Genomic DNA, 144,179 nt, shown 5'->3' on the forward strand with positions numbered 1-144,179 from the left:
CGTACTCCCGGGGGACACGGCTGACCTCGACTCGAATAAGCGAGTGAAATGGCATCCACAATCCAGTGGGATAATCTTTGTTTCGATACGGCACTTCCCTGCTGCCGACCGCCATAACAGACAAAGAGCTGCTCAGATGATCCAAAATTCTGAGTACGGTCCACATAAATGCGCAGAGTGCGAACTGGACAAAGTAAAGAAAGGGCTGGGTCTGCCTCCTCCGGGGGCAGCACTTGCAGGTTCACTACCTGATCTCTAAAGGGGGTGGTAGGAACCTTGGGCATATAACCGGGGCGGGGTCTCAGGATGACGTGAGAGTAATCCGGCCTGAATTCCAGGCACGAGTCACTGACCGAAAATGCCTCCAGGTCCCCGACCCTCTTGATGGAGGCCAACGCAACCAGCAGAGCTGTCTTCAGGGACAGAAATCTTAGAGATACTGATTCGAGTGGCTCAAAGGGATCGGATCGCAAATTCGTGAGAACGAGGGCGAGATCCCAAGAGGGCATGAGAGGGGGGCGAGATGGATTAATTCGCCTAGCACCCCTAAGGAACTGGATGACAAGGTTATGCTTTCCCACGGTGCCGCCAGCTACCGCGCTATGATAAGCGGAGATGGCGGCCACGTAAACCTTGAGAGTGGAGGGCGACAGCCTGCTGTCCAACTTCTCTTGAAGGAAAGAGAGCACAACACTAATCTGGCAATTTCGGGGGTCTTCTCTGCGAGAGACGCACCATTCAGTGAATAGACTCCACTTCAGGGCGTAGGCGCGCCTCGTGGAGGGGGCTCTAGCCTGAGTGATGGTATTAACCACCGCAGTCGGTAGGTTACCTAAGTCATCCTTGCGTCTAGGGACCACACGTGGAGGTTCCAAAGATCGGGGCGAGGGTGCCAGATGGTGCCCTGTCCCTGAGAGAGTAGGTCCTCTCTCAAAGGGATCCGCCAGGGGAGGGCCGTCGCGAGGAGTGAGAGCTCTGATATCCAGGTCCGGTTGGGCCAAGGGGCGCAACTAGTAGAACCTGTTCCTCGTCCTCCCTGACCTTGCACAGAAACTGCGCGAGCAGGCTCACTGGGGGAAACGCATACTTGCGCATGCCCCGAGGCCAGCTGTGGGCCAGTGCATCCGTGCCGAGAGAGCCCTCGGTCAGGGAAAAAAACAACTGGCAGTGAGCGTTCTCGGGGGAAGCAAACAGATCGATCTGGGCCTCCCCGAATCGCGCCCATATCAGCTGAACAGACTCGGGGTGGAGTCTCCATTCTCCAGGGCGTAACAGCTGTCGTGAGAGCACATCGGCTGCACGATTGAGCGTGCCTGGAACGTGAATGCCGCGCAGCAATTTCAGCCGCGGGTGACTCCAGAGGAGCAGACAGCGGGCGAGCTGAGACATGCGCGAGAGCGCATACCCCCCAAGCGGTTGATATACGCCGCCGCCGCCATGCTGTCCAGGCGGGGGCGGGGCAGCACTCGTTGGCGGGCGCCCTCGGCCAGGAACAGCGGAGGTGGATGGCTCGGCGGGCGGAGCGGGCTTACGGCCACGCCGATAGATGACATTGCCCATCGCATCCGACTGCTCTTTCACCGCCTTGAATTCCTGGGTGAATTCACCGACGGTGTCGCCGAACAGGCCAGCCTGGGATATGGGCGAGTCAAGAAAGCGAACTTTGTCAACATCGCGCATATCGGCCAGGTTTAGCCAGAGGTGGCGTTCCTGAACCACAAGTGTGGACATCGTCCTCCCCAGCGCACACGCGGCGGACTTCGTAGTCCGAAGAGCATAGTCGGTCGCGGTGCGCAGCTCATGTAATAAGCTTGGGTTGGACCCGCCCTCGTGCAGCTCGGCCAGCGCCTGCGCTTGGTAGCGCTGGTAGGTGGCCATCGCGTGCAAAGCAGAAGCAGCCTGGCCCGCAGCCTTATAAGCTCTGGCTCCGAGGGAGGCAGACAACCTACAGGCTTTGGACGGGAGGTGGGGCAAACCCCGCCACGTAGAGGCGCCGCGCGGACAAAGATTGACCGCGATAGCGCGCTCCACTGACGGGATCGCCTCATACCCCCTGGCAGCTCCGCCGTCAAGGGCGGTGAGGGCGGAGGTACACGCAGCACGGGCAGAGAAAGGTGCCCTCCAAGACTGCGTGAGCCTACTGTGCACTTCCAGGAAGAAGGAGACGAGAGGCTTCGAAGGCTTCGCCTTCTGGTCCTCTACGTAGCACCCATCTAGTCGGTCCGGCCGCGGAGCTGGGGGATAAACCATCTCCAACCCCACGGCCGAAGCAGCCCGGGAAAGCACGGCTAACATGTCCGCTTCAGGATCCGATTTGACAGCGCTCACCTGCCCGGAGGGGGCGAGCGGGTCCGGATCTTCGTCGGACAGTGAAAGCCCACCCTCCGGTGCCGCGGAGGACATCTGATCTCCGGTGTCAGCGAGTGTGAGAGCTACCATCTGGTTAGACGGATCACTCCCACTACCCGAAGCTTGGATGGAGCGCCGTGAGGAGCGAGAGGTCCGCGAGCCCGTGGGCGGCGGATTATCTCCCGCTGGAACCCTCAGATCTGCCTGAGCGCCCGCTGCTTTTTTAGAACAGGAGGCAACTGGGGTGGCTCGCTCTCTTGTGAAAGTTAGCCGCGATCTTAGCTGTGCAACGGTCATGGCATCGCAATGACGACATGAACCGCCCGCGAGCACCGCATTAACATGCTGGACCCCCAAACATGCAATGCAGTGATCGTGTCCATCATCCGGAGCCATGAAACCCCCGCATCCTGAAACGCACAGTCGGAGCGCCATCCTGAAAAGGACGTGCTGCACGACTGTGTTGCTCTTTTAGGAAAGTTTGCAACAATACGCACCGCTCTGGAGGACCGGACCCAAAGAACCGCAGGCAAGGGAGAAACCCAGCTCGACCGTCTGCCACCGCGAAGACCCACTCTGGACCGGGAGACACACTCGTTCGCTCTGAAGTGCTGAACAGCAAGAGGAACCCTCATCGACTCACTCAGAAAGGATCTGAAGCGAAAAGGATGGCGTTTGCTAGCTTCAGGTGTGCTTATATGCTGAGATAATTGCAGATGCCGCACACCTGCGCAAGCTTACGCTGCCAATTAATTTCATTCATTGGCCCGTTCAATACTCTCCAGACAAGCGGCTTCTGATCCGAATCCTCCCATTCGTGGATTTCATCCACTTTATGGCACTGAAGTTCCCCAACCGAAGGGGGAACTAGTGTAACTCCATTCTGTTTTAAATGAGATTATTCTTTGTTTTTTACGGTAATAAGTTCATTATAAAATGAAAAAAATAAAATAAAATATCCATGGCAACTATATTTACTTTTCGCTCACTTGCCTCAATCAAGTTTGGTTTTTGGCCCTTCATAAGAAAAAGTTTAGGCACCCCTGCTCTGGAGAAACAGAATATAAGTGACACAACAGTGAGCGTGGCTTGTTTTTTTTCTACAGAGAGCTGAGTGGATGTAGTTACGCAGGCATTTATTTCAGAAGCATAGGCAAAAGGGTTATTATAACCTAACAAACTTCTCCTCCCCAGTTGGAACAGCGTGGTTAAATATGTTAGCCCCGCCCATTTGCTAAGTTTACAGAATTTGATAGTTTAACTAAAAAAAAGCAGGAAATGCAATTTTATATTTCGATTAAAGATTAGAAGGGCAAACGGCATGCACAGATGAATCGTTCACCACAAAACTAGCAATGTGAGCTAACAAAATCATATGATTAGTTTTGATTTTATGGGGACTTGTTAGCTTACAACTTTTAAAGCTGATTTAGGACACAGTTAATAATCCCTCATCAACACTCAAGTTTGAGTTTATCACACTGACCATGAATATGCTTTGTTAGGCTCCTTCTGACCTGTAACAAAAAAAAAATAAAAAACTTGGAGCTTCTCTTCTTTTATAGTTTGATTAGCATAAATGCATACTTCCACTGGATTTGATTCACATTTTTTCTGTATTTGTTTTGTTGTTTTTAATGTTATGAAAAAATGTAACGGCAACACAGTCACACAGTGGGTAGCACGATCGACTCAAAGCAAAAAAGGTTGCTGATTCTGGGTCAGTTGGCATTTCAGTGTGGAGTTTGCATGTTTTCCCTGTGTTTGTGTGGATTTCCGCAGGTGCTTTGGTTTCCCCCAGTCCAAAGACATGCACTCTAGGTGAATTGAATAAGCAAAATTGAATGTATGGTGTGTGTGTGTGTGAATGAGTGTGTATGGATGTTTCCTAGTGTTGGGCTGCGGCTGGAAGGGCATCTGCTGCAAAAAACATATGCTGGATGAGTTAGCGGTTCATTCCGCTGTGGCAACCCCTGATTAATAAAGGGACTAAGCCAAAAAGAAAGAAATAAAAATTAAATTATTTTACATGTTGACAGAAAAGAGACCAATTTATACAACAAACAAAAACATAAAACATTATGAAAACATGATTTTTATAAGGAGGCCTGCCTCCAAAGCCCACCCCTAACCCTGCACCTCATTGGAGAAAAAGCACATTGAGATTGTACAAATTGATATGACTTAGACACTGAATCAAAAAGTTACAAACTGCCCAGAGATTGTGTTGATTTGTCCATATTTGGACCAATCCAGCAGGCACATAACGTTAGATTAACGTTGTACCCCAACTTCGTCAGGACATTGCATTTTGTTTGGAAATGAAAATCAGTTTGATGTTAGAACCCAGAGTCAGGTCGAACATTAGTGTTCAACATCCAACTTAAAATCAACCAAATACCAACATCTAATGAAGTTAAAGCTCAATGTTGTGTCGATGTTACAGCTATGATGTCAATCAGACTTTGGTTTTTGGTTTATCTGATGATTAAATGTTAGTATTTGACTTCAATATGACGTTTATTTAAGATGTTTGCTCGAACGTTGGACTTTGGTCACTTTCTTACACAACCTAAAATCAACCTAAAATCTGACGTCACAACCTAAAACAAACCTAATATTAACATTTTATGACGTTGTGTGCCTGCTGGAAACTTATGTGTTATGTTAAGCCAGAATTGTTTTTAGAGTGTAGTTTTATTTTTTTTTTAGGATACATTCCTTTTAAATGGTTTGTTTGAATCATTTATGTATGCTGATCTGAAACTGAACTGATCATTATATAAAAAACCTTTAAAAATAATTGTAAAAACACATACATTTGAGGACACAATCACTCTCATCTGCAAGATGTATTCGTTTTCAAATATTTCTATTTAGGCTATTATAACTGTACATTAAAGTTATTATTAAAAGATGGATGTGTGCTTAGTCAAATTTGTGTTGAAAAATGTGTTGAATTAATTGTACTGGGGATGACCAATCTGTAGTTTGTAAGCTCGGCAATGCTAAAATTTTGTAAGGTGGAACTTATAGTAACTTATTAAGTTACTATATGCAGAGTCTGCTCTGGAGACAACTTCAAGTCTGCATTGTGGAGTCTTCTATTCCTCCATTACCCTCTTCAGCAATTTAATTAAAGAATGAGAAATGATTGAGTTGACTACAAACTCAATTACCTCACCGTTATCTGTGTGGCAAGTCATTGAAAAAACATTGAATTTTTTTGCACACATTGTGAGTTTAGGTACAGATGTACCTGTTTTGCCCTTTGTGATATTTCCCAATATCCTGTACCTCTGTGGATTATCTCTCCTGGCGTGACCAGACTGCGGAGCCAATGTGCCCCGGGGGACAAATCGGCCTGGGCGGCGCGCTAATTGAAACGTGTCGGCGACTCATTGACGTCTTGGCTCTTGTTTCAGGGCTATTTCAAACCACAATGCTGATTGCTGGTTTCAGATCACGAAGGGAAAAATCAATATGGCCTGAGAGACCAGGAACTACTCTTTGCAGGTTTAACTCTTGCTGGATAAGTAGCATACAGATAGGCCATCAAGCACACGTGTGTTGGAAAAATGTGTTAGAAAAATACTATGGACACAATAATAGACTTATTTGAACAACTTCGGAGCATTTCATTCAAGAATCAATTTTTTAAAGAAATGTTCTACTGTTTTATAAATCTCAAGTAATATTACAAATGATAGACAATATAGGTAAACATTATTTCTGATTTAAATTGCAATGCCATACTTTGCTTGTGTGTTTATATTGCATGTCTTACATGCTATGCTTTTTTTCACACTTTTGTCTGATGTTGTTTTTTCTCTTTGAATCTGTGAAAACAGCAGCAAACATCTTAATAAGTGTTAGTCTGCTGGTTATCTCAAAATCTCGCACATTTCAGCTATCGGTGTGGCCTAAATAAATGGCCTATAAATGCAATTTTGTGGAGAGTTAACTTGTTTTTCTTTGATACCCTCCACATATAGTTAGATCTTTTCTAAAGTGGATTTGCAGATGAGATAAGGAATAATTTATGTTCCTTTCACAGCTTGGTGCAAACATCCTATGGCATTTTTGTCAATAATGTTTTTTCCTTTTATTTTTCCATAGTTTTTACTCAAACAATGATTATCATGGCCAGTGCTGCATATGACATACAGTGCTATAAAGCCAATTTGGCTTTTTCTCACCTTCTCTGTGAGTATTTACACTTTAAATGAGTCATTGGTAAATACGCGGTTATTCATTTTTGTAAATTACACAGTATTTAACTGTAATATGAACTGAATTTAACTGTACGACAGGTATGTAGTATGTAGTATGTGTATTACTGTAGTAAGTTTACTGTGTATATTTCACAGTAAAGATTTACAATACTGTAAATACATACACAGCAAGGTAAATGTTGCTGTAAATGTAATTACAGTATTCTACTGTAATTGATTTACGGTGAGTTACTGGCAAGCTCAACTGGATTATGAACTGAATTTTACTGTAGGATAGTTACACAGTATGTTACTGTATTGTAAAGTTGCATTGTGAGAATTACTGTATATTTTACAGTATGCAGTACGGTAAATACAAACGCATCAAGATAAATGGTGCTGTAAATGTAAATACAGTTATTTTGCTTTAATTAATTTACAGTAAGTTAATGGTAAACTGAACTGTAATATGAACTGAATTTTACTGTAGGACAGTTATGCAGTATGTTACGGCATTTTAAATTTTAATTGGGACAATTACTGTATATTTTACAGAAAAAGATATACTATACTGTAAATAAATATACAGCAAAATAAAGTGTGCTGTAAATCTAAATACAGCATTTTTACTGTAATTAATTTAAAGTAAGTTTCTGGCAAACTCTTGCTAATAGATTCTACAGGTAATTGTTTACAGTGTACTGTACTTGACATGACGTCAGTGTCTTAGCCTACAACAGCTACAGATTTAATGTCCTGATACACTTTAAGCAAAAATTCAGGAACAAAACTTGTGTGATGCCGTTTTGAACAAATCAAGCTAAAGTTTATTTAGAGTTTGTTTCAGATGTTCAAAACAGCTTGACAAAATGAACTTTCCAAAAAATATTTGCTCTGGCTGGTAAACTATTTCAATCTGCCATTTGTCAGTCTTGATTTTGTAATAGGTAGGGTGGCTCTGAGGCTCTACTTTTTTGTTTACTTGGAAATCATCTTTGGTTGATATGTTTTGTTTGGTGTGTTGTAGTCAGTAAAAACAAACCCTGAAAAGCGGCTTAATCGTACAAATTCATGTAATTTTAATTGATCAAGGAAAATTCTGGGGTGTCACGGTGGCTGTTGTGTATGTGTGTGTTTGAAGAGTTTGTATAGATGTTTTGAGTTGTGGCTGAAAAGGCATCTGCTTCGTAAAAAACATACGCTGGATAAGTTGGCGATTTATTCTGCTGTGGCGACCCCTAATTAAAAAAGGGGCTAACCTGAAAAGAAAATTAATGAATGAATAAATGAAGAAAATTCTACTTGAAAGCAATACTTACATTGTTTTATCAGATTTATTGTTATATGGCTGCTTCTTAAACCAATAAATAACATCCATTGGACTTCTTCAAATGTGGCTCCAAGAACACTTTTGTGCCACCAAAAAAACTAAAAACCTGGAACAACAACTTTGTTTGCTTATGTCTTCTGTGTCAGGTCAGGGTGTAAATTTACTATATGCAATACAATGGTTAAATGTTGCACTGCTGACTGTCATATTGCATGTGGTAAACATGAACTCTGACTTGATTTGGAAGAGAAGACATTGGTGAACAAAGTCATTGTTACTTTTTTTTGTTGTAAAAAGTTGTTCTTGGAGTTTGTATGATTAAAGTTGAAGCACTGAGCTCACTTGATTATTTTGACAAAGCTTTGGGACCGCTGGTGACTATGGAGGATGAGGGAGCTCTTGAACTTCATCTAAAATTTATATTTTTGTGTGTATTCTTAAGATGAATGAATATCTCTGTAGATTGGTACAACATGAGGATTACTTATTAATAACAGATTTTTTATTTAGGGGTGAACTAACCTTTTAAAATGGTAATATATTATACTATCTTTAAAAAAAAAACATTGTTACAATAACAGTTTTCAATACTAATATATTTCACACTATATCAATATTTTCAGTCAAATCAATGTGGCCTTCAAAACGTACAGATACTAAACTTTTGAATGCTCCATGTTTAGAGAGGGAAGGTGATGAGGTCCGGTTGCTTCTGATTGTGTTGACAGCTTTAGACAGTGGGCTAAAATCAGTGTCCTCCTCAACTGCCCACCCGTCTAGCTAGGAAATAAATCCCATGTGGTAGTTTGGTCTGCCGGTCGGGATCACAGACTGCCCGCATGGCCTCTAGATCTCCAGAGAGCATTGGAGGGCGCCGGCACGACAGCACAAACCTGAGGAGACACTCAGGGTTTTACATTACACAGCATCACTTTACCGGCGCTGCATGAGCTGGCAACCGTGATCCCGAATGTGCCTCTGGAGAGTCCATTTAAAATCCAATAGAAGCCTTACTTTATGAGACCATGTAGAAAAATGCAGATGAAGGAAAAATATTACGCACTATGGCTACTTTTTTTTGAATGGTCTCGCAACAGACGTCCTTCTTGGCTTAGCAAGCACGTCGCCTTACACAAACCCTAAACCTGATTAATAAACTAATTTAAATTGTAGTTGTAAAGTCAATATGTTGTCTAAAGGGGACCATTAAAATACACCATTAGTTTTAATTTTCACATTTTTGTTGTAATACTGCGAATTCAAGATGATGTACTACTTTGGGCTGTTAACAACCTTGACTTGTTAACATCCTTGACAACATTATCAATACCTAAACGAAGCATCCATCTGTGGTGGTCCAGCCTCATCTCACGAGAAAACGTAAGTATTTTACGTTTTGCCAGTTTAGTGGCTAATTCGTACGAATTCGTACGAGTTCAGACGTACGAAATGGTAAGATTTTAAAAAGGAGGCGTGGCACCTGACCCCACCCCTAACCCCAACCGTCATTGGGGGATGAGCAAATCGTACTAAATTGTATTAGATACGAATTAGATCGTACGAATTCATACGAATTAGCCACTAAATGAAAAAGTTACGAATTGAGATTGTGTTGGGTGGTCAGGAGTTGACGTGGTTATATGAGTACTTGGAGATGAGCATTCTTTGCATGAAAAGTCCAACATTGGCTCATTTTGAAAATGTAGCCCTATATACATTTCTGGAAAGCGTAAATTATGTAGCCTGAAGTACATATGGCTGCATTACATCTTTAAAAGGAACAATATGGGAGGTATGACGCTGTTCCTTTTCTCGCTTAACAGCTAACCGATTACGTCCGTATGGACGGCTTTCCCGATGTTACCAGTTTGTCCAGTAGCTTGACATGTACATCGTTGGAGTTGACTGTGACAATGTGGTTTGAGTCCGGTAAAGAACGGTTCCAGAAAGCAGGTAAGACAAAAACACAAGCTAAAAAAAACAAGTAAATAACAGGGTGAGAATGTGGTAAAATCTAAAAACGTGGTAAAAATCAGGCAAGGGATTTTCTTTTTCTGGATTGCTTTTTAAAACACTGTCGGTTGGGTTTAGGGAAATGGGTGGACTGTCGGTTGAGTTTAGGGGAAGGGGAGGGTGAGGACATCGGTCAGTTGGTTAGTTAGTAAGTCAGTCAGTCGACAGCGGCCTCTGGTGAATTTATGTGAGAGCAGCAGGTGCAAATGGCACTCAACAAAATTTGAGATCTAAAAAAGCATACACAGTGACCTTTTCGGAAATTTGCGAAAATAAAAACTGCTAATAATCCTGGGATGTATTTTGTTCTATACAGAAACGTATATAGGGGTATGTAATGAGAATGAGCCTGGGTTGGAAAAGTCATATTCTCAAACTTCAAGATAAATAAGAGTATGAAAGGAGTTTATTAACTGATATCTTCACATTTAATTTTTTGTTTGTTGTTTTGTTTTGTTGTTCTCATTAATCTTAGACTTATCACCCTGCAGCCCAAGACTGGTTACCCACTGAAGTCAAGCAGGGCTGAGCCTGGTCAGTACCTGGATGGGAGACAACATGGGAAACTAGGTTTCTGTTGGAAGTGGTGTTAGTGAGGCCAACATGGGGCGCTCAACCTGCAGTCTGTGTGAGTCCTAATGCCCCGGTAAAGTGAAGAGGACACTGTCAGTGAGCGCTGTCTTTCAGATGAGACTTTAAACCAAGGTCCTGACTCACTGTGGTCATTAAAAATCCCATGCTACTTCTCTTAAAGAGGAGAGGTGTGACCCTGGGTTCCTGGCCAAAAGGGCCATGACTGACCTTCAATCATCCCCATCCACTGAACTGGCTTTATCACTGTTTCTCCACTCCACCAATTGCTGTGTGGTGAACATACTGGCGCCGTTGTCCTGTGGCTGCCGTCGCATCATCCAAGTAAGAAGAAGGTCACTGATTCGAGCCCTGGATGAGTCAGTTTGCAGTTTGCTGTGTGGAGTTTGAATTTTCTCCCCATGGTCACGTGGGTTTCCTCCGGGTGCTCCTGTTTCCCCCACAGTCCAAAAACATGCGCTACATGTGAATTGAAGTCGGAGCACTCACTCGGGTCTGCGCTGGTTAGAGATTTTTAAATTGAACAACAACAACAACAACACAAAAGATAGTAACTTTAAAATTCTTCTAATTATGTTTATTAGCTCAGCCAATAGCGCGCCACTGCTGGTCATGTGATATGAGCACGGTATCATGCAGTATCTAGACATTCTATTCTCTAGAATGTGTTGACTGCATTCTATTCTTCATCTCTTGTAAACTAAAAAAAAAGTGTAAAAAAAGTGCTGTTTAGTTGTTTACTTGAAAAACTTTTTAATGGGAGTTGCATTGATGACTATACCTTCAATTACTCTTGCAGCATTTTTCACTGTATTAATGCTGATGATGGGGAGAGAGAGACAGTGTTTTTTCCGATATGGGCAGGCTTCTGTATTTTTCTGCTCATGTCTGAAAGGCTGGCTCCAAGCATTAGGGGTGGGCTTTTGCTCTCTGATGGTTTTCCAGTGAGTATTTGTCAGGTCAGACTGTGCACCGCCCGGCGGTCTCCGCTCCTCTCCCCGGGTTATTTATTACCTCTCTCCCCCGCCGGCAGCGCTGTGGCTCCGGGGCCGCTGCCAACAACGGCGCGGAGGCGGGGACGACTGTAAGGGGGTTTTCTACATCCGACAGAGAGACTTTAAGTGTCGACCTATGCTGAGAGAATATAGAGAGAAAGTTATTTTCGTGTATTACTGTAGTCATACCGAGGAAAGTATTTATCAAAATAGACAGACCCAAATGAAACCCTTTAAAATCTGTTTGTTAAGAAGAAGTGAAACATGTATTTGTATTTTTTTTAAAATACAAGTAGCCTATTTTTCTATAACAGTTTTGTTCATATATCAATCCTCTAATATGTGAGTTTTAAGTTAAAAACTTTAGACCTGCTTTAAAAGTGTTACCATTCGAGATATTAAACAGTCTTTCAATAATAAGACCTCCTAAATGTTACTTTGTTACAGTCTGAAAACCTTTAGATCCAAATAATAAAATGTAAACAATTTGATTACAGACAATGCAGAATCAAGTGCATAAACAACTAAGACCTATTGTATTATAAATAAACATGTTTAGCTCTTATTCATCTTGATTTGATCAGTTAATACATAGTTTATGCTGACACCTGTTGAATGATGTTTTATTAAATGTATTAAGTAACATGTTTTATTTCTATATTAAATTATTACTATTATATATATATATATATATATATATATATATATATATATATATATATATATATATATATATATATATATATATATATATATATATATATATATATATATATAAAACTAATGCATTTTCAAGTGGATAAACACAACTCATGTTTTTTATAGACTGATATACTTTTATCTCTCTTATTTATCTCAATAGACAAGTGCCAGTTATTACAAGATTTATATTAACACCTGTTGAAGTAGATGAAAATATATATCATAAGTTCAAAGCCTGTCACAACCATTATTTTATTTCATTTTAGACCAACATTGTAATAAAAAGTGGATAAACACAAGATCATAGTCTAACTCTTGTAGCGAGAATATTGACAAAGCCTGTTATAGGTTATAAAAACCAAACAAAAAAGCATGTATAGCATTTACTCCAAAACAAGATCTATTAAATGTTCAAAGAGAAATAAGGCAAACAAATTGGGAATCTATTACTGAAAATTAATCATGTGAAGAGGGTTATCGGGATTTATTGTCTATCCTAAATAACATATTAATAAAATATGAAGAGCTTGGATGCAAAAACCTCAGTTATAGATACATTAGTAGTAGTAGTTGCAATTTTTTTTAGCATTATTATAATTGTTTAATGCATATTAATATGTTTTCATAAACTAGGACAAAGTTTTTTTTTCACATTTGCTTTTCCTCAGTAATTTTAACTTAAGTTTGTCTGTATATTATTGAGCATGCGAGGGGTGACCCAAACCTCATATAATAAAACAACAGAGTAGTTGCTTCAGCATGCTTGTTGTGAAATGTGAAACCGTTGCAGTGAGTGGGTGGCTTTCATTTTGATGAGCACGAGGAGGATGCCACAGGTCTTGTTCTTCTGCTGATAATGTGGGGGCTGAAAGTTCAGGGGAAGCCGTCCTGAACCCAAACTGTGGGCTGAATGTTACATTGTCATCTGTAGATTTAGGGGAACCCCTCCTTCATAAACTGAGTCACCAGCGGTTTTAATGCAGAATGGAGTGGGGGTGAGGGGGCAGGGTATCCCCGCGGGGGATCCTCACACTGTAGCTTACAGGGATCTCCTGAGCTCTCAGAGAAACTCTGACCTTTACATTGTTTCCAGTTTTCATCTTATTTATGTTTGTGGGGGCGATTTTGGATTTCTACATTTAAATGGTGCATTGGAAATCTCTGATCGAAGTCAAAAGAATGTCTGAGGCACAATTTGTGATTTATTCATTTGTTTCCAAAGCTTTCACTAATCCAGTAAGATTTACTTGATTTCACAAAGCAAAATTAATTGACATATTATGAACAATAATAATGAACTTTTCCTTAAAAATATTTAGGTAGTTCAAACAAAATGTGAAACTTAAATTTTAAAATAAAATGTAATAATTTTACTTCTTTCTAACCATCTCAAAACCATTATCTGTTTACACACATCTGAACTGTCCAGTGGTATTCAACAGTACAGAGAAAATTCTTAAAATGTTAATAAATTAATTTTAATCTACCAAAGAATTCAGTGGCAGCTTAATGTTGTAGTTTTTGTTGTTGCAGTTGTTGTTGCATTCACTTAAAATAATAAAACAGTGACTTACAGCAGTCATTTTTACTACCAGTTGTACTGAAGAACTGAAAACCTGTTTATGATTTGTATGTGGTGTCATGTTGTGAACCAAATGAAATTAGAGTTGATTAAAACTTGTTTAATTAAAAACTTGCTTGACAATAATATATAATGTGCTGGTATATTATTATATTATATTATATTCAATTCAATTCAATTCAGCTTTATTTGTATAGCGCTTTTACAATGTAGATTGTGTCAAAGCAGCTTTACATAAATGGTCATAGTAACTGGAACAGTGTGGTTCAGTAACTGGAACAGTGTGGTTCAGGTTTTAGTGTTTAAGTTCAGTTCAGTTCAGTTTAGCTCAGTTCAGTGTGATTTAATCATTACTGAGAGTTCAAACACTGAAGAGCAAATTCATCGATGCGTAGCTCTACCAATCCTGAACCATGCGAGGCAGTGGCGACAGCGGAGAGGGAAAAAAAACTTCACCTGATGGGAGTGAAGAAAAAAAACCTTGAGAGAACCAGACTCAGTTGGGCACGACCATTTTAATTTCTCCGCTGGCCAAAAGTCTTGTGCAGAACTTCATTCGCCGTGGTTTATGCTGGAAGATACTATGAAGAAAAAGGTGCTGCTTACTATTTTTATGTAAACTGTAATATAATACAATTATAATACCTAATAATGGTGCCAAAGTACCATTTAAAAATTAAAAAGAAAAGGGAAGTTGTTTTTTTCTTCAAAGTTTATAAAGTTGCAAATTATTGTATTTCAAATAAAGGCTTGTATTCATTAAAGTACAATGAAAATTAAAATGTATTTAGCAGAACAATGATAATAATAATAATAATAATAATAATAATAATAAATAAATAATAATAATAATAATAATAATAATAATAATAATAATAATATTTCCCATTGTTGGGTTGCAGATGGAAGGGCATCCGCTGCGTAAAACATATGCTGGATAAGTTGGCGGTTCATTCTGCTGTGGCAACCCCTGATTATTATTGGGACTAAACAAAAAAATAAATAAATAAATAAAATTAATAAATGAATTAATAATAATAATAATCACCATCATCATCATAATAATAAATTGCAGCCTTGGGGAGCAGAAGAGATCTCTTTCAAAACGTAAAAAATATTAATTTAAAAAATATATGTGGCTTTATTTTCATTAAATACAGAACGGTTTATAGCCACATTTTCTATCTTTAAGTATTTGTGCTGTGAAGTTCTTACAATTATTATATAATATCTATTATTATACACAGGGTTAAGATTATATCAGATTAAAGTATTAAAATCGCCTTTCCAGCAACTGTCACCATAAAAATATGGGCTAACAAGTCAGCAAGAGAAGCATGAATTGATACACTAATATAATGTGATCTACTCCACATGTCTGACAAGAATAAAATAAGAAATGTATCAAAATGTTTTGTCTTTTTTATAAATAATGTATAATGCACTGTTTACAGGTCAGGACTGCATGTTAGATAACTTACAGTGACCTTTATCTGCATAGAGTAGCTTGTACAATTAGTCAACCAATCGTTTTTTATTTTTTTAAACAAGAAAGAATCAAGTAACCAAACAAATGTAACCACATAGTTGTGTAAGAATGGAAAAATAAAACCTAAATGAAATTATTTCTCTGAACTTTCTGCAGTGACTGGAAACAGTGACGCGGGCTCGTCCGTCGCGGACCCCCTTCAGTGGGCTCGCGCTCGCGCTGCCTCCGCTGTTTAAATGGGCCAAGTTTGAGAAGCGGCGGAGAGTGCAAATCTTGTTTGGTCTGGGTCTGTGAACTAAAGCGTGACTTCAGCGACGTATTAGGGGTTAAAAAACGAAGGGGAGAGAAAAAAATCCAAAGTCCCATTAGCGCCAGGCATCATTTGCAATCGAAAAGGCGCACATAGATAGCATAATTGTCTCTATCTTCGTCAGATATGAAAATGCTCCAAGATAGTCTGTTTCACTACCTACCCACTGTGCATATACTACTGAACATTTACGTGATCTACACTACACAAACACGGGCTTTTATGTGTTAAAGCCCTAGCTGCGTTGTGCCTGGACATAAATAAACTCGGAGTGGATGCAGGATATAAGCGTAGCGGAGTTGCCATAGCGATTATTTTAAAGGAAACGCGGGATAAACAATCATTAAAGCACGCTCAGCAGCGCTAATATCTGGCGGAGATGTCAGGCATTAGTCCGATTAGATGTGGTGGGCAGGAGCGCGGGGAGACCCGTCATGCGAGCAGAGCACTGAGGAGAAGAGTGAAGTGGTGAATGGCTGAACTTAAGCGCTCTGCTGTCAGGCAGCGACGCGGGAGTCGTGCGTAAACACACCGGTGCGCCTGGAACTCCGCGAACAGGGACACAAGTTGGGACGCATGAACTGCTAATCACTCGTTGCCGGCGCTCCGCTTCGGGTAACATGCCTGCCATCAAAAAGGAGAGACTGGATGGAGAAGACATGGCATTAGCCGCCTTCAACCAGCCTGAATACCTGGCCCCTTTAAATGCCACCGCTATCCCCGTGGTGACCCCTCATCCGCCGCCGTACGATCACATTTTCGCCCATCACCAGCGCGCGTACTTGGGCTTTCGCGACACCGCGCTGCATCAGCAGCACCTTCACCACCACCCGGACGACTTCATGCTGGAGAGCTTCTCGTCTATCCCGGACTTTCAGCCGTTTTTCGACAACGGGGAGCCTTGTATCGAAGTGGAATGCGGGGAAAACAAAGCACTACTGTACATTAACAAACTGTGCCAGGGCAGCAAAGGGCCCTCCATCAAATACCGGACTGAGTGGCTCACCCCAAACGAGTTCCAGTTTGTCAGTGGAAGAGAGACAGCCAAAGACTGGAAACGCAGTATCAGGCACAAGGGTAAGTCAGTTGCCGGGTGCACACGCATGGATGTTACTTTTGAAACGGGGGTTAATTGAGCTTTAGTCCTCTTCTTGGGTTAACAGAAGAGCTTTTTTCTGGATAGAAATGTGGGTTACTCAACTGCTGTAACTTTAGTGCGTTGGGAACTAGAGCTCATTCTGCTTGGAGTCGAACGACTTTGGATTCTCACTGCTGGAACAAAAAGGTGAACAATAGTTTTGACGCACGTGGATTTTGTATGTGTTAAATAAAATCAATGTTTTGAATAGCATGTTAAATCTTTTGAGGATAAATTAGACGCGTAAAGCTGGTTTTGTAATGAAGTAGAGTAGATCAGGTTTATGTCACCGTGGCACATTATCAAACAGTTGTGGATTAAGCTTTTGTTTACTAAAATTTCAACCGCATTCACTGTTATCAAGTCTGAAACTTAAATTTTATATCATTTGTATTAACGCTCAGCTGATATCCCTACTCTTTAACAGTGTTTTACATTGTATCATTAACCGTGTCGTAATGACATCTTTATTTACATATAGGCTAATCTAGTTTGTCACGGTCATCTCATGTCTATTAAGTTTATCACTTTTTAAAGTTATAACTCTCTACTTCATCGGTTAGTAGTCGATAAGTACAGTTAAAATGTTATTCAGGTTGTCACAAATTGTAAGGCAGCATTTTAACTTCATTTTTCACTTTTAGTAGGTTTATATCCTTTATCTGCCTTCTTTCTCTCTAAACATCTGTGTTTAGAATAATATTAAGTTTTTGACTCTATTTTTATATTGTTAACATAGTGAATTAGAGTATATATTTATATATCATTGAGTTTTTGTTATGAAGTGCAGTACATCAGAATTACGATACATTGGCACGTTATCATATGAAGCTGCAATTGTGTATATATGGATTTAAAGTTGAAAAACACTATATTTTGTAATGTTACAGTATGTTGCATAACTTTGGGCTGATTTACCAGCTCATTTGAAGTATTACAGGTCACTTGAGTTTATTTGCAAAGGTTTCAAGTCTCTTTTCAGGTTCATTTATTTTGGTTAACAGACTAATTTTGTGCATCTGCACTCTAGGTATGACTTTTGGTCACTTGCTGTAAATAAAATGAATGTCCTTTAAAGACACTTTTGGTGGAGATCGTTAGTGTCCTGCGGATGAGTTTGACAGATGGGTGGACGACTGCAGGAGCTGTTAAAGTAGTCAGTGGAGGGGTGCGTTTAGTTGCTTTGAGTGATAAGAAGCAGGTCTATTCATGATAGACTATTTTGAAAAGAAAGTTTGCTGCATTATGGTAAGCTGAAATGATTGTATTTAAATGATAATCTTCATTTTGTTCTGCATGTGTGCGTATACACCCACACAAATCTAAAAGGAAGTTTTATTTTTTAGGGAAAAGTCTGAAGACACTTATGTCCAAAGGAATCTTACAAGTACATCCGCCTATCTGTGACTGTCCCGGCTGTAGAATTTCATCTCCTGTGGTAAGTGTGCTATTTAGATTGGCTGATGTTACTTCTATGTTTATTGTAGTACTTCAGATACAGTTGTCAACATTTGAAGTGGATCATCACCTTTTATCAACTACTGCACAACAGCCTTTCTTGTCTTTGGACACTTAAAAAAACATTTTTGATCCACTTTAAATTTTGACTACTATATGTGTCGATAACTTTCTCTTTTATACATGACTTTAAGGTATAGTTCACTCAAAAATGGAAGTTTCTCATCTGTTCGACTCTTTTTTTAAAATATGTCAGCAGTTCATACTCACTATTGATTGCCTATTTTTTCCACACAGTGATCAATCAATAATAAGTGATTAAATAATACTGAAATTGTCATTTGTTGATGAACTATCCCTTAAAACATTTTATTAACACTACAGAATTACAAAGTTTGAACATTGTCATGCTGAAAATGCCACATGTAAAACACACAAAAAAAACTTTTTGCAATTTTATGTGGTGAATGACACACCATTGCTGATGAATTACATGGTTTGATGCATTTTTCTCTGAACTGCATTAGAAATGTTAAGAAGGACAGTGACTTGCTGTCAGTGTTGTCACGGTTGTTTCTCAGAAAGTAAATAAAGACCCAGTACAAGGAAATGTGAAATGGTTGCAATTGATTGTTTTGGTTTGTTTGACTCCGAGCTGCAATGTAAGGTCACAGATTGTCTGTAGCAGATGTGCGTGCAGAATACACGGCACGCTCCTTATTTTCACTTTTCCAGGACGCTTCATCGATCATGTAGTAGACAAAACTAGTTCAGTGTCCGTGAAGGTCAGAAAGAAATTGGGAGTAGTTGAAAGATTCATCTCTCTAGAGGGCATTTTTGCAGATTTTTTTTGTTGCTCTGTTGGCAATGTCACGGACAGGGATCATATCCTAAAGTTAATCAGTAATATTAATAGCTGATGTATGGAGCTTCGTATCTCTTTTTGATATCTTCCACCACAGTTAGAACAATCAGCTTAGTGCATTGTGTGTGTGTGTGTGCACTCACCATGCTGGCTAGTGGTTGGCTGCTTGCAGTATTTGTCCACACAGGTGCTGTGTTCTTTTATCTGAACTGAGCGCGTCTGTTGCCGCCTCTAACGGTTAATCTGGAGGGGAAGGGCGTAAGAAGCTTACTGAGCTACTGAACGTAGCTACCGGTGATTACTGAGGCAGCGGCACGCAAAGCGAAGGCGCTTCAGATAAGCTGGAGGTGTTTGAGTGATGCAGGTAAACGACTGAGGAGGGCCTAAGCCAGAGCCAGAGGAGATAAAAACTTAATGGCTTAGTTGTTTGGGGCCCTTATATTACCTCTCACTGAGGGCGTTAGAATCTCATGGAGGCTGATTTTGAAGATGAAGTCGAGGAGGCTTGTCACTGGCTCTGTCTGATGCTTGTCTTATCATTCCCGAAGTGAAAGAGTTCGGCAGTGCCGTATCATCTGATAGTGTTTGGATGAATCAAACCCTGACTGAAATTGTCTTGCTTTAATTGGTTTAACCAGCTTTCATCTGATTATTTAGAACCGCACGTAAAAGTCTTTTTGAAGTTTTTACATTACTTTGAAACATTTATTTTTTTTTCTTTTATGTGCTGTGACTTCATCTGATCTGACTATGTGGTGGAATGAATGCAGTATTTGATCTTTGGTATGCATTATGTACTTGACCATTTAAAAAAAAAATACCCCATGTGCGTGATGACCTTATCTTCAAATCTGGTGGCCCACTTTTGCATATTTGGGTATCTATTGCTGAAACTGTTAAAATATTTGGTATCGATATATAGATATCGATACATTTTTGGTATCAGCCAATTTAGCTGTATGTTACTGCCTCTATACAGTTTCTCCCTTAAAGGGATAGTTTAGGCAAAAATGAAAATTACCTGATCATTTATTCTTTCAAAAGTTCTTTCTTCTGTTGAACACAAAAGGAGATATTTTGAAGCATGTTGCATAGTAGGAAAAAATACAATGGAAGTCAATGGGTCCCAGCAGCCAGCTTCTGTTGTGTTGTGTTTAACAGAAAAAAGAAACTAGTGAAGGGTGGGTAAATGATGACTGAATTTTAACTATCCCTTTAAGGCTACAATAAACTTCAGGTAAAATACCACAACAAAAATCAGGACAAATTGAATTTGTTTTGAAATAAATTAAACTTTACGGAACATTTACCTTCGGCTGGTAAACACTTTTAAGCTACGATTCATCTGTTAGAATAATGCAGCAGGTAGGTGTGGCTCTGGGGCTCCTCCTTTTTTGACTAAGAAATGGTCTGTGGTTCATTTTCTCTGTTCAGTCCATTGTGGTCAGGCTTCGTGAATACAAACATAAACAATGAAGAGCTGCTTATTAGCAGAAATTGAGCACTGCCATTTTTTCATGTTCAATACTGGAGCTGCTTTCTTTAAACCGATCAGCGTTATGTAAAATATGTGGCGGGACTCGGGTGCCAAATAGTAGAGCTGTGCAAACGTCCTCATCGCTTTTACTAGATGTTTCTCGCTTTTACTGCTCACTGTAGCTTTTAATCACAATTTTTTTATTTTAGAGGAAAAAGTGCAGCACATATATACATATTCATTATTTCTGCTGGAAGCATATGGCTTCTTGGGTATTTTAAACTTTATTTACTCATAAATAAAGAAAAGAGCTCTGCTGTGGGTATGTTGGGGCCTTTTAGAAATATGCAAGTTTAGCACAACTAGTGGCACCTAACAGAACTGCAAAATTCAGTTTAGTGGCAGCATATTTGTTTTAGTGCAAATGCATATAAAAAATAATGCATTTCTGCTTTAACCCCTTGACTGCCTGCTCTATCAAATAGTTTGACTGTTTTAATAATGACTGGTAAAGTCATTGTTGGTTTACAAAAAATCTAACAAATATAATCCTGTTGCACTACTACACTTGATTTTTGGTTTTATTGTATATAAAAAAAGAAAACATCTTAAATGAGATTCTGAAATATTTAGTGCATAATTCAAAAAATAAAGATGATTTAGTATTCAAAAATGTTTTATTTTGAATATTTAAAAAATAAATTGGCCTTATACTTCATATTTTTTAGTTTTTTAGTCATAGTATACATATTAATTCCGGTACTTTTATCATAAACCCACATATCAACCATTTGGTAGAGGTGGATATTTTAGAAATTATGGGATGCGTTAAAAAACAATGCATTGAGTGTGTTAACTAGCGACTTTGGGAGTTAAGAAATGCAATCCAAAAATTGTGTTCTTGGTAAGGGCAGTTAAAGGGTTAAGGAAAGCATTGATGTTTATAGCTTTATTAAATGCTTTACGTATCCTCCATTGTTCTGCTAAACAGCTAGCCATGCAACAAACTTACCTGAATTGTTTGAGGTAATGTTGCTCTATTGAAGCTGCCAGATAAAGAGAATAGTATTCTTTTTTAGTGAATCAAACAACGCATACTTACAGCTACAGTGGAGAAAGGGCTTTTAATGTGACTTTACAACCAGATAAACACCAAGAGTACATGCACCCATTTGTTTTCACACAAGATATTAATCTTAACAAGTTAATGCATCCGTATGAAATAAATGTTGAGAATACATTTAACACCTTTGTATTAGGGGTTGTTTCTTCAGTCACTCTTAATTCGCTTACTTTCACTGTGCATAAAGTCTTTAACGACTTTTAATCAATCTTTCTGACAGTATATGGAATACTTTTAAAGAAGTTTGCTGGATGAGAGAATGAACCATGAACCATATGCTTTTTTGTGTTTTTTTTATCATCACTTGAGAAGAGCTACTGTATGCTAATAAGGTCACTCTCAGTTGACAAAAGGCATTTGACCCACATGCCATACATTTGTAAATAATGTGATGACATCTAGGTTAGGCTGCTATTGCACACATCATCCCTACTTGCTGAAAGTGTGAGTCACTTCAGTTATTGAACGCATTTATCAGTTACTTTTCAGAACTGAACTTTGTATGAACCACATTTAGCGATGAAGTGATTCTGTTTGATTCTGTAAATCTATAATGCTTCTGTTTGAACGAATCTTTTGCGAATTGGCATTTCCAGCTCTTGTCATGATTAAATGAAAATGCTTGTTCAAAACAACAGGTCCTGTCACGCTCTATGCAAATAATTATGGCAGCATGCTCTATGCTGGCGTTTGTGGTCTTTGAGGGGGTGACAGTTTTCAAGCTTACAATGTTTCATCAAGACTTTGAATCATTTTGGAGTGGCTCAGTTGTGATCGTTACTCTAAATACTCAGTGACCGCATCTTTAACAGCTTTTCTTTTTTTTTTTTTTTTGGTTGAGTGACCATATCAGAGACAAGGCCTTACACTATGGTAAACAATTTCTCTTCAAGTTCACGGTATTTGCATTGGTGCTACATGCAGGTGGTGCACTCTTAAACTTTTGATATTAAATGATTTGTAGATTTGAGCTTGATGACACACAAGCATTGTTTGTCCAGATTAATGTATGATCATGTGTTGTTGTCTCTTTAAGAGTCATTCAGTCGGCCTGGCTGTTGTCTCCCAGGAGAGTTGTGCTTCCTTTCCCCTGTTTTTTTAGCGGAACTAGTGGAGGCTGGCAGGAAATTACACTCCGCTCCGTCTCGTAAATATCTCTTCGGATCTGGGCTTCCCCCCGCTGCGTCCTGGGTCAAGAAAAAGTTGTCACTGGGGGGTTGGGAAAAAGATCGGTTAAAAACACAGAGGATGGTGATGTCGCAGTCTAAACATTTGGAGATGGTCCTTCAAAGAGAACTATCTCAGCAGTTGTTGATGTATTCATTGCACGACTAGTACACAGCCTTCTGAGGCAAGAAGAAACTGTATGTGATTGGAATATTTACCCAGAAATTAAAATTCTTTCATTATTTAGTCATCCTCGTGTCTTTGGAAAACTGCAGACAGCTATTTTTCCTGTAAAATGCAAAATGTGATGTTTTGGAAATCATTGCATATATAATCTATAGTGAAAAAACAGCAACATAAAAATCTTTTCTTGTAGCTCAAATCATAGATTTGACTCCCAGGAAAAATTGTTTTATCTTTAATGCAATTTAAGTCAGTTTGGATAAAAGCATCAGCGAAATACGTAAATCGAAAAATGCTGAAAATATGGAAAAGGAGATTTTATATGTGTGGAACAGACTTCACATCGTTACAGATAATCTTCCCATCCAATGAAACTTGTTTGTTGACCTTTTTGTAAAATCACTCTAATATAAAAATGGAATGTTGTGAAATGACTTTAGTTAAAACAATATATTTTTTATAATAAAAAGTTGTAGGGCTCAAACTAATTTCTATCCATTGGTTGTAGATGAAATCTTGATGCACACAAAAAGTTGTTTGGTGAAGTGAACTTTAAAGATAACTGTAAAAAAGCAAATATTTAAGCATCCACATAAGAAAAAAGTTGTCCTGACAGCACTGTAGCTAATTTTGAGTGTTTGTTTAATGATAACCAATAAACAAAAGGTTAACTGAGTTGGTTATGATGGCAGATAAAGGGTTAAGTTGACTAAATGAATAGAGAAGTTGATGTCACTGTACCATTGAGTTATGACACTTTGATTACACATTACAAGGTTAAAAATTACTAATAAGCAAACAGATAAGTCTATCAAAAGGAAAATGCATGTACAAAATTAAGAGTGAATTTTCATTTTAGCCGTCAGCTAAAAATGAAAAGTGTCATCTTTTACACATCCTCACATCGAGTAGGACCACAAAAGATGATTTGAATAATGTTTGAAACTAAACCTTTTTGGTTCTTATTGACCTCTGTTGCTCATTCATTCATTCATTCATTCATTCATTCATTCATTCATTCATTCATTCATTTTGCTTCGGCTCAGTCTTATCTATTAGGGTTTGCCACAGTGAAATGAACCACCAACTATTCTGGCATATGTTTTACGCAGCCGGTGCAACCCAGTTCTAAAAAAACACCCATACATTCTCGCATTCACACACTCATACAATTGAGTTCATCCAATTCACCTATAGGGCTGTGGGGGAAACTGGAGGACCCGGAGGAAACCAATGCACGCGAACATGGGCAGAACATGCAAACTCCACACAGAAATGCCAATTAGCTCAGCCAGGACTTAAACCAGTGACCTTTTTGCTGTGAGGTGACAGTGCTAATCACTGAGCCATCTTGCTGCCGAACAATGAGGTGTTTCTTGACATATCTTCTTTTGTACGGCATAGAAGAAATAAAGTCTAACGAGTTTGGGACACTTACATAATGACAGAATTTAAAGAAGTAGCAAATGACTTTATTTCAGAATTATGATGTATGAGTGAAACAGATTATTGAATGAGATAAATGATCTGCTCTTTTTTTCTTTGTTGGAATTGATCGTTTCTCGAAAAGTTGGCGTTTCATTCAGCTCACTGTCAAAGCTTGCAGCAATCTGACAGTTGGAGGGGATGGTTTACCCAAGCTGCTAAACTGACATCACTGCAGAGAATGAAGGCTTTTTGAGTAGATCACAAGGACTTTAAAATTAAAATAGGGAATTAACTAGCAAAAATAGTTTGAGACAAAACTAGTAATAAGCAATGACAGAGTAAATAGGATCAAATTTTAGGTCAACTAACCCTTTATACACATTTCAGTTATCTTTTCCAGATCTTCCTCTCTATATGGACGATGTGGCCAAAAATGCTTTTTTACAAGTAATTTAGGTGTCGACCATGTGCCACAAGACTAGTAATGTGTTCTGACGAAGTAAATAGGGTTCATTTTGATTTTACGCACACTGTAAAACCCAATAAGTTTAGGCATCTCAAACCGTTTGAAAAAACGATTGCAACAAACCATTTGAGTTAAAAAACGAATCTTTATGAGTACTGTGAACTTAATCCATTTAAGTTGAAGTAATGATGTATTTAATTAACTCATTACCATCAATACTGAGTTCAAAACTCTTTTTAAATGAGTAGAGTTAACTTTCAGTAAATTTTGAGTTAACTACACTCATTTCATTTGATAAAGTTGACCGTTGGGTTGTACAGTGTAGACCAGGAGTCACCAATCCTGGTGCTGGAGGGCCGGTGACCCTGCAGTGTTTAGCTCTAACTTGCCTCAACACACCTGCCTGGGTGTTTCAAGTATACCTAGTAAGACCTTGAATAGCTAGTTCAGGTGTGTTTGATTAGGGTTGGAGCTAAAATCTGCAGGACATCGGCCCTCCAGGAACAAGTTTGATGACCCCTGGTGTAGACATTAATTTGACCCATTATACAGATTTCATTGTTGTATTAATGATCTTTCACTCTATAGTGGGATATGGTTAAAATGGCTTGTTTACATAATTACAGAAGTAATTCAGGTGTTGACTATGTGCTAGAAGACTAGAAATGTTCAGTGACAAAGCAAATAGGGTTATTTTGGATTTCACACCGACCCAAATTTTCAGAGAACCAACTCTCTAAACAGATTCTATACCCTATCTTACACTTTCTATTACTTTTACTGACATGGTTAAAATGGCTTGTATGTGCAAATAACTCAGGTTTCAGCTAGGCATGGGCTGGTATAAGTTTCTGACAGTAAAATAACCTTGGAAAAAAATATCATGGTTTTAAATTATTGCAATTACTGCTCTAAAATATGTTTTTTGATGTCTAGGTAAAAAAAAAACTTTTTTTCCTTCTTTGAACACAATATATTTTATTTTGAGGAAGTTTTGAAATATTTTAAAATAGTAAACATGTCAGACTAAATAATTCAATTGAATCATTGACTTCTGCTGTCTTCATTAGTTTCCAAAACACAGATTTCATGACAATTAAAAACGGCATCTTGGATAAGTTTTCTGCTGGAGATACTGTTGTCCTAACAAGCAAAACATAAACAAAATTACATGTACAGTAGGAACAGTTTAGCAGAAAATTTTGGTGATTTTAAAACCTTGACTTTTCCAAAATATACCTTGAAAACGATAGTGTCGGCTGTGCCACAAGACTAGTAATGTGCAGTGTCAAAGTAAATAGGGTCATTTTTAAGATTTCATGTCAGCTTAATTTGTAGGTCAACCGATCTCATTCTATTCCAGATTTTACACTCTTTGTTATGGGATGTCGAGAATAAAATGGCTTGTTTACGTAAGTAATTCAGGTGTCGGCCATGCGATTTAAATCAACTAGAGCTGTGTTAATGGCAAGCATAATTAGACATTGATATTTTTGCTGTGGAGCGTGTGGTGTTAGGTGAGGTTTGTTAGCGTAGGCCAGCACTCATTTGGCAGAGCTTTGCTGGAGGGCTGGGCATGGGCAGGAATGGGGGCTGACGCCACACAGTCTCACAACAGCTCCCTCGCTGTGGGGGGTTCGACTGGATGTGTGCGCGTGTCTGTGCGCCGTTCCAGGGCTTGTGTAGCCGTGTGTTTGTATCCCTCACATGGAGCCGAGGCTATGCTGCTATGGCAACGGCAGGATCCCTCCTCAGGACAGCAGCGAGCAGCCAGGCAGGCTCTGCAGTGTGTTGCATTCATGAATTAAAGCAAATTAGAGCCCACTAGAAAACCGCACCAAATTCACAACAGGCCTTTTCCGTTCATTTTATTAGCCATTTTTGCTTCGAAATGTGATTGCGCTGCCGCAGAGATTAGTGTTTTGAAGTTCTAACCTCTGGTGACAAACATGTGAGATATTAGTTTTGTTTACATTTACATTAATTTGTTTAACAGTCCCTAAAAAGAGCAACTTACAGTATAAATGAGTGTAATAGAAGCATGAAAAGCAAAATATGATGCTGTGACTAATTTTCACATTTTGCACCATGTTGTTTAAAAAGCAAATCCATCTGCACCGCTTTGTGGACTCATGGGTGTTTCGGTCTAAAAAGGAGGTGTGTTAAGGTGCATTGCTGGCATCTTGCTATTTTGAAGAACTGAAATTGACCATGCCACTGACCCGCTGAAAGCAGGACTAAAGTCCAGCGCAGTGTGGGTTAGTTATGTGGGTATGTACGTATGTGCATTCAAACACTTACACATTACTAAATACAAACAGGATGTACAGAAATACATATATATCTTTACATATGAAAAAAATTAAAGGATTAAAATGTTACATTGTTTTCTACATAAATATAAAAACTGCCTACATGCCTTCTTCATCTCAGTGGGCTTTTTCAGTTTATTCATGACAATTTGCTTTTGTATAATGTTATTTTTATTAGCAGAATTTTTTATTAAATGCATATTTTTATTTGTTTTAATAAAAACAATATAATTCAATATAATTCATATATAAAACAATATAATTCACCTTAGAATTATAGGGTTCTAACTGACATTTTCTTGAAAATTGAGTTATTGACATAGTCCTAAAAAATGACAACTTATTTACATTTTGAGATGTTTTTTATAAGTTGTTTACATTTTAGGACTTTTTATTTAAAAAATGTGTTACACACTTACTATTTGCTATATGGAATGCAAAAACGTTAAAGCCCAATATCTCAAAATCCTTCAGAGCAGAGATAGAACCTTATAATTCCAAGGTGACCAAGTTTAGATTTGTCCACCTGTCGAGTTTTGGAGACGTATGCACCATATGGGTCTTAAGAACAGGATGTGTGTTTGTATATAACTCAATTTTTTTGACCACACTTCGTTATTATTGTTTATTGATGCTGTGGTCACACTAGAATTGGAGTGTGCGATATTCGGTTGTATGGCGCTGCGAAAAGGGGTGGGATTAAACAAGATGATTAGGCATTAAAAAATGTGAGAAATTGATCCATATTTTAAATTTCTGTCCAGAGAGATCATGTTTTGAGATTGGTCTCACGCAGTCAAGTGATGATATTTTGCAGGTCAGAGTTCACCAATCTTGAACTTTGCACCGCAGCGAACTGCGAAACTTAACGCATGACCCCTGTTTCCGGTCTGACGCATTCACGTGTGTATTAAGGAAGTCTATGGGGAGAAAAGTCCAGTGTGACCACAGCTTTATTCGTTTGCTGGAAATAAGAACTGAATTTCGAAATAGTTTGAAAACAAATCTTTGACCTTAACAAATGAAATTAAATATGTAGACTAATAGATGTCTTCAGTGGAGTGCGTACAACACCATTTCCTTATCCATGAAAGTGCGCAATCCAGGGCACAAAACGTATTTTTCATTAAAGGGGATTCAGACACGCCCTTAATGCTTTTGCACCATGCACTTTAGACTTTGCACCTAGATCTTTAAAATAGAGCCCAGTTTGTTTGTAAAGCAAACCAAATAAAGCAAACAATTATGAAGATTTAGAATAGCACATGCAGGTGAAGGGTTAAAAAACCCTCCAAGTCAACTCAAATCTTAATTTTCATCAATGTCAAAGATATTGAAAAATTGGTTTTAAAACTTCATTCATTTTCCTTTGGCTTAGTCCCTTTCTTCAATAGGGGTTGCCACAGCGGAATTAACCTCTAGCATTTCAGCCTTTGTTTTACACAGCGGATGTCTTTACAGATGCAACCCACTACTGGGAAACTTTCATAAACTCTCACATTCACACGCATACACTATGGCCAAATTAGTTTATTCAATTCACTTATAACACATGTCTTTGGACTGCACCCGGAGAAAACCCACACAAACACATGCAAAACATGTTTTGGATTAAGGAAAAATGAACACATACCTCCCTGTACAATCGTTTTAAAAACACACATTTTTAATTAACTTTTTTTTTCTGAAAACCAACATCCTCACACATTCAACAGCTAACAACAAATGTCATATGCTGACCGGATGTTTTAAAAACAGCATCACACAGGAAAACTATCACCTTCAGTTTGATTTCACATTACACATTTTACAACATGCGTTTTTCAAAGTGACTTTAAGCTTTTTTTGGATGGCACCACAAAATACCACAACTTTTAAAGTCATTTAGATGTGCACATTATTGACATCATATGGAGATGTCAATCAGAGTTTGTTGTCGGTTAGAGGAAAAAAGTGCAGGAAAGGTTGACAGGCAGGTGGGGGACGTGTGTGTTTGTGTGTACTGGTATAAGGGCTGGGTGTGTCTGTGTGGGTGTTGGTGGGAAAGGTGCAAGGCTTATCTATCGGCTCATGCAGCTGATCATTACAAAGCCACTGCGGCTATATATGGACGCACTCCTCCCAAATGTCAGTTTTTACATACAGCTGACCCACTTTTTCTTTCAGCTGTTGAAATATAGTTTGGTATCATTCAACATGTTTTTTTCACAGAAAGTGTCACTCTATATTTTAGCAAAAAAAAAAGTTTATTTAAAGAAATAAAGGTAGTTAATTTGTTTAATTGCTATAAATGATTGTTATAAACTTGTTTTCAAGTTCTAAAAATATCAAAAATGTAAATTATGTTTTAAATTGAAAACTTTTTGTGCACCAATCAGTATATTAGAAATAAAAATGACAGAATAAAGAAAATATGCAATAGAAATCACCAAATGTGTTAATTAGTTAACATATTTCACTCAAAATTATGAAGTTCATCATGTATTGTGAATCGAGCTGGCCTGAGATACTGAAAACAATATTTTCATGTGTTCATGTGAATTGTACACTCACCTACAATCTACATTGTAAAAGCGCTATACAAATAAAGCTGAATTGAATTGAATTGAATCACCGTCCACTTTATTAGGTACACCTTGCTAGGGGGTTAGACCCTCTTTTGCCTTCTGAACTGCAGGTACTGGAAATATTCCTCAGAGATTTTGGTCCATATTGACAGGATAGCTTCACGCAGTTGCTTCAGATTTGTCAGCTGCACATCCATGATGTGAATATCTGGTTCCACCACATCCCAATGGTGCTCTATTGGATTGAGTCTGGTGACTGTGGAGGCCATTTGAGTACAGTGAACTCATTGTCATTTTCAAGAAACCAGTCTGCAATGATTCATGCTTTATGACATGGCACGTTATCCTGCTGGAAGTAGCCTTCAGAAGATGGCTACACTGTGGTCATAAAGGGTTGGACATGGTCAGCAACAACACTCAGGTAGTCTGTGGCATTGACAGAATGCTCAATTGCTACTAATGGGCGCAAAATGTGCCAAGAAAATATACCCACACCATTACACCACTATTAACTGAACTCTTGATACAAGGCAGGATGGATTCATGCTTTAATGTTGTTGATGATAAATTCTGCCTCTATCATCTGATTGTCACAGCAGAAATCGAGACTCATCAGACCAGGCAACATTTTTCCAATCTTTTATTGTTCAATTTTGGTGAGTCTGTGCGAATTGTAGTCTGAGTTTCCTGTTCTTAGCTGACAGGAGTGGCACCCTGTATGGCACTCTGCTTCTGTAGCCAATCCGTCTCAAGGTTCGGCGTGTTGTGCGTTCAGAGATGCTCTTCTGCACACTTTGCTTGTAATGAGTGGTTATTTGAGTTACTGTTTTATTTCTATCAGCTCAAACCAGTCTGGCCATTCTCCTCTGACCTCTGGCATTAACAAGGCATTTGCACCGCTCACTGGATATTTTTTCTTTTTCGGACCATTCTCAGTAGAAGAAAATAAATGAATGAATATTAAATAATATATTATATTATATTATATTATATTATATTATATTATATTATATTATATTATATTATATTATATTATATTATATTATATTATATTATATTATTCATTTTCTTTTTCGCCTTAGTCCCTTTATTAATCCAGAATGAACCGCCAACTTATCCAGCACGTTTTTACACAGCAGATGCCCTTCTAGCCGCAACCTCATCTCTGGGAAAACATCCACACACACTCATTCACACACACACTCATACACTACGGACAACTTAGCCTGCCCAATTCACCTGTACTGGGGCTGTCTTTGGACTGTGAGGGAAAACCGCAGCACCCGGAGGAAACCCACGCGAATGCAGGGAGAACATGCAAACTCCACACAGAAATGTCAACTGACCCAGCCGAGGCTCGAACCAGCGACCCAGTGACCTTCTTTCTGTGAGGCAACAGCACTATCTACTGCGTATCTATTATATTATATTATATTATATTATATTATATTATATTATATTATATTATATTATATTATATTATATTATATTATATTATATTATATCATATCATATCATATCATATTATATTATATTATATTATATTATATTACTCTTAAAATTGAAATGATATAATAAAAATATATATAAATTTAATCGCCTGCATATATACTATTAAAGCAATTATATTGGATTAAAAAAAATCAATTATATCTTGGGTAAACTGTGTTCATGTTTAATATATACTGTAGGCTTGCTTTATCAAATATATGACCCATAAACTCTTTAAACTGATTTTCTCCACTTTTCATTCATACATTCTCAGTTTCTGCACTTTGTTCTCTTGGGAGTGTGCTGGAGTCAGTACCTATCCATAAAGGTCTCCTGTGGCTGTCTTTTTTTGAAAAGGGTGGGGGGGGGGGCATCCAAATGAAGGCAGAAAAATCTTGGCATGCATGGCTGGACTGCCACTGACCTCCCCGCGCCGGGGAACGCTTCACTGGGCTGACACTGCCCACTCACCCTATGGGTCGGGGGGAGGTTGGTGAGGGGCTTTTTCTGGGTGAGGATGGGAAAAGCACTGCCCTTCAGCTCTTCTACTTATTATATGCACAAACTCAAATATTCAGTATAAGCTACATTGTATAAATAAGCAACTAGAGCTGCATGACTGTGCATAAATTATTTCTTTTGTCCAGAGATTTCCCATGATTCTGTAATTTATTAAAGGTTCTGAGGGTGATTTTTGCAGACTATTTAAAATATGCAATTATTTTGAATGAATTGTTTAAACAAAATTAATATTATTGAATAAATGACTGTGATTATCGGTTTAAATGATTTATTTTTGTAAAAATAACGAAAACAAATAATTTAACCTTAACAACAGTTATACTGTAAATCCTAATAAGTTGAGACTACTCCAATGATTTCAGGAAAGAGATTCCTTCAGTTAGTTTGAGTAATGGGAAATTGACAGCTCAATTAAATAAGTTGAACAAATATGTGTGGTCTCTTCATTGAATTACCTTAAATGTTTAATTACAAAGAATTAAAATGTTTAAGTACAGATAAGTTAAAATTGCTAATAGACTAAACTTCCAAAATTTTCAGCTTTTATATTCTTTACTTACTCCCAGGGCCCAGTGTAATTGCTGTCGTCAACTTGGTTCATTTAATTGATAAAATTGTTATTTGATATCTTAAGTTACTTTAAAAGTTACTCAGTTGTTGATAATTACATCAACATCAGTTTTTATATAAAAACCGTGGATCGAATTTTTATTTCATTTACAAGTCATCTCACGAGATGCATTACTGCTTACACTTGGTTATTTCCATGCATTCACATGTATATTTTGTTACTACATGTGTTCTGATTTTAACAATACTTTTTTTCTGCTTCTTATAATAGTCTGCACCATTTTTGAAGGAGTGCTGAGTGCAATTCAAGAGTATTATTTAATACTGTTGATTAAAAATATTATTATAAGTTATATCAATAATAAAAAAGTTGCTAGTTGTCGAAAAGCAATTCACAAAATAGTATCAATGAACATGCCATAATGATGAAGTGTCTGTAGATGGAAAGTTGCTGGTCTTTTTAGTTCATTTTAACAAGATATATCATACAGTGAAAGTAATCTAATGTGTTTTTCAAACACTTCTGGAAATGATCATTCATACAACTTAATACTATAGATATAAACAAGGTCTAAGTTGAGCATAACTGATTGTCGTTGCATACTCAGATTAGTAGCAAAAGTATTTTGTTTGTCATCTTTTTGCTAACATTCGCATCAATTAAAATTTCAGCAATAAAAAGAACAGGATGTTAGCTTTGAAGCTTGGTCTATAAATACCAATAAATACTATCAAAAGTTTGGGGTCAGTTTTATTTTATTATTTATTTTCATGGTTTTTTTTTTTTTAAAGAAAATTATTCTGTTCATCAAGACAGCATGTATTAAATGTAAAAATGTATGTAGTTTCAAATAAAATTTTTACTCCAGATATTATTGCTTTTATTACTATTACCATTAATAGTAATAATATTAAACAATAATAACAATAATAATAATTAATATTAGAGTGATTTCTAAAAGGATCAAGTTACTGAAGACTGGAGTAATGAAGCAGAAAATTTATCTTTAAAATCCCTGGAATAAATGATCAAATTAAATGATAAACTACTTTTGAACAGTTATTTTTATAGTGCAATAACATTTCACAATTTTACAATTGCACTGTATTTTTGATTAAATAAATGCAGCCTTGGTGAGCAGGAGAAGCTTATTTTAAGACATTATTGTACTGACCCCAAACTTTTGACCGATAGTACTCTGACAAGATAATGCGATGAGACAAATTTTCTTGTTTGTTTACATGATAATCTGCGTACAGTTTAAGAATATCTAAATCAAATTGTAAAACTTGTTTTACAAACTTTGTTATGTGTTCATTTTTTAAACTTGGAAGTGAGTTGTTTGTCATTTTTTTCCAACTGGGTATGTGTGAAAACTGATTAGATCTTGTGATGTGGATGTAACGGAGCACTACAGCAAATTTATGGCAAGCCTCTCACACAAAGTATTTAGCATTTCCTTCCTTGTTATCGAATGTGCCAATAGATCTAAGTAGGCACATTAAACCCCGCCATACCAACCCACATGCCCCCACCCCCAGCTTGTGCCAAGTCTGCCCAGCGTCCCGCCTCCACACTTGCACACACGCATACACATGGACACACACACACACACAGAGGTTAGGGCAGACAGACGCGTGACTCATTAGGCATTCGTCCCCCGGGGACAGTGCTGGGGGAGCGCGCCACAGCTGCAGGAATGTCATGAGCTGCTACTGCTGTGCGCAAATGTGTGCATATGTGTGTGTGTGTGTGTGTGTGTGTGTGTGTGTGTGTATACCTCAGCAGAAGGCCAGTGCACCTTTCAGAAAATACAGCGCCAAGAAAACGTCTCTGCTTTTCCATATCATCCTTACTGTCTGAGCCAACAATGAAAAAATGTGAGAACGCTTCCAAAGTCTCGACTTCCAAAGTCGACTGAAACATATTATACGGCAAATTATACACTTTATAAATCTTGCAGATTAGTCACTACAGTACTGTAAACATAACCATTATATGTTCACAAAAAACTAAATGCAAACAGGAAGGATTGTTACGCTCCTGGTTTACTGTTTAAAATAATAATTTACAATTTATAATAAATAATACACTTTTACAATTAGCTTTTAAACCAAGCCATATTATGGTCACATTAAACTGAATGTTATACTTCTGCCTTTAAATGAAATTTAATCCCCTAAAATAAATATGAAATGTCACAAAAACATCTGGTCAATAAATGACGTTTAGATGCTTTACTGGTCATGTGTTGCCTTGTCTTATGAACATGAACTTTTATTTGCTGTGGAGCACAATTTTTGGGCATGTGTTTACTTTTCCCTTCTTCCACAGTCAGTTGCATATCAAAGTCTAGTGCTCGGAGTTTAGATTTATGATTCTAGGGCTGGGTGATTATTCGAAGATGCATTTTTCATGCGCATTTTGTCAGTAAAGCTGGTTGTGCTACTCAAACAACTTTCAAAAATTTTAATTGATTTAATCGGACAATAATCAAATCAAGATAATTGTTTTGTGATAATGTTAGCATCACTTCACATTTCACCAGCATAGACCATGCCGCATATTGAGCTAGACTTTATTGTAAGGATGTTGGGATGAAAGGGATGTTAAGGGAACAGTGGGATAAAGTGGAACGGAAGTAAGGGATAAACAGTGAACAAGTAGGTAGGTTGATTAGGCATCCTACGATGATGCCCAGAGACTCAGAGTGGGAGTACTGTCTATGTAATATTTTGGTAGAGTGATTTGACCCTTCGATTCAACCTTGGAGGGAAGAGTTATAAAAATTGTTAATGGGAAGTAAGGAAATAGAGAGTGGGAGGATGGGTTCGAGACAATGAGATGAACAGTTCAGGAGGGCTGGTCTGCCTTAAATAAGTTTTAGGAAGTGGGTGATTGGTCAAAGAGGGAAAGTAAGGCGTGGTCCTGCTGCCGAACCTTTGTTAACATGCTGACTAAATAATGCATATGAAAACTCTGCATTTGATAACATGTTTTACTCTCAATCTTTCTGTTTACGTTGAATCAATAGCCCCTTTCACACATACAGACCTACAGGAAAGGGATCATGTGTGAACAGGCCCTTTTTGAAAATACCGGTAAATTCATTCTGGCAATTTTCCGGAAAGAGAAGTTGTAACATTACCGGTAATTTGCCGGAATGCTGCTCTGTGTAAACGCAAAAGGAAAATTGCTGGAAAGAATGTTTCTATCTTCCTTCTTAATGCCAACTGTGAAAAAAAATATATCGATAAAACACTTATAATAAACCGCTGTTTGTTTACCCTCAAGCTCTGCTTCAGTTGCATGATGCGTGTGCACATGAAACAGCCGGTGAGCACCAGGACACACACATTATGTACCATCAAAAATCAACAAAAGCCCGACCCCTTTTATGTTTACAAATACAAGCGCAGCTGTTTAGGGCCTACTCACACTATGCTATCCGTACCGTGCCCAGGTCCATTTTCCGGATCGTTTGAGAAGTGTGAGTGCGCTGAATCGGCCTCAGGCACGGTTCACTTGGGCTTTGACGCGGTACGCTTGTAGTGTGAGTGCAAAATGCGCCAAAGCCCGAAACTGAAAGCAAGACCTGACTTTTAAGGGGCTGTTTCATATGGATTTATTAATCGTTCTTTCTGTTCAATGTGCGCACACGCCGTTAATTTACTGGTAAATTCATTCCAGTAATTTTCTGGATATTTACTGGTATCACTGACTACGATAATATGGACATCAGTCATCGAATTAGTTGCTCTAATCTAATAAAGAGAATAATAAAACTAAGGTGTTTAAATGAGATGCTTTTGGAGTGTTACTTACATGATCCCGTTTTATGTTATAGCACATAATTGGATTAACTTCATTGCATCACCGCACTATCTGCATTTCCCCCGGAGTTTCATGTAATTTCGGGTGTTTCATTTTTAGTTTGTCAACTTTAACTGCAGTCTGGCACTTTCACTTTCATTCATGAACATTTCATGCACGCCCTCCGTGACAAACGAGATATTGGATGAAGCTATGAACTGCTGGAAGAGTTATGTTTTAATGGAAGTTCACACCGCATGCTGAATGGAAGAAAAAAACCCTCCACATTTCATGATGCAGGTGTCTGTGGCCTGCACTGACTGGGTAGGTGCAGAGAGTGTCAAACAGCGCACGTGCGCGTGTGTGTGTGTGTGTGTGGACTATCCTGTCGCAAAACGCTGTGAAAAGTCCTACATGACGGTAATAATTTGATTAAGGTGTTTACATGTCTGTAATGCACTTCAATAATGCGACTAAAATTGGCAACCCCCACACGTCTTAATTCGATTTCTCTTTAGTTCGATTATGACTTACATCTGATTAAATTAATCAAAAACCACTGTTTACATGTTTGACTTAATCAGAGTATTGTCTTAATCGCATTAAAATCAAATTATTGGTGCCCATGTAAACGTAGTCACTGTGAGAAAGGGGCTAATGAAAGCAGTTAATTCTTCTGTTTAAAAAAACACTACCTGGGTTTCTTTATGGTTAGAGATTTTGCTCTTTAAAGTTCCCTCTGGTCTTTGGAGGCGATTTACTACTAAACAGAGAACTGCTTTTTCCTGACAAGATGTGCATGACAATCGCAGGTATGGTTAATCACATTTGCAATTCAATTTATATTAATTGTCCAGCCCTAATTCACACTGCATCTGTACTGTAATATTTTTTAGGACAAACATTTTCAAACAATTTAGTTTTAATTATTATTTTTATTTGGTTTGTGACACTTACCATGGCTGCATTAAATGATCAATAATGCAATATAAATACTAATATTATGAAATAATACTTTAAAAACTATAAAAAACTATTACTTTAAAAACGATTAAAATATTAATTGAAAAGCGTTTTTCTATTTTAATAAATACATTTTAAAAATGTGTATAGAAATATGATTTTTAGCGTCATTACTCCAGTCTTCAGTGTCACATAATCTGTCAGAATCACTTTAAAATGCTCATTTTTGGCTAAAAACCATTTCTAAAAATTATCAATGTAAAAAAAAAAACAGTAGCACAAAAGTGCTGCAAAATTTTTTGTCAGTACATTACACTCCTGTTTTGTACTCTAAATGAACCTACACCAAACCTTAGTTTAACCCATTTAGTCATCTTATATAATCCAGTACGTTCTTACAGTACAACCAATATTTCTGTGAAAACTGAATAAATATTATAAATATATAGATATAGATATTATAAATATATAAATATATTCTTCTAGACTCTCATAGATCAAAAGCACAATGTTTTGAATGTTTATTTCAATCATTATAAAAACCTTTTCTGTATTACTTGGGAGTTAATTTAGAGAATCCTATCAGAAAAAGTTTTATTTCAAACTTTTGAGTGTATATATCAATCATCTTCAGCCAGGAGTCACATTTCTTTATACAGTCCTTGGTTGTTAAAAACTTTGAGCAAAGTTTGTGTCTGGCTTGTTATGGCTTATCTGAGCGCAGCTTTACTGTGCTGTAATTCTGCTGTTTTCTTACTCCCTCTTGTGAGGTCTTTTCTACGAGAACATCCCGCATAAGTTGGAAATGTCTCAGTTCATGAGTTTTATGGGGCTTAAGACAGAAACACCAACCGAGCTGATTACTCACTTCGACTTTACATCTGTGGTTTTATATTTATGTGTGTATGCGTATGTGTGTTGTGTGCAAATGTGTGTATATTTATAACTTGTCTCATTGAACGACAGACATTAAGTGTGGGAGGGCTTATTCATAGAAATGCTGCTTAAAGGAAATTCATATTCAATATTTTTTTCCATGCCTGAGTGACAGTGTGTGTGTGTATGTGTGTGGGTGTGAATGTGTGTGTATGTACATGTAGGCGGGAATCGAAGCCCAGGTTTTTTATGTTTTGTTTTGAAGCACCCTCCCTGACTCCCTCTGTGCGGAAGTGTTACCGGAAATAGTGCGCAGCCGCCCCCGGTTCTGCGTCAGTTACGCCGAATAAAGCGAGGGGGCTGGACGGGGGCTTTCCGGGAGGACGTTGAGAAGGGTGGGGGTTGGAGATGAGGAATGGGGGCAGGGAAGTGTGTGTGTGCGCAAAGGCCTGTCTCCGCTGAGGCCATGTGGGTAACAGCCGTCTCTCAACGCTAACTTTATCAGATGAGGCATCACTAGTGCCAGCGCACTTCATAGGCGGCTTCCAATGACTTTTAACAGCTACAAAACACTCCTGCCGCACGGATATAATGTCACAAAAAAGGAAAAAAAAAACAGTTTGTTTGTGTGCTTGCACTTTTGTTGATATCATTTTACAAGAGTTTATAGAAGATTAGTCTTAGTTTAAACAACTTTGATGTTTGAATAAATTCATCAAGTGTGCTCAATCGTGAATAGATCTAATTTTCATTGTAAAATATAAGGTAGAAAGACAAAATTCTGCTTCCTCTGCAAAAAAAGACAGTTGCTCTTAAAAAAAAACAGTGTTCAGCCTGCCCATCCTGAGGGATGTTTTCATCTTTTTCGGCTTTTTTCCGCCTCTTCCTTTTAATGTATGCCACTTGAGAGAATCCAGAGGGGCTGCACCTGTTTGCCTCTTGGCTAGTCTCTCCACCTCCTGCCCCGGCCTGCCACTCACGCCTCGGCTCCTGTGGGATGCTCTGCATATGTGTATGTGCGCGTGCAAGCTTTGGGTGTGGAGGAAGGATAGCTGCAGGGCTCTGCAAACTTTGACAGAGCTGGAGATGCAAGCATGCTCTCACACACACATACACACCACCCATTCACACAAACAGACTTCTGCAGTTGAAGTTTTTTCAAAGCCGTATCCATTCTTCTGGATTTTTACATTTTTGCTATGAAGAGAAATGAGAAGTGTACATAGCTAGAGAAAAACGGCTTCTCCTAAAAAAAAGCACTAATTGCCCTATGTTAAGGATAAGCTGTGTCATGCAGACTAGTAATTTTTCACTACCAGGGTAGCTTTTCTTCCTGTGGTTCAACCCAAGAAAAGAAGAATTTACATTAAACCATAGCTATTGAAATTAATCCAAAAACCATAACAATAAAAACACTACAATAAGCAGAATATTTATTGTAAACATCAACAGCATCGAATTGCTGAATACTGTACAATAAAATACTTCTTTCACAATTTTGTGATGACAAATACTCCATAATACTTTATACATTACTGTCTGTTGCCTTACATTCGTTTTTGAAACAGGAAAAAGTATTTATCGTTGCATGCCTTGTGTTAAAATTAAGACAAGCACTGCTATAAAGTTGACAGTACAGTACACTCAATCCTGTAAGTTTTCTACAAAAAAACAGAGCAGAGATAGAAATGCTGTTTCTTTCTTTTTAATTTTAAGCATTTTCAAAATATAAAGCCTTCAATTGCTACTCAAAGTAACTTTAAAGGTATGATTGTTTAATTATCAACATTTCGTAGTACTGTTATGGTATGAAGAGTATGTCCAGCATTTTGCATCTGTTTTTTTTTACATTAAAAACATTACATGTTTAATAGGGCTGGGCAAATAGGCCTTAAATCAAAATACATTTTAACTCGATTACAATTAATGAACAATTGTTTTATTTATTTAAATTTTTTGCTCAAATTTTGTACAGTAAATTTGCTCTCATTATACAAGTGAGAGATTTAATTAAAGAAAACACACACTATCTATGATTATTTATTGATCTTCAATGCTGAACAACTGAAATTAAAACACAAATTGCACTTTTGAAAAGAAAATTAATTATTTTCAGCGTTTTCAGTATTTTCATATTAAACCTGCAGAAGTATAAATCAGCCTTACCAGTGCAGGGTCACATGACTTCACACGTAGTAGGGAAAGTAATCGAAAAAAATTCACCTGGAAAAATTAGACTGATTATAGGTTCTAAATGTCGATTTCGATTACTTTACGATTATTTGCCCAGCCCTAATTTTTTTATATATTGGGGAATTTTGTTTCTTTTTTTTTTTTTGGTTGTCATAGTTTAATTTTAACCTAAACTTAACTAAACCTAAGATAAGAAGGACCATAAAAATATTAAAAACTAATTTTTTTGGAAAACAAACCCTACCAGGGGGATCATGGGCCAGTTGTGTGAATTTAGTCTTTATATTAAAAATGTGTATAGCAATTAGTCAAGGGGCAATCAGTTTTATTTAAATCAGTTATATGTAAATTTGCATATACGCTTAGATTTCTAGTACGACTCCGAGGTTATAAAACTGTGTCAAAAATTAAAGTTGAAAAAGATAAACTGGACTTAGAAGCACAAGCAAATAAAAATCAGTGCCGATGGCTCGTTTGCGTCCTCCATCAATTGCATCACCAGTCGCATCTAGTTCCATTAAGCAGTTTTATGATGCTCCATTCAACGGGAGTAGGTATATTAAATTAGTATCATTGTTTCGCAAGATTGAAATTGGTGCCTATTTTGTATTGTTTTATAGATGGGAAACTTGATTGGCCTAAAGATATGTGGGCACTATTGCTGCAACGCAGCTTAGATTACGATGTGGTAAAGGCCACGGTGTTGCATGACTACGAGTTAGTTCCAGAAGTCTATCGGCAGAAATTCCGAGCTCATGCTAAGTCAAACAAAACAAACCTATGCAGAGTTTGTGAGGGTAGAAGAGGACCTTAATCGAGAAGTAGTGTTTTTCGAGTAAAATTTTTAAGCTGGAGTAGTTGCAGGAATTGATTTAATGGAGGAATTTAAAAAGAATCTTCCAGATAAAATTGTAGTCCATTTAAATGAGCAAAAAGTGGCGTCATTTTCAGAGGCTGCTCTTCTATTATTGGAACAGTTGGTGGTTCATTTTGCTGTGGCGACCTCTGAAATAGAGACTAAGTGGAAGGAAAATGAATGAATGAAGTCACAAACAGCATGAGTGCAGAAAAAATGTATGGTCACATGTCAAAATTTGTGTATCTTTTCATATTGTTTTTTTAAGGCATAACAGCATTCCCTCAATCCTTTATACAGTTGTTTTTTTTTGTATTTGCTTCCCCCTTTTTTCTTCTTTTTCTTTTTCCCCTTTAAATCTTCTCACTCCTTCTCTGTTCACTCATGGATAGAGATAGAGGCACAGAAATCTGCACTGACCCCTTCAGGTCACATTAAAGGTCGCCCAGCTTCACACACTAAACCCTGAGGGCCTCTCATCCCCTTCATCCTTCGCTGTCTTTAGATGTCTGATGCGGATAGAGGCAAAGAGGAAGAGAAGGAATCACGTCTTATTCACTCACCCATCCTCCATCACTGGTCTCGTGGATCAATGGTCTTTCCCTCTGAACAGCTCTGAGTTTTGCTGTTGTTTGGGGAGTTCAGCCTGTTGCGCATTTCCTCTCTTCAATCTGTCATTACTTCCTCATGATTCATGAGCTGTGATTCATCATTTATGAGATTCGTGAATCAGATGCAGCTGCATTAAATGTGTGACATGTGAGGCTGATCTGTATAGGTCGTATGACAGTCAGAGAAACTGTGTAAGAACCATAATTGTAACTTTATATTGTCATTTTTTACAACTACTGAATACAAAATATATTGGAATTTTGGGGAGGTGTAGTAGAGCATAGTGATTTGGTGACTAGCAAACCTAATGTTTGCATGCCATAAGGGTTGACTTCTTGAAATATAATCATTAGCTATGTTTCCATCCAACAATTTTTATGCGTATTTTGGTTATGCGCATAATAAATGATTGATGGAAACACTAAGATGCGCATAAGTTTTGAAAATGCACAAAAAAAAAACGTATGCACATACTGTAACTGAGTAGAATAAACTTTTTATTCGATAAGAAAAAATGTGCATAGACTGCGATAGGAACACTTTTACTGAATAAATTCCAGTTTGCGCATTAAAAAAGGTCATGTGATTTTGTTATAAGAGATCATGTAATGGTAAAAATGTATTTGAATTGACAAGCCAGCAGGCTGAACACATTGTAAAACATCTGAAATGGTGTTTTGGTCATTCTAAAACGTCATAACCATTTCATTTTTAGTGTTGGACTTTCAAGAGCATCTATGCTCCGCATCTGACGTCTTCAAACGCCACTAGGCGCTCATTACATGTCAGCATCGTCTTCTGAGGCACAAATCATTTAGTAAGTAAAGAAAAGATTCATGCAGCTTCATCTTCCATGCAGTGAATTGAATTTTTACTTTTAATATTTGGCGCCAGTTAATCAGGAAGTGACAATTTTGTTCTCTTTGAGTCATTGGATGAAAACGCTGTTTTATTTGCACATCTTTTATGCGATAATCCAGTTTTTTGCATAAATTTAATTTGCATCTTTGCACTACACATACATTACGAACAAATTTAGCTTACCCATTAGACCTACTGTATAGCGCATGTCTTTGGACTGGTGGAGGAAGCACCTGGAGGAAACCCAAGCAAACACGGGGAAAACATGCAAACTCCACACAGAAGTGCCAAATGACCCAGCCGAAGCTCAAACCAGCAACCTTCTTGCTGTAAGGTGACAGTGCTACCGACTGCGTCAACGTGACGCCACATTTGGTGAATTCTTGAGATAAGATCTTTGTGCCATTGTGACCCAGTTTAAAAAAATATTGTTCACTACATCAGATATTTTCAGAGTATAATATGATTTAACTCAGTGATTAGGTGGCTAATTAATTATACATATTTAATTTTTCTCCTATATATAGTGCTCAGCATATATGAGTACACCCCTCACAAATCTGTCATTTAAATTGAAATTTTATATAGGATGCTTTACAGTATTATATTTGTGTGTGTGTGTGTGTGTGTGTGTGTGTGTGTGTGTGTGTGTGTGTATATATATATATATATATATATATATATATATATATATATATATATATACTTACAGTATTAGTCAGTACTGATGCCAAATCTGGAGCTAATCTAACAAAATAACTTACGATAATGGTTAAAAAATTAGTTTAATAATTCACAAGGTTTGTTGCATGTTTTTTCTTGCGATTCTGTCAGGGCGAGTACAACAAAGCTGTTTGTGTGCAGCAAGCATTTTTTTCGGTAGAGCTGTATGAGAATTGGAGAATGGCGGACTTTGTCTTTTATCAGTTGAGTTTATTACCATTCAGACACATCGCCTATATCTGTGCTTCTGTGTTCGCCCATATTTTTAAGATCTCCAGATTAATGGCAGGGTTAATGGTTGGAATAGACAGGGAAAGAGACCTGCTGCACTGCTATCCACTCTGTCTGCATTCAGACCTGGGGATTGAAAAGGAGAGAATTCCTCCTCATTTATAGTGTATATGTAAACATGATTATCTTTATAATGAAATGACAAATTGTGGTTATGTGTATATAAAATTACAAATAACATATGTAGCAGGGCATTAAATTTCTTACTGTTTATTTCTTTGCATTTTAACTTTGTAAACTATAAAATCATGGGTCTCCTCACGTTTTGTGTCTCATTTTGTGAGCCAACTGACAGCAGTTGTTTGCTCCCCTCTTTTCCCCTTCCTCTGCCGGCCATGCCCATTCCTCCCTCTGCTCAAAGCGCTCCATGGCCTTCTCAGAGCATTTTTTAAAACAGTTCTGAGGTAGACTTGAACCGAAAGAGAGGTGTTCATGACCATTTAAATGAAAGTTTAGCTAAGTTCGAAATTTACAAACTTTCTACCAGAAGTTGCATGCACTTGCCAAAAAAAGTTGAATATCTGCTTGGGTAAATTGCTTGAAAACATTTTGTGAAAATCTATGCTAAAACTCTAGACTTTTATGAATCAGTTTAAATGATTGCAAACGCAAAAAATATGTGATGAATGCAAGAGAAATCCATTCAGAATTCAGTTTTATCAGCCTAAAGAGAATTGAAACCTCAACCAGTGTGTGACGGATCGGGAACATTAGCCATTTTTTTGTATCACAGCCCATGCCAGTAAAATCAGAGTAGGCTGTTCCCAGAGTCTCAGTCTGTCTGTCCCCTCTGTGCTCCTGCAGAACCGTGGGCGACTGGCAGAGAAACGCACCATCCCTTTGCCGCCAACACGGGTGCCCAAAAAGGAGCTGGCCTCCGTTTTCAGCAGTGACGACAGTGAGGGCAGCGAACGGGCCAGCGGAGATCATGCAGACATCAAACAGGAAGAGCTGAATTTCACTATCATGAGAAAAAGGTGAGAATTTGTGTGTGTATGTATGTGTGTGAAAGTGTGGGTGTGCAAAACTTGAGTGCTATTCCCAGTGCCAGGGTTTGACACATCAACCGCTATCTGCCGGAAAAGGTTTAGCCATATCAGACACCAGTATATAACACTGAATTTTTTTAAAGAGGCCTTAGGTCTTTACCCCCATTACCTCATATTTTGACACCTGTTTACCTCCTAACACAAGCAAATGTACTAATTCTGGCAAACACTACAGATACACACAGGATGAGCCAACTCTAAAAACCCATGCTTATAAGGCCCACAGGATGCATACACAGAAATAAACATGAAGTCTTCTCATGAACCATATGAAAAGTTTTATTGTTGTTGAGGTGTTCATGATATCATAGATCTCAGAATGTTTCAAGAGTGTGGACACCTGATGCATTTCCTGTGGTAAAGTTTAAATTGTGCACCTTGAAAATATTTCAGTTTGCGCCCTTACTGCAAATCTATTTTGGTAGTAGAATTGGTTTAAAACTGTGGGAAAGAAAAAGCTTAAAGTTAAAGGTCAATCCCTAAAAGGCTATTCACTTTAAACGTGATAACTATACTTGTAATGTTTTAATAATTGTTCTAATTCCATGGATTTAATGCAGTCCACACCACATCTGTGGTGCTTGCTTGCTCATAATAACAGAACTACTGGTGTGGACACTATTACAGTTACACAGTATTATAGTTATCTTTATCATTGGCATTTGTGGTGTGTATGAGCTTCAACACCTCTTAGGCTGTATATTTCTTATTGCTTCACATTTCACATCCTAAATAACAAAATGTTCTATGATGTAACAATGATTTTGACTTTTTGAGTGTTTTTGGGTGAGCTTGTAATATGTTCTAGTGATCATTAGGTACTGTAGTTTCTAAAAGTAATTATGCTTTATTCTTCTAACAATGTAAAGCCATTCTGTCTGTACTGTAGCTATCTGGCCAGAACAGTTTAATGTTGATTCATTGAAAAACATGAATAAGATCTTTTTCAAGACCTAGGCCCTGTTTACACTAACACATTTTAGTTTTAAAATGCTGAATTTTGCTATGGTTACGCCTTTCGTCCACAGAGCGTTTTGAAAACGCTGAAGAGACCGCTTTGGTTTTAAAACGCTGCTGCTCCATGTCAGTGTATGGGGAAAAACTGAGACATCTGAAAACAGAGGCATGGATGCAGACATTAAGCTATCTGATTGGTGTTTTTTTTTAATCAATATCAAGTGCACTAAGATCAGTTTTGCATCCTTTCCTTGTAAGTTCAGACTTCGCAAGTTTGATATGGAAAAGAAATTCCTGAGGACACGTCAGGTAAATCTTCAAAGGGATCAGTGTACTTTATAACATCATTCACATCACCCTGGCTACGTTGTTTTACTATCTTAACAATAAAAAGAAAACATGATTTAAGGAACTGCTATTTTCAATTTGACATTAACAACTTTACAGACACCAAAAATGTTGAGGCATCGTGTAGCTACATATTTATTTGACCGTCATCTTCACTGTATGTATATTTATAACAAAACGGAGCCTATAACAATACTGTCTCCTTTCATTTTCATTGAAAATATGAAACATACCCTCTCTTTTGCTATAATGGCCATTATAAAAGTATAACGTATAAGTTTATACAATATAGAAAATAAAGGCAAGCAATCAATCAATATGCAGAGTCAGTGTATGTGGTGACATAATATTAACTTATCTTTGCACTTAGCCAAAACATGTTACCTGAGAACAAGTAATAGATTCAAAAGACCAAAGAATAATTAAATATAGACAACAAGATGAATTAAATATCCCGTTTAACAACTATAGTGAGATGAGATTCATCTGTATATTCTTGATGAACTGTTTGACATGCGATGCTCTCACCTGGGGAGGTGTGCTCAAAGCACCCATGATTGCCTGGGCTCAGACGTCCGCATAAACTCCAATGCATGCCAGAGTGTGTGCATGGTCACATGTGCGTTTTCAACGATGTAGTGTGGATGGAGATCTTTTCAGAAACGCTAGGTGAAACGCCAGTGTGGACGTGGATTGTTTTTATTCTTAAAAGCTGTTTTAAAACAAAAATGTCTTAGTGTGAACTAGGCCCTAGTCTGCTCAACTTACTCTAATCTCAAATATTAGGTAAAGGAATTGATTTTTGATAACACTAAGCATTTTATTAATATTTTTTTAAATTAATATTTTTTTATATTGAAGCCATCACTATGCATTTTGGAATTGCAGTCTATGTGAAGTATTTTCACAGTGCTGCCTTAGATTTTGGCTCAAATGAAGCAGCACAGTTCCCCACTACTTGGAACAATCTTATTCTCTGATTTCCACAAAAAATAAAACCCATCCCGTGATATGCTACAAGTTCCACATCTCTGTCTCCCAATCAGTGTGAGGGAAATGAAGGAATTCAGCATTCATTAAATCTTCATGAGCTGTGTTTGGCCTCCCTCCTCTCTGGCACACAAGTCTGAAGAAGCTTATGAGCCTGCAGTCGGTGCAGCAGTGAGCTAAGAGCAGTGTCTGAAGCGAGCTGTTTTTTCTGCCAGCGTTTTCGCTCTGCCTAAATGCATTACAGGTGATAACTAGCCAGCAGATGTCAGCCCTGGCAGGTGAGTCTGGGGAACCACATTTTTGTCAGACCATCTCCGCTTCTACTAAAGAACTTGTTGAAAAGCACGGCCTTGAGGTTCTGATCTATTATTAAGTTTCCTTTAATCACTAGTGCATGCCTTTCAAAGCTAGCTGTTGCTCTGAAACTGCAGGCTTTCTAGCTTCGAGGGTCTTCAGGTGATTTTTCACTCACGTTACTCTGAATTGAAGTGTCAGCAGCAGTTACGATGGTGTTTACAGTGAGTTTGTGTTGGCGGTATGTGCGTGCGTTGTTGTTGATAGGTAAATCTCTAGGAATCTTCAGTGCTACTAATGAGAGGAGTTCGATATTCTCTTTTTCTCATTAGCCAGTTGCTTCTTGCAAAAAAAGTCTCGGTTAGCTCTAACTCCTGTCAGGCTATCTTAATGTAGCCGGCAATGCATATAGCAATAATTTGACTTGTGTAGTTGCCCTCACTTTAACACCTCTTTTCTCATGAAGATGTGTTGTAATACTCGTAGCTGTGTGCATATAGACTCTTTTTCTTGGCAAATGAATTCCCATGGTTGAGTCAGGTGAGTATAAGAGGCTTGGGTTTATGCCCATTGGTGTTAAGCGGTAAATTTGGGTCATTACACAGCACTGTTGGGATATCATTTGCAAGGCAGCCTATACGTACATATGAGGACGTGCCCTCTTCCAGCATAGGCAGGTCATCGCTGGATCAGTCCATTTTATTGAGCCCTACAAGCTAACACAGAATGCTAGTTAGCTGTCATACTCATAAAATGATATAGTGGGTGGTGTGAGGGTGCTTTTACTGTGTTAAAAACACTAAATGCGTACTCAAGCAGAACTTGAATATGATTATGTTGTGGAATAAAGTTCTTACCTTGGAGTGGATCAGCCCTGAATGCCCAGCTACAAACCTAAGCCTCCATCTGCAAGACTTTTATGGTCACTTCGTTTAGTCAACTAGCGAGCCGCTGGCTCCCGACAGCCATTTACCCTGTGACACCGAGGACGGCACAGGAACCAGAACCGGCCAGCTAAACTTATTACAGTGATCTTCCCCCAACACTTCAGACATCCGCGCGTGAAGATGCTAATGAATTTAAAGAACACTTATGACTAATATCTAGGGCTTTTACCCTGTTAAAGGCGGCGGACTGCGAGGAGCCACGTCTCTCCTCTATTCCGGGGCCGCTCACCTCACCCCTACTTTACTCAGATGAGGATCTGACCGAAAGAGATAATGGGATGTTCAATCTATGAAATTCAATTTCCATTGAGCTGGACTGGGTAAGTGAGTTGTGGAGGGGTCTTAACAAATTGGATTTAGTCAATGGATGGTGAAGGATGGGGAATTCTTTTTTGCGTTTGATCGTATTTACGCCTCATCATTGCAGTTTATATTAGTGTTGTGGTAGACTGTGCGTTGCATTTCTGCAGTCCAAATGTATCTAATATATTTACATTTGAGTCCCAAAAGCATAAGGCCACTTCCGTTTTCTGACTTTTTTTAATTATACTTTTCAAATGATACTATCAGCATCAACAATGAGAACGAAAAGTTGCATTTGAATGCGTTTCAGAACGCCTTAGTGTTTGTTTTTCTTGTTTGCTTCAGTGGTAGCAGCACTTAAGCTTGAACTCCATATGCTTGTGTAAATCAAGTTCTTCAAGCATCTTGCATTTAAATTAAAGCAAAAAACATCTGAAAGTATGGACCAAGACTTTCACAAGTTCAATGTCAATCAAATGTTTAAACTTGTTAATATCCTAAAAGGTTTTTCATGGCCAATTTTCATTGTAGACTTCAGTGTAGAACACCACTGTAGTTTTTCATTCTGCCAAGTATCAAAACTAAATCTCTAATTAAGCCAAATTAAGATAAAGACACCGAATATTCGTTTGCTCATTAGCGCACATTTAGTTTTTAAGGGATTTCCAGCCACTGCAGTGAGAAAATCTGTTAAACTTTGACACCTTAAAGAAGACTCCCTATGTCTTTTAACCAGATTAATGTGAATGGCCAGCTGGTTTATAGGTGATTAGTCCTCCTGTAACCTGCAGGGATACAGTCCTTTCTTTCTTTAAAACAAGCCGCGCTTAGGCTAAAGCACAGTACCTTCGCTTGGTCTTTTATTTTCTCCATTCATTCATTCATTCATTCATTCATTCATTCATTCATTCATTCATTTTCTTTTCAGCTTAGTCCATTTATTAATCTGGGGTTGCCACAGCGGAATGAACCACCAACTTATCCATCATATGTTTAGCGCAGCGGATACCTTTCCAGCCGCAACCCATCATTGGGAAACACCCATACACTTTTATTTTTTTCATATAAGTAATTTTGCATGTTCGGCTCTTCAGGTCTTAGAACAAGACTATGAATGTAAACACCAGGTTAAATAACAGGTATGATTTTATAAGTTTAGGTCAAATCAGCTGTCGACTGGATTCGTATCCAAAAACGATGAATTTCCCGTTGTACTTTAGTCATATAATTTGTGAGTTTGAGATGCTTGTCATAGTATTAGTCTTCAAGGTCATGCCAATCATTTCCTGAAGCCTACCTGTGCACAGTCAGGTGTGTCAACTCCAGGGCTTTGAGAAATGCTGACTGCTTGTCTGGGTCATTACTGAGTAACCATCATGGATTATATAAGATAGTATACTTACTCAGAGGACAGCCTGCTAAAAAAAGCCTCCAAAAATGATTGCCTATTCTGTGTTATCTGTTATTGTAATGCTAATGTAATCAAAAACCAATCTCTTACGAAAAACTCCTCAGCATTTAAGTCTTGGTTTAGTTAGGATGCTTTCGTGATTTTTGTTGATTTTTATTCTTATTTACAACCTATGGAAGAAACTAAGTGCAGAAACATAAGTGGATTAGATGAAGGAGGGGAGGAGGAGGCAGGTTGATTCCAGAATGGTGGACCCTCCCCTTGAGCACGAGGGACAGGGAAAGGAAATAAATCAGACAACTGTTGCACCTGTCTGGATAGAAATACTGTCTGTCTTCCCTCGGGTTTCTGCGGCCTCTTCAGAGCAGGGCCTGACCTGTCTGTGTTTAGCATTGGAAGCGTTTGTCCAGCAAGGCGTCCCGTCCTCCTCCCTGGTGGCTGTCTGGACTTGAATGTAAGCACTCGGCTAGCCAGAAGTGGAAATCAGCTGGTCCAAACCTCAGGACTGAAGCCAACCCAAACCAGCGTCTTTAGGTCACCGTTACTGGCCAGGCTGTTAAAATGCTGGTATGTACAGTCAAGGGTATTTTCATCTGACTTTTAGAAAGTTGTTTGTTTTTTCTCAGAGTGAAGTAAAGTTCAAAATATTTTTTTTACTTTACACCAGACAAAATACTAGACCTATGTGTTCAAAGAAATTATGGGGTTTTAAATAATTCTTCTGTATTTCTTTGCAAACACTTGATGATAAATCACGGCTAACATGAAATGGTCTATGTTTTAATATACCTTTCTGTTTTTATGTGAAGGGTGTTTCGTTGGTTCATTGGTTGCTTTTAACACAGTCATACAGGTTTACTGGGAGGGTTCATATTCAGTCATTTGTGTGGTCCGCTGGAGGAAATGATGCATGCTGAAAGTTTACTTGAAATGATGTGACCATGTGCTCCATTCATTCATCTGTTTTGTTAAGGCATTTCCCTTACAGTTCTGGAGTGCTACACGGCGCATTGCTGGGAAGGGGACGCGATGCTGTAGGATTCCTGGAAAGAACCTTCTTTTAAGGCAATAATTAGTGGTTGGGTTCCAGTTCTGGAACTTTTAGAATGTCCAGGGCTCTTCCCAAGGAACGGCTGTAGGTTTTACCGTCTTACAGTTTACTATTTACAGGAAAACTAGTGCCGTTTAAAGCACTCCTGTTAAAAATAGACAAATGCATCCTGCTACATATAGTAACGTTTTATTAAAACACTGTAAAACCCAACAGTCAACTTTATCAAATGAAATAAGTGTAGTTAACTCAAAATTGACTGAAAGTTAATTCTACTCATTTGAAAAGAGTTTTAAACTCAATGTTGAAGGTAATGAGTTAATTAAATACCTCATTACTTCAACTTAGGAGTAACTTCACAGTACTCATATAGATTCGTTTTTTTAACTCAAATGGTTTGTAGCAATCGGTTTCCTCAAACGGTTTGAGTTGCCTTATCTTATTGGGTTTACAGTACTGGTTTGCGTTCTCTTCATTTATTGGGTTTTACTGTTCTCAAATTGCTTCGTTTACTCAAATAGATTAAGTTCTCAGTACTCATTAGGATTCGTTTTTTATCTTCAATGGTTTATTGCAATCGGTTTTCTTACTTTAACAGTTTAAGTTATCTTAACTTTTTGGGTTTTACAGTGTAGTAAATAAAGCTGGAATTTGTAACGTAAAAAATATGAATCATAAAAAGTCTGTTTACCTGTTTTGTTTACAAGTTTTGTCCGTTTTGTGAACCCGTTTACTCAGATCTAAAGAAATGTAGCTAGTTTTTTTTATTCAATTAGTCAATTCCCTTTGAAAAAGACTTTGATGTTTACATGTAAAATTATATTTAAAAAATATATTATATATTTTATTTATGTTTATTTTTATTTACATTTATTTTATTTATATAAATTCCAGTCATTATATTTAGGCTATAAAACACAATACATTCAAAAGCTTAGAATATAACCATAAATGGATATGCTTAGAGAAAACCCTCTTTATCATAAATCACTATGCTATAAGCATTTGCTAAAAATACAAATGTATTGGATTGAACACGGATTCCACCTTGCTCCGCTTCTCTCATCTGTCAATTCAGCGCAAGTAGTTAAAACAGTGAGGATGCATTAATCGGGTGTTGTTTTCCTGTTAGCATCTCCTTTGATTGGTTTTGCTTCAACCACTTGAGTTAATCAATGTCATTAATGTCACATCTACAGAAGGCAGCTGTCTTTAAACAGACATCGCACCACATCTCACACCTCTCAGGCTTTTTTTGCTCTTCACTTTTTGTAATCATCCAACACCGCAACGCTCAACGCGGCGAAATAATATTTTGTTTCACTTCTACTTTTCTGGGTTCCTGCGTGCTTATCGACCTCCCATCAGCTTTTATAAGGCAGGAACAACAGGAAAGCTCAAGAGAATGCGCTGCACTCTCATTTATTTATGTATCTATTTCGATATTTATTTATTGCTCTCCTTGCTAGCCTGCCTGCTCAGTCTGAATGTGAGCAGAATAACAACAGATTTGGGGGGGGTTTTGTTGCTGAAAAAAAGAAACAGAGAGAAATATTGATTTTTTTTCTCTTCTCAAAGTTTTGATTTTTCTGGTCTCATGTAGCATTTCTTAAATATATTTCACTGGTTTTACTGGACATCATGTATGTGGACACTGGACAGGTGGAAATTAAACAAAAATAACTGCGAAACCCTCAATTTTGTAACACATTTGGCCTTGTTTTACAGTGCTAGTTCAAAGTGCAAAACGTCTGTCACTTTCTGTAAAAAAAGAGGCATCCTCTCCACATGCCTTCCCACTTTCTGCTTGGCACGTCTGTGTGTGTGTGTGTGTGTGTGTCAGGGTGAGACTATCAGCGCTGTGTTCAGTAATGGTGTAAGCCCTGGCGTCAGGATGCCCAGTCTGCCAGCTCTCTGTGTGACCTCTATATCTGGCGCCAGCATTCGTCTCCTGTGTCACTGCAGGGGCACTTGTGCTGGCACTGTTTTTCTGCTCGACGCTCCCGCTGCCATGAGGAAAACCATGTCTGTCCATTGCCTTAAGCTTTGAGTTTGTTAGCGACTACCTGCCATTCAGCAGTCGCTTTTTAGCTCTTGTCATATCTGAAAACCCAATCATTTGTGCAAATAAGCACAAAACAAGTAGGTCTGGATCATTTAAGGGATTTATTGTTTTCTGATAACAATTGTGATTCAGAATTCAGTTATAAATAAATTTTGGATTTGCGTTGCTTGTTTGCTAATTTGCACAATTTTTCCAATTTCTTAGATTAAAATATTAATAATTCCTAAAAGCCAAATTATTCTCAATTATATTTAAAAATAATAATAATTGTTGTTGTTGTTGTTGTTGTTGTTGTTGTTGTTGTTGTTGTTGTTGTTGTTGTTGTTATTGTTGTTATTATTATTATTATTATTATTAATTATTATTATTAATGATTTTGGGGTGGCTCAGTGGTTAGCACTGTGGCCTCACAACAAGAAGTTTGCTGGTTCGAGTCCTAGCTGGGTCAGTTGGCATTTCTGTGAGGAGTTTGCATGTTCTCCCTGTGTTGGCGTGAGTTTCCTCCGGGTGCTCTTTCTTACCCCATAGTCCAAAGACATGGGCTATAGGTGAATTGAATAAACTAAATTGGCCATAATGTATGTGTGTGTGGGTGTTTCCCAGTACTGGGTTGCAGCTGGAAGGGTATCCTCTGTGTAACACATGCTGGATAAGTTGGCGGTTCATTCCGCCTGTGTCAGTCCCTGATGAATAAAGGGATTAAGCCAAAGGAAAATGTATGAAGGAATTAATGATTTTAGATATCAATTGATAATGAGTTGCTCACATGTAAGAATGCAGTCGCATTTCACTTTGGATACTACTAACTACTAGCTAATTTGTAACTAAATTTGTTCTTACTTCGGTTGTACCACATTTTCCTAGGGTAAACCTTATTTAGTAGGTTGTAAGCTCTCTTTAAAGTTGTGTGTAGTCGCATTGAATGACGTAATAACTAATAAAAAGCATTTAAATCGTTAAACTGCTTTATAAAACTTAAATGATCAATTACATTTTTATAGTACATTAGATTACAACAGACGACGCACATACCTGCATGCATGCAAAATACACATGAAGTTAATAAAACAATCAACTTGAATTTTTGTTTTATTTCCTACATAAAAAAAAGATCAGGTAGAATAACTCAGTCATGAAGAAATTCTCGTTTTATTTGATTGATACAAATATCGTTGTGAGATTTGGGGAGGAAAATTAGCCTGTGAGTAGAGGGAGATCATTCTTCATTATGATTAAGAGCTCCAAATTGTAAACTAATATCACTGTCGTCTCTTTTCTACCGTTATATATGGGGGGAGGCTGCTGTAAATATTTAGTTGGAACTTCGCGTTACGTTTAAACTCAGTTCAGTGGTGCAATACAAAAATATTAAGTTGTGCGTAAATTGTAACTTAGTGTCCCATTAAGTCACAACTAGGCTATGTTTTAACTTACGCACTGCTGGTGCAACCGGCCCCAATTTACTCAAAATGAAAGTACATTATACTTAAATTTATGCATTTTCAAATAAATAAAAACATTTTAAAAACTTTTACAATTTTTCTTTTTCAGTGTGGGGACTACAGCTTTCATGCCTTAAACCAGAATTTGAAAGCTGTAAAACATTTTTTTTTTATAAAAGTAATCTATACCACTTGCTATTTACTAAGCATCCTTAATCTATATTCGTGATTATCTATTTAACCATTCTTTGAAGTTGCAACTCTTTTAAATGATTTATTCACTGCATGAGAACATCTTGAATCAGTGATTCGGTTCTTCAGCAGAGCTCATGGGAGGGAAAGATTATCAGTGGATCATTTTCATTTTTGGTGAACTATCCTGGTAAACCCATTACACAGCTGCCTGTTGCGGGACTTCATCCCTTTAGCAGTATTTGAATCTCAATTGAGAGTCAAGCAGAGCTCAGTGCAGGTGTGCTGCTGGTTTTCTCCACATTGAACCGCATACCCTTCTCCTAGGCCTAGAGAGAGAGACGCACGTCAAGAACAGATGGAAGTGCTTTCAGCTCTGCGTGTGAGTGCTGTGGTGAGGAAATGTGTCTGCTACCAGCAACTACACAGTTGATGTAGAAACCCATATCTTCTGGCATCGGAAAAGATGTTTTGCTGTTCGTTGCGGTGTCAGAGATTTGTATTTCATTTCAAGCTCTGACTCTAAAGCTGCATTGAATGCCTCTGATTCATTTTTTGCCACCTTCTAAATATGCCGTTTTACTCTAGAACAGATCGCTGCCGTAGCGGCAAGTTTAACTCAGTAGATGTCCATCATTTAGATTTCCTGTTTTTATTGTGCACCAGCCACTAGGGGTAAACAATCCCGGCAAACATTTTTTTGTTTTGTTTAATAAACATCTAATAGACGTCTAAACGTAGACAGCTTGGCTAAAACAAGGCTAAACTTAGCCTGTCAGTGAAAATCTAATAAATATCTATGGATAGCCCAAATCTAGAGTAGTTGTCAAATAGACAGGTTAGACAAACTTTATATGTGTAGTCATTCAGTTCTGTATGTTTGATGACTAGTGTAATTTTGGCCTATTCTTAGATGTCTTATTAGATTTTCACTGACAGCCCAAATTTAACCTTGTTTTAGCCAAGACGACTATGTTTAGATGTTTATTAAACATCTATTAGACATCTTTTTAAAACAAAAAATGCTTGCTGGGATGTTTCCAAAGTTTTATATAGTAAAAAATGGTGTAAATTCCATGGTATATTTCATTGTAATGAAAATTCAGCAACTTCAACAAACATATCAGTAATACACAATATTGTAATTTTATCAATATAGTATTATTAATATTATTAATAATTAAAAACATAAATATTTTATTATGAGGTTTAATAATAATAAAAACAATAAAAATAAGTTTCGTTATTATTATTATTATTATTGTTATTGTTATTATTATTATTATTATTATCATTATTAAATTTATTATATTATGTTACATATTTAGCAGCCATAAACAATAATGTAATTTAACAATATATTATTATTGATATTAATAAAATACACAAATATTTTATTATTAGGTTCAATAATAATAATAACAACAACAACAACAACAATAATAATCATCATCATAATAATAATAATAATAGGTTTTATTATTATTATTATTTTATTATTATTATGTTACATATTTAGCAGCAATAAACAATAATGTGATATTATTATTAATAATAAAATACATAATTATTTTATTATTAGTCTCAATAATAATAATAATAATAATAATAATAATAATTTTTATTATTATTATTATTATTATTGGGGATGCATGGTGGCGCAGTGGGTAGTACAATCGCCTCACAGCAAGAAGGTCACTGATTCAAGCTTCGGCTGTGTCAGTTTCTGTGGCGTTTCTGTGTAGAGTTTGCATGTTTTCCCCCACAAGTATAAAAACATGTGTTATTGGTGAATTGGACAGGCTAAATTGTTGGTGGTGTATGTGTGCGAAAGATGGATTTTTCCCAGTGATGGGTTGCGGCCAAAAGGGCATGCACTGTGTAAAACATATGCTGGATAAGTTGGCTGTTCATTCCACTTTGGCAACCCCAGATTAATAAGGGGACGAAGCTGAAAAGATGATGATGATGATGATTGTTATTATTATTATTAATTTTAATCTAATCATTATTATATTACGTATTTAGCAGCTTTAAACAATAATGTGATTTAAAATATATTATTATCAATTATAATAAAAAATACATAAATGTTTTATTAATAGGTTCAATAATAATAATATTATGTTTTATATTATTATTATTATTATTATTATTATTATTATTATTATTATTAATTTTATCATTATTGTGTCACAAATTAAGCAGCAATAAACAATAATGTTTATCAATATTATTATTAATATTGATAAAATACATACATATTATATTATTAGGTTTATAATAATAATAATAATAACAAAATGTTATTTTTAACAATAAATGTTATTTAAATTAAAATAATAAAATATTTCCAAATAATTTTAATATGGTTTGTCATTTTAAAGCTTGGCGAAGCAGTGGCGCAGTAGGTAGTGCTGTTGCCTCACAGCAAGAAGGTCGCTGGGTCGCTGGTTCGAGCCTTGGCTCAGTTGGTGTTTCTGTGTGGAGTCTGCATGTTCGCGTGGGTTTCCTCCGGTTGCTCCGGTTTCCCCCACAGTCCAAAGATATGCGGTACAGGGGAAATGGGTAGGCTAAATTGTCCGTTGTGTATATGTGTATGTGGATGTTTCCCAGAGATGGGTTGCGGCTGTAAGGACATCTGCTGCGAAAAACTTGCTAAATAAGTTGGCGGTTCATTCCGCTGTGGCGACCCAGGATTAAGCCGACAAGAAAATGAATAAATTAATTTTAAAGCTTTTTCAAAACCAAGTATCACATCTATTTATCACATTTATAAATTTTTGTTCAGTTCATTTTAATTCATTGTGTGTCCTCTCCATGCGGGTCATATCTGGGGCGCAGTGTCTGTGTGCTTGACGGGGCAGTGTAAGAGGTATTGACCAGTTTAGGTGGAGATTATGCTGATCGTCTTGACTGTGTGATAAGCTGCAGCTCATGTCCTAAGCGGAGCTGTCAGGTGCGCGCTGTGCTCCCCTGTGTGGGATCGCTGACTCAGGCGGCCGGGTTTTAGCTCCAGTCCTGACGCAGATTATGACCTTGGCCGACAGTCGTGGGAGGCCTCATTAGCGGCCCTCACTGGGACGGCCCAGAAAAAGTGTGCTAATTAACCTGCTAACAATGTCCTTGCGTAGTGCAGAGCCGCCGTCTGAGGATAATAGCCTTCCTTTAGCTGCCAGAGCCAGAGCTGGAAGATGGAGCTGTTGTTTGGACTGATGATACCCTGTTAAAGGGATGGATGGGGGAATTTGGATGACCTATAAAGAACGGCAGAGTTGTTTCCTAGATAAAGGTTAAATGGACCTTTGCGCTGTGCAGAGTTGCTTAGTTTCATGCAAGTTTTAAATATTTTATATTGCGCTGCTGCCAGATTAGAATAGATGTCAAATTTTGAGTGATGTTTCAGTTTAAGTGCATACTAGAACTTTAACTGTTGTTTGTGTGTGAGTGTGTTTTATTTATTTTAATTTTTGTGGTGCAACTTGAGTGATTGTAGCATTCCCTGTGAAAGAGTTTTGCATATGTTGCAGAAAATTAATGTTTCTTTTATTGATTTATTTAAGGCTCATTTGTCTTTTTTTATCTGGGAGTTTGCCAAACTCAAATGAAATATGAGTTTTCCGATCATAGATTTTATTTTTTTTATTCTTGGGATTGTAGTAACTGATTGTGCTTTCAATGCATTGTGTGAGCTTATTGTCTATAGTAGTTATTAATTTTTGTTTATATTTATAATAATATAATATAATATAATATAATATAATATAATATAATATAATATAATATAATATAATATAATATAATATAATATAATATAATATAATAAATATGATTATTATTATGAAATTAATTATAAATAGATTATTTGAGTAATTTAAGAATCTTAATTACATTTAGTAATTTTTTATGAAGCATTTATATTGCAATATCATTATTATTTTAATTTTTTCATTATATTATATTATATTATGTTATATTATATTATATTATATTATATTATATTATATTATATTATATTATATTATATTATATTATATTATATTATATTATATTTTATTATATTATACTATATTATATTATATTTTACTATATTATATTATATTATATTACATTATATTATGTTATAATATATTATATTATATTATATTATATTATATTATATTATATTATATTATATTATATTATATTATATTATATTATATTATATTATTTTATATTATATTATATTATTTTATATCATATTATATTTAAATTTTATTATTATATATTATATTATATTAATAAATCTTTGCTCTTTTGTTTTATCATTGTCATTATTAGCATTAGTTTTTATTTATTGTATATAAAATAATTAAAAACAACTATTAAATTAAGTATTTACAACATTATACAATACTTTAAAATATATAGTATTACAATGTTGTTACTATTTTATAATGCTTTCGTTGTGGTATGTACAGCAATTATCATAATTATTTATACATACATTTATTCATCCATCCATCCATCCATCCATCCATCTCTACATTACATTATATATTTGTTACATCATATCATATATCATATCATTTCGACCAACAGTTAATCACACTTATTTTACCAATGTACACTAATATATACTGTTGCGCTTCGTCGTAGGTCTGGTTTAGCCCTGAAACATTTGCATACCCTTTACCATACCGGCATGGAGCCTAATGCATACCTCTCAGAAAACATAACTAAATATCACAATGACACAGTGTGCAATCTCTGTCAATCTCAACATTTACTAATCCATTGTTAACATCCAAATTCATGCTTGTTAGCATTAGTTAATGCACTGTTAGTTAACAAACTAACAATGAATGACTGTATTTTCAGTAGTTAAGGTTAACTAACATGAACAAATACTGTATTAAATGCATCGCTCATTGTTTGTTCATGTTAGTTAATGTATTAACCAACATAAACTAATACAACCTTATTGTAAAGTGTTACTAGTGACATTGCATTGCGACACAGACAGAATGCAGTGTAAACTCTCTCAAATATAGTCTGCAATGTGCTGGGGATGCTGGAGATGCGATCACTCGACACAGAAGTATACAGTAAATTGGGCTTTGAGACCATAGCATAATTTGTCCAGCATTATTTTGCTCAATGAATGCTGTCATTATGTGATCTTCAACAAAAGGCATTTCTGTCAGCTCTCTGGATTCTGGGAATGACAAGTGAATATGCAGCCCAGTTCGGTCACGGAGAATAAATTCCAGTACGTGCCGTGTTGTTTGTAGCTGAACTGAAAGCGTGGCAGGCTGACATTATCGAAGCCCAGCCTGTAATCTAGGCACTGTAAAACTAGCATTTCCACTGCCACAAACAGCAGGGCTACGGACCCGCCACAGAAACCCAGAGGATTGTGTGATCCATGTGACAGCCCGTAAAAGCGGCCCTCTTGACACCAGTGCAACCCACAGAAATATGCATCAGATATTCGCTAAATGCTAATCTGGTATTTGAAATCATTATGTGCTATAAAGCGATCAGAGCTGTAATCAGATTGCATTAAAATACCTCCATGACATACTTCTTCTATAGAGACAGCATGGGCCGAGCAGCACTAACAAGGGTTAATGAAGGATGAGAGAGGAGGAAGGGAGGTTGAAGGAATGGCCTTGTCCGCTCCTAATCTGTAAACCCTTCAGCTGGCCTTGAAGAGACGACCCAGGAGAGGAGGGTAAAAAAATAGATGTCAGTTCTGTATTGGGATCAGTTTATAAGTCTATGAAGAGCTCCGTCCTTTAGCCATCTTTATTTATGTTTTCTATGTGTGTGGGTCAAAGATTAGATGTTTCATTTATTTTTATTGTTCCTTTTTGATATACATTTGAAGTCAGAATTATTAGCCTCCCTGAATCATTTGCCCCACATTTATTTTTTTTCCAAAATTTTTGTTTAATGGAGAGAAGATTTTTTCAAAACATTTCTAAACATAATAGTTTTAATAACTCATTTCTTTGCCATAATGACAGTAAATAATATTTTGCTGGATATTTTTTCAAGACACTAGTTTTTAGTTTAAAGAGATCTTTAAAGGCTTAACTAGGTTGGTTAGGTTAACTAGGCAAGTTAGGGTAATTAGGCAAGTTATTGTATAATGATGGTTTGTTCTGTAGACTATCGAAAACAAATATATAGCTTTAAGAGGCTGATAATATTGACCTTAAAATAGTTTTTTAAAAATTAAAAACTGCTTTTATTCTAGCCGAAATAAAACAAATAAGACTTTCTTCAGACACAAAAATGTTATCAGACATACTGTGAAAATTTCCTTGCTTAAACATAATTTGGTTAATAAAAAAAAATTTAAATGGGGGCTAATAATAGTGACTTCAACTGTACACACTTACTTACTAACTTACTCCCAGAGCCGTTTAAATCGAAGGTCATATTTAGCCGCACTATGTTGGTGTTTCGTAGCATCTAATTTTTTACAAGGTGGGTTGTTAGCCCAGTGCTCAACCCTAAACCTGGAGGACCAGGACATAATCACGTACACTACGGACAATTTAGCTTACCCAATTCATCTATAGCGCATTCTTTGGACATGTGGGGTAAACAGTAGCACCCTGAGGAAACCAACTCGAACACAGGGAGAACATGCAAACTCCACACAGAAATGCCAACTGACCCAGCCGGGGCTTAAACCAGTGATCTTCTTTCTGTGAGGTGACAGTGCTACCCACTGCGCTACCATGCCGTCCCACTTTATATACATACAGTTACAAAAAAGTCAAAGTAAAAGAAAGCTATTATTGAAAATATATATTTTTTTGTTATATATATATTTTATATATAATAAAAAGCTGTTAGAATGGCAAAATAAAAAACTAAAATGACAAATATTTAGTATTTTGTGGCTGCAGCAATATTTTTGGGATTTTTTTTTAACAATAATCAATGATTATTTGATTATTGCTCTTTAAATACCCTGCAAAATGTGGTAGACAGTGCTTAGCATATACAAGTACACCCCTCACAAATCTATTATCCTTTAAATTCATATTTTATTAGGAAGCTATACAATATTATATTTGTATATATACATTTGATTAGTCAGTACTGAAGCCAAATCTGGAGATTATCTAACAAAATAACACACGTTAATAATCCAAAAACTAGTACACACAAATTTAAATGTTATAGAAAAATATTAAATACAAATTTTAAAAAGAGGAAAAATCAAGAGAAGCAAAAAATGTACAAGTTTTGTAAAAAAATGTTGTAGGTTGTAATTTATATTGAATTATGTTGCTTGAATTTAATTGTGTTATCTTTCAATTTCTAAATATGTTTAAAATATGTTTTCTAAATGTCTAAATATGTCTAAAATATTATTTTAATAAATATATCTGTTTAATGTATCTGTTTTGTTTAAATGGACCAAAATACATTGCATATATTCACTGAGAAATGGATAAAAATATAGATTTTCAAAAAGTGCTGTACTCAGTTATGCTGAACACTGTATAAATTGTAACATTGCAACATTTGCCTTCCGTAAGTCATGGTCAAAATATGTTTTTGTTTTTGCATAGACACATGAAAATCTGGAGTCATATTAGAGTTTTATTTTTCCAATGATTAAATGCCTCTTTTTTATCTTTGACCTGTAAATGATTTATGTGTAAACATTATTATTCAGGATAATAAAATCTGCAATTACCCCCCTCCCTAAACAAACAAAAAAATAGTTGAAAGAGTGAATATGATTTATGTACAAACATAATTGTTAAAAGATCTAATAAAATACAACTGCCTAATTAACCTTAGATTTTCCGTTAAGATAATATAAAATGTTCTTCTGACTTAATTAAAATCACATTCATAATAGTTATTAACAGTAATTTTAGGGAAATATTAGTAAGATAATATCATTATTTTTCTATAAGACTTTTAATTATGAAAAACATTCATGAAAAACATTATGAAAAACAATGATCAAATAGCAGATGTGATTATATGTGTGAACACCGGAGACCAAACAAATCAAAGAGAGAGCTTGAAACATTTTACCAAGTTGAAATGGTGTTAATTATAGGATGAAGTGAAGTAGATATTAATAGTTTCTCAAGCATTCATTGGTTTTTTCCCCACCTGTCCAAAACAGCAGATCAGTTCTCAGGCTGCCGTTACACAACACAAGGCCTTTTTGACACGGGGCATAAATACCTCCTTAAATATCAGCGGAATTACATACAGATTTTATTTTCCATTCTAATTTCTAAATCCAGACGCTCGCGTTGAATGGTAAAACATCCTCTTTTATTTGCCACTTATCGGGTTCTTTTATGAAATGGCAGATCTCTAGAGATTACACTCATCCCCCGCTCGTCTCCAGAGACCCGAACCATTTCAGCAGAGCGATCATAAAAAGCATAATCACCTGGTTTTAAGCTCATAAACTGCTTATGAGTTGAATGTGTTGATTAGAACATCTTAAGGTTGAAGATGAGACTGGATGAAACTCAAAATTGCTTGACGCAGGAATCTGTCAGCGCTCATTATACGCTTAAAATCCAAAAGACAATGAACGGAGGAGCGAGGCAAAAGAGCCAAAGGCAGAGAGCGTTTCAGCTTTAGGCGACCAAACCAGAGTGCACCGGGTCGACTCAACTTTGTTTGTGGTGGAATTACTTTTGTTTACTTTTTGCAGTTACATCATTCGTCTTCATTTCGGTTTGGTAAGTTTGATTATTTGAGTTCAATTGGTTGTTATTACGTTGGATGTTTTGAAATACTGAGGTGTTAAATATGTTTGTATGTTGTAAATTTGGGTTATGAGTGCGTTTTAAAATACGCATTTTCTTCAATCTGATCAGAAGTGGATGAGGCTAAATACAGGTGTAAATGGGGTCTGATATGTTTTAAGTTTGTCCAGTTTGACCACATGGTATATTGTAGAGGTAGTTAACAACGCATAAGGTCAGATTGCTATTGTTGTGTAGACGCACTTGCGGTCAAATGCGGTCACAAAAGGCCACCTACTCCCCGCCTACTGACCTCATTCTTAAATATTATGCAATGTGTTGTTGAAGCACGCTGGCCAGACAGATTTAAACGTTGATGTCTGAAAGCGTAAGTTTAGTTTGTAGTTAATTTTTTTTAAATATGCTCTTGCCAGTCACAAAACTTAAACAAAATAATAATAAATAAATATTGATTACTTTCAATATCTCCTTTAATTTTTGTACACATCATAAATAGTTCAGGCTTTATAAATATTACACTGTAAATTAATTAATTAACAGGCTCTGTGTTTTCAACACAATCTCACAGCTATTTGTAAGTTTTTGATTTGGTGGCTAATTCTTATGAATTTGCACAACCTCATTTGTACATTTTAGTACGATTTGCTTATCCCCCATTGACAGTTGGGTTTAGGGGCAGGGTTGGGTGCCACACCACCATTTTAAAATCAAACATTTTCGTACGAATGACTTAGCGCTTAAACTGACAAACATGAAATAGTTGTGTTTCCTCATGAGATCAAGCTAGAATTTTGTTATTATTGCTTTTTTTATGTTTATTTATGCTTATGAATTGCATTATAGCTTTATCTGTGCTCTGACAACTTGTGATGTTGAAATTGTTCCATCATCATTTTAGTAGTTTAAAATATATGTATTGTTTAAAAACAATATAAAGAGATTATATCCGTAAATATTCAAAAAAAAAAATACTAGCAGTCTATTACCAGGATTTTGTAAGTTACAACATCAACTCGGGCAATATTTCACTTCCAACTATTAAAAATGTCAATAAAAGTCTTTTTTCTTTTTTTCTTTTTTTTTTTTTTACTTTTTCCTCCAAACCTCTTCTCCAAGTTGCTGGACGAAAGATGAAGGTTCAATAAGGAAATTCAAAAACTAGCCAAAAAAAGGAATGAATCACAAAATATAGTAAACTATTTATTTGCGGATATTTTAATAGTGTGCATAATAATAAATGTTTCCCTAATAAAACCGCTGAATATAGCTGATGTGATATTAAATTCATGCAATTAGATTAGAATAGATTCAAATGTATTGTCATTACACATGTACAAATACAAGGCAATGATATTCAGTTTAGGTCTACCCAGGAGAGCAATAGGAGCAAGTGCAGGATATAGGATATAAGTTATAAGTTGCACTTATAAAAAAAAAACTATGGGTGATATTTACAGATGGATGTACTGTCAACATTATTTACAGGTTGTATTGACTATGAACAGAGATTTGCAGTAGATGAATATCTGTACAGGTTGCTATTAATAATTAGAGGTATGCAGATAGACATGGGCATAATTAAAAATGTATATGTGCAGTGGATATGTACAATTCAAGATGAATTAATTCATAAGTATTTTCAATTTATTTCTTTAACATTTACTAACTTATTTTAACTGTAAAATGTTCATCAATAAACTGTGCGATCTCTTCAAGTGTAAAGTATGTAAAATGGTTCAATATTAGTTGAAAATCAGAAAAGGACCTAAAAATAGACCCTTCCTTATCCGAAAGCCGCCAAAAGAGCACAAAGCAGACATATTTAAATGTCAGGTGTAAACAGGAGTGTGTCTCCATGGTCTACTTGTGATTCGAACATCCAAAACACTTCTTTATACGAGGTGTGAACAAGGCCTCATTTTCAATCTCCTTCTTCTGTTTTTCTTTTTCCAGTCGTGATAGTGATCTTTCAACGATCATCTCCAATCTGCACCACACCCGACAGCACGGCATGCCAGAGGGCCAGTCCTGCTCCGACCTCAGCCTCGCCTCCGCACACACAGGTAAACCACACCTAAACACACATTATTATCCATGCCTCTGCACTTAACAGGATTTTAATTGTTATTTCAGCAGACTTGATTTTCAGTAGCCTCAAATGCGTCATGTGACGTTATCAGACGTGTCCATATGATATACAGTTGAAGTTAGAATTATTAGCCGCCCTTTGAATTTTTTTTCTTTCTTTTTAAAATATTTTACAAATTGCTGACAGAGCAAGGTAATTTTCACAGTTTGTCTGGTAATATTTTTATTCTAGAGAAAGTCTTATTTGTTTTTTTAGCTAGAAAAAAAAGCTGCGTTTAATGTCTTAAAAAATATTTTAAGGTCAAAAATATTAGCCCCTTTCAGCTTTATTTGTTTTTTCGATAGTCTACAGAACAAACCATCTTTATACAATAACTTGCCTAATAACCCTAACCTGCCTAGTGAACCTAATTAAACTAGTTCAGCCTTTAAATGTCACTTTAAGCTGTATAGAAGTGTCTTGAAAAATATCTAGTCAAATATTATTTACTGTCATCATGGCAAAGATAAAAGAAATTAGTTGTTAGAAATTAGTTATTAAAACTATCATGTTTAGAAACGTGTTGAAAAAAATCTTCTCTCTATTAAACAGAAAATGGGGAAAATAATAAATAGGGGGCCTAATAATTCAGGGGGGCTGATGATTCGGACCTCAACCTTGTATATATGGTAACACTTTACAATATAGTTCATTAGTTAATGCATTTACTAACATGAACTAATCATGTACAACACATGTACAGCATTTATTAATCATAATTGAACATTTACTAATGCATTATTTAACATTAAAGTCCATGCTTGTTAACATTAGTTAATGCACCAGGAGTTAACATGAACTAACAATCAACAACTGTATTTTCATTAACTAACATTTATTAAAATTAATAAAAACTATAGTAAATTAATTGTTGCTTGTTTGTTTACGTTAGTAAATGCATTACTTAACATTAACTAATGAACCTTATTGTAAAGTGTGACCGTATATATATATAATACAAAAAAGGTTGAATTTTACTAAGTAGCTCAAACTGGGAAAAATAACATCTTGGTGCACTTGTTATCTTCTTATGCTAATTACATTAAATGCATATAAATATAATTTCTTGCTGTAAATTCCACAATAATATGTCTTTAGAAGGATGAAATATAAGTCCCTACTCTGTTTAAAAAAATCTGTAATATGTATGGTGAAAAATGGGCAGCTTTGGTATGTTTAACTTTATTGGTAAAAATGCAGTAAAAACCATAAAATCATATCAAAATATTATGTTAAACTACCATATTTAATTTTTTACATCTGTACTCTCAAGTACAAATGTCTACATATCATACCTTTTGTTGCATAGACAAAAACACAACCGTAAGCATATGGTCATGAGAACAAAAGCTCATCACAAACAACTTTTCTCAGGAGCAGTCGAGCAGAGAAACATGCTAATATGTAAGATGCTCAGTGTCATTCACATAACTATGAAAAACACCAGCATGGTAGCATACATAAAATTTAAATAACGCAGTAAATGCTATTCATCAACATTAGATATAACATACAACTCTAATGTTCATCACTTGTGAGAAAAAAGAAAATGAACTATTTATTGTCAACAAAAGGGCAAAAATGCAAAGCATCATGCAGGGAATTGTGGGAAAGTTAATTCACGGTTATTAAGTGTATATACTAAGGAAATACACTGTTAACCAGGTAACAGATTTTTACTGTAGTCATTTTACAGCTTTGTAACACACAAACACATTGCAGTGCAGTAGGTCTACAATGCTTATTGACTGTACACAAAATACATCATATTTGATTAATATACTTTTTAATGGGCCACATGGTGGCTCAGTGGTTAGCACTGTTGTCTTACAGCAAGAAGGTCGCTGGTTCTAGTCTCAGCTCTGTCTGTTGGTATTTCTGTGTGGAGTTTGCATGTTCTCGTCGTGTTTGAATGAGTTTCTTTTGGGTGCTCCAGTTTTCCCCACAGTTGAATTGAAGTGAATTGAATAAACTAAATTGGTCATAGTGTATGTGTGTGAATAAGCATGTATGGATGTTTCGCAGCACTGGGTTGCAACTGGAAAGGCATTCGCTTTGTAAAACATATGCTGGATAAGTTGGAGGTTAATTTGCTGTGTCGACCCCTGATGAATAAAGGGACTAAGCCAAAGGAAAATGAATGAAAAGATTTTAATTGTTTTGACCACTTAGAGAACTTCATGTATCAAATATGATACTTTAGGCTTTTGGATTAGGAGGTAGACACTTAGTTTCTATCTATGTTACTCTCAGTGTTTCTTTTGTATAATTTACAGAGCACAATGGAATATCAGGTTAAAAAAACTTTCATTTAAATTTTTTTTTTTTTTGGTGTATTTTCATAGCAGAACAACAAGAAATTTTTAGAAAGGTGGTGTGCCAAATGAAAAAAAGGTGTTGTCAAATCAGTGAAATCTGCATTATCTGCACTATAATCTTGATTTTATAATTATTTCTATGGCTTTCTATCTGTGTTCATCTGTTTTATTGCTCTGTTTTTACAGGGTGTTTGCTTTAATTGATGTTGAACAATTACGCTGACTGCGTGCTAGTATTTTAATTTGTTTTAATTGGGATGATTGAGGGCTATAAGCTCATTACTCGCTCCATTGTGGCCATCTTCATTCCATTACCTAATGCTCTTGTCTTCGCCTCTTCTTAGCACACAACTTAAAACTACTCGCTGTAAATAGCTTTATTTGTCATTAATCTTGCGCCAAACAGAAGGACTATGGGACGTACTGTGTTAATCTCCTTGGTCATCTGAACCAACTGGTCACTTGCAGATAACTTGAGTAATTTTGATCTGTTTCTACTGTTACATTAATGTTACATTAATCTAATGTTACATTTTTGTTTAGTCTTAGAATTATACTATAGTTTATTATTTGATTTAAGTAATACTTTTTAATAGTGTGATTGACATGGTTACTAAATATTGAGTCTTTTTCACATTCCTACTCATGTAAAACAAATAAATGAATTATAAGTGACCATAACTTAAAAATATTAATATTTATATTTACTATTTTATATATATTATATTATATATTAAAAGTTAATATAAATCTTATAATTTATATAAATTATGCTTTACATCTATTTTAAGGTTTATGTACTAATTTAATATGTCTGTAAAATTATTTAAATGTTTAATTTATTTCTGTATTTTTCAGCAATTCTATTTAATACTACTACTACTACTACTACTACTACTACTACTACTACTACTAATAATAATAATAAATTTTAAATAATAATAAAATTATAATAATAATAAAATAATAATAAAACTTATACTAATAATTAACTAATAATTGTTTTAGAAAAAGAAGAAAATATTTTTATATAATAATAATAATAATAATAATAATATTTATTATTATTATTATTGTCGTTATTGTAATAATTAATATTATAATTATAATTATTACTATTATTATATAATAAAAATATTTTCTTCTTTTTCTAAAAACAATAATAATTACTAAAATATTTAATTTTATTTATTTAAAATTATTTAACCAATTTCCTAAATTTTAATATGTTATAATTCACTTAAGACATTGGTTGCTTATTTGCACAACATTTTTGTATTCTTTAGGTTGTTGTCAGTACTCATAGTTAAACCATACTATAATACATCCTACTGCAGGTTTCTGGTAAAATGGCCATATGCGAATATGTGTCCAAATCCTATTACAGTAGCATCGGCCCAGCATAATAAAGTCTTAAGCCAGTATCCCAGTATCCCCTACATCTCTCTGATCTAATGGCTCTGAAGATGGATCGAATCACCTTTTCTGGCCTAGAGCTTTCCAGCCAGTCTAGAGATCTAAAGCTTGGGTTAAAAGCAAGACTCCTATAACCTAAATGGAAGATGCTCAATTAATCGTCATCCTAATTGAAGAAGACACAAAGGAATAAGAGCGGAAGCCACCTGCGGCGTGGCTGATGACCAAAATCTGTCAGTTTGAGCATTGAAAAGAGGTTTAACGGGCGCTGTAAGCAGCTAGACTCATGTCTGTAAACAAGTCCAATCCGATCACCCAGCGCGTCTAATTCTGTCTGCCAGTGAAATTAGAGAGCCTCCGTCTCTGGGCCAGGTTAGGGGTCGAAAGCATGCAACAGGCTCATTTGCAAATGCACATTTACTACATCTTACGTAATGTACCAGTAGGGCTGTGCTATATTATGAGATTTTCTGGGGAGTCTAACAGTATTTAAAAGCAGAAATGAAATAATCACTGAATTATATTAATAATAAAAAAATCAACTATACCGTTTTAATTGAGCACAAATGTATAATTTCCATTAAGTTACAAACATTTAATTTATTGTGCCCAAATGTTTAAGTTTGTTTGAAACTATTACAGTCAGGCCCTAACAACACATGCAAATAATACACTTTCAGACTAAGATTACATTTATCTCAGGTGTACATTTATTTACTTACATCAGTGTTTGAACTCTCATCAGTGAATGTTAAACCACACTCAACAGAACTAAACTGAACTGCAACACTGAAAACGAGACTGACACTGTCTAAATTTTCTATAATCACCTATGTGAAGCTGCTTTGACACCTACATTGTAAAAGTGCTATAGAAATAAAGATGAATTGAATTGAACTGAATCAACATTCATATATACCTAATGGTCTGTCACAATGTGGTTTTGGACTGTTCGGCGCCATCTTGTGTCTGAATAATGTGCAGATTAAACCCGATTCACACAGGGCTTCAGCATCAACGCTTGATTGAGGGCGTGTCTGAAGTTGGGGCTTACATGATTGTCATAGCAGCGTGAGCCAATGAAATTAGTCAGCAATCGGCTACTGTTTGAGCATGTGTACTTGCATGCAGTGATCTGATTGGCTGACGCTTCCAGTGGCGCTTGAAAAGTTGAGAAAGTCCTAACTTCTGCAGCAAGCAATGCCGCAATGCCATGTGAATGGGCCGTTAGTGTATACTCCATCAGCTGTTTTAGTTACTGTCAGCTTTGTGTTTTTGACTGTTTGCTGCCATCTTGTGTCGGAATAATGTGCAGGTTAGTGTATACTCCATCAGCTGTTTTAATTTCTGTCAGCTTTGTGTCTTTGACTGTTTGGCGCCATCTTTTGTCTGAATAATATGCAGGCTAGTGTATACTCCATCAGGTTAAAGGTTAAATGACTCCACAATGTTGGTAACTGTAATGTCTTCGATGTCACTACTGCAGTCTCATAAATCGCAATATTGATGCTGAAACGATATATTGTGCAGCCCTGATATATATCATATGGATGATCTTAAAGTCATATTATACTCTAATGTTTCTTTTGTGGTGTCACAGTATACATTGTTTATGTAATAAAACATTTTCCTCATATGAATGACTGCGATCTGGTTGTGAATAACAGAAACGTTAGAAAGTTGCAAGCTTGAAAGTACAGTGTTTACATTTAGCATTTTCATTCATTTTCTATTATGCTTAGTCCCTTTATTAATCTGGAGTCGCCACAGCGGAACTGCCAACTTATCCAGCATACCTTTTATGCAGCAGATGCCCTTTCATCTGCAACCCATAACTGGGAAACTTCCACACACCCTCATTCACGCACATACAATACGGACAATTTAGCCTACCCAATTCACCTGTACCACATGTCTTTGGACTTGTGGGGGAAACCGGAGCTCCCGGAGGAAACCCACACGAACATGGGGAGAACATGTAAACTCCACACAGAAACGGCAACTATCCCACCCAAGGCATGAACCAGCGACCTTCTTGCTGGTCCAAAAACCTGTGCTATATGTGGTTGATCTAAATTGTCCATAGTGTATGTGTGGGTGTGAATGAGAGAGTGCATGAGTGATTTCCAGTACTGGGTTGTGGCTGTAAGGGCATCCACAGCATAAAAGTAGTTGGCGGTTCATTCCGCGGTGGCATCCCCTGATAAATAGGGGCATATTTTCATATTTGAGCATGGGCGACGCAATGGCGCAGTGGGTAACACGATCGCCTCACAGCAAGAAGATTGCTGGTTCGATCATTGGCTGGGTCAGTTGGCATTTCTGTGTGGAGTTTGCATATTCTCATTATGTTCGCTGGGGTTTCCCCCACAAGTCCAAGGAAGTGGTATAGTTGAGTTGGGTAAGCTAGAATTGGCCGTAGTGTATGAGTGTGATTGAGAGTGTATGGGTGTTTCCCAGTGATGGGTTGCAGCTGGAAAGGCATCCGCTGCATGTGTAAAGCATATGCTGGTTAAGTGAAATGGTCCTTTTGTGGTCAATATTAACTCAGTGAATTTACAGAAAAGGTACTAGCTTATATCGTGATAGATATCGTTATCAAGATATGAGATAACTTATCACGATATGAGATTTTTTTTGTCATATTGCCCAGCCCTCCGTATCAGTATGATGAAGGTTGGTCTTACATAAGTTTAAATCAAAGCAGGCGTAAGTGTTCGTTTTTCCTTGTTCAGCCGCGAGACTCCAACAGCTTTTTTTGTGCTCCGTCACACAGTCTCTTTTACTTCCTTTCAAGTCTGACTACTTCTGCGGTTGAGCAAGAGAGAGAGAGAAGAAAAGGTTGGAAAAGTGCAGAACAAATGAATGAGCAGAGCGTCGTGTGCTATCAGGGGAGGGTGGACTGCGAGACAGGCGGAGGAAGAGGAAGCCGACTGCCGCGCTTGGGTTGCTTTGCACCGGAGAGGCCCGTTAATTAAATCTGAGGGACAGACATGAGAGCTGACCCAGGCGTCAGTGACGGAGCAGAGGCGGCTCCGCTCCCCCTCCTCTCTCTCTCTCTCTCTCTCTCTCTCTCTCTCTCTCTCTCTCTCTCTCTCTCTCCGTCCGTCCGTCCGGCCTGCTGGCCTCAGTGAGGGATGGGGGAGGGCAGGGCGCCGGCAGCTCGTCTGGCTCTCTGTGTAGACTCCTAAACGTGGCTTTGCGGTCAGACCAGAGACTCTTAATAGGCGTATAAGGTGTTTTTGCTTTTTTTCCCCTCCCTCTCTGCCGCTCTCTTGGTTTCCTAAAGGCAGACAGGAGCGTCTGGTGTGTATCTGGATCAGGGAATAAGGGTTCTGAATTTGTACATTATAATTTTAATCTATGAAGACGAAACATTTGCATGTTTAGACAGCAATTGAAGTGTCCAGTCGGTGATTTTGTTTGCTTTCTCTCTTAAAAGTACTCGTCCATTGCATTATCATTATACTATGGGTGGGCTGAAGGCACTTTAAATCACTTTGAATGAAACAGGTTATCAAATGTGTTCACATATACACATATTTAATCACCTGTGCAGAAATCTGATATATGAGCAAATATATAAAACCCCCTAAATTATTAGCCCCCTGTTTTTTCCCCCAATTTCTGTTTAACGAAGAGATTTTTTTTCAACACATTTCTAAACATAATAGTTTTTATAACTCATTTCTAATAACTGATTTATTTTATCTTTGCCATGATGACAGTACATAATATTTGACTAAGACACTTCTATACAAAGTGACATTTAAAGGCTTAACTAGGTTAATTAGGTTAACTATGCAGGATATTAAGCAAGTTATTGTATGATGATGGTTTGTTCTGAAGACTGAAATGTTTTTTTTTTTTAAATTAACCCTCTCAAGGCAGGTGTTGCTGATTTGCAACAGTTAAAAATAACTACCTTATTACTCCAGATACATATTTTTGAGCTTTCTTTACTCAGAAGTACCACTGCAGGACTTTGTTGTCCATTAGCAACAAACAGTTTCCCCACTTGCTCACCAGATGACACACACAAAAAAAGTTTCTTGGAGTACCACATGACAAAGTGACTAGGAAACATGAATTACTCAATGAGGATTTGAGATATTGGATTTGGATCCCATATTGTTTTTGTTGTTGTTCTGCCACTGAAAAGCAATTTGTTACATTGTTTGAAAAATTGTATATAAAAAGGTATTGTTCATATCATATTCAGTCGTCAGTGTCTAATTACCACACTGAGCCAATGTTGCAAATCTGCAACATCCCAGAACGCCTTGCATGTGAAGGTCTCTCTAAAAACAAAAGTCAGGGTTCTATTGTACTACCCCATATGATAATTTTCTCCAAATATTAAATTTTTCCTGTTGTTTAACAAAAATTAGTTTGAGCCTGAGAGGGTTAAAAGCTGCTTTTATTCTAGCTGAAATAAAACAAATAAGACTTTCTCCAAAAGAAAAAATATTATCAGACACTCTGTGAATATTCCCTTGCTCTGTTAAACATCATTTGGGAAATATTTGAAAAAGAAAGAAAATTCAAAGGAGGGGGGGGGGGGGGGGTTATGAAATTGTAGCTCATATACTCATACATACTGTATATCTATAATTCTGATTGTTGAAAATAACATGCATAAATAGGCATTTTACAATGATTTAAAATATGTTTTTGTTTCATAGGTGAAATCTAAGCATGAACTTGTATGCCATATGTGTAATTTGCATATATTAACATATATCACAGTTCTATATGGGAAATTTTATTTTTGGCAATAAAAATACTGTTATGTTTTACTGTTGGTTCTCATGAAACCATCTTAATAAGCTGATTTCATTCTCAAGATTCTACATCACTTTTGCTTTTTATTATCAAAAGTTGGTAATAATAATGCAAGTTATTGAATAAATGGGATTGTTCAACAATATTTCTTAAGGGATCTATATTAACTTTAAAAATTGTTTGAAAAAGTAAAAATTTTACACAATTGCTGCCAAACTAAAGAAGAAATACTTCCCCCAGAAGAAGAAAATTTTGTAAGCAATACTCTAAAATATGCATTGCTCTGTTAAACAACACTTGTGAAATATTTGAAAATATATACAGATTCTCAGGAGAGCTATACATTGCCTTCAACTTTAGAACAAAACCTAGAACAAAAGCAGAATAAAACCTAGAACAAAATTTTTTTTTTTAAATTAAACTTTTAATAGTTTCAATAAATACATTTAAATAAATTTCAATAAAAATTATTAACCGCCTTAAGCAATTTTTTTCTTTGATAGTCTACAGAACACACCATTGTTATACAATGACTTACCTAACTACCCTAACTTGCCCAGTTAACCTAATTAACCTAGTTAAGCCTTTAAATGTCACTTTATGCTGAATAAGTATCTTGAAAAAATATCTAGTAAAATATTTTGTAGTGTCATCATGACAAATAAAAAAAACTGTTACTAGAAAAACTATTATGTTTAGAAAAGTGTTGATTTTTTTCCTCTCCATTAAACAGAAATTGGGGAATTTAATTTTATATATTATATATAAATTTAATAGGGGGGGGCTAATAATTCTGACTTTAATTATATATACACACATACATAAATACATACATACATACACGCATACATACATACACACACACACACACACACACACACACACACACACACACACACACACACACACACACACACACACACACACACACACACACACACACACACACACACACACTCACACACACACATGCACGCACACACACACACACACACACACACACACACATACACACACACGCACACACATACACGTGTTGAATCAATATAAAAGGTGTTGCAACACCACATGTTGCTTAAATGCAAACAGAGTTTCTAAAATCTAGTGTCTAATAAGATAACTTAATCAACTGAATTTTAGGATCTGTTTTAGATTGTTTTTCAGTCAATCTTTTACTGTAAGCCAGATTTCGCTCAGTCTTTTGCAATAAGCATAGCACTTGTTATACCATCATACAGTGCAGCCATAACTGCATGTGTTTTATTCTATTTAATATCTCTGCGGATACCCTTCCTTTCCTGCATTTTTCTCAACCACTGTTTGTATCTTCGTCTTTTTTTTCCCCACAATTGCAGCATTTTTTTGACTTGTTCTGTTGTTTTCTCCTTTTCTTTCCCATGATTTTGATCTCTCTCTTTTTTTTTTTTGCTCGCATCTCTCTCTCTCTTGCTGTCTTTCGCTCTGTCTCTCCCCCAAGGCTCTCAGTGGGGGAGCGTCAGTAGAGGAGGGCGGTACTGAATCCTCCAGGCTGGCGGAAGCGCCGTGCTGCTCCCCCCCTCAAACCCACCCCCCCCCCCCCCCCCCCCCCATAGCCAATCAATGCCATCCTTTCAGTTCTGGCCGAGGCCCGCAAACAGGGGGATCAATAAGTTATTAGCACCATTCTGTCAGCTGTAATGTGGAGATTGATTGGAGGTTGGGGCTCCGCCGCGCCGCCCGCCACTTCCCCTGCCTGATAAAGATGACAGATTAAGGGAATAAGAAAAGGGAATTAAGGAGTCTGGCCTGTCCAACTTGTCAGTAGCCGAAGAGAGACGGAAAGAGCACAGGGTGAGGAGGAGAAAACCAAGAGCCTCATTTAGTCGTTTTGCTATTTCTCCATCCATCTAGCCTTATCCCGTTATTAAAGTTTTTTGCCCTTGCTATGGCCTGGTGCTGCACCGCCCGGGTTGGAGTTTATAGGAATTAGTGACATCGCCGGTGACAGGAGACGTTCTTCTATGAGTTTGGTAACATGGTGATGGCATGAGGCAGCTCCAAGTCTCCCTGTTTGGTGTTAAATATGAGCATCACAGCTTTAAGAGGCAACATTTAATTGGTATTAAAGGCTTTCCGCTTTAAAATCTCTGACCCTGAGGCAGACAGGCGCTGCTGAACCCTGTCTCTCCCTAGAGCACAGTGAGAGACAGAGAGAACACAGTATTCCTGCTGCAGCTATGGGTTTTTAAGCTGTTTGAAGCAGGTTTTTGCATTTATTTTTTGAATGGGTAAAGTTTTAGGGTAAGAAGTGTATAAAGTGTGTATTGCATATTTTTACTAGAATTACTTTCTTAAAAAGTTTTAGGTCCTAAAATAGTTTACTGCTTTTTCCTTTTCTGGCTTTCTGGTGGCAGTCTGATATTATATTCCCAATTCAGCCAAAGGAGATATGTGTAAAAGTGTACTAGCACACTAGAAAAAATGTGCTATGTGCAACCAAATGTGTTTTGAGTATTCACTTCATAATATAAAAATATAAAAGGAACAAATATTTTAAAGATTTTTCCTGGATTAGATGTACTGTTCATTCTAGTCATTTTCTCACAATGCAAACATTTTACGAAAATACGCTGCATTTTCTCTCAACGCAAACATTTTATGAAAATGTGCTGAATCCAAAAGCTAGAAACACAACGGAAATGTTTTTCAGGAGACCCTAAAATATGATAGACCGGCTATTTAGATTATGGTTATTTAGACTAATAAAATACAAAAGCCAAGGGAATCTGGATATTAAAACAAACAAACAAAAAACTCACCTTTCAAAGATCACCTGCAACTTCACAGTGCAGAGGCATCCGTCACATTTTAGGAACATTTCCTTTGTGTTTCGTTCTTTTTGCGTTGTGAGAAAATGCAGCGCGTTTTTGTAAATTGTTTGCCTTGTGAGAAAATGCAACATGTTTTTGTAAATTATTTGCATTGTTTGAAGGACAAAACAATGGAAGGGCTGGAAGGGCATCCGCGGTGTAAAACATATACTGGATATGTTGCCGGTTCATTCTGCTGTGGTGATCTCTGATGAATGAAGGGACTAAGTTAAAAAAAAAGAATCAATAATAGAAAAATCAAATGAAATGCAAATAAATACAACAACAAAATAAATTTATATAAGTTTGATTCAATTGAATATTAAATTTATTTACAATAAATGTTAAAATAAATGAAATGCACAACAAAGAACAATAAATGGACAGGAGAGAGGTGGGTGAACTGTTGAAGTAGAGGTTTATAAGGAGTAAAACTGTGAGTGAGTCAGTGTCACATCCCACCTCCAGCTCCTCCATGCAAAATCACGGCTTCCTCCTCAGTCCCGAACTCTCTCTTCTTTAGTTGAGTGCATTACTTCAGCTAGAGACCGAAGTGCTAAGAGCAGACAGAGAGTGTGGTCCGGAGCCAGGTTTCCTCTCCGCCTGCGCTGACGCCACGGGCACGCTGCCCTGCTCCAAAACTTTTTCTCTCCTGCTTACGAAAGCATTTCTTACTGCAAATCACTCTGTCCTGCACTGTCAAATCCCATCTTGAGAATTTAAAGGTTTTAAAGGTTGTGTTTAATCACTTGGGGGGTCGGACTGAGGGGACGGATTGCTGTGTGAATTTGAGCTGTTTGTCTGAGTGACAGTTCAGGACCGTTGATTTCGCAGAGATGGAGATGGAGGTTGAGATGGAGAGGAACTGGACTCAGCCCAGGGCTTCGGGAGTGTTGGCAGGCAGGAGGTTGCCTGATAAGACGCGATGGAGCTTGGAGAACAGGCTGGGCTGGAGATAGCAGCGCTAGGGTGGCTGAGCCCTGTGGGAAAGACACTGCTAAGAGATTAGGGTCAGAGAGAGACGTACAGAGAGGAAGAGACTGGATCAACATAGCTGCTTCAGAATCCAGAGGGTGCAGTGGTTTGTAGAAGTGTTTCTCAACCTGTGTTTTTCTAGTTGTTGTTTCCAAATGGTATTAACATGTGTTATTTATGCCTTGTTTCCACTGAGCGGTATGGTTCAGTGCAGTGCAATACAGTTCCGTTTGGGTCATCTTGCCTTTCCACTGCCAATACTACTTTTTCTTGGTAGGCGAAGTTTATGCCAAAAAGAGCAACGTCATTTTTGCTTGTAGAAGAAAACAAAATGGGACATTCACATATTGCATCTTGTTTTAAACTCAAGTTCATTATATCAACTGTCAAATGTAGACGCGTGGCACGCATTTAGATGCGACTTGTGAGGGACCAGGTTTAGGGCAGTCATTGAATTGCTATGGTGCTATGTTATAGCTGTGTATTTTAAAATGGTGCTTCATGTGTTGTCATTCTGTTGTCTTGCTGGACACAGTTGTTCTCTGTAAACCATTAGCAATTTGTACTGTACTGTGGTGCTAAGTACCATTAGGAAACGGTGCCAAAATGTGGTACGGTTGACTATTTAAGTACTTTTGATAGTCGAAACAAATGTGTACCCAACTGTACTGTCCTGAACCATAACACTTATTTACGAAGATACGTTCACATGCATTTTTTTTAGTGTAAAGCATTGGTATTCAACAGTCAGTCTAGTGCCACCCTTTTGGCACTGTACTATTGTGCTAGGTACCACTAGGAAATGTTGCAGTAAAAGTTGTACGGTTGGCTATTTTGGTATTTTTGACAGTGGAAACAAATGTTTAGCCAACTGTACTGTACCGAACTGAACCATGCCACTCATTTATGGCAATTAGTGAAAAGCTGAGACACATTATTCTTTCCACCTGCTATTAACCCAGCAATCATGTTTTGTTCTTAAATTATGTCTAATAGATGTCTAAACATAGTTCTCTTGGCTAAAACAAGACTAAATTGGGTCTGTCAGTGAAAATCTAAGACATCTAAGAATAGGCCAAAGTTAGATTATTCCTCATACACCACTAGTGTAAAAAACTGCACCGGCAGCCATATTGTGCCAGACCGCATACCAGCTGATTGGTGGAGTGGAAACAGAGTGATGAAGCCAATTATAATATGGGGATGGTTAGGGGGCCATGATGGCAAACTCACTGAGCAGTATAGAGACCCCTTCACTATACTGGGGCGTTAGGATCCACACAGACCACAGGTTGAGAGCCCCCTGCTGGCCTCACTAACACCACTTTAGGCTGCAGCCTATATTTCCCATGTGGTCTCCCATCCAGGTACTGACCGGGCACAGCCATGCTTAGCTTCAGTGGGCGGCCATGTGAGAGTTGCAGAGAGCTAGCTGTCAGAGTGGCAAAGTGGTTGAAAGTGGACAACCTCACACTATTTAGACCGCATTTATACCCATAATGTAGCATTGTCCAATTGTGATCAGATAGACAAAAGCACATCTTAATTCTAGGAACTTTTCTCGTACCTTCACAGTCCCATTCATAATGTGCTCCATTCAACATCGGCGTGTATTAAGATATGCACACTGCCTGCAGGCTTTTGAACTCTTTTGGCTCATGCATAGACAGGAGCAGAGTTTTACACTTGCGCAGCGATCGTATCAGTTCCACGTGACGATTGAGAACGGAAAATAATTGAATACGCCAAGGGAGATTCTTCACCTCAAAGGCCGGCAAAGGGAGAAGAAGTGGAGCGAGAGACAGACGGAGGGAGTGTTGTTGTTGTCTTTGGGCGGAGGTTAGAAGAGGAGATGGGGGCCCATTAGAGAGGCCCCTCTTTCTCTTTGGAGTGGGATAGACAGCCTTCCCCCCCGATGAGAATACATCAAACAGCGTCATTAGTAAAGCTCGCTCCCCACAAAGAATCCCAGACTGAGCTCTGCCACTCCAAAAGCCCTTTCAAGCACAGGCTTGTTTTTTTTTTTTCTTCAGTGTCTCTCTCCAGCACTCTTATCTGAGAGAGGGATGAACAGTGAGCTTGGTGTCGAGAGGTACGAGTGTGAGAGTTTGTACTTTTGTGTCGGACATATACAGAGGTGCAGACTCTCTCAGTTTTGTTGCCATGCATGAAGCTCCTCCTTCACTGTTCTTTGATGTGTAGAGCTTTATTCATGGCTTACACGGAAGGGTCATCAGTAGTAATGGCTTCCTTTAAAGACCCTGTGAAATCAAAATAAGACTTTTTTGGCTTATTTGTTATCTGTGTGGCTAAACTGTATTCTGGGCATAGTGGGTAGCACAATCACCTTACAGCAAGAAGGTTGCTGGTTCGAGCCCCGGTTGGGTCAGTTGGCATTTCTGTGTGGAGTTTGCATGTTCTCCCTGTGTTCATGAAGGTTTGCTCCAGTTTCCCCCACAAGTCTAAAACATGTGTGGTATAGATGAATTGGGTAAGTTAAATTGCTGTAGTGTATGTGTGTGAATGAGTGTGTATGGATGGTTTCCCAGTGATGGTAGCAGCTGGAAGGGCATTTGCTGTGTAGAATGTATGCTGGATAAATTGGCAGTTCATTCCGCTGTGGTGACCCCTGATTAATAAATGAACTAATTATGAATGAATGAATAATTGAAAAATCTGTATTCTAATACACTTCTTAGCAGAGTTGGGTGTAACACGTTCCACAGTAACGTGTTACTGTTTTCCAATTACATTTTAGGGCAACGCAGCAATGTATCTTTTTACATCTTAATTTTGTGTAATTTGATTACAGTTACTAAAGTTAATGTAATAGCATTACTTACATTACAATTATAGTTTTGAGAAGAAAAAAATGCTTCTTTTAAATCACGTTTTCCACTGAAATATCAGTTAATAAGCATGCGATTTTAAACTGCTGTAGAACACGAGCTGAAATGTTTACTGACGAGAGTGGTTGCTTCTTCAACTGGAAATACAGAGATTACTTTGATTTGATTGAGTGTAAAAACAAAAATACTGCAGTGAAATGACAACAGAAAGCATTCTATAACAAAGCAATGACAACAGAAAGCATACCATGACAATACTCTTCACCAAGGAAAACACTGGGGCCCAAAAACATGGCTGTCCAACTCAGCCTAAACAGGCTAAATTGAATTTTTCTGCAGCATCAGGAGTGAAGGGATCTTCTGAATGTGAAGAGAAGCATAGGTGCTTATGGGGCTGTTCACATATCTCGTCTTTTGTGTGTGCAAGTTCGTTATTTCTAATGGAGGTGTGCGGATTGCGCACACATATTCAGAGCGCATATTGCACATGCGCATCATGCTTACGTTTCCAGGCGCATCAGTTGAAAACCACGTTACGTGACAAGAATTGACTGATCAGCTTCAAGCTTTGTATGGAATACGCACATTTCATTGGACTAATTACCTCAAAAAAACACAACTCCCAAACACTGCAGTACTATTTCATATTATGCATGTCAATGGTTACAGGTATCCAGTTTTCTTCATGTCTTCTTTTTTGTAAAGAAAAAAAAAAGACAAACGGGTTTGAAATAAGGGAATTATGAAAGAATTTAAAGTTTTTGGTGAACTCTTTATGGCCCAATCCCAATTCTATTTTTATACCCCTACCCCTTCCCCTTGGCCCTTACAACCGAGGGTTAAGGGGAAGGGCTTTAAAATGTACCCCTAAGAATTGGGACAGCACTACAGCACCTGCACACGTCATCATATGTCCTCGCGTTTTTTTGCTTCATATGAGATCAGACGATCACGACTGCTGTAGTGATTCCAGTTGTGTTATTTTTTGGTATTTATCTTCAGGAAATCACTGAAGGCTTATATTATGTTATCATAATGATCTAATGTGACAATAAGATCGTAATACTGTGCATTTAACACAGTGGCAATATTCATCTATGTAAACACACAAAAACAGCATTAACATTATAGCAGACACTGTAAAAAGCTCATTAAAAGCCACTAGACTTTTCTTACAGGGTATTCCAGTGTCATCAAGTGACAGAAAGTTGTGGGACTGCTGTACAGGAGTTATGATTAGGGATTATAGATCTCGAATCTCGAATTCTGGGAAATTTTTCTACCCCTTGCCCTTAGCCCTACGCCTTCAAGCTAAAGAGAATTGGGACACCACTACCCCTTCACGGGCACGTGCAAAACAAGGGGTAGGGGTAAAGGGTAAGGGCTAAGTGGGAGAAATGGGATTGGGCCTAAATCTTTTGAATATTTAAAACTGCTGTGATCAACCCCCTGTAATGTTTTTTGTAAATATTAAATTACTAAAAGAGCTGCAGTTTATTTTGTATTATTAAAGGTATATTTTATGTTTTAAAAGTAACTTCAAAGTAAAGTAATTAGCAATCTGATTACTTTTTACATTGTGTAATTCATAATGTAATCAGATTACAATTTTCCACTAGCAGTCAGTAATATGTAATTTATTTGTAACTTACCTAAAACCGCTCCTTAGCTTTAACAAAGCATTAACACATTTAAAATGTACAGTCTTTTACCTCCAGGAAAGTGGAGAGAGGTCCTAACGAACTCATCTTGCACTGTACAGATCTTTGTAAAATCGAAGAACAAAATAAGAGTAGAATGTTTCACCTACATCAGAGATCATTGACTTTGTTAGCAGCCTTGTTCCTGGAAGTTTCATTCATTCATTTTCTTGTCGGCTTAGTCCCTTTATTAATCTGAGGTCGCCACAGCAGAATGAACCACCAACTTATCCAGCAAGTTTTTACACAGCGGATGCCCTTCCAGCCGCAACCCATTTCTGGGAAACATCCACAAACACATTCACACACACACTACGGACAATTTAGCCTACCCAATTCACCTGTACCGCATGTCTTTGGACTGTGGGGAAAACCGGAGCACCCAGAGGAAATCCACGCGAAGGCAGGGAGAACATGCAAACTCCACACAGAAACGCCATCTGAGCCAAGGTTCGAACCAGCGACCTTCTTGCTGTGAGGCGAGAGCACTACCTACTGCGCCACTGCCTCGCCCTCCTGGAAGTTTTTTCTCCTTTATTGTTTTTACAAATGTTTGCTGTTTGTAAATTAGTTAAATGCCTTCAATCAACCCTGGTGTGAATTAAACTTTTACAAACTTTGACAAAAATAAAAGACTATTAACTTAAAAAAACACTGGAAATACAACTATTAAGTAGTAGTAGGGCATTAAAACAATGTTTGGGTGAAAATTGTTTAATTCGTCTAGTAGAGATTTCTTGGAGAATCAACAGGAATTCTGCTTTTAAACAAGATTATTCAACAATCAAAATGAAAAACGTTCACAGCAAATAACTTCTAGCTCATAGCTCACCGTTGGAAAATGAATGAGATTTTTACTTCAATAACCCAACTGTAGAACTCTTCAGCCAACTCATGGTATTGCTATATAAAATGAAATAGGCTGGTATCTAGATACCCAAAATATACAGTTCCAGTTGGAAATATATCTGATTTACAAATAAATTCTTTTGTTGATCTAACCTATACCCACTTACTTATGTCCAGCGCTGTTTATATCAAAGTTGATATTTAGACACACCATATAGCAAATGATTTCTATGCTGTTCAGACAATAAAACACAATTAATACAACAAAAGTTCAAAGGCAGGCAAAATGTTTAACCTGCATCCTCTCCATTTTCTGTTTGCATAGTCCATTTAGATAAAGAATCAGACATCAACAAAAGACAAAGGGGAGAGCATAACTCTGTGGCTTTGACTTTTTTGCTTCATGTGGTGCATGAGGGCAGAGAATAAGTGAGAGAGGGAGAAGAGAGTGCAATGACAAACGGTCTCTTCCTTCCTGCATGCATGCACCACCATGCTCTCAGCAGCACCCCTCCCAGCATGATTAGCAGGATATTGATTTGAGATGTGTGAGGGGGGTTGGAGGGTGCTGTAATCGTACACTAGACACCAGCGGCTCACTAGAGCGCTGCATTAGGCTAGTGTAGACAGCCTCCACTTTTCTAGAGAGAGAGAGAGAGAGAGATAGAGAAAAAAGGGGGAGGGAGAGAGTGAAAGAAAGGAAGGAAGAGATTAGCAAAAGGTGTGAGCTTTAAATTCACTGAAAACAGAGAGTGAGAGTGAGTGAAAAAAAGCCAAAAGGCGTCATAGCGAGGCAACAGGAGTTTGATAGAAGTCATAGGCAAGTCCGTTCGCTTTTTTTTCATCTTTTTTTTTTCTCTCCTTCGCTTGTCATTTCTGGAGATTTTAGGCCGGTGTGAAGACCTGGAGCGTTTGCATGCACAGATAGAGAGATAGATAGATAGTCAAGACAAAAAAAAAAGACGAAGATAGAGAGTGAGCGCAAAAGAGAGGGAGCGTGTTTGTTCGAGATAGGAGAGAGAGAGAGAGCGGGTAAAAGAATCTCTCTTTTCTGCACATGGCTGAGTAAGAACCAGATCTGTCATTCACGCTGGCGCAGGGCCCTCTCATCTCGCCGTATCTTTAGTCGCTCTCACAGCTCCATCATGTATGCAGGTACAGAGCCAGGCGTCGAGGGGTTTAGGGGCCATCTGACCGCATCTGAACCCCCCCCTAACCTCTTTTTTTTTCCACAGATGACATTCTAGGCAAGAGGAGAGCCTACTCCCCCAACAGCAGCAGCGAGTGCCCATCTGACAGCAAGAAGTCCCGCAGCGTGTCACCTAAAGGTAGGGGCCCCTCTCTCGTGCATGTGTGTGCATGTGTGTGTGCTGGAGATGATAATGTGCTGCAATCAGAGCTGTTTAACCTTAGCGTGTAAGATGGAGTAGGTGGGAATAGAAGGGGCGAGATTAAACGAGACTGGAGGGAAGGGGTGGACAGATAGTAAGAGGAGGGAGGAGAAAACAACGCTTGGTGGAAGACAGATATCTCCTCCTCCCCCCTGATCCTGCTAACCTTTTTGCACACTGTCCGCAGAGAGTTTACAAGTGCAGAGTTTCTAAAAGTTGAGCGAAACATTTACATACATTTAAGTCTTAAGTGTGTGGGGGAAAAGTCCAAATTTAGTTATTTATTTTTAATTTTTAATTTAGTTATATATTAAACTTATTTACATTATGTGGTGTTTGTGAGTGTGTGTGTCTTTCAAGTTAAAAATCTTGAACTTGATCAACATTATTTTTGCAATATAGGTTTTATTTTTAGGCTTTATTGTTGAGCATGATTAGCTGCGTCTCCATTCAAAAATGCTAAATAACTTTATACACAAAAATGGAATATTGCATAAAAGATGTGCGAATAAAGCAGAATTAAATCCAATGCGTTAAACAGAACAAAATCGTCACTTCCTGATTAACTGGCTCCAAATATCAACAGTAAAAACTGATTTTGCTGCAGTAGGAGAAGCTGCGTGAATCTTTTATTTATTTAACAAATGACCTGCACCATAGAAGGCAATCCTGCCACACAGTAAACGCGCAGTGATGTTTAAAGGCTTGACACGCAGAGAACAGATGCTCTTGATTTAGGAGGTCATTAATAATATAAAAACACTAATATTAAAATGGTTAAGGCATTTTAGAATGACCAAAACAACATTTCAGATGTTTTTCAATGTGCTCAGCCTGCTGGTTTGTCCATTCACACACATTTTTATCATCACAAGATCTCTTATAACATAATCACATGACCCTTTTTTATTGCACAAACTGGAATTTTATCTAATTTATCTAATCTAATTTTATCCAAACTTTTTTTATCTAATAAAAGTTTATCCAATCCTGTTTTTATGCGCATTTTCAAAATTAATGCGCATCATGTCTTTTCCATCAACCCTTTTTTATGCGCATATCTAAAATGCTATTAGCTATTGAGCATCATTTTGAGCATCATTCCCTCATAGCAAACTAACGGTAAGAGGGGCGTGGTTAAGAATATTGTGGTTGAAGCCGTTAAATGTCAAGAGAGAATGACCGCCATTCCAAATTGCTTGTTCAGTACTTGCCTTTGATAATATTTGTCTTCACCTACAATAGAGATTTTTAAAACCTTACACTTGGAAATATTATATATGCCATGCCAGTATTTGGTGGTGTCACCTTGCTAGTAAACAGTACCTGTAAGGAACTAACAATGTGCCATCAGCAGGTTGGCACTGGTGTGTATGTAGAATTGTTTCACACTTTGTTGATAGCCTGTTGAGCAACAACACTTGAGCAACAACACCACTACCACATGTGTAATGTTACTACAATATTGTTGTGTGTTTTTAGCTCTTACCTTTAAGCTATACCTTACTAAACACGTAATATGCACACACCATTATTTTCTAAGTCTCGTTTTTTTGTGTTTTCACTCAAGTCTTATTTTTTGCTGCGTTTTCAAAAACTTGCACTTTGTAACCTGTTTTCAGATTTATGTGTTTCCAGTCGCTAAAATGCTGTTATGTAAACAAACTGGCAAAACGCATAAAAAGCTTTCCATTTTAGGTTAAAAAATTTGTGTAAACTGCCTCTAAAAATAGATTCTGAATCTAAGATTTTAATGTATTCTCCTAAAGAAGAATCTAGACAGATTTTGCCCCCATCTTTTTCTTTATTTTCTTGCTTTCTTACTAACATGCTTCACTCTCGAGTGCCAACGCTCAGAAATTGAGTTTTTTTTTTCCTGTTAAAGGCTTGTTGTAGGAGTTGAAAATCAATATGTTGCTGCAGCTGGACTTGCTGTTATGCATAAATATATGCACAGAGGCATTGGCTACATGGTCATTAACCAAACACACTCACCTAGTGCTGCTTAAAGAGCATCATGTCTATGCAGGGTCTAAACAGCTGGAGTCCAGAGCTAGTAGAGGTTACTTACTGTTTTGGATGGGATGAGTAGTGTGTGATCTGCATGATTTGATTTATTCTAGTGTTTAAGGAAACAGCAACTTTTGACGCTTATGGCTAATAATCAGGCTCCTATAAATAAATAAAAAAATCTAACACAGAGTATGTTTTGCTCTTTTTTTGAAATCTGGAATTTTTTCATGTAATAACAGTGAGGAAATCGAGAAAAACATGAATCTACATCTAAAAGTGTCTTTATGCTAATTTTTAAAGCTAACATTTAGCTGAAATGCAAATTGGTGAAACTCCTGGGTCTGGTGAACCAGCTGAGCTAATGAGGTGAAACAGCGCAACAGGCAGGCAGCAGAAACATCAGGCAGACTCGGTGACACCAAGTCACATATAATCAAGCCTCTAGCTGGAAAAGATGAGCAGCCAGTTACCAGAGCTCAGACCAGTGAAATAATCACACAAGGTGCAAACCAATGTACTCGAGCATTATTATGACATTTATTTAAAAGGATAGTTCACCCAAAAAATGAAAGTTTACTCACTATTTACTTTTCAGTAGTTCCTAACCTTTCTTACTTCGGGTAAACACAAATTAAAATATTTTGAAGAATACTAGAGACCAATAGCCATTGACATCCATAGTAGGAAAAACAGAAATCTATAGAAGTCAGTAGCTACCAGTCTCCAACATTTTTCAAAGTATCTATACAGTCAAGCCTAATATTATTCATTCATACCCCAGGGGTATTAATAATTTCAGGTTTAACTATATATATGTATATGTATTTATGTATTATATACAGTTGAAGTCAGAATTATTAGCCCCCCATGAGTTATTAGCTGTGCTGTTTCCATGATTTTTAAACACATTTCTAAACACAATAGTTTTAATAACTCATCTCTAATAACAGGTTTATTTTATCTTTGCCATGATGACAGTAAATAATATTTGACTAGATATTTGTCAAGACACTTCTATACAGTAGTATAGATGTGACATACAAAGGTATACACTAACTAGGCTAATTAAGTTAACTTGGCAGGTTAGGGTAATTAGGCTTGTTTTGTAGACTATTGAAAAAAAATAACAATTTTGTCCTTAAAACAGTGTTTAAAAATTATAATCTGCTTTTATTTCAGCCGAAATAAAACAAATAAGATTTTCTCCAGAAGAAACAATTTATGAAAATTTCCTTGCTCTGTTAAACATCATTTGGAAAATATTTAAAAAAGAAAAAAAATTTAAAAGAGGGGCTAATAAATCTGACTTTAACTGCATGTGTGTGTGTGTGTGTGTCACAACACCTCCGCACCCAATAATCAGTCGTCTGAGTTTTATTTTGAGGCATTACCTGCTCACTCATCGCCATGTGGCCAATCGGCACGGCTGCTGCGGTGAGAATGATAAATGGGTGTTATGTGTGTTTTAGTCCTGTGAATTACAGTTGGCTTGCGTCGGTCACCCGCTGTGGATTAGCATGGCTTTGGAATGCCGCTGATCTAAAGTCTTGTGTCTGCGTGTCTGTGATCCATCACCACACCCAAACAACATAGCAATGTGTGTGTGCTTTTGTGTGTAGTTGGATAGTACAGCAGCTGCCGTCGTCTATGGTCCTGCCTCTCAAACACACACATACACACACACAGTCACAAACACACACACAGCTGGAGGGGAGCACTGATCTCAGTGCAGCAGGTATTACTTTTAATGACTAAAGCAGACAGAGAAGCTGCAGAGGCTGGACTTAACACATATTGTTCACTGGCACTGGCTGAAATACAAGCAGCTTTACACCTCAGTTTCGGGACTGTCCTGTCTCTTGCAGCAGTTGGGTACCATTCAGCAGTGAACTGGCAATTCTTTTTTTTCACAATAGATTTTGGTTTATAAATATTAGTGACTACAATTACAGGTTTTTCAATTGTTTTGCCACAAATTTCACAACCCTGATCTCAATTTTTAAAACACTAGTATCTAAACAGTCAATACTTTTAACACAGGCTCTCCAGTGTTTAAAACTGTGCATGTTGTGTTCGTTTCCATAAAGAAGTCTTGCATTTGCAGGATCATTGGTTCACATAATCCTTTTATCATACAAATGCTACAGGAACACAACCTTATTTCACCCCCACACAAGATGCACATCATTTCAATAAACAATCATTAAATTTTGCTGTTTAAAATACATAATACAGCTTTCATTATTGTTTATACATAAGTGTAGAGGGAATAGTACAGACAGTGAAATCACTAAACTAAATTTTAGTCATTCAATCACAATGTAGGTTTACTGTAAAAAACAAACAAACAAACAAATAGAAAACAATTGAATAGTAAAGGTAAAAAGTGTTTTTTTTGCCACCACAATAGCCTAGTGGTTAGCGTGCCGACATATGGTGCAGTAGCACGTCAGGCATCTCGAGTTTGAATCCTGGCTTGAGGACATTTCCCTACGATCTCTCTCCAACTTCTCTTCCTGTCTCAATACTGTGCTTTCTAATAAAGGCAAAAAGGCCAAAAATAAATCTTAAAAAAATAATAATAATTCACTGCACGTCCCATATCAAAAGTTGATATATGGCATAATAAACTGTATGGCAACGTGCAAGTTCCATTTGGATTTCACATCATGAACATGAACTGTCCCACAGTAAAATGAACCGACACCTTATCCAGCATATGTTTTACACAGGGGATGCCCTTCCAGCTGCAACCCAGTACTGGCAATTTTTTTTAAACCTGATAATATTTGATAATATTTTTTACATGATAATATTTTTTCTTCTGGAGAAAGTCTTATTTGTTTAATTTCGAATAAAATAAAAGCAGTTATCAATTTTTTAAAAGCCATTTTAAGGTCAAAATTATAAGCCCCTTTAAGCTGTATATTTTTTTCGATATTTTACAAAGCAAACCATCGTTATACAATAACTTGCCTAATTACCCTAACCTGCCTAGTTACCTTAATTAACCCAGTTAAGCCTTTAAAGGTCACTTTAAGTTGTATAGAAGTCTCTTGAAAAATATCTAGTCAAATATTATTTACTGTCATCATGACAAAGATCAAATAAATTAGTTATTAGAAATGAGTTAATAAAACTATTGTTTAGAAAAGTGTTGGAAAAACTTCCCTCTGTTAAACTGAAATTGGGGAAAAATGAATGGGGGCTAATAATTCAGGGGGGTTAATAATTCTGACTTGAAATGTACACATTTGTAATTTTAATTGTAGAAAAAAAAATTACAATATTTTAACATTTATAGATAATGTAGTCCAAGTGGGTCATCTTCTGTGGTAACTGATGTCATTTGATCTATCTATATTTAGAAATTTTCATAATCTAAAAATGTAATATTGTATATTGTTTCCATGTATCAAAAGAAATGAAACAGTAACTCATTATTTTAGCACTTGTATCAGTTGACATTGTGTTTTTTCAAATGTAATGTGTGTGTTTCATTTTGAAATGGGATCAATTTGGTCTAAATTGTGTTATATTGAAAATGTAATTTTAATTCAATGAACAAAGTGTCTTTGTGTGTATTGTACCCAAGCATTTGAAAAAAAAGAGTTTTGCAAAAATGTGCAATTTTGGCAATGGTTGTTTTTTGTGCCACAATTTGTGGCAAAATGATACACTTACAATCACATAATATACTTAATATACTGTTGTGAGTAAAATCAGCTTTAGAAATAGTGCGAAACCTAATTAGCTGTATTAGTAGTATTAGCCAGTTTGCATTTTTTTATTAACAATGTCTGAGAAAATGGTATGGTTTAATGTGATCATATAATGCAAAAATTATGAAGTAATTGTATAACTATATAATGATGTGGTTTCAGTGTTAATCATTTACAGTATGCATTTGAAAATTAATCACACCTTAGATGTTTTTAATCTTTAGTGTTTTTTAAAGTCAACAACAAAAAATTAACAACTAAAGGATTATTTAAATATATTATATATATTATACAATATATATATATTGTCTAAAGGAAATATCAATATTAAATACTTTAGAGTTTGACATGTTTTTTTAAACAGTTTTAGCAAGTTTTCTCAATTTGTTTCTCCTGTTTTATAGATTAAATAGTTCACTTTTTTTCATGTTTCGTGGCCAGTAAAAACTAAATTTAGTGTGTAGCTCAAAACAGCAGCTCAACTGGTTTAAACACTGATGATCACACATTTCTCAGTCACTAGAATACATTTCTATCACTAGAAGAAAAAAGAAGTAAAAAGTCAAAGGGGTGGCTATTAATTCTGACTTTAACTGCAATTTAGACTTTAACTGCAATTTCTATCACTAGAATAAATACATTTTAAAATATATTCAGGAAGGGGCAACACAGTGGCACAGTAGGTAGTACAATCACCTCAATGTAAGAAGGTCGCTGGTTCCAGTCCTCGCGTGGGTTTCTTCCGGGTGCTCCATTTTCCCCCACAGTCCAAAGACATGTGCTATAGGTGAATTGAATAAGCTAAATTGTCTGTAGTGTATGTGTGTGAATGTAAAAGTGTATGGGTGTTTCCCAATGTTGAGTTGCGGCTGGAAGGGTGTCCGCTGCGTAAAGCATATGCTGGATAAGTTGGCGGTTCATTCAGCTGTGGCAACCCCTGATTAATAAAGATGAAAAGAAAATGAATGAAAGAATGAATATATTCAGATAGAAAACTATAGCAATCTCTCTCTTTCACACACACATACACACACACACACCTGAAGCCTCTCGGGTGGATTATCTGGCGCTTGGCAGCACACACTCCCCCATCCCCTGCGCTGGGCCACACTGCTTCTGTTCGCCTGCCCGGGGCCAAGCTCTGGTTTCAACGAGGAGGGTAAAATATCCCCCCTTCCTCCCCATCTCTCCCCCAAGAGTCTCTCCTCGTGCTTGAGTTACTGCAAACTCAAAAGGAGAAGCACACATAGACCTCTCCATCACTCAAACACTCATAAGATCATTTGGGGCAACTGATTGAACTGTGCTTGTTGTCCCACAGAAAACTCTCACACGCCTGCGCTGGAGCCGGGCAGTCACATGACCCCCGAGGAGCACTACAGGCGCATGATGTCAGCGCTGAACGAGCATGGCTCTTATGAGGAGCAGCAGCAGCGCCTCTACCAGCTGGCCAACAACATGGGCATCCCAAGCCATGGTGAGTGTGCGTCACCTGTGTGTGTGTGTGTGTGTGTGTGTGTGTTTCTGTATCCGCTCTAATTACCCATGTAGCTGTATTCCTGGACGCCACACAAACAGCTCGAGCTCGACTGCGGAGATTACTGACAATTCTATTTGCGGTCTCAGCCCACCCAACGGTAGGATGTCAGAGTGGGTGATCTGTGACTACTGCCACACACAGTAGTAAATAACACTGCCATTGGGCCCTGAGGTCGACCGGATCGATTTGGCCCTTTGATTGGCTGCAGGCCAAGCCTCTAAATTACCAACACCATGAAAACAGCTCTCTTTTTTTTCTTCTTTAGCTGTTTCAAATTTACGATCACTGACGAGGTACCAGGGTTAACGGATGCGGATTTGTAAGATTTGTAAACCGAAATTTAGTGAGCATCATTTTGTTTTATTTGTTTGGTTACATCTTAACTGCGCTCTTGAGCCTTGTTGACGTTTTTCTCTCAGAAACCGTTAATTGCCTCCAGCTTTTACGGCTTTTTTCGGTAGCGTAAATTTAATCAATCTCACATTCCTGCTAAATCTGAGCGCATATGACTTTACATTTTATTTGATCAGTAATGATTCTTAATTACTGCTTGCAAATCCAAAGGGGGGAAATGCTATAAAGGGTTTAATTGGCCCTCTTGTACATCTGTAAGAAATTAGTGCCACTGTATGTGCCGTTCCAGTCTGGGATTTTATGTCAGTGGTGTTGCGCTCAGCTGTCACCTTTCCTGATATTTTCTAGTGTAGTATTCAAGAGATAGTTCTCCCAAAAAGGAAAATTTACTTACTGTTTACTCACTCTCCAGTGGATCTATATCTTTATGAGTTTCTTTATTCTGTTAAACAATAAAGAAGAAATTTTCATAGTAGCATAAAACTACAACACTGTTAACGATTTATGTAAATCACACAGTATTTTACTGTAATATGAACTAGAGGTGTGAACCTACACTGGACTCATGGTTCGGTTCGGTTCGGTTATGATTATCATGCTATTGATTCGGTTTAATTCAATAGTTTTTTTTCGATTAGATGTTTTCCATACTCAATTTTATATTTTACTTCACAGGCACAGCACAAGAATTCTTGTATTAAAATGTATAAAAATATTTATATATTATTTGTAATACAACTTTGTCCTTTAATACAAACAGTCAGAACTGGACCTTTAAAAACTCAAGTACATGCACAAAAGAACTTGAGCATTTATAGCAATATGCTCTCTGTTGAGTGAGTTCTTACACCATTATGATTGGTCACATGCTTAACAGAAAGGGCTGCAATTGGCTCAACACGCTGGCGCTGTTTATGGAATCGCAGTGAAATAGGGGTTCTGCTGTAACTTCAGTGTCAGAGAAAGACTGTCCAGCAAATACTCGCGCAGTGAATTGTGCAGAGTTTCTGCATTAAGTAGTTGGAGTGTATTAATTACTCGCGCTCACCTCGCTCACCATAGTAAGCTACCACGACATAGCACATAAGAGATAAATGACATATGTAATAACCGGTTAAGATCTATTATTGAACCTATACCGAGTAGTCTGCATCTGCATCGCGGTGCACCAAAGAAACAGTTAATTTTAACACGCCTAATATGAACGACATTTTACTGTTGGACAGTTATAGGATATTTAAAAGTTGCATTGTGAAAATGACTGTATATTTTACAGTAAATATATATACATCGAATTCTGTAAATAAATATAGAGCAAGATAAATGGTGCTGTAAATGTAAATACAGTATTTTTTGCTGTAATTGGTTTAGTCATTACTGGTGAAATGCTGCCAGTAAGTTACTGTAGATACTACAGGAAATTGTTAACAGTGAAGTGAAGTCAGTGGTTACATGTTTCCAGCTTTTGTCAGACCCCCTAGTTTTTCACGATTTATTTTGTGATTTTTTTGCGATGAAAATAACTATTAATTATTAATTATTATACATTAATTAGTGACGGGAATTCCCAGAAATTTGCAAGCAATTTTGCTATATAAAAAACTATATATATATATATATATATATATATATATATATATATATATATATATATATATATATATATATATATATATATATTATTTACCATATTAGGTAGCCTACTATGTTAGGAGTGCAACCAATCATCAAAATCTTTATTTTTGTCTCTTGTCTAAAACATATCTGAAAGGGTAGGGATTAAGCCAAAGGAAGGTTGTAAAACTCTTATTTTTATCCACAATCTTACTTTCCCTCAGATTTCACTCCCCAGAGCATTTGACATCATGTACCTCACTCAGGATTTCCATAAAACTCGTCAGTGGCAGGGAATCGTTTTCTCTTGTAAACTACTTTGTTGATTTTATGTTGGATTTAGCAATCGTGGAATCCCAAAAAACTAGGGTGTCTGATTTGTGTTCAACAGTAGAAAGAAAGTCAAACAGGTATGGGACAAGTGAATTTTCAGTTTCAAATGAACTATATACTGTACAGTGCTAAATGAGTACACCCCATTTCAAAAATAAATATTTTTTATATGAATTAATATATTCTTAGTGTATATGGGTAATATTTGTTACTGCATTTTAACAAAACAGATTTATTAAATCAATATATTCATGTAAATAATAGTTTAATCACCAAAAATATTTATAAATAGAAAGATAATAGGGTTAAATTCAAACAAAATATTACAAAAAAAAAATTACAAACTACAAAATTTCAACAAATTCATATATATAACTTTGTTTCTCCTAATTTCTGCTTTTTCTTAAATTTTGATTTAATAATTTTCTGTATCATAAAAATTTGCGCTACTAATTTCTGGACTGTTATCATAAGGAATTTTGTTAGATTAGCTCCCATCTCCATCACCAACCTAAATAAAGGTGTGGCTATTTGTGGAAAGAAATCTGAATCGGTGAAGACATGGCAGGGCCGTCTGTGGGAAATCCAGTGAGTGAAAGCAGCCGCGTGATTTGCGGGGTCACCCTGTCGGTCCCTCCCCCAGATTTCTGGGAAAATGTCAGGTGTATGGTTTCATAATGGTTGCCATTGAAAACAGACTCAACGGGCCAAGGTGCCGTTCCTCCCCTGAGGAATGTGAGTTGCTGGCTTGCCCCTGCACGCTGAGCTCATAAGCCTACAGAACGATAAGGCTGTGCCAGTCAACCGCTGCCAACATGCCTGACTGCCAGGACTTTGATGGGCGAGATACCCATTCTCACCTTTTCACCGGATGGCCTACTGTACATAATGCTTCTTCAGTTTAACTGAAGACAAAATGTAAATGGGATCATCATTTACTCAAAGTCTATTCCACATCTCAGACTGACACGTTTGAAGGTCCTAACACTAATATGCATAACAACTGGCATTGCCAAGTATGTAATATAACATTAAATATTTATATATATATATATATATACATATATATATATATATATATATATATATATATATATATATATATATATATATATATATATATATATATATATATATATATATATATATTCCATTTATTTAAACAATGGCTGAGAATATATGGTTTAGTGTGGTATCAAACCTCAAATAATTCATTATGATTAATACAAATAATTATGCAAAATGCTTTTATGGCTTGGTTTAAAAATAACTTACATAAACTTTATCTTTGAATGTACCACATCCCACATATTCAGAATACTACTGAACTGTAAATATAATATAATATAATATTATATAATATTATATAATATTATATATAATATAATATAATATAATATAATATAATATAATATAATATAATATAATATAATATAATATAATATAATATAATATAATATAATATAATATAATATAATATAAAGGCAATGCAGTGGCACAGTACTGTAAGTAGTGCTGTCGCCTCACAGCAAGAAGGTTGCTGGTTCGAGCCTTGGCTGGGTCAGCTGGCGTTTCTGTGTGGAGTTTGCATGTTCTTCCTGTGTTTGCGTGGGTTTCCTCTGGGTGCTCCATTTCCTCCACAGTCCAAAGACATGTGGTACAGGTGAATTGGGAAGCTAAATTGTCCGTGCAAAATATGTGTTTGAATGAGAGTGTATGGGTGTTTCCCAGTGATGGGTTGCAGCTGGAAGGGCATCCGCTGTGTAAAACGTGCTAGATAAGTTGACGGTTTATTTCGCTGTGGCAACCCCAGATTGATAAAGGGACTAAGCCAAAAAGAAAATGAATATAATATAATATAATATAATATAATATAATATAATATAATATAATATAATATAATATAATATAATATAATATAATATAATATAATACAGTACAGAAGTATAATACTTTTTGGCCACCTGACATCATGTCCTATATCTAACCCTAATGTTAAAGTCTTATGACTTTGTAGGCCTGCTGGGAATAAACTTATCATTTGTATTTTATATTATAACTTATGTTTACTTATGTTAACTTATGTAATAACTAATGTTTATGTAGCTTTAGAATATAGTATTAATATACTGCACAAATCATATAGACCAATACAATGACACATTTATGGTGTGTCCCGAATCAGTAATCACCATTTTATTGTAAACGAAGTCAATTTCATTCTCCTTTTGGTTTACTAATACACATTTGGATTGACACAATGTTCTTATTAAATCAAAATTTCACATAATAAATGTTTTCACCCCGTTTGTATTTATTATTTTTCCGAACATTTAGATTTGCACCTATTGTGACAAATTCATTTCATCTGGCTAACTGTATGTCCCAAACATTTTCCCTTCGCACTCCTACATATTTCTTTTAACTCATTTTCCCCTCAAGTTGCTTTTAATTTATGTTCTTGTTTGTTTTTTTTCCCTGCTGTTTCTTCCACGCCATAGCTCACACAGAGCTGCGTTTGACTTTTCAGGGAGTGAGTTTTCAGAGAAAGTTCTCTGGCGCAGAGAAGCGTCAGTCAGCCCCAGCTGTGTTTCTCCTCTCTTCTTTACCTCCACGTGCCTCCGTCTTCTCCTTTGAGATGCTTTCCTTCTATCTGGCTTCTTTCCTTTCTTCATATCTCTGCACCTTCCTCATGGCTGCGTCTTCATAGCGCACCTCCTCTTGTGTGCCTCTGAAGTGTGTCGGGAAGTGTTGATGCAGTGCTGCTTTGTATACAGTAGAGACCCCTCCAAAGACCCCTTGACATAGGCATAGAGCTGGACCGGGCCTTTCTGACCATTTTCCCCCCCAGACGCACACACTCATCCAGAACTCTCCACACCCAGCCCTGCTTTTATATTCTCTCTTTCTTTCCTCCCTCGTTCTTTCTCGCCTGGATCCCTGCAGAGCATCCTTTCATGTGTTTGAAGTGGAGGCCCTGAAATGAAAGGCCGTGAAAGGAGGCACGGATGGGTTTGTGCAAGTGTGTGTGCGTTTGGAGTAGGGATAAGGTGTTGTGCACCTTCAGCTTTGGGTGTGATGAGGTTGCTATAGGTTGTCAAATGCTGTGGGGCATTGGTATATTAATGCGGCACACATATCATTGATATATCATGATTCTTTTTGTTTTTGTTTTGATATATGGCTTATGATAAACACTTTATAGACTTGGTGCCATTCAGATTTTTGGAATGAGTACAGTATTTATCGACAACAGAATCCTTAATGATTATAATATATTACTAAGTAATTTTAAAACGTGTACTTTAACATTCCCTTGAGTACATCTTTAGTGCAGTATCAGTACTTTTACTCCACCATTTTCCTTCAACCTGCAGTCACTACTTTATTTATTCATGTCTATGGGGATCAAATCGCACATAGAAGGTATCCTAAGACACGGGCAATTTATAATTGCAGCAAACTGTTTGGAAGTATTAAAAGTGTCCATAAAGGTGTCCAAAATCATCACATGCATTGATCCAGAAAATGTTTACTGTATGATGACCGAAGTGGCCTTAAACACCCCACAGGCAAAAGACGTCAACATGACATTAGATTAACGTTGTCCCCCAATGTCGTGGGGGGCATTTTGTTTGGAATAGAAAATCGGGTTTACATCAGAACCCAACGTCAGGCCGACATCAATATATCATCTAACCTGAAATCAACCAAATATCAATATCTAATGATGTTACAGCTTGACATTGTTTGAACTTTACCACTATGACGTCATGTTGGATTTTGGTTGCCACACCTGACAATTAAATGTCAGTATTTGACATCAACATTATGCTGATTTAGATGTTGGCTCCATGTTGGATTTTGGCCACTTTCTAACACGACCTAAAATCAACCAAATATCAACATCATTTGACATCATTATTGGACACCAAATTTTGAATTTTGGTCACTAGACATCAAAACCTAAATCTGGCCTTATATTAACGTCTTATGACATTGTGTGCCTGCTGTGCAATAACTAAATGCACTACAGAATGTTACGTTTACACAAATTACATGTTAATGCATCAGCTTTTACAGTGCAATACTCACTACTCTTGAGTTCTTTTGAAAGGTCCACTTTTTACCCATACTTTAAGTAATATTCACAACAGATCCTTTTACTCTACTTTCACCACATTTTTAGGCAAGTAATTGAGTGTGATATTTCAGTACACTTTCCACCACTATACATTTTTTTAACAGAATAAAAATTATAACATTTCATAATATTACTTTTTTGTGGGCCAAAATCTGTCTGAGCATAAGATAAGGTGAACATATAAGAGATGATGCCAACCCTGTACAAACTTTAATGTTTTTAACGCAATGTAATTAACGCAAAAAACAATTTTCACTTTTTTTGTGAAATATGTGTGTTCTAATAGTGTTTTTTTTAGCTGCGTGGGACTGTCAACATCTAAAAAAATGTGTTTTGGTGTTTTGTGACCTTTTTAAGGAACACTTCTTTTTGGAAATAGGCTCATTTACCTCAGCGCTGAAAAAAAAGAAAGTTGAAGTTTTACAATTTATTATTCCATTCAGCCAATCTCCGGATCTAGCAGGAACATTTTTAGCTTAGCTTAGCATAAATCATTGAATCAGATTAGACCATTAGCATCTTACAAAAAATCTCAAAATCTCACTCTCAAAAAAATTCTAAATAGAGTTTTGATCATTTTTCTTATCTAGAGCTTGACTCATCTGCTGTTACATTTATTACTAAGAGCAACGGAAAAAGAAAAGTTTATATTTTCTTGGCTGATATTGCTACGAACTATACTCTCATTCTGACATATTATTAATAATAATAATAGAACTTTGCAGCCTTGCAGCACTGTTGCCTAGTTACCTAGCTGGGGACTTTTTTCAGGGACTGCGTAATATCATTGCGCCTGCTGCAGCCATGGAATTATTTAAATAAACCCAACCTATATTGAAATTATTATAGTGAAATAGTTGGAATTAAAGCCAGTAAACAGAGCTTGACTATAAGCCCTGATATAATTAGTATGGCATTAAAAAAAAAAATTGTAAGTTGTTTCAGGAGTTAGAAATAGTTTGAGAATGTGTGTAGTTACTTGTTTTATGTTTATAGCTGCACTAAAACTACTTTTCATGTTAACCCGTTTCTCTAACTCTATTATGTTAAGGGCTATAGAAATAATTATGACATGAATGGATGTTTGCTGTGTATTGACCTCATGACTACACCTAAACAAAGAATGAAAGAGAACTTGAGTATATCGGGGTCTTAACATTCATCAAACCGACTGAAAATTATCACTGGTGACTCCTCTGGTGAAAAATAAAAAAAATTGGCGCATGATGCCTCCTAACAGGAGTGAATTTGAAAAGAGAAAAAGGCACAGGCTGCGCTCAGTTGCTGTTGGATCCGTCTTTTCCCTGAAAGAATTCCCGATGAGTAGCGTGTCTGTCAGCTGCTCATGGCACACATGGACCTGTTGTGCCATACAGAAGCTCTCAAAGGCCTGCCAATGCTCTGCAACCACGAGCTCTGCGTGTACGGGCTGTACAGGAAATCAAATCTGGCTAGTTACAGATTCCACAGTAACACGGACTCAGATGATGCAGATTCGGGGTGTGACAGGGTTTGGGGTGAATGTGGGTGGCAGCCTGGAGCATCGGTGTCACTGTTTGGATGAGTACTGTGCTTGTACATGCAGCCCGCTGACCCTCTGTTGCAGGTAAAAGGGAATAATTCATCGCTAGGCTCCCCAGGATAGAGGCTTCAGAGCAGCTTTGAGTTTTACTGGATTTGGGGGCTGTTTTACACTGCTGGAAAGCTGATATTGGTGTGATTTGGAATATGGTAGCAGTGCCAGCTGTTTATTAGGAGGTTTGTTTATAGTCTGAGACACATTTGGAGCAACTATGAGCTATAATTAGACTACAACTAGTTTGAAAAACATACTGGCTGTCCAAAATTGCTAATTCTTCAAAAGCATGTTCATAAAAAGTATGTTCTATGCCAAATGAATTTGCTGAAGTACATCGGTGGCTACATTGATATCATCGATATCATCGATAAATGTGTGTGTTTTTTTTGGCCCGAAGAATGAATGATCGGATAGATAATTATAGATTGTTTTCAGTGGCTGATCCACATTTTTGTATTTCACATGATCACAAGTAACTGTTGCATGCAGTGTGGGAGTTCTGTGAAAAAATGCATTGTGAGAAAAGAAAACTTTCCTTGCAGTTTAACACAGTTAAGATTTTAGAATAAAATCAGATGTTCACTGTATTTGTTTTTTGCTTTTTGTTATTTGTAATCAGTCTAAAAAATATATAAAAGAATTATATCAGATTATGAATCATGGTATTTTCCGTCCATTCCATATCAGTTTTCAAACAAAAACGTCAGTTACAGTCTGACTTACAGTCTTTTGCTCACAAAAAAAAAAAAAAAAAAAAAAGATTTTGGCTCGATTTTTATTTATTTAAGGTTGGAAAAAGGGGTGTTTTATCACCACCTACATGTGTATAATGAATTTTACAGTTGTTGATCTGTTTTCCTACCCTAAACCAATAAACCATAATCTAGCCAAAATCTTGTTTTTGTTTTTTGTGAGAAAAAGAAAAACAGAAAAACAGATGTTTTCTTAGTTTTCCTTTTTTGTTTGAAATGAACGGAAGGGACCCTGATTATTATGCATGTAACTGCGAATATATTGATTTTTATCAGTTATCAGTATCAGCCAAAATTTCCATATTTGTGTATCCTTAAATATAATCCAGACCAATTGGACTGTGGACTGTGACTTGGACTCCAGCGACAATAGTTATGTTGGTGCTGTCACTTGTTCCATTACTGTTATTCAGAAATTCTCTTTTATGGCCTCATGGGATAGCACATTTTATGCTGACTTAATAATCTTGTTGGATGTCTAGGTGTACTGTTCACTTGAAAATAATACTCTGTTCTAGGGAGGTCATGATCAGGAAGTTTTGTTGTGCAATATATTGTCACAAAAATTGTTGCGATAAGCGTTATTTATGTCATTTTGAGATCAATTAATGCCACTGATTATATCACAGCATAATAATGCAAATAGTCATAAACACTTTAAAAGACTTATCATCCTAAAGGTTATTTCGATTCATTAATTATTTTTATGTTAAAAAGGTAAATATCCTATTATAGATATCATTAAATGTCTAATTAGTTAAATGTCTACTTAAGAGTTCAGATGCAAAAGCTGCTAAACGCCATTTCCAGCAAAATTGGGCTAATGACATTGAACGAATACTTTAGGCACGTAGTATATGTTCAACAAATATTTTTGCTTTAAATCATCTAAATCCCAGTATTAACAGTTTCAGAAATAACAATTTGTTGGCAAAAGCCTCTAAACGCCACTTGTTTAGAGTGTTTTCAATGTAGCATCACGCTGATACACCGGATTTTTATGAGAAGACTGTTTTATTCAGATTCAGAAGTAGATGTTAAAATATGGAGTTAGATAAACTGCATAAACCTGGCTGACCTGACTCACTGAATGGCAATTGAAAACGTCCTTTACCTCAAAACTCTGTGCATTAAAGGAAAAAGAAAACACACTGTACAGTCGAAAGTGTAACATGCGATCTTGATGTGTTTTTGCGCAGTGACGCTAAATTGAATGAGTACGATTTACTATACATTAAACGGCAACTCCATTTCACGAAAGACGAAGTTCAGATGCCGTTCTTTTATCCCACATGGATCCTATGAAGATAAACAATTGACGAAAAAGAATCCAAGACATTGAGTATGGTAAGAACGAACGAATGACAGCTTCTGTCTGAGACACATCCTATTTTATCATAAGTGACATTTCTGAAAAAAAGTTATTTTATTTACTAACTCCTAATCTTTACATTAGATATAAAATGAAACTTCTGAACCTAATCAGAGGAGCCTGATAGAAAATGCTCATTTACAAAAAAAAGAGGTCTGATGGATTTAGAGAGTTTTGTATCTGAACTCTTCAATAATAAACTTTGACACCTGTACGTAAATCTCATTGTAAAATGGCTTGAACATCATTTGTGAATTTAAATACATATATTGCAATGGGAAAAATGATTGACGTCACCTCCAAGTATTGCTCGATAAGTCGATATATTGATTATTGTGACAGACCTACTCTGTTCACGTTCCATTTTTTGCTTGCCATATAATATAAAAGCATGCAACTTTAGATGCAAGCTCTGCCCAGATTTGCTCACGTTGTAATGTGTGTGGACAGACTGCTAATTTTTTTGGTCATCTGGAATGAGCGTGACAAGCGTTTCTGGTTTTCTACTGCGCTTTTCCTTGAAAGTAGATTCTTTCGTCGTGTTTTTTTTTTCATTCGCTTTTATTCCCTCTCACGGGCTGTTAGAGGTTTGTCCGCTGTCAGTCCGGCCCCTGCGGGGCAGTGCAATAAACAGATCAATACAGCGGGCCTGTGCACATTAATATCTGTCGTGGTGCCTCCGACCCGATCACTCAGGCCCACACGCCAGCCTCGGAAATGGCCGCCAGCTCCCGAGGGAACCGTCTAATTAAAAAAGGGCCAGAGGAGAGAGGGAGCGAGAGATGAGAGCGAGGGAGAGGAAGAGAGGGAGGCATGCAGGATGGATTTTCTATTTAACACCCTTTCATTAGTGAGCGCGCTTCCTGTTGTGACCCTGTTAGTTTGGTAATGTTGGGAGATGGTCTGGGCTGGTCTAACATCACAGATCCAGTGGCTCAGTTGCATTTCAGTCATATTGTCTCAAACAGTTTAAGTCATAATTATTCATGGATGTGTTTTTCTGGCTGTGTGTATTATTAAAGTGTTTGTTAAGGATTTGGGATATGAACTAACTCCTAACTCCTTATATTATATTTCAGCACATCCATTTTATTCTATAGGCATGAATGATGCTTCAAACTGTGTGGCACATATTCAACATGTTCAAGTACTTTTATATACAACTAGAATCCTATCATAGGCCTTGCTTTACACTAATGTGCTCTCCATTTTGACCTTTCATCCACACTTAGATTGTGATTTTTGATAATGAAGTTTTTTGAAAATGGACAGAATTGTAAATGCACATTTGTTATTGTATTGTGGACTGCTTTTTAGTCACTTGAGTTAGCAGTATAATAAAGTATAAAATCGTACCTGTGTGTTGATAAATCCTGCTCTGTGACTCTTGGACTGAATCTTAGCATTGGTTCAGAGTTAGATTGACAGATTTGGCTTTAAATGAGGCTCCTGATTTAACTGGCCTATTTCGTTTCATTCACAGAGCTGCTACATGTACGTCAGGAAGCCATGGTTGCTGTTAGAAATCCAGGAGGAATGGAAGCCCACGTCCCCTCTGCAGGCAGCTCCTCCAGCCAGCGGCGCAAACAGGGCCTGCCCCAGCACAGAGACGCACACTTCCCTGAGCGGTAAGGCATATGCACATCATCATCATCACAATTTCAGTGTCTTCTTCTGTAGTTCTGTGTTAGGCAGAGAGCATCAAAACCTGACTAGGTGTCCTTATCAGATATGATATGAACATTTTCACACAGCTAATAATATATTTGAGGGCAAACATTTTTGAGTGAGTGAGGTTTTTACGCCAGTGCATTCCCACAAAGCAATTATGTTTCTAGATAACTTGACTAAAACAAGGCTAAATTTGGGCTGTCAGTGAAAAATCTAATAGTTGTTTTAAAATAGCCCCAAACTAAACGAGTTATTAAATCAGAGTATATACAGGACTCAGAGAGGGAATTCAATACCTTTTAAAATCTTTTTTAAGACTATTTCCATCCATTTTTAAGACCTTCTAACCAATTTTCAACCGGAAACACTGACAAAATTTTAACTTACAGTACTTTTACTAAATATTAATGTAAGAAACTAATCCAAAACTAAAACATTATTCATATACTGAATACAAATCTATTAAATCTAGCTAATTCAGCAGATTGGTGCCTATAGAACTGCAGAAATAATGGTGTTGCCTAGGTTACTGCTGTAAACAAAGCAGCATTAAGTCAAATCTAGTAGGATTTTATTGATTTTATCAACTACACAGCATCTTGCTATTCGCAGGTTTAATTCAGGCAAACTTTAGTATACAACTATACATTGCATAATTAAAAATTATATAAAATTTTATACCTTGCAAAATAGCATTTAAGACTTTTTAATACTTTTTAAGGTCCTTAAATGTCTCTACATTGATTTATCAACTTTTACTTTTTTTACTTTTATCAACTTTTAAGACCCCCCAGACACTCTGTAAATACACAGATTGGACTTAACCCGAATAGTCTTACATTCCTGTGTTTTAGCCTTTTCTTAGACTTTTACAATGGCCTGTTTCCACTGAGTGGTACAGTGCGCGTCACTTCTATCAGGTTTGCAATTCCACTGCCAAAAGGGTACCTATGGTACTCTTCTGTCACGTGGTGTACAACAGAAAGTTTCAGCCAATGTTATTCTCGCTAGAGGAAATGTCAACGTAAAGCTGTACTTGACGTTCACATATCAAGCACTTCTCACAAAACAGAGGCTTTATACACATAAATACTTGTGTTTAAATGTTCATTACTAACATTTTTATGAACACAATTTGATTACAGCTGCAGATCAATGACAGTGCAAAAAAACCTACTGTAACTTCTGAAATTATAGAAATAAATAAATAAATAAATGCAACATATATGAACACAAACAGACCCTTACACTCTCCAATATGTTAGCAATTACAGAAAAAAACTACACACAGCAAACATTTAGTCCTTATTTAGGTTAAAAAATGCACAACATATAGCCCAGTGAAAACCTGTCATCTGTGTCTTTAATCTTCACCAGCAGCTTGTTCATCTTTAGGTTGCTGAAAGAATCATTTGCTCCTTTGTTTTTTCGGCTTCTCTTTTGTTTTTTCATGATTCACTTTCACATTTGTCCATTTCTGAAAGGATCTGATGTCAGAAACACCTCAATAATCATGCGCACATTATTATCATCAGCTCAAGAAGTTTATTTTAAATAAAGATGCTTGGTAATTGCACACGAGAAAGCGAAATCACTCTCGCTTCAGACTGCCTTGTAAACAACAATGGGGCACAGAGTAGATCTGCTCTTCTTCTTGGCTTTGTGGCTGTTCATCAAGATGTGGACAAGGTTTGTTTGAGCTCGGGTCAGCCATGTCATTATCTGTATATATTGTTACGGTGTAATGTCTGTATTTAAAAATGGCGGTTCCTTTGTTTTCATTCCCCTGGCTTGTAGCACGAGCGAGGGACACATCTCTGTAAACCAATAGCCTTCAGCTGCGCTACTTGCTCTGCCTTTTGATACCCGTTTTGTTGTGCTAGGTACCCTTCGCAAAGGGTACCCAAAAATTGGTACTGTACTGTTCGCTTTTTGGTGTCTTTTGGCATTGTAAACGGCCATAAAAGCATACCAAACCATATTATTTTATTATTATTATATTTTCACTGACAGCCCAAATATAGCCTTGTTTTAGCCTAACCATCTTTTAGATGTTTATTAGACTTTTTTTAAACACAAAAAAGTGCTTGCTGGGATATAGAAATAGAGAACAGATGAATAACAGTATATCCCATGTCACATTGTCAGCTCGTTTGAGCTCTTTTAGCGTGTGGCATCTGCTTAGGACAGTGGTTGAAACCACACGTATGCTTTTCTGACACTTGATCAGAGTTTAAAAGTGGATGAGATGTATGTGTGCACGCTGATAAATGGCCCTCTTCTGAATGGAAACCTCAGGCACTCTTTAAGACCACGGATACAGAAAAAAAATGCAAAGCTTTAAAATAACATGAATATTTTACATTAATAATGAAGCCAACATCCGACTAATGAATACTGCATGCATGTTGGAGTGGGTGACTGCCTGCCGAAGAGAAAAGAGGGAAAAATTGAATTATGCACCAAAGTAACGGAAGAGGGAAAAATGGAAGTTGGCGTTAAGGCCATGGAAAGAATAGAAAATCCACTTAATGGGATGTGCCAGTGGGTATGATCTCTGCGTATGACCTCTTCGCAACCCTGTTCGATTTGATCTTGTCAGGAGGCATTTATAGGGCTCAGGACCGAATGGGTCGCTAGGAAAACACGCCATTCCCCTCTCTGCAACATTTCTCCCCCCTGAATCACTCCCCCCTCCCTCCCTCTCTCCTCATCTCAGCAAGGCCACTGTGCTCGCGGCGCTCCCCTCCGCCTCCAAACAAAGCCCGGGCAGCGGGAGTAGGCAGGTAATTGCTTGTCGATTATTTATGTGGCGCGGGAAGCTGGAGGATCGATAATGGGCCGGCGAGGCGAGGCGGTAGGGAGGAAGTGAATTGGGAGGGGTCGCCCAGCGTGGGTGGGGGAACTCTGTTCGGTTCCTGGCCCAGCGCAGCATCATGTCAGAAGCTCAGCGTGCAGCTTTGACCAGCCAGCCGCCGCTGCTCCGCCAGCTCACGGTAATTAGCCACACAGGACCGCTGATGTTAACGAGGCCTGCACACTTCCTAGGTTGTGGGTGAAAGGAGGGAGGGAGGGAGAAAAGTGTTTTTTTCTTGCTTCTGCACGCTCATTTTTTGTTCATCTGGTCCTTTAATCCTTTGTTTAAGTATTTTGTTTGAGCTCAAAAAATTTCTAAATTGCTAAAATTCACATAAATAATATAGAATTTTAGTCAGTTTATTCACCCCATGTTGTTAAAAACTCTGTATCTACAAAATGAGAACATGTTTTCACTTTTAATGTAATTACAGTTAACAGGGACCACAGATTTGAAGCTTCAAAGCACATGAAAAAAGTTTTTTTTTTAAAAAGTGCTTTGTATGACTTTCTGTGCTTCAAAGGAGTGAAATAGCAATTTGTGGGGGGTGGTAGGAGTGCTCACAGTTGTACTCTAGATCTCAGATCATCATAAAATAGAATCTAATAACATAAGATATAAAAACAGCGTTTATGAAATATTTTGCAACTTACTAACCATATATATACATATATAATATATAATATATGTGATGATATTTGTCAAGATCTGTTGCACAGAGACATTTCTGAAGTCTGTATTTAACCATAATAATTGGATCATTGTGACTATTATGATTCATGAGCATTCAGTCCATTCTTTTGGTCACATCTTGTCATCTCAAATCCTGTTCATGGTTCTTTCATTGTCCTTTTCCACTAAGTGGTATAGGTCGGTATGGCTCACCTATATCAGGCTTGCGTTTCCACTGCCTAAGGCAAACTATTTCAAGGATGTCTTGTGTCCTGCACAGTTTAGCTCCAACACTAATCAAACACACCTGCTTATAGATTTCTAATGATCATGAAGACACTGATAAGCATGGTTAGGTGTTTCTGATTAGTGTTAGAGCTAAACTATGCAGGACACCGGCCCTCCAGGATCAAGTTTGCCCACCCCTAAAGCCTGGTTTATACTTCTGCGTCAAGTGACCGGCTTAACCCACGGCGCATGCAACACCAGAAGCTGTGCATTTATACTTCTGCGCGCTGTCTCTGTTGGTCTGCATTACACTTCCGAACTGCTAGTTGGCAGTGAGGTGTAAATGTTGCTCTGTGTCGAGTTTCTTTGCTGCTGTTTTGCTTTTCCTGAACACTTCCTGGATGTACAAGTGGCTCAAACTTGCTCATTTTGAGGCAGGAACCGGCAGACGTGCAACAACTTTAACTATGAGGTAAACACAGAACAAAACTTTCCATCCGGAGCTCCTTCATGGGACTCCACACTTGTAAACAATCACTCGCTATTCGCGCGGCTCTCGGTCCCGCCCAGACTCATCAGCGCTACCAAGCCAACCAATCACAGAGCTTGCGCTACGCGTCGTTGCGGCATGTAGTTACATTTTTTGAGAGGTGCACGTCAACGACGCTGAAGGCCACGGCGAAGGGTTATGCATCAGCGCCGTAGCATACGCCGCCGTTTGACGCAGAAGTATAAATCAGCCTTTAAGAGTATCAATGGTCACTCTCACATTTGTCCATTTCTGAAAGGATCAGGCGTCAGAAACCCTTCAATAATCATGCGCATGTTATTATCATCAGCTCAAAAAGTTTGTTATTTCAAATATAGATGCACACATGAGCTCTTTTGAGAAAATTAAACCGCTCACACTTTTAGACGGCTTTATAAACAACAATGGGGCACAGGGTAGTTCTGTTCTTCTTCTTGCCTTAGTGGCTGTTCATCAAGACAACGACAAGGTCTGTTTGAGCAAGGGTTGACCATGGCTCGTTATTTTATGTATATATTATTACGGTGTAATGTATCGGCTGTGGATTCAAAAATGGCGCTTCCTTTATTTTCATTCTCCTGGCTTGTGCACAAGCTAGTGATGTATCTCTGTAAACCAATAGTGTTCAGCTGCACAATTTGACAATTTGATTCATACTAAAGATAAACTACACACACTTTAATTTAGTCTTTTTTTAGACAATCACTTTTCAAAGCTCATTTCTCTAGTCAGTGGATAATGCATTTAAAAGAGCTACCAGCACAGTCTTCAAATTCTCTGTTTTTCTTCTCCACAGTCGAATCAAAGACATACGAGAATATGATGGGGGAAATATATAGATGACAAAATACTGGCTTGGATGTTTGAGTGGGCTATAAGCTTTTAGCACTGATTGTGTGACATTGCAAACCCCTCTAAAGCATCGACAGAGTCCACCAGGCTAAAACAGTGAGCCGGAAGCCATTCCTCAAGCTCACCTTTCTATCGACTCTCCATAATTGATTATCCGACGCCCATTAGTGGCTATTGTTAAAAACAAATCATTACCAAGATCAATAGTCCTGCAGCCACTGCTGGCCATTTGTCTGGGTTTAAATGGCAGATTGCATTTAGGGAATCTGCAAGGCAAATCCTAATGTGTTTGGCATGTGGGGCATCACAAGCAACAGACAGTGGTCTGGGGTGGGGGGCGGTGGGTGAGCAAGAGCCTTATGCATTTTAATGTGCTTCCTGTGCAAATGTGTTCCCGCCTCGAGTCAAGGCGAGGCGGGCACGGTGTGGCGAGCGGCTAATCCCCCGCGCTCCTCTCATTAAGGGCCATCCTGTCAGCTCCGCTCCACTTTTCTCTCTCTCTCTTACTCGTCTGGCCAGTTTGGTGCTCTGCCTCTGCCTCCGCCTTCACACACACACACACACACGCACACACACACACACACACACACACAAATAGATGCAACGCTCCACACTGCCGTTGCTTTCAGGCAGGGAGCGACGCCGCTGCCACTCTGACAGGTCGTCACACATGAGCGAACACAAGTGGCGTCTACTTGCCCTACCGCCAGCTAGGTTGTGAGAGAGCTAGAGAGAGATCGACAGATAGAGAAAAGCAGAAATGGGGCAGGGTGGAGGAACAGAGGCAGTCTTCAAAAGATGTAGAGGTAATTAAGCTGATAACCTGAACAGTCTTTGTGCTGGAAATAAATGTAACCATTTTTAAAGCCGCCTGTGCAATGTTGCAATACTTCCTTCTATCTATTCTACCTAAAGGGACATCTTGACTTTAAAGCAAAGCACTGATTTAATCATGTCAATAATCTGTGAAACAATGAATTTTCTTCTATTTTGGAAAGAACAGTCTAGAACAGTAGTAAATACCACTGACTCGCTGTATAGGTTTGAGAAAAAAAGAGGCTGCGTCCGAAACCGCCTACTACTCAGTACTGCATTTAAATTTGCACGTACCACTCCACTGTTAGAAAAGTACATTCTATACAGTAAGAATGTGAGCAGTTTCAATGGAACTCGCACACTTCAGAATCCGGATGTAGAAGGTCATCCGGGTACTTCTCGCATACTTTAGAATTCTATACACGCATCCTAAATGGCACACTATACATCAGGGGTGTCTAAACTCGGTCCTGGAGGGCCGATGTCCCGCAGATTTTAGCTCCAACTTGCTTCAACACACCTGCAAGAATGTTTCTAGAAAGCCTAGTAAGTGTCTGATTGGGGTTGGACCTAAACTTTGCAGGACACCGGCCCTCCAGGACCAAGTCTGGACATCCCTGCTATACACTATGCTATTATCTGCTATGTTCTTATGCACTTACCCATTCCACAGCATAGTATGTGTTTGTAGTGTCGTCCCAAATGGAACACTAACTTTTTTACTAAGTGGAAATTCAAACCGTTACCTAGATGACATTTAACCAGTTGCCAAATTAGCGAAATGACTGACCAAACTACCAAAGACCTGCTATGAGTATAACCACATTCGTCATCGGAAGGCAGCTTAATCACTCTTGTAGGAGAATTTGCTCTCACAATCCAAAATAAATAAAGTAATCCAACATCAGCCTGAAAGCTCCGCCCCTTCCGCTATGTGCTGTTGCTGAGTGCATGAAGAATAAGTGCATCACCCGGGTATTTAAAGTGTACTTATTCTTTTTAGAGTTTTCAGTGTGAACGTACTACTTACACTATTTATACTACAAAATGGCATAGAATAGTGCATTAAGTAGGCAGCTTGGGATGCATCTTATGAATTCGGACATATTACTCGGCTCACATACTGTTTTTAGTGCACACTATATAGTATAGAAGCTTTTGATTTGGGACGCCGCTATAGTGTTTTCTTGTTTGTGGCAGATTTATTCATTATTTCAATAATGCACAGGTTATGATTGCTATTTAGTCTGGTGCCACAAGTGGTGCACAAATAACACACTTGCAACTTTAAATTGACTTTTTAAATATCTTATGTAAAAAATACATGTTTAAACAGAATCGTAGATCCTGCCCTTCACTGTATCGCCCTGTCCCCCCCCCCCCCCCCCCCTGCTCTCTCTAAAGCCCATTTTTCTTTTTCTGTGGGCCAAAGACCCAGAGTGAAACGGTTAATGCTTGCCTCATTCCAAAATTGCTTCCTATAAAAGGAGAAGCACGTCTGCCGGGCACGTCTCCCCATGATTACAGCTAATTACTATCGAGCGGACGCCTCGCGGCCCCAGTCATGCAGCTTTAATTGACCGTTATTCATCTGTGGGCCGCGCAGGGCGGCGCAGAGTTTGGCAGGCCTGGCCAGCGCCGCCCGGGCTAATTGTGAGGCCTGAGGGATTAGGCCAGGTGATTACACACTTCACAGTGTAATTACATAAGCATGGCTGGGCTGCCGGCCCGACTCCCGGCCCCAAGGTCACGCGCTGCCTTCTTCCAGATTAATTGGAGCTGCCACAGAAGTGCAAGGCACCGGCGGAAAGCGGGTATACGATTAGCATTAACATTTCAACAGCCGCCCAATCGATCGATGATTTCCCCCCCTTTGTGTCTCTCCACACCTTCCTCCACCCCTTCACAAACTCACTCTATCCCTCCCTAGTTTTTTTCTTTGTTTTTTTGCTCAAGGAAGACATACGAGGAGTCTTTAGCTCAAAAATGATGTAAACCCTAAGTAGAGCACAGCAAACTATAGCTCCTCTCCTCATTTCAGATGGGTTTTTCATTTTTTCTGTTGGGATGTTTATGTGTTTGTGTTGTGCTGCGATGCTCTCTCTCCCCCTGGAGCAAGCGTTGCTCAGTCACAAGTACAAAGCAGCCACACTGTTCTTTCGCTTGCTTTAGGCATGTAGGGCTTCATTTATATTTATGCATGTGTGTGAGTGTTGGGGGGCTCAGTAAAGAAGTGCTGCAGTAAAAAGAGGGGCTTGCATTGGCAGAGGTGCAGTAAAAGCTTTAAAAGACACTGCAGGTTGTGCCTGGATTTCAACACCTCACCACTTGCAGTCATAGCACACGTCTTCATATTTTTTCCCTCCCTCCTTTTTACTTTTTACCCCTCCTCTCATTTTCTTTCTCCCCAGCTGAGGCTCAATAAAGGCGACCGCTGTATTGTATACGAACAGCCTGTGTTCTCCGCCTGTACAAAAGGAGAAAAATATAATTGAGGCTACGCGACATGCCACCTTTTTATTGGCTGAATACGGCAGAGAGAGACAGGAAGAGGAGGGGGATGTGTGCGTGTGTGTTGGGGTGGAAGAGGAAGAACTGTGTTAATTAGTGGGTGCTTCAGCCTGTAGCCCGGGCGAGGCTGGGGGGCCGCCCCAGCTGTCGGAGTATGACATGCTCTTATTGTGCATTCAGGCCTCATTACCAGAGTGGCAGGGCCGCAGAGCGCAGCAGAGCAAGAGGGAGGGAGTAAGAGCGAGGAGATGATGGAGGTGGTGGTGGTGAAGGGGTGCAAGGATACAAACAGTGCCGCTGTCCGCAGCGTGACAGGACTGATGAGGGGCTACGGTTGCGCGCATGCAATGGAGGGAGTGATAAAAATAGATGACGGAAGAGAACACGGCATTACCTTTAGACTTTAGAAACCTGTATTTGTGTCTATACCGCCATGCAGAAGTAACAGATAGTTGACAGCCTGTTTATTACCATAACACTGTACAACTGTTCCTGACTCCTGAATCATTACTCTTTTAGCAAAAAGAGCCATAATGGACTATTAAAATCATTACTATAAACCTGAAAAACTGTATCATCGCCATAAAGCCCGCACAAAACTGTACCACACCGAAGAACATGAAGAACTGAACCATGATTTCCATACCACCACACAGAAACATCTTGTTGTTGTTGCTCAACCTATTGCTCTCTGAAATATGGAAAAGGGTTAGAAATTACACTGTAAACATTTTAATCAGGTAGCTAAAGACAAGCCAAGCCAAGTTGCAATCATGACACCGATAGTGTTTCCAGTGTTAGCCATTTGCAATAGTGACTATAATACAACAGAAAAACAGTAGCAGTTGGTTAATGATGGTGTGTTTTTTGTTTGTGTACACAGAGATATATCGCACCCTCCACCATTGCTGTCCCCACAGAATGCTCCTCATATTGCTCTGGGGCCTCACCTGCGTCCCCCGTTCCTGGGCATGCCTTCTGCCCTCTGCCAAGCCCCAGGTGAGATTTACCTCTGCCAGATGCAGCACACTTACTTTAACTCTAAACTCGTTTAACCTGTGAGTTTCTTTAATGGGTAATGGGGTGTTCCCAGCCATATATGCATTCAGCAAATATCTCTGATTTTAAAAATGGCATAATTTTTCGGGGTTTATGTAATTAACAAGTGTTGTATCTTATATACAATGCAAAACTGATGTAAAGTTCTCTCGCAATTGTCTTTTAGGTTATGGTTTTTTGCAGCCTGCTCAGGCGGAGATGTTCGCCCGTCAACAGGAGATTCTTCGTAAACAGAACCTTGCAAGGTAAGGTTATAGATTTGGACCTAGAAATGTGGTTTAATCAATTACTGTAATGTTTAAGAAACATTTTATGCTTTATGCAGTTTATGCTTATTAAAAGACAAAGTCAGATGGTAATACACAGAACCATAGTGTGGATTTTCATATTATTATGTAATAGATGGCAGTTTTTCTTTGAACATTTTTCTTTAAGATGCACCATGCCTCTCTGACTGTGGATTGTTCCTCCAGGTTGGAAATGTCTGCTGAGTTGTTGAGACAGAAGGAGTTAGAGAACCTCCACAGGCAGCGACTGCTGGCGGACCCATTGGGCCTGCATCCCGGGCTCCCTGCAGAACACCCTGCCTTACGCAGCCTGCAAGAAATCCCAGAAGGCCACCCGCTCCGAGAGGAGCTCAATCGCCGCAATGCCATGCTGGTTTTGCGGCACAACAACACCCCATTACTCTCCCTCAACCACCAGGGGGCAGCAGCAGGCACTTCCTCTAAAGACCTTAGCAACAGGAAGAGCTTGAGGAAAGGAGGACCACTCCAAGGGGACCAACAGGGGGGTTCATCTGAAACAAAAGAGATGCTCAGAGAGGGCTGCGTGCGAGATGTAGAAACAGAGGGAATGGATGAAGACATGAAAGACTCTGAGAATGATGCAGAGGTTGGGGAAGACAGGCCGGAAAGGCTTTCCAAAGGGGACGGACATGGTCTCAGTTCAGAGGTGTGCCAAGGAAAGGACGTAACCAAGACTAGTGAAGCAATAAAAGAGCTAGGGGAAGGGTCAGGAAGGCTCAGTGTACCTTGTAGCTCCACAGGCCAAGAGTCACCAACTCACCACCTTTTCACATCAGGACTTGGCAAGAATGAGGCTAAATACCTGCCACCAGGAATCCCACCCTTACCCACTTTGCCTGGACAAATGCTGCCCTTCACTTTTCCGTACTCCAGTCCTTACTTTCACACTGGTGAGTTTACAAAATCCAGATCTAATTACAAAATCTAAATCAAACGCTTTGAAAGAAACTATACTTTAGGACATGCATTTCCACCTAAAATTTGTACAATTCAAGTGTAGCAACTTACACCGTGCACTTCACAAAGAGAGCACCAGTGACACCACATGTCTGCTCCTCAACTTTAACAATCTGTAAATTCTGGGGTTCAGATAGTATTCCATGTCCTTAGAGAGACAGAAAAAGTGAGCTGCAGAATAAGAGAGAGAAACTGAGAAATTGAGCCCAGAGTGCAAGCAAGCCCAGAGCAAGTTTTAATGGAAAATGAGTCTCCTAATGAGGAAGTGACCAACTCAGTAAGAGGCTGAGCTAACCATCCTCAGGCATTCTAACAAATACTGCACTGAACATGCAACATACAAAACAATTTTGGCTCACACAAAAATCCACCAGTATAGAACATACAGAAAATGCAGTAAGCACACAAACACTACACTTCATAAAATGGTGAAGAGGAAAGAACCACTTATAGGATTGTAACACGCTTTGGGTGTATGGCAATATACCATTACCCGAGGTTTTCCTCTCCTTATACATTTAAAGGTACGTCAATCAAAGTTCCAAAAGTATGAAAAAACATAGTACGAAACAACGAAAAAAACAGTGGGGTTTGTTCCTCAAACATATCTGCTCCGTTCTGGATCATCGACTTGTTTGGAAAAGTAGACTGGACATTGTTCTGAATAAAAATTAAAGTAGCATGATGTATTTAGTCTAACCTAGCATGAAAAGCGAGTTATTAGCTAGCAACTTATTAGCCCCAACTAAAACGTTGGCCATCTGAAACGCATTACCTGCTCCAGCTGAGAGACCTCCTCCAGGAAGAGGCCCTGCTGCTGACCTTTACTAAACTTTGAAATAGGCAGGGTCAATAACATAGCAGTGTGTAGGCACAAGTGTGTGTTTAAGGGGACAGGGGGCCTACTGTCTCTAATGATTTCTGCTTCCTTTCGGCCCGGCGGGGTCCACAGGCGCCATGGGAGGTCTTTTCGTGGACGGAGAAGAGGCAGGAGCAGCCGAGGACATCAGCAAGTGGAGTGTGGAGGAGGTGTGCAGCTTCATCAGCAGCCTAGCAGGCTGTGGGGAGTACACACAGGTGAGGACAAGAGCAGGAGCAGAGCATTGGATGCCTCCTCTCCTCCCCCTGCCTTTAACAGGGGCTGCTGGAGACATACAGTACAGCACAGAATGAAGATAGTGTGCTGCAATTTGTAGACCAGAACATTAGACCAGAATAGCTTGATTTAGATGTGTTCTTTAAAAAGTTAGAAGGCCGCTCTGCGCTGCTCTTATCTTTCTCACTCACAGCTCTGTCGTCTCACACATCTCACCACACTGGATGTCAGTCTGTTGCATGCTCAGCGCATCATCAAAACCCCACCGTCGACCGCAGCGCACCACATTTCACTGTTAATGCCAAGTGTGCATGAGCTTCCTAGTGGGATGAGAGTCTTGTGAATTGCATGCATGTTGCTTGAATTGGTCAGTGTTTATCAACATCAGCTGAAGCTAGGTCTTCTATTACAGGTCTTCAGAGAGCAGGCCATTGATGGTGAGACTCTGCCACTGCTGACAGAAGACCACTTGCTTAACAACATGGGATTAAAACTGGGGCCTGCCCTCAAGATCCGTTCTCAGGTAATATACATTTAAACATCCTGCTCCTGGAGGACCTGCATGTAGTTGTTAAGCAATTCTGAGATTTTGATTAGCTGAACTTTAGTTTTAGCTTAACTCTGCAAGACACAGGACTTTGAGAACCAATCTACAGCAGTCAACATTTGAAGTGGATCAAAAATGTTTTTCTAAATTGTCCTAAGGCAAGGATGAGTGTTGTTCAATAGTTGAACAACTCTGATGAAAGGTTTTGAACCACTTCAAATGTTTACTACTGTATAGATGCTTGGCAGAAGTGTGTACACCTCCTCGAGAAAGGGGATAGTGGTGCAGGTTGTTGTAGCAAGCAATCTTTTGAAAACTTAAATGTTGAATGGCTATTGTGCTATTGGACCAGGGCCACAGCACTGATTACCTTCCTTAGTTTTTTCAAACCCTGATTAAACACACCTGTGCAAGCTAATCAAGGTATTCATGATTCCTCAAAACATTTGTGCAGATGCTTTGGTTGAGGTTCGATCTAAAATTGAGATGAAAGTGGTCCTGCAGAAACAGACTCAGAAGCTGCACTCATAGGGTGTACTCACACTAGGTACAGTTGCCTTGAACCGTGCCGAAGCTCGATTGTCCCCCTCCCCTCTCCCCCGACGGCCTGCACTCACGCTGCATTTTGCCTTCCAAACCAGAGCATGCTTGCGTCATTGGTGATGCGACTGATCAGTTTAACAGGAAAAGAGGCACCTTTCGCTGAGCTTAGTGAAGATTGCTTTAGTTATACCGGTTTAGTTGTTTGGGACACACTGACACGCAGTCAAATATTTTGCCGAAGAGTTCCACACTTTTGACGCTCATAAATTAGCATAAAAATAATTGTTCTGCATGTATTACGAGGTTTGCTGAAGGTGGCAGCTGACGTGCAAAGGCTTTGTATGTTTAATAAACTACAACAGTGTGTTCATTGAAAAGTAAGAATGATTAATTAATCCATATGAAACAGTCCCTTAAAAGTACACTTGTACATGCGGTAGACTTGTAGTGTGAGTGCAAAGCTTGCCTGAGCCAAACTGAATCGTGCTCTGGCACATCTCTTCCAACCACGCCAGGGCCGGCCAACTGAACCACACCTGGGCCTGATTCAGAGCACTCGCACTTGTCAAACAAACCAGGTCATTCATCTGGGCATGGTTCAGATAGCATAGTGTGAATGCACCCATAGTGAAACCAACTTTCTTTTTCTTGCACAGGCCCCCATAACCCATAGGCCCACTTTTGTATCAGTTTCTTTAAGTAATTACATTTCTGCATTTATTAATCTAAATGGATCTGAGTCGCAAACATTTTATAACTCTGGTACTTCAAATCTTTTTGTACTTCCTGTTGGGTAGACAGTGTGAGATATAACACTGGCATGTTGCTGCTTTCCTCAGGTGGCGCGACGTATTGGCAGAATATTCTACATGACCAGCTTCCCGCTGGCCCTCCCGCTGCCACCATCTGCTCTGCGCCCTACAGACAGAGACCCCCTGCCCACTGAGACCCGCCCTCCTTCTACCAGCAGCACTTCCTCCCCATTCAGTGTGCCCCCTCCCGCCTGCCGCACCTCCCCTAAACAGGAGAACGGAAACCCCTCCTCAGCGGGAGCCTACGACTCCACTAAACCTCCCTCGTAGAATTGGCCATTAAAACTTTTGACTGCTTCTCCATATGGCAGAGGCAGCGCTTCAGGAAGGAGGTAAAGATGGAGAGAGGGCATGAAGGGGGCCCTCTTTGAACTATTCTTTCCTTCCTCTTACCCCCACTACCCTCCTCCCGAAATAAAAAGCAAACTTGAGGACCTTCATGCAGAGGCACTTAATCTTTTTTAGGAAAAGTGTGGAGAAATGTGCAGAAAGACGAGAGACACTGATGAAACGACTCTGGCTTAAACAGCTCCACCCTGTGCAGTGGTTGCGAGGATGCCAAAATCCAAAGATGTGCAAATAGGGACTCGGGGTTGAGACAGGAAGCGTTAAGAGTGTGTGAGAGATGAACGTGAGCCGACAGCTGCTCCTAAACAGCATGCTTGAAGGAAGAGAGTCATATTCAGTGAGGACACAAGGTACACATACAAGATTCTCTTGTGTCAGACATTGCAGGAAAGCACCATTCGCTGAGATATACTCTCGTGGTACCCAACATTCTCGGGGAACGGTGAACTTTGAGAGAGACTGTCTTTTCTGCTTTCATGCCACCACCTTCGCCAACTTCCAGCGGTTCCAGTTGGTTTAGCTTTGAAAGACTAAATCCTCCAAAGAGGAATACATACAATCTTGACTAGTGCAACTATGCATTCCACAGTCCAAAACCAAAGATGGATGGATGTGGAATATTCAAACGAGATCTAGCATTGATCTCACCAGTGACGAAACAAGGTACATATACAGGGCCATACTGAAGGAAGTGGGATGGGGAAAAGGAGACATTTAAAGCACTTAGACTTCCTGCGACCAAAAGCCATCAGCCAAAGCAATGGCCCTATCTCTCACCCAACAAACATCTGGGCCCGTTTTAGTTTTACAACCCCAGAAAAAAAGAGCATTAGGGTAGAACGTACATCCCTCTCAATGCCAGTCTGTAGATGGATTAATGCCACTGTGAGGTCACATTTACTGCTGTGGGAAAGACATATTATCCTGAATTGTACAGAAACATGCTCAAGATAAGAATATACTGAAGATGAAATAAGTGGTACGTTTTGTTAAATGTAGTTGCACGAGTTAAAAATCTTTATTACTGAACAAAATGTGACTGACTGGCTTGGTGGTACTTTTTGTTCCTATTTTTTTGCTGTGTATTCCACTTGTAATAATCATGAGCCCCAAACTTAAATGCCACTTCAGCATATAAATGAGAAAAAATATTTATAGGAATTTGTTTGCTGTAGTTAGAGCTACAAAATATTCAATTGTCCTCAAATTGATCCCAAAGAACGATACTTTTCTCTTTGTTGCAGGGAAATGGAAGGCACAAAGCTCTTTATGCAAATTTTTGAAATGGTTTTTCCTTTTAAACATGTAAGCAATTAATTAAAATTGTCTCTAGATTTCCCATCAATGTTTTGTCTTCATCCTATTTTTCTATTCTCCGCTGGGTGAAATAAATCCTATTGAAAACTTACGAATGCATGTTGCTCTTTTTTTTTCTGAGTAATGTTTATTTCCAAACTCCTCCACAGTAGGGCAGGGAGTGGCAGCCCCAGTAGATGGTAAATCCCCTGGTTAGAGGAGGGTGCAAGTGGAGGGGGAGCAGGGTTCAGGTCAACAACAGCTGTCAGAGCGTCAGGTTCAGTTGCAGGCCAGGGCCCCTGTGGCCCCCGCCTAACCCAAAGAACAACTGACTCTGAGGGACGCCCGCCATCCGCCCCTTAAAAAAAAAAATCTTTTTACTACACCCATGACTGTCAGCACCAGGTGCTGCATGTGATAGACTGTGCTCTGAGTGATAGACGAGTAAACCTGTTACCCAGGCTCGTGCAAATACAAGCATGATGCTTGCTGCAGCTCTAATGAAAACTGAATTTACTCTAATGCGGCCCAGCTGACGTTCAGTCACGGTGGCCTTAATTTACTATTGCCTGACGTTCTTTACGGCACTGGGAGTGATGGAAAAAAACAGAACACAAAACATGTGCATGCACAGTCCCATTATGCAACAGGAAAGATGCTTCAGCCATAAACAACAGCTGTCGTGCACAGTTGTGAGCACAACCAGTTGATTTTAAAAAGTTATTATTGTTTACTCTGTGAATCCCCATTTATAAATCTTCCCTATTCAATTACAGTGAACGTTGACTTCAGTTTCAAGACATTTTTCATGGTTTTAATGTCAGTTAGACATTTCTATTTTAGAAATTTAAAAGCATGGTTCACACAACAATGAAACCGCTGTCATTTATTTACCATCCACTTGTTTCAAGAAAGTTTTTTTTTTCTATTGAAAGCAAAAGATATTTTGAAACATAACTGGTAGAAATTGACTTCCATGTGAATGGAATCACCCTTAAACCCTCCCGTTACCCTAAAATCTGCCAACACCTTTAGCAATTAAAAACCTCCAGAATATATATAAAGATTTTCCTGTCTCAGACACAATCATATGTCACTTTTACTGTCAAAACTTAATGACAAAACCTCACTGACAGAAAACTTTTGCTTAGATGGCATTTGTTTTCAATTGAGAGAGCTTAAAGGGAGAGCCAACAGAGCACAAAGAGAAATAGTTTATAAAGCATCTGTGTTTTTATAGCTTTGGATCAACCTGTAAACCATGTGAATTTTGTTTTCCCCTCATTCAAAAAAAAAAAACAAAAACAAAAAAAAAAAAAACACAGAAAATATCTAAGTTCTCACACGAATTAGTTTTTCCCCCCCTCCCTCATGGCATGGGAAACATCAAAGTTCCCACGAGAATTAGTATTCCCCCCAACCCCAACACAACATTTTTTTAAAATTAAACTTAACATACACAATTTTAGTGCATATTACAAAATGATAGCATGTTACAGTGACCTCAGTATCACCCAAAACAAATGTGTGTAATTATTTTCTAAAATTTCTTATGTCTTTTTTAGCTTGAGGCCCAAAGAACACAGATGTGACCAAGTTTTCCCCATTAAATTAGGAAAAGTAATACAATATGAAAAAAGTCAATTATATATGTACATATGTTTAACATTGAATGTGGTCAAATTGACCCTAAAGATGATAGAAGAGTTAAATGGATAGTTGGTTCACTTGTTCAAAAATGTACTGGCTGGTAAGTTGCCGCCCATTAACTTCCGTAATTTTTGTTTCCTACTATGAAAGTCGATGGGTAGCAGCAATCAGAATTCTTTAAAATATCAAAGAAACTCAAAGTTTTAAACCAACATGAAGGAGTAAATGATGAGGTAATTTACATTTTTGGGTGAACAATCCCTTTAAGAGTGAGCAAAACTTTCACTTTTAGGTGAACTACACTTTTAAGCTAAATAACTACTAGAATAGAACAACTAAAAACCTGTCTTAATCTTAGTCTTTCTTAACCAATTTCCTAAAGCACCACTAGAGCTGTGTGGAGTTCTGGCAGCTTAAACAGCGCTTTAAAACATTTAGAAAAAGCCAAGCGGTTTCAGAAAGTGACGTGAAAGCACTGAAGGGGAGAGATGTTTTGGCGCGAGAACAGGCTGCGCTCTGTTTTCTTCTCTTCCTCTCTCCGCACCTGGCCAGCACAGCCTGGCAGTGGATGATACGAGCGTTTGGCAGCCTGGTGCTCAGGGCCGACCCTGCGCCTCCACCTCCTGCCTCTGGCCTCCAATTCAACACCTCAAAACACAACAATGCAACACTGAGCTGAAAGAGACACCCTTAGTTTTCATAAGGTAAACACTTTTAATAAGGCCTTCATTTGGGCAATATTATGAAGCATTAGATGAACTATGAAGAAGAGTCCTTGTGGGTGTAAAAAAAACAGTGCAAAAAATATGTTATTACTACAACAGGCGCTGTACATGACTCTTAAAGGAGATATTTCTTTAAAGGAACACTCCACTTTTTTTTTGGAAATGGTCTCATTTTAAAAGTCACCTAGAGTAAAACAGCGGATTTGTACCGTTTTTAAATCCATTTAGCCATTCTCTGGGTTTGGCAGTAGAATATTTATCTTAGCCTAAATCACTGGAAATGAAAAGTTGCTGTGGTTGCCAAGTTCCTTGATTAGTTTGATCCTTGATAGTTTCTAGCCATATTGACCTAGAAAATAGCAACTTTTCGTTGCTAATGGTCTAATCTGACTCCATGATTTATGCTAAGCTAAAAGTGTTCTGCAAGGCCTGAAGGCGATTTGTACAACAAGCTTATTTCCAAAAAAAGTCAAATGTTCCTTTAAAAGCAGTATTATTTGGGAAATAGAAAAGTCTCTCTGATGTAACACCGATTTTAGTCCTGATCTGAGAGCTCCAGGTCCTCAACCATATCTTCATCTCCCTCAGCCACCTGTTTCAGCTCTGTACTCAACATCTTCTTTGGAGCTTTGCCCTTAGAAGATGAAGGCTGCTTCTGGTCTCCATCTAAGAAAAATCACAGGAATGGGGAACAGTTTAAAAAACAGGCAAATACAGGTGAATAATGAAAACACACAGAAGTTTCCTTGAACAATCATATCTAGCCTCACTCAAAACAGAAACATAATCACCAGAATCGTCTTCGTTATCTTCATCACTAAGGTCTGTGAGGTCCTCCAGGCCTTCATCATCCTCATCAGAATCATCTTTTTCCTCTGTAAAAGATAAAAAAAAATAAAATCTTTAAAGCAGTGATCAACATGTAATTACTCTGCAGTTCAAATCCAAATGGACTTTTATCTTACTAATACAGAGGCAAGTAAGGTGAGCAGCCAGATCAAATTAGCATTTTTTAAGACATCATTAAATCAAAACAGATCATTTCTAATTTATCTGCAAGATTCAACCCAAAGCAATTTGTTTTCCTTCAGAAACTTTTATCAAAGGATGAATGGAAAGTTCACCCAAAACTAAATTCTGTTAAAAAATTCTGTTTTTGCTCAAGCTCCACTTGTCATAAACTTGTATGAGTAATCTTTTACCATACACTTTCATAGTAGGCAAAAACAAATGTTATGGAAGTCTCTATATATATTTATATATAGTTTAACAGAAGAACAAAGGTGAGAATGGGTGCTTTCACATTTGTGGTTCGGTTCATTTGGTCCGGACCAAGAGCAACAAATGATACATTGTAGCATTTTTCTGCCGTTTTTGTGTCCTTTTCACATCACACTGATTGCTTTAGACCAATCTAGTTGAAAAAAACAAAACAAAATGCAGTCAAGTAACAAAATCCACATCACTCATTTGTGAGATGTTATTGAACGCATTTCCTTAAACTGCTTTTCGATTGGTCTGAATTATTGTGTGGGAAAATGGCCATGGAACTCCCGCAAGTAAGCAAAGCGATAAAAACAAAATGTCGATTTTTACTACGCAGGGACGACTGCGCAGGCTGATTGTATCCCTGGTCATAGTAATGTATACTATATAGTTTATATAAATTACTTTAGACAAACTCTGCATTTCAAGAATGAAGCTGGAAATCAATGTTTTAATTCATTGCAAATGGTAAAGACGCATTGCAATTCACTTTGCGATGTGACATGGTCATCTTCCAAAAAATATTACCAACCATCCATCAGCTAATGTTTTCCCTCTCTCCCTCTGTTTAAAATTGTTGGTAAAGCGCTGTCAACAAAAATTTTTTTCCACACCTCATAAGATGGGACAGCGCATAGGACTATGGCAGCTGGATTAGTCCAAAAATACTTTTTGTAGTTGGGTCTGTTTTAGTTCGGATAATGTGAAAGAGTACAGAGACACCACCTCTTCAATGAGGTCTCGGTATGCTTTTTTGGTCCGCTTTTGGTGCGCAAACGAGTACGATTGCTACATTCACACCTGCCCGAACGAACCATACCAAGTGGGAAAACGAACTTAAGTGCGATTCAACCGTACTAATTAAGACAGGTGTAAAAACACCCTAAATAAGGCTGAACTATCCCTTTAAGCATCTTTTAAGTCTTTCATATTGTGCTTTATTGAGCTCTTCATGCACTTTCTTTGTATATTATTTTGTCTGTAAGGTGACCTTAAGTGTTCTGAAATGACTAATTAAATAAAATGTATTATTATTATTACTACTTATAACAAATACAATTAAAAAAGTTACAAAAACGTAGTAATAAAAAAAAACAAAATGAAAACAACCCTTTAACACTAAAAATAGACTACACAGATGACCCATACTGCTCACAAACTCACCATTCACATAAAATAGAGGCCAGCTTCTGATGGCAGTTTAGCCTGGCTAATCCAGAGGTGTGTGTGTGTGTGTGTGTGTGTGTGCATATGGGAGTGTCTTGTGCTCTGAAGAGGACGGGGCTGAAATCCCTCAGCTTTGAAGTGGGATTTGATTAGATGCTGCCTGGGAGGTGAATGGCAGCGCAGACACCCTCCACCCTAATTACCCAGAACACACTGAAGCCAGCCAGAGGGAGAGCGCAGCTTAACGCCAGGCGCACACCTTGCTGCTAAGAGCGACCTCATGCATCTTAATATAACAGGTTAACGGCTGACCGTCGAGTTCAGAGAGGCTACCCAGAGTCCACCAGGAGCACGAGCCAACGACTTTAATGACTGCCCATGGGCTGATCAATACGGTGAGAATGTAGAAAAAAAATCAAAGACACAATCTACATGTTGCTCTCAGCACTGAAAACAGCCTTGACACAAGAATACTGAAGATCAGGATGTTTACAAATTGAGCAAACGCACATTAAGACGGAGGAACCTCAAGCCAAGTCTTTGAGAAAGCTGACAGCGTTAGACGGGTCTGGCACACTGCAGCGACAACTGAAGAACAAACACAGCTCAAGAATATTAACTGGGCAAACACAGCAGGTAGCGAAGCACATTAAAACTTCATAGACCATGAAAGCAAAAGTTGAGATAAATCGCATTCATAGACTCCAACTCCAAATGAAGACTGACAGAAATTTTGTGGAAAGTTATTTCAAAATAGAAGTCAAAAATAAGATAAAAGATGAGATCTTCCAAGTATCAAGATTATGCATTTTATAGGGTATATGCAAAAGGACTTAACATTTTCAGGAACCCAGTCCAAACGCATCTGGTAAATTATATGCCGTTACAAAATCGCAAAATCACTGATATCACCAATCTCGGTGCTGGAGGGCCGGTGTCCCTGCAGGGTTTAGCTCCAACTTGCTTCAACACACCTGCCTGGATGTTTCAAGCATACCTAGTATGACCTTGAATAGCTTGTTCAGGTGCATTTGATTAGGGTTGAAGCTAAAATCTGTAAGACACCGGCCCTCCAGGAACAAGTTTGGTGACCCCTGATATAGAATATAAAGTGAGTCTCAGACCAGACAAGAAGCACTGCATTAAATTTCACTGTTCGTTGCCAGGTCTATAAAATATGACAATTTATTTTACCCCAGTATTTTCAAAGGACTTTGCTGCTGCAACTGACAGCGCTTGCATATACACAGTCTTTCATCATGTATCAACTAAATGAATGCTTACGTCAATTTAACTGATTGTATTTCAAAAACAAAACAACATCAATGTTATAAAGGGAACCATATCAAATTGAAAATAGTCACATTAGCCTTCCATTTAAAGTTTATCTGTAGGGGAAAAACTCTAGCTGAGCATATACCCAAGAGACTGACAGAGCATTCTCAACTCAGTATTCTTATAAGTTTTCTTTATATGTACTGGTATTCTTTATTATGTCCCAGCCTCTTTGAGTCTCCTTAAATAAAACTTACAATTAGTTTTTTGACTGCAAACGGTCTCAACCAATAACACAAATCCTTTGTTTCTGATATTTTATTAAAACACGATTTACTCCTTAGTTGTTCTTGTCTGTCTGCCACCAACATCGCTCTCCTATTCCCAGCAGGTATCATATGTGGTTAAACTCCTTTTATGACCGTGGTAAGACTCCGATAATGTGTTTTCTCTTGGGAAAATACAGACTAAAATGCATTAAATTTTAATGCTCTATCTTCAAACAAAAGCGCTATACACAGACCCATATGAATCTATCGCTAATTACATGTATGCATGATACATAAATGCAAATATCAATATGTAGATGCAAAGAGCACATAAATAAGAATTTTCCTTCAAAGACAAATCTGGACAACAGTAGGCCAGTATTTATGAAACGAGATTCATAACTGATCACCTTGTCAGTGATGGCAAAATTGAAAATCTCAGAGATATGAATCATAATTGATTGCAGAAAATATACCTACAAGAAGTCTGATCTGCACGTGAGTTAATATTGACAATAGAAGTCATGATTAATAGTGATTCTGTCTAAAATTAATGGCACAATTTTCTGGCATTAAACTAAAGCCTTCTTCAATTTGGACAAACTGGCACAAGAGGACATTTTCTGCCATGTCAAGCCTAGCCAGGCTATGGCTATTTAGATACCAGCTTGCGAAAAAAATAATACCACGGGTAAAAAGATTAGAAATTTCCTAACATTTAAACTTTTTTCTTTTTAAATGAAACATTAAAAAAAAATTTCACTTGTTTAAAAATTTAAATTATCATTTTATCCTCAAGAAAATTAAAAGCTGCATTTCTTTGACAAAACTATAATAAGAACAGAAATATTAAGGAAAATTACAATATTAAAGCATTACTCAGCATCAATTTTTCAGTCTTCAGTTTAGTATCCTTCAAAAATAATGACATGCTGATTTGATGCTGAAGATACATTTCTTATCAATAATAAGAACGGGTGTGCCATCATGTTTGTCGAAACTATTCTGGATAAATTTACTTTGTATTTACTGTATACAAATAACACATTTTTTCAGAAAAGGCTGCTACAAGACTCAAGAAGCAGTGTCACATAAACTTAATTTAAAGAATGAGTTCAACCAAAACTTTAACATTTTAATTGTATCCGCAATAATCACATTGCAGGATCAGAATGTTTTTTCAAATTATATTATTGTATACTATTATTTATACAATGATATGCCTGTCATTTTACATGTGATTGTAAATTTATTGGTATTTGTTGCAGTTATATACAGTCATTGGCCACTTTATTAGGTACACCTATCCAACTGCTCGTTAATGCACATTTCTAATCAGGCAATCACATGGCAGCAACTTAATGGATTTAGGGATGTAGACATGGTCATCAGAATGGTGAAGAAAGGTGATTAAAGTGACTTTGAACTTGGCATGGTTGTTTGTGCCAGACGGGCTGGTCTAAGCATTTCAGAAACTGCTGATCAACTGGGATTTTCACATACACATCTCTAGGGTTAACAGAGAATGGTCAGAAAAAGAGAAAATATGCAGTGAGCGGTAGTTCTGTGGCCGCAAATGTCTTGTTGATGCCAAAAGAGAATGGCAAGACTAGTCCGAGCTCATAGAAAGACAATGGAAACTCAAATATCCACACCTTACAATCAAAGTATGCAGACGAGCATCTGAACGCACAACACGTCAAAGGTGAACAACAGCAGCAAAAGATCACACTGTGCAGTTCTGAAGGCATAAGGTGCTAGTAAGACACTAGTAAGATATACCTATTAAAGTGCCCTATGAGTGTATGCTTGCAATTTAATATATTTTATGAAGATGCATGTGATATAAAAAAACTAGATCACAGTTGATCTATTTATTGATTTTTTTTCCAAATAGAGCCATTTTAATCATCCGGTGAGAGTATATTCATATCGTAGCAGAACAGAATAGCGAAATGTCAGATTTTCCCGATGCCGAGCAGCCCTAGTTAGGAGGATATTTTTGGTACCTTTCTGGACTTTAAACAAGTCAGGAAACTTCGCTCTCTATGGAGGATGAGGGAGTTCTCAGTTTTATTTTCACAAAACTATTTAATTTTGTGTTCCAAAGATGAATGAAGGTCATTGAATGAACGACATAAGGGTGAGTAACGTAATTTTCATTTTCAAATTTCAGCAAATTCAGAAGCTATATTAGCCTATAGCCTTCAGGGAATTACCATTTAAACACTGCTATGCTATATAAATATAAAATTACATAAATAACAGTCTCTTCCATCCACCTCTGCTCTCGTCCTTTCCTAGCCTCGTCTCACCACAGTGAATATTTCTATATCAGCCACAAAAACTGAAACTCAGCCACATGACAGCCATAAAACAAACTGCAGAAGTGGAAACGTCTTGATCTAAAGTTCTGAAAAGTAAAAAAAAAGAAAAAAAAAAAAAAAAAGAATATATATATATATATATATATATATATATATATATATATATATATATATATATACATATATATATATATAGTCTGATAAAAAACTAGAACAACAAATAAACCTTTTTTTTTTTGATAATATGCAACCAAGACCGCTGATTAATATATTAGAGGTCATGTGACTGTTTTCCTGTGATCCGAGCGTTGGAGGTACAGGGCCAGTTAAGCAGTGTAGTGAAGAAATGGCCACTGACATCTTTTCAAGCGAATGTTTTGAATTACTAACCCCCACTGGGATCCAAGTATGTAAAAAAAAAAGCTTCCTGTAAGAGAGAATAGAGTAAGAGCGAGCGAGAGGCAGACAGAATAGGAGAGAGATTTGTGAGAGACTCCACACAATGAGCACCAGATGTATTATTTAAAAAAAAAAAAAAAAAAAAAAAAAATACATTGGTCCTTCCTCTTGCCTCCCACCTCTATGGGAGTTTTTCTGCGGCTCTTGGGTGGGAGGAGTAGGAGAGTGTGGCATGTGTCCGACACATGACCCAGCACATCTCCAGATATAGAGTTAAAGAGGAGAGGCAAGTGCACGTCTGACAGCTGACCTGCCCTTTGTTCATATACAGTCACACTGACACAGAGAAAGAGAGAGAGAGAGAGAGAGAGAGAGAGAGAGAGAGAGAGAGAGAGAGAGAGAGAGAGAGAGAGAGAGAGAGAGAGAGAGAAAGAGAGAGATAGGGAGGGAGAGATAAAGAGAGAGATAGAGCTCATTGTGTATAGTTTTTTATTGTGTGAAATACTTTAGGGTCATTCCATGTAGGGATGCAATGATTATAGATTTTGGTTGTACGATTATTGTCAGAGAAATAATCTTGGTTTCATGTTTTTCACAATTATTATGCATTCATTCATTTCAAAACACTACTAGTTCAGTAAATCGCATTAAAAAAAACTCCTTATATTTTAATGTGTTATTTATTGCTGTATTTTATTTCTTTTTGGAGTAGAAATGTGTATATTTCATACAAAGTATAAAGCTGATCGGTCAGTTCTTGTCCCGTGAATTACAGTGCGCTCGTGGCATTCTTTCAACTAGGTGCTCATGCTCTCCAGGCGCACCTAGTTGAAAGAATGCCACGAGTGCACTGTAATTCACGTGACAAGAACTGCTAAGATAAATAATATAACTTTTCTTTTGATATCCTTATATGGGTTGGTACCAACGGTACTTTGGTCTCAATATGGCTCCATAAGCAAACTGAATTTGTACATATTTTAGTGGTCAAAAGGTGACTTTTTATACAGCTGATGCATTTTTTTTAAAGAGGAATATCTGATTAAGCATCTCGTTTCCCTCTGTCAAAAATACTCTTATCCAAGTTTCTATGGTCTATAAGTGTTTGTTATCTGCATCTTGCATTTGCCCTGGCTCAGAGTTCTCTTTTAAATGTTAATATTGATCATCTTTATTTTTGTAGGAGGTAGATACTAGAACTCTCACTGCAAGCTACAGCACTCCCAACAGCAACAGTATCACATTTGTCTTCTTATCTTAATTTATAACTTTAGTTTGCAGTGGGGAATCCCAGCTTGAGTTGTTAATTTAGTTATCTCTCCCCTTCTGATATTTTGGTTAGTTTTGTTGAGCAATATGGGCTAAAATTTTAAAGTTTCCAGCTGTAGTCGATATGTATGCACTTTTTTCCAAGTAAAATCACTTTTATTGTAATATCATCATCAGCATGTGTGTTATGATGAGTGAAAGTGATCTTTTTATGTAGAGACCGTCATTGTATTAAGATATCTCCATAGCAAACCTTTCTTTTGTGATCTTCCATTTCAAGGCCCCATATGCTTTAAGTCCAGAGATACAGGAATGTCAATGCAGCTCTCTATGTCCACATTGAGACAATTGATATATTTCAATAGTCATTCAACATTCAACCTTCAAATGTATGCAAAGTGTAGGCTTCTTTGGTATAGCCAATGCTTTTCATATTTAAAAGGGAATGTCTGAAGAATTCATAAAAATGAAGCTAGAAATGTAGCTTGCTTCCCTCCGTCAAAACAACTGCATAAAACATAAGGAAGCCTCCGGAGCCTCTGATATGATAATGTCACTTTTCCAACATGTGCTTTAAGCAGCAGATCAGTACAAGCCTGGCCATTTGACCTGTTACTGCTACATATAAATATCCTAAAATGTTTTCTTTATAGGAAAGCATTTAGGATTGAAGGAAAATAAAAATAAACTATAAATAATATTTGTTTTCTGAAAGCTTTGAAATGATTGATTGATTTTAACAATTATATGTGAATTCACAAACCGCATTTTATGTCTGTATCGAGTTTTTTTTAAAGTCTTGATTCAAATATTTGGTAAATCTAAGTATTGTAATATCCAAATATGATTTTAAAAGGAGCAGTTGAGGTGTTTATATTTTTTAAAAAGTTGTTTTGCTAATTTATGTCAACATTGGAGTACATTCTGATGTACATACTTGTTTTACACATCAGAAAACTTTTGTTAGATGCAAAATCTGAATCCTGGATGTATGCATGTACGTACAGTGATCATCATTTAAACTAATATCTTCTATAGGATGCTTTACAATTTTATATCTGTGCATATACATTATATTAGTCAGTACTGAAGCCAAATCTGGAGCTTATCTAACAAAATAACTTACAATAATGGTTAAAAAATTTGCAGCTCAAACTTATGTTAGGGAATATTGTATATTAAATAAAATAAACAAAAACAGCAGAAATCAAGAAAAACAAAAATAAATACAATCTTGTTTGAAATGTTGTAGTTTATTTATTTTTGCAATATTTTGCATGAATTTAAATGTATTATCATCCCATTTCTAAAGATGTCCTGTGACAAATATTATTATTTTTTTAAATAAATATTTCTGTTTTATAAATAAGTTTTGTTCAAATGCACCAATATATATAACCTGTATTTACTGAGAAATGGATAAAAATATTCATTTTCAAAATTGGATGGACTCAATTATGCTGAGCACTGTATGTATGCAGGTATGTATGTATGTGCACTTGAAATGTAATGTATACAAACTTTTATTCATGGGGTTCCAGATCTTTGACTGAACCATTTTAGACATTGTGAGAAAAGAGGTAATTTTATGAAAGGTTTAGATCTAGATGGATGTTAACCTATTGTTGGATACCTTCAAAACTACATTGTGTCTTTAAAACAGCATAAGAATGACACTTTAATAAACCAACCTGATACTTCAAAGCCACCATGAAATCAAATTCGACTCATCTGTATTAATCCACATTCCTGATTCATCTGTAAATATTATTTAACTATAGAAAAAAATAATCTTCATAATCCTTTATCAAATTAGAACTTGCTAAGCTTTATCAAACCCTCTTATTTTTCGTCCCTGGTCATGCAGAGACCATGTTTAACAGATTAGACTTAACAAAACAATGTCCCTAAATTATCTGCTTTTTCCTTCTGAGCATACTTTTTCCTGCAGAAATGTTGCATCATGGGTTGTGAATAATATTTAATGTTGATCAAAAATACAACAAAGCTACATTTCAAGAGATCAGTTATGTTTATACTTTGCATTTTTGAACTCATCTCTCAGATGATGAGACTATTTTGACAGTGCAGTGCGATGGACTACAGCCTCCCAGTGACAAGGAAAGGCATTACAGGAAAAAAATAAAAAGATAAGCACCACTTGGGCTGGGCCGATGAACAATATTATATCGAATCGCAGTAAAATTTATGTCAATAACAATGATACGCTCTGGACTTTTTTACTCTATATTGATATAAGAGCCAATCACACAGCAGAAATATGAAACAATGGGAATCTAAAAGTGTGTTGATATTAGAGATGTATCAAATTTATAATCCAAAAATATGGTATGCTATTTAATCGACCCTCTAATTTTTATGGCTTCAGTCATTGTCGAGCTACTCTTTTAAATTTGGAAGCGTTAACAACTTATATCGAAATATACATCATTATCGTTCAGTATGGAAAATAATTGTCAAGATTGCATTTTTGCCATATATCGTCCAGCCCTAGCAGCATTCCCATTGCATGTGTTAACCATGTATTTGTACAGTATTTGGCTGCATTGTGGTAAAAAGGTGATATATATTAATGAAGGCCTTACCTTTGGATTGGAACAGATTGTCATCATCATCATCATCGCTATCTGACTCAAAGAGACCCTTGAACTCCTTTTTGTCTGCTTTCTTCTCTTCAGCCTTCTTGCGCTTGATTTCAGGAAGATTCAAGTCTTCCATCTAAATTAAAAAGCGATGGGGAGAAAAAAGATCATTAAATACTCTCATTAATCAAAACTGGGGAAAAAAAACTTGAACAAAACACGGCAGACATGACATTAATGAGAAAATAATGCTGATGAAATGCTTGTTTTTTTTGTTACAAATTTAGTTTTAGACCAGATCTAGCGGAGATATTGAGAAGGAAAAAAAAGAAGTGTTTATTTGATGTACAATGAGCTATTCTGTGAGTTTCCTTCCATCTCATTAGTCCGATGTCACTGCTGAGATTGGATATTTAACATATTTTATCCATTTATGTCTTCTTTAAAATAACAAAAATAGAGTATAATAAAAAAATGTCAATGAATGGAATTATAATAAAAGAAATGTTTACAAACACCAAAAGCTACATTGTCCCCTAAAACACAATAGGATATAAGTATGAGTATGTGTATTGGAGGAAGTGGCAAAGGCAGTGGAGGCAGGAGGGAGGCAGTGGTAATCAGATCTGAGCGTGGGGACTCAGTGGATCAAAGCCTGGGACGCAGCCCTGAGCGCTATAATACTCTTCCTGTAGCAATAGCCCTGCCGCCTCCTCCGCCAATCTGCCGCTTCCTAGACGCCAACACTCCGCCTGGTGTCATCTCCATTATCTCCCTATGGACACTCTCCAGCTCTCTCCACACACGCGCACACACAAACAAAACCACACAGTAGGTACTTTGACAAAACTAGCACTACGTTAGTTCGCAAAGATGGACCACATCTGTGCGTTTAATAGAGAAGGAGAATTAACATAGCGATGGGATAAACAGCAATTTCAATGACATAATCAAAATAAATTGATTCTTCCTGCAGATCAAACAACCGCATTGTACTGTGGCTCTTAGTTGTGAAACATGAGGGTTCAGATACGTTCTGTCTAAATGCAAAATGTGGTTTGAATTATTTGGATTTAATCCTGATAATTGCTGTGGATTTGGCTTTTTTTACCCTTTCTTTTCCTGAGATTTCCAGCTGAATCTCCTTTTCCCGAAGTTTCTTCCACTGGCTGTAATATTTAGTGAGTGGAGTGCCTTCCTCTGCTACCAGCTTCTCCCAGGCTGCCTGTAAACACAGCAAAATAAACACACACAATGAATGCTTCTCCATGTTCACCCATAGGAGAACTAAACAAAAGGGATCTCAATACACTTTCTCAACAAAATAAAGCCATGAAGTTACTCGAAAAGTACTATTGTAAGACATGATGAGTACACACAGGGCTGCTCTGTTATTGCTGATCAATAACCCCTCCCCGAAAAACAGAGTCCGCCTGCATCACTTAAAAAAAGTTGATATATTGTATGGTCTACTGCTATACCCTTTAGTCAAACTAATTAAGCATCAAGTCGATTTTAGCCATTTTTAAAAAACTGAAGCGGACCTAGTAGAGGCCCTTGGTGCACACCTTTTTCCATCACAGCATTAATAAATGTTTACCAGAAGGAAACAAGGGCAGAGGAGAGAGTGAGAGAGTGAATCTCCGCCAGCCTTTCCTTAAAGGTCTTTGCGGATGATATTGATCAAGTAAAATGAGATTAGTTGACCTCTAAATTCAATAGACGGTAATAAATCTCAACTTCAGTCTACAGTTAGCTTAACTTATTTATAACAATTTGCAGTGGTTTGTAAGATGGCGAAAATGATCGAAACTGCAAAATGCTCCTTCCTTGTTGCAACAGACACAACCAAAGCCAACAGATGTGTACATGAGTGGCAAAGATGTGCTGCCTGGCAAACTAAGAGCTTCATCCTTTCGAAGCATCTGTTTAACTACTGCTGTGAACATTATGGAAGCAAATCCTGATTGGTTCACTGTGTGCATTATGGTGCTTGGATGGTGCTCAGGCTAAAATGAACTGCAAAAATTCAAGTTCTCAAAGCATTGATCCTGGAAACTTAATAAAAACTAATAAAAGTAACATAAGAGCACAAAATTAATGATAAAAAGTTATTTAAAATGATAACTGAAAATAAAAAAAAACTATAATAGTACAGATATATTTAGCTGTTGCATGAATAGTGGCATTGTGTTTAAGCATTAGATCTGCTGGAGGCACTGGTACGACCCGTAGAGACATATATTTGTTTGTTGGACTGATCTGTGGAGCATGCGGCTTTATGCAGCTGTGCTGGCGGCAGTGCTGGGTGAGAAGTTTGCCATGCCACCCTCGTTACTAAAGGACATCGTTCCTGCTGGCCAGAGTCTGGCGACAGACGCGCCCCTGCGTGGTGCCATGCTGTCTGCATGCTCTGCCCTACTGCATCCCTCCCTACGGCTCAACATTACACAGAGGAGAGAGATAGACCCTTCCACCCCTCTTTCATTTCAGTTTTAAACGGCCTTAAATATTTATCAGAAGCACGAGTCGGGCCAGAGACAGCAAGGGGCAGGGAGGAGAGATGAACGGGCTGTGCGTCGGCAGGGGTGACAAATGAGAGCGGAGATAGAGATGAATGGAGCCGAGATCTCGCCCCAGAGAGGAAGCAACTTCTCACCTTCTCTCACAACCTTCACCCCTGCCGTTCCCTCATTTTTTTTCCTCCACACCAGCTTTGTCATAATCATCGCTGGCGGGACCAGGATTTTTTATTGAAATAAAAACTTATTAAAAAATAAATAAATAAAAAAACTATAAAAAAATGTGCTAAACAATACATTTAATTCAATTGATCTTTATTTCTATAGCACGTTTACAATGTAGATTGTTTTAAAGCAGCTTAACATAGAAGTTCTAGTACATTCAAAATTGCAGTTATTAGAGTTGAAGGTCAATTTAGTTCATAAAAACAAAACCTATACAGAAAAAACATATACAAAATTTTCAGAAAGTTGATAATGAGATATCCTTTGCCCATTTAAAGTTAAATTAAGTCTAGTGTGTCACAGTGGCGCAGTGGGTAGCATGATCGCCTCAAACCAAGAAGGCCACTGGTTCGAGTCCCGGCTGGGTCAGTTAGCATTTCTGTGTGGAGTTTGCATGTTCTCCCCATGTTCGTGCTATAGGTGAATTGGATAAGCTAATTGTCTCTAGTGTTTGTGTGTGTGTGAATGAGAGTGTATGGGTGTTTCCCAGTGATGGGTTGCAGCTGGAAGGGCATCCACTGCGTAAAACATATGCTGGATAAGTTGGTGGTTCATTCCTCTGTGGGAACTCATGATTAATAAAGGGACTAAGTCGAAAAGAAAATGAAAGAATGAATGAATGAATAAAGTCTAATAAAAATGATGAACATAAAAAATATTTTTACTATTTTCTTTTTATAGAATGTTGAGAACTTTACTAAAAGAAAGTTAAAAAAAATCACACACTAAAATGACAAATAATGAAACACTAAAATAGTCACTAAGCATTTTAAACCAAAAGGAATGTATAACAACATTTTTAAAGTTCATTTTAAATGTATGTGATTTTAGCAGCCCTGAAATCTAAAATGGATGGCAACAATAAGGTTTAAAATTAAGGTCACTATATTTTAAGGTACAATTCTCACAAATAATAAACCATTAACATCTTAAAGTCAAGTGCTATTTTCAACAAATCAAAATTCAAAAGCTTCCAAAATCCACAAGCAGAGGTTAAAAGTTTGATATCTTTTTAAAGAAAACCCTTTAAGTTTTCATAAAACACTGTTGAAAGTGATTAAATTAATTGTATATGTTGTCTGTGTAATAATAAACCCCTCCAAAAAAGAGGCACTTTTTTTTTTGTAAACAAAAATTTGAAAGAGAACCTTTCAGGTTCTGTGTAGTCTAGGTTGCTGCAATTAATATTGGTGGTTCCTACACATGTTAGTTATCATAGGGAAAAAATGCCTATCATAATCTATGCAAAAGTTATTCTATTCCAACTGATGAGAGAACGGAACCACTTATGGCCCGTTTCCACTGACTGGTACAGTACGGGTCACCTTTATTAGGCTTGCGTTTTCACTACCAGGGGTACCCTTTTGGTGGGCGTGGTATACGACAGAGTTTCAGTCGACGTCATTCTCGCTCGAATAAATGTCTACAGTAAAGCTGTACTTGTCGTTCACATATCATATGAGAAGCACTTCTCACTAAACAGATGCTTTAAACATATAAAAACTTGTGTTTAAATGTTTATTACTAACTTTTCTATGAACATAATTTGATTATAACTGCAGATCAACGACAGTAAGAAATAGCCTACTGTAACGTTTGCAATTATATTTAAATAAATGCAACATATATGAGTACATACAAACCCCTACAGCAGGCCCGGTGCTACGGGGGGGCAAAGGTGGGCATTGCCCCCTCAGACAGAGTTTGTGCCCCCCCAGTTTTTATTAAGGATTGTTCACTCAAACTGAAAATTCTTTCTGTCATTAATTATTAACACTCCCGTCGTTCCAACCTTCAGAACACACATTCAAATATTTTAAAATATATGACATAGCAATTGAATTATGAAAATGGTCCTATAGTCCAGAGATCCGGTCCCCGCGTCAGGTCTGGTGCACCCGTAAATAGCCTTTAAAACGCGCACACAGGAGGCGCACTCAACTCACAAGTGAGAAAAGTGGGTGACATGATAGGAGCAGCGTAATTCATTACATGTTTTGGTTAACTAATTATTTAAACACAACTCTCTTGAGCTCTAAAAGGAAAAAACACATAAGAAATTTGCTGTTAAATTAATTTTAGCAGAGACGCAACTGCCAGTCATTTATTAGTTATTCGGGAAGATGTAGCCTAATAAAAATGTTTTAATAAAAATAAATAGTTTACTGCACAGTCCCATAGTAGGCTACACTATAAATAATATTTTAATTTATTTATTAATATTATTATTAATATTATTACAATTAAGCTAAAATTGACAAAACACAGAACTCTCTGAATGTTTGCTTTCATTTTGCTAAAAGCGCACTTTTACAGTTGTGTAGAGAAACATCCCATTATGCAACTGCAGTCAAGGTATAACACATAATAAATGCCTTTTGCGTTTAAAGATGATCGGCCTGCGAAGTCAAGTTTGCAGTGTTATAAATGGAATAGGTATAGTGCTTAAGTGGATTTACCGCGGATCAACCGAGAAACCTTGTGCACTGCAGGTAGGCTGAATGATAATCTTTTAAAAATATGTAATTTAGGCTATACTGCTTTTTGCTCATGCAAAATTAAACAACACAAAATATATTGTAGATCTATTTTAAGAGCTAAAATACAACATATAGAGTTTGTTTTGACTTAGCTCATGGCCCTAAAATGAAAATAACCTGAAAACAAGCTATTAAAAAAGGCTTATTAAATAAAATAATTAATAAATAAAATGACGGGTAGGCCTAGTAACCTATGGTACATATGGTTTATGATGGTTTACAATATCACGAAAAAAGCACACTTATAATAGCCTTAGATAAATCTTTGTTTTTACATTTAAAATGATGAGAAAAAAAGTTATATAGCATATTGAGTTGCGTGTTATTCGTGGCAAAATTTTACCAATTTTCACGGTAATAACGTGAATTTTGGTAGCTATCTTTTTTAGGTATTTTTCTGGCTACACTAATGCCTTAAAATGTAACTAAGTAATTGTTTTAAATGACATTAGATTGTCACATTTAGCTTTTCCCTAACACTGATGTTGGTTGGATAATATAGGCTACGTGAAGCGTGATGACTCGGTTAAGCTGATTTCACTATATTTATTTACCGGTTACAAATAGTCTGACCGTGGGTCAGCTTGCATGTGTGGGCATAATTTGACGTCTTTACCTAAAACTTTAAACATTCATAGGCCTGTTATTTGAAATAAAACGGAAATAAGGAGCATAACATATGATTTAAAGCACTCGTTTGGCACTGAAGCCATCATCCGTCTGCAATAATAAGCGGTATGCATTACCATCGTTAATAAAATTCGTAATAGCGAAACTGCGTATTGTCATTACTATTAAAACGTAGCCTATATTACTGCCTTAGGTCAGTAACTTAGGCAGTAATGCAAAGTAATAATAAATGCAAATAAATAGCCTAAATGAAAGAAACAAGAGACCAAAATCAGTCACCAGGTCTAGTGCCCCCCTATGGATTTAAAGTGCCCCCTCAGTTTTGACTTCCTGGCGCCGGGCCGGGCCTGCCCTACAGTCTCTGATTTGTTACCAATTACAGAATATCGACACAGCATACATTTAGTCCTTAATTGGGCTCAAAAACAACATGCAACATAGACCACAGTCAGAGCAAACCTCTCATCTGTGTCTGTAATCTTCACCAGCACATGTAAGCTCTGTTAGAGTAATTCTGTCATTCAGAGTTTATAATAGTCCAAAAGGCAATGATAAACGTGGCAGTTTGTTCATGATTCTGGTTGCTGAAACAGTCTTTTGTTCGGCTTCTCCTTTGTTTTTTCACACTTCACTTTCTCGTTTATCCTTTTCTTTTCTGAAAGGATCAATGTCGAAGACAGTTTAATAATCACACACAGGTTATTATTATCAGCTTAAGAAGTTCGTTATATCAAATATTTTTGCGATTGCGAGCTCCCTGGAGAAAGCAAAAACCGCTTACACTTTTAGACAGTCTCGTAAAACAACAACAGGACACGGCAGATTTTGTTAATCTTGGCTTTGTGGCTGTACATCAAGATAACGACAAGGTTTAAGCTCTGGTCATCCATGGCTCGTTTTTATATGCATATAGTATTACGATGTAATGTCTCGGCTGTGTATTTAAAATATGGCAGTTCCTTTGTTTTCATTCTGGCTACTTCTACACGAGCTCATGATGTATTTCTGTAACCAATCAGCGGTCAGCTGTGCGTGTAGCTCCTCCTTTTGGTACTCTTTCTCGTATTTGGATCCTTTTGAAAGGGTGCCGAAAAAGTGGTATAGTATGGTACCATACTGTACCACTCAGTGGAAACGGGCCTTTATGGGGGTATTGGGCCAGTACAGACCTTTGAAAATTATAATAATAACATTTGAAGTGGATCAAAAAAGATTTTAAAAATGGTCATAGGACAAGAATGGGTGTTGATCAATAGGTTTAGAACAACATTAATAAAAGGTTTTGATCAATTTCAAATGTTGACCACTGTATGACTTTTGCCTCAATAAACTCCAAAATTGTTGCCTGTTAGTCAAGTTAGTAATTACGTTTAGGTATAATTATGGATGTAGAATAAAATCATAGCAGAATGTGCTTTATACGTACTAATAAACAAAAAAAAATCTTAATAAAAAGCAGGTAACAAGTTACTAGTTATTATGAGAAAAGGTACTAAATGAAAGTGTTACCAAAATGAATTATAACACATTAATTAAAATTAATAAACACATTTATTGAAATGTAATTATTTATTCACACAATATACTATAAAATGAAAATTGTATTATATATGACACGAATAAAACAAATTTAATTAAAGTTGACTAAATTTAAAAAAGATAAAGAAAAAAATATATACACACCATCAAAACTGAGAAGTTAATAATATTTATATTATTATAAAAAAAAATAAAAAAAACAATACTTCTGGTCAGCGCAAAATCTGCTTCAGTCTGCAACTGGATTGATGTTACCACATGCCCGCAGACGGAGCACTTAACGTCTGCTCGTCCTCCACAGAGTCTCTCGCTGAGAGAAATGGCATTAGAAAGCTTTCCGCTCCATTACTTTCATCTGCTCTCATATCCGCCACCAACTCAGCGTCAGGCTATGGTCGTAATAGTATTCTATGCCACGGTGGCTGTGTGTGCGTCTGTCTGAGGACCTGTGACTGCACTTCCTGACCTGCAGGTGGTGTGGTCAACCAGGCCGCAGGCCAACCGCCACATGCTGTTTTCAACTGGCCGCAGCAACACACACTCAGATGTGTTCACACGTAAACACGCAGGGCTCTGAACACGCAAACACAGACCAAGACTGTGGGTGACCAGCAGTCACCTGCGAGGGGACGGAAGGCAGGCTGGTGTTTGAGGTGGGTGGAAAGAGGAGGAACTGCAGGGATAACGGTCTGCTTTTACAGCTAAAATAAACATCTGACTGCCATGTCTGGTCCTAAAGCTTACAACTCTCTGACTAACAAGTGCTATTATGGCAGTGCAATTGGAAAAACTGTGGAGGAATGGAGGAAAAAAAAAACATCCTCGGGTTAAAGGAATTGGTCAAAACAAATAGATAAAAATAATAAAAGTTACTCAGTTAACTTATATAAAAACACAAATATACATGCAATATAACAGCTACAGTTTGCAGTGTGTAATGTTAATAACTCTAATTGCTAAGTCCTTGATTATGGTTTCACTTATGTGAACTATTTATTGTGTATTGTTTCAATTAGAGCCTTATATGCAAAGTTATGACTCTCACATGATTATAATGAAGAGATTTTTAACAGATTTTAAGAACTCTTTTTAAAATCTTCAATCAAAATAAAACATGATAAAATGCCTAATAAAAATTTTACAAACAAAGTTACATTTAATTTTTTGTAATAAAAGAACACACTGAAATTACTCAAATTATAACTTAAAACAATGTATTTATGAAAGCTAGAACAGTTTTAAAAAATGGTAAAGCAAAGATCAAAAAGAATTACATAAAGTTAATTTTTAGCAGTTGTCAAAAAGATGAAATTTTTTTATTATTAATATATTATAGTTATTCTACAACTTTAATTTTTAAAAACTAAAATTTAAATGAAATAAAGTCTAATTAAAAATCTACAACTATAAAAAATATTTTTGTTCTTAAGGCCTACAACAAATGGCTAGTTGGGACTACAACAAGATTCTTTCTTGGTTTGTGTATATACTTTTTGGGCAGTCCACAGGGTAGTCAGTGAATAAAAATAGTCTGAACCAGCTAACCAATCTGATCACATATTAAAATATGTGCATACTCTAGTTATGTGATTTTAGCAGCTGAACAAACACCCCTTTAAAATACACTTTAAGGGGTAGTTAAAAGACTAGTTCAGCCATTTACTGTTTTTTTTATTCACTCTGCAAACAGGTTGTAGGTACCTCTGCAAATCATCTCGAGTGTGTTTACCGGTTCAGAGGGCAAGCTTCCTGTTACATCATGACTCAAATTTGAACTGACACTTCTTGTTTACAACTTTTTGCAGATAAACCACAGCATAGACAATAAACACAACTAATATTCTCATGAACCAAACACATGCATCCTCCCTCTCTCATCTAAAAAAAAAAAAAAAAACAGCTCATGGGCAAGTTTTCCCATTCTCCATACATAAATAAATGTTGTGAAGATACTCAGAACTGTTTGCAGAGGCTCTGAATTAAAGCTGGAAATTATGGAAGCACCAAAGTAAAAAGATTATCAGCCAAAAATGTAATTTTAATTACTATTATTTTTTATGAAAGAGAATAGGCGAAAAGTCTATGCTACACCCCCGCAGCGTTCAGCACATTGGTTTTAATCTCCCTCCAGCTGGTCACTGCACTGTTTGAAGCAGCTTTCACACTGGACATGTAAAGCACTGCACTATGAAACCCATTCATTTAAATGATTTGTGCCACACAGGGGCAGTCTGTTGTTGTGCCGACCAAAATGTAACAGCAGTGGAGCGCACCCCTGGCTAACTCCTGCTATGTGGATATTCTGCTCATGTACCTGTATACTTATCTATGCATGAACCGCACATGCTCAATGGAAAAGTTAGGTCTGCTCAAATAACCAGTCGACAAGACATTTCTATGTAATACACTTGTTCCTGCAGCTTACTAGTGTGCTGTCATGGCAATGCTGTAAAAATTACAACTAATGCACTGTCAGTAAAATGTAAGTATTGTATTGGTTTGTCTGTTTGTTGTTTAATTTTTTTAAAATAAGTACAATTCAAGTTGAGTTAAATTTAAAAACTCTTACAAAAATACTTAATAGTATTTAATAAAATAGTAAATAATTGGGTGCAACTGACACTGAAGTCAAGTTTGGAACATAGATTGGTTTTGGGGTCATGGTTAGATATGAGTATATTACAACAGGAATGAGAAACGACTATCAGAAACAAAAGCACAAAGTAAACAATAATAATAAAAATATTACTTCATAATTAGGATACTGCGTACTACACTTTCAAAGGTTAAGCTTAGCCCTCTCCTAAAAAAACTGAAAACAATAATTATGTAATAAATTTAAGATTCTGTAAGCTTCAAAATCTTTTAATGAAAATGCAAACACTGTGCCCATCTATCACAGCAGGGGAAGTAAACAACTCCTGTTCAGTCTTTTGTGTGCATATAGAAAGGACCCATACTGACTGACTTACACACAAGATGAGACACAATCTTATATTTCCATGTGTTTTTATGTAAATGCAGATGACGGACATGCATGACCATTACACACTTACTCGCACCACATAAAACAGTTTCAATTTTCACATGCAGTGGCGCTCAATGTCAGTCTACAGTAGTGGACCAATTAGAAGAACTGATGGGACAAGCGTTGCAATCTTATGTTGGCATGACAATGGCATCAAGGCGGAACCATTTCTGATTGCTTCATCTTGCGATATCAGACGTAAAAACAGGTAATTTATGAATAAGTCTTAAGGAGCAGCACTGCTCAATTCCAGTGATTGGTACATCTGGACTGACTGTATTTGTTGTTAAAGTGCATGAATTGAACTCACCACTGTACCATGTTTGGGACTAACTAAACCATGTACATGTAAATGCATTACACCCCTAATAAATAATTATTACAAAGCATATTTGGTTTCAGATTTTAAATAAGTGCATCCAGAATTTTTGGTTTAAGGGCAAAAAATTCATTTCAGTGCATCCCTAATAACAATTTATTCCATTAATAAAAGTCTATTTCTAATTCTAATTAATAAAACTCTATTCTATTCTATTATCAACCAATTCATTAATAAAACTCTATTCTATTCTATTATCAACCAATTCATTAATAAAACTCTATTCTATTCTATTAAAGAACAAAAGTCATCTACATTTTCAATGGTCTGAAAAGTTTAATTTTTTTTTGTGTGCCCTTTTTAATATTACCTTACATTTAGCTGAAAGACTATGAGATAAAACCATAGCTGATTTGTGCACAACAAGATTTATTTTGATTTCATACAGACTTCTCTGTCCATTGCTAATACACACAATCTTGTGTACTCACCACAGCTGTGACATCAGCCACGCCAAAAGCAGCTTTCTGCCTTCGTCCTGTGATGTGGCTGCAGTTCTCCTGTATCTTCTCCAGCAGCTGCCGCATCTGCTTGCAATAATTGGCCACTTTGCATTCCTTCAAGAACGCTTTCAGCTGAGGAGACCAACAAAAGAGAACATGCATGAAGAGAAAGAGCAAATAAACGAAACGGCACTAAAAACTGTGAATTTAAAATCACATGCAGAAAGAATTCCTAACTATCCTCAAAGAGAAACATTACCCACAGCTTTAAAGCAAGAGTTCACCCATGAAAATGAACATTTACTTACTATTTACTCACCCTCAAGTGGTTCCAAACCATTATGAGTTTCTTTCTACTGTTGAACACAAAAGATGATATTTTGAAGAAAGCTGAAAACCTGTAACCAGCAACTTTAATGATAAGAAAAAAATATTATAGAAGTCAATGGTTACAGATTTCTTCAAATTATCACGTTTTAGGTTCAGAAGAAAGAATCTCGTACAGGTTTGAAACAAATAAAGGGCGAGTAAACAATAACAGATTTTTCATTTTTGGTAAACTATCCCTTTAATAGCTCACTAAACACATTCCATGTCAATGTTTTTTGCTTGAATCTGCAATTTTAAATTTGGCCAATGAAAAGAACTGGGAGTGGATATTATAAATAAACCTGACTGGGCCAAAGGAATAAATATTCAAAACCGGATTTTTAAACAGCAGCGAGGAGAGCTCGGTTTTGGCCAGAATAGAGGATGTGGCCAGAGTGTCTGTGTGAGAGAGAGGGCTGAAAGAAGCAATGGTAAAAGA

At 37.4% G+C, this 144,179-nt stretch overlaps 2 protein-coding genes and 1 long non-coding RNA gene across 21 annotated transcripts in view; 1 reads left to right on the plus strand and 2 right to left on the minus strand.

Annotated features, from left to right (window-relative positions):
• Positions 1-10,291: 10,291 nt before the first annotated feature.
• LOC141380490 (uncharacterized) lies at positions 10,292-19,242 on the minus strand. The gene is made up of 3 exons (XR_012398496.1): positions 19,180-19,242; positions 11,279-11,631; positions 10,292-11,197 (listed from the first exon to the last, which is right to left on the minus strand). It is a non-coding gene; the product is annotated as an uncharacterized lncRNA (long non-coding RNA).
• Positions 15,525-119,227, plus strand: samd11 (sterile alpha motif domain containing 11). Of its 18 annotated transcripts, none has more exons than XM_073938974.1 (13): positions 15,525-16,652; positions 18,060-18,151; positions 44,336-44,508; positions 65,284-65,393; positions 84,435-84,527; positions 91,647-91,802; positions 103,497-103,641; positions 113,033-113,148; positions 113,375-113,453; positions 113,682-114,406; positions 115,426-115,550; positions 115,982-116,092; positions 117,499-119,227. In XM_073938974.1, exons 1-13 carry the CDS (start codon positions 16,196-16,198, stop codon positions 117,739-117,741), a joined length of 2,625 nt encoding a protein of 874 aa, XP_073795075.1. In that variant the 5' UTR covers positions 15,525-16,195; the 3' UTR covers positions 117,742-119,227. The 18 variants fall into 18 exon arrangements, with proteins under 18 accessions (XP_073795075.1, XP_073795076.1, XP_073795078.1 ...); XM_073938975.1 differs by having other exon boundaries at positions 115,426-115,502; XM_073938977.1 differs by having other exon boundaries at positions 16,166-17,961.
• A 2,228-nt stretch (positions 119,228-121,455) lies between these two features.
• The window catches only part of noc2l (NOC2-like nucleolar associated transcriptional repressor), a 53,288-nt gene continuing 30,564 nt past the window's right edge, over positions 121,456-144,179 (minus strand). Inside the window, exons 15-19 of one of the 2 annotated variants that reach the window (NM_001003830.2) lie at positions 143,360-143,503; positions 133,177-133,290; positions 132,069-132,201; positions 122,282-122,365; positions 121,456-122,156 (exon numbers count right to left, since the gene is read on the minus strand). In NM_001003830.2, the coding sequence (NP_001003830.2) occupies positions 122,026-122,156; positions 122,282-122,365; positions 132,069-132,201; positions 133,177-133,290; positions 143,360-143,503 (606 nt within the window). In that variant the 3' untranslated portion in view covers positions 121,456-122,025. The remainder of the gene's footprint in view (positions 122,157-122,281; positions 122,366-132,068; positions 132,202-133,176; positions 133,291-143,359; positions 143,504-144,179) is intronic. The other variant, XM_017353600.3, reaches the window with a different exon arrangement.

The sequence above is a fragment of the Danio rerio genome, chromosome 23 (assembly GCF_049306965.1).
Source record: "Danio rerio strain Tuebingen ecotype United States chromosome 23, GRCz12tu, whole genome shotgun sequence".
Classification (NCBI taxonomy): Eukaryota; Metazoa; Chordata; class Actinopteri; order Cypriniformes; family Danionidae; genus Danio; species Danio rerio.

Excerpts from the sequence above, each read along its gene's own strand:
- samd11 (XM_073938974.1), top strand. The coding sequence starts at position 16,196 with ATGCCTGCCATCAAAAAGGAGAGACTGGATGGAGAAGACATGGCATTA. Across the intron at positions 84,528-91,646 it reads CCGCAGCGTGTCACCTAAAG|AAAACTCTCACACGCCTGCG; the intron begins GTAGGGGCCCCT and ends GTTGTCCCACAG. Across the intron at positions 116,093-117,498 it reads CCCTCAAGATCCGTTCTCAG|GTGGCGCGACGTATTGGCAG; the intron begins GTAATATACATT and ends TGCTTTCCTCAG.